Below are 110405 nucleotides of genomic sequence, written 5' to 3' on the forward strand. Positions count from 1 at the left end.
AAATCATCACCACACAAGCAAGGCTGAGTTTTTCTGGGCTACCCAACTGTATCCATAACCCTTGTCTGAATTAGCAGCTTCAGGGCAACGTCCCATCCGCGCTCTGAAAGTACCAGAAAGGCAGCGGCGCTGAACTAAGCACCAGCAGCATTTGGCATTCTCCCCAGAGCTGTCTGAGCAAACAAGGCAAAGGGGAAAAGGCCTGTCCCTCCCTCTCTCCACCTGCCCAGTGACTCAGAACAACTAGAAATGGCAGCTTAACTCTCATTGCTGCCAGAACACAGACCGATATACCCAGCAGTCAGAGTGAGGGCACCGGGAGTGCCAAGAAAGTAAGTATGCTTAGCCCTTTTTGGGGGTGGGGGAAGGGATGGGGAGACTTGTATCTCTATAGCAACCCCTGCCTCACCGATCCTGCTAAATGATCGGGAACAAGGGCCGCTCTAAAATTAGATCTTCTAGCGGGCCCTGCATGAGGGGCAATAACTCCTGAGACAAAAGAAATAATTCAAACTTCGTTTCCCTCTACCTTCACCAAGCAACTTTTGTTATCTTAGAAACTTCTGGGAAAGAAAAAATTATGTATAAACCTTTCGCATTTCTAGTGCGATAATTTGGGCAGCCTGAGAGCAAGTGATAAATTCTGGTTGAAGTGATAAAGTTCCAGGTACAAAAAAATCTGCATGTCATGCCCTGCTTTTAAAGAAATACAGAATTTAACATGGCTGATAATGGCTGACATGGGCTTCCCAGTGAGGAATAAGAGGCAGCTGCTTATTCAGGCAGAATACCTTTGAGAGGGTCGGTTTGCTGAAACCAAAGAACCAGTTTGCTTTGAACATCTTGGCAAATGGCATCCACGTTAGTAAAAATTAACCAGAAGCTGTGAAAGGGAACCATGGTGCAGGGAAGAAGACATACAGATACTCTCAGGACTGCAAAAACCTTGGAAGAGAAACCTGACAGAATTAATAGCTGGTGGGAGGAGAGGGAGGAGCAGCTGAGATGGCTGTAGGACCAGTCATAGCTAGAGCCAGCTGCAGCAGGAAGAAATTACTTTGAAGGGAAGGATGATCACAACTTGTCTACTTGTTTTCACTTTTATCCAGAACACCTAAATGGCTGGAGCAGGAAGAAGGGGCATTTAAGCCAGAGAGGAGTTAAGAGGAATCAGTACTAACCTCAGGGGAAACAAATGAAATCCTGGAAGGGGCACAAAACAGGCTCTGCACCCCAAGAAAAATGCACAAAGAAAATCCCATTACTGCAGCACAGACTCTGCTCAGACTACGAAGACTTTAAGGATTACAGGGCACGCTGAGCTAGGACCCTATTTTAACTATCTGAGGAGCACACACACTAGCAGGGAAGTCAGTTCCACCTCTGCATAAAGGCGCCTGTTCCCAGATCTCTGCTGAGCCAACAGACTGCTTTTAGCCTGTACTGGTATTTGACAAACAAGCAGCCTCTGGTTTTCAGCATGCACACGGCTAATAGCCTAGAACACAATAGTTGGTTTCCAGTTACAGCAGGGAAGGCTTTAACTTATTCACAAGAACAGGATAGCGAGTCAAATAGCTTAGTAGGTTTTAGAAAGGGATTGGATGTTTGCATGGTGAAACAACATCCACAGCCGTATTAGCTAGGATAAGGGTTACAAGCTCAGCGATCCTCACGCTACGGGACAAAATGATCAGTGGCTGGGATCACAGGCAGACAAAAGCGATAGCCATTCCCTGAAGCTCCTTGCAGCAAGGTCACATGGCCATAAGCAGACTCTGTCAGAAACCAGATAACCCATTGTGCAGTTCTAGCTGGGCTAATCCTGCGTGTCCCCAGAAAGCTCCAGAGAGGCTAGGCACAGAATGAACTGGAGAGAAATCCTTGTTATACAAAAAAAAACAAAAGAAGAAGCTTTATTGGTATGCATCCTACAGAAATGGTTACAAGAAAGGGCCTTGGATTAATCTGTCAAAGAAAACATGGAACAGCTGTGCTCTCCCTAGGAAGGCACCAGCCATGAGCAGGTTCCTTACAAAACAGGGCAACACGGAAATACACTGGAGGAAGATGGGGTGAGGAGTGGACACATGGGATTGGTGGTCTGTTCTTCAATACTGACGTGTGGGGCGATTTCAAAAAACTGAGAGGAGGCCTGGTAAGAACAACCGTAAGGTGTTTCCCCACACCAGAAGCAGCACTTGCTTTTTATTGAGCTGGTCTCCTTCATGTATAAATACTTGCCCACCAGGATTTTTACAGCCAACTGGGGCAGCTACTAGCAGAGCTTCTGAAAAGGCAAGAGACAGTAATCCTCATTTGCTCTTTCTGATAGTCAGTTCTGATCAAGTTTCAGTCCCCACTCAGTCCGTTACTTCTCTAACCCCAAGTATACTACTGAATTTGTACTGCTTTAGAAAAAAATAATCAACCGGTTTTCAATAATAGTAAAGTCCAGAGATGTTCCAAGGCCCTCTTGCCAACCCAACAGGAGGTGTAGCCACATATGGATAGGATCACCTCTTCTTGAAGCCATACTTTTTCCTTTCATAGAAGAGATCTGTCTTGGAACTGCCCAGGTTGACAATCTTAGGGCAACCATCTCTCTGTAAGAAGAAAAGAGGATGTAAGTTAGGAGATGGGCAAACAGAACAGTATCACCATTTACATAGTTCTAGTAGGATCTCAGTTCCTACGCTCCTCACCCTGTCCTCAATACATTTATAACACCTGTGCAGACAAACTTCCCTCCAATGCTGGTTACTACCAGCAAGAGAGTGGAACAGAGAAGAGGATAGATGCCTTTTTAACATTACTCTAAGACATTCTCTTCCTCAGGGTGAAGATGGAAAACAGCTCGTATAACGTCAGCAGTTTAATGAAAAGGATGCTCAGTGCTCAAGACTGGATTCTTTCTGAATTAGGATAGGCAGGATTTATAGAGCCCAGGGGAACAACCTCTCCCCTCCTTAGCCAAAAAGAATCTTGTTGCTTTAGATGTCACCAAGCCATTCTCATGTTTAGGGAACCCTCTCAGCTGTGACAGCAGAACTGAATCTCAGATTTCCTGCATCTTGGATTGATTGCTGCATTGATTCTGCAGAGGCTGGATGGTCATCTTGGGAGAGGACAGCTATTCACGGCAGCTACAAGGATAAGTTCTTGTACCTGAATTCCAGTAGACAGTGAGAAAAAAGCCACAAGAAAAGCAAGAAGGGGAGTGAGGGAGACCCACCTCAGATGTGTGGTTGCAAAGACAAATCAGAGATGCACCTCTTGGTGTACCAGGGAATGTTTGTCCGTGGGCTACCCGAGCCCAGCATCTGCATAACTCTTGAGGGCAAAATGCTGTGGCAGGGAACAGCAGCTATGAGGGGCCCAGCAGGTAGAGGAATATGTGTCCTTGGCTGTTGTGTAAGCCCCAGTGGATTAGATTTAGAAAGCCTCTGGCCCAGCTCTGTCAGCCGCTGTAGAAACTGCACCCAAGTTGCTCCATTGATACCTGCTCCTGTGCAGGAGATGCAACATGGTGGGGAGGGTCTGCATGGTAGAAATAACAGGAGAGGTGGGGGAAAGAAATCACCCCTCCTCCATACACCTGCCACAACCCATCTCTAGCTAGTGTCTCCTTATTTGATTCTGAACCTCAATAACAGGACTCTTCCAAGCCTTGCCTCCCACGATCCAGGGAGTCTGACAATCCTGACAGCATTATTGCAGGGCTCTGTTCATTCTTCCACCTCCTCCTAAGGAGGCAACACATGAGCATGCTCCTATCCCCAAGAAAAGATTACTTTTTGCAACTCAGAGCTGTCCTGGGTGACAAGGTGGGATTTTGACCCTTACCCACAGATTGAAGTGGGGTGAAACAATACTTCAATTCCTCCCTCCATCAGAACAAATGGACCAAGAGTAACCAGGCCCTTTACTTTGTGTCCAACAGCATTCCACCTCCTCCCTACATTTTAGTATTTGTTTTCTTGCTTCATTATCTTCTCCAGTCTCTCTCTGACAATGATGAAAGTGCTGTGACTGAAACTGTGGAGTGTTAGAGCTCCTGGTAGAGAGCTCTGTCTATCTGCTTTTCTTCTTGACATCACACCAGCTACCATAATTGTGACAGGCCACATGCTTAACTTTTCTTGTTCTGGGGACCCTACACCTGTGCCAGCACTTTTCAATCCTGCAAGTCAATCACGTCAAATCTGCTGTTTCAGATCTGCAACTTCACATCTGCAATAACCACTAACATTTGAGTTTGCTGGTACAGAACAGCTGTTGTCATCCACAGCAGCCTTCACCCAGCTGTCAAAATACCTCAGTCCTGACTAGTCATTCTCCTGCTCCAGCTCTACGCTTTCTACAATCCTCCCTTGCAGAGCAGCTGGCTATTTCCACCTGAACCAGACATGATAAGCTATAGGTGAGCTTAGGTTATGAAAAATACCTGTTGGGAATCAATATGAATTAGTAAAAATAAACCCAAGCCTATTTTATTCATGACTTATCAAGCCAGGTGTCTTGGTTCCAAAGGCAAGTGAAAAAACCTACTGTTTCTCACAGCATTTCTAAAGTAGGAGGCTGCACCACCATCACAGTGCTTATATCCATATTTAGATACTAAGAAAGATTATGGTCCTGTCAGATCTAATGATTAAATTCATATGAGGACCTGCCCCTGTCCTGAAATTAGCTGTAGGCCTCTAGAGAAAACATAGGCACTGCAGAGAACTAAACCAGCAACTCACCCAGATGCGCATGTTTCTCTAAATCAATCTGAACCATTTTCTCAGTGTGTTCTTGAATGTCATTAGGATGTGCTGGAGAGGGCATCTGCAAAGCACCAAAACCCAAACCACCTTTAACAGACACTCTCACAGCTATCAGGTCCATATTCTGGGGATATTGCAACTGTGAGGATCATTTTCTTGCTCTTCCCTAAGGTCCTTCTATCACTTCATTTGCAGTTCTTCATGTCCTGCGCTCGTTGTGTTAGATTTTAACAAATACCTTATAGGGGGTGAACAGCTGTCTCATTTCACATACACAGTGGCTATCTTTCAGCACAAGAGGATTATAAAAAGATTATAGCACTGACTACAGAAATATGGGATTGTTACACCAAAAAGCGTTAGCAGAAAAAGAGATGTCTACAATATAGGCCATTCCAGAAAAGAATTTAAAAAAAAAAAAAAATCAATATCCCACTGAAATTGTACAGGAAACTTTAAACTTGTAAAACACAATTAGTGGTCTAGACACTGGACACTAAGATCTAAATTTATGTTGTAATCCAAAGGAAAACACAGGTGGTGACTCCACAGGCTGTAGGTGCCCTTGGTCAGTGGCTGATAATGGGTTTCCAGCAAGGAGCTGCTCCCACCCCTGCCTTTGCAGTGTCTGGAATATCTCTGACCCGGATAAAACCTAGGCTGAGAGATCTAGTAAGATATCAACTTAAAGTGGTAACTTGCAGCGTGTGGAGGAAGCGAAACATGAGCATGCAGTGCAAAGCAGCCAAAGATCCTTTGGGATGAAGACAGTTACAATACCTCAAAATTCTATATCTCAAGATGCTTTGCAAACATGGGGAACTACCAACGGGGGAAGAAAGTTAAAAGGTAATGAAAGCCAGTGCCAATATTGGTAGTGGAACCCAAGCGTCCTGTGTCCCAGTGCTAATTTCAGTAGTTCCAAGCCCCTTAAAGGTAAGCATGGCTACTAAATAAAGACATAACCAATTCAACAGAAGACTGGATGACAACATACGTCTTTTTCCTGGATGGTACACTCCTTGCAGTAGTAGGCATCAGACACTCCCGGACCTCCGCAGATCACACAGCGCCCTTGGTACGAGCCATAGTTGCACTCATCACATATGCGCACAAGAGTGCAGGGCCGCACATAGGAGTCGCAGATCACGCACTTGCCATCACCTGCAAGTACAGCAGAGCCTTTGGTACAGAACATCCTTTTCTCCACCCCCATATTGAAGATGAAAAGCTTCCTAGTCAAAAAACTTGCCTGTACACTCAAACACAATACAACTGAACTGAGGAAATTTATCTTGCAGACACAGGGTGCAACTTTGTATTTGCACACAGACTTGAGATGAATAAGGGCCAGCAGCCTGCAATATTTGATTTTTAAAAATTTAATTCATGCATTCAGAATCAGAGGAGAAACCCAAAGTCACTTCGTCCGTGGTTAGCCAACACCTGCTTAGATCATACCATTACTTTTGCTCTAGAACTTCTCCTGAATTTTTCACTTGTGAAAAAAATGCTGGACTGACAGGACTAGTGTCCTTACCTACACAGAAGCAGCAGTGTAAGCTTCTCCCACAGTGCCACATCAACAAAAGTCTGGAGTTACTATCCTCAGAGAGATGAGATAAGAGATTGTACTCGTGGTCCCTTTAATCCTTCATCTGTGAGAAGGCCAAATAAAGGGCAAACTGGCATGAACAGCCATTTCACAAAAGTTGCTCTTGATTTCTCACAAGGAACTGAGTGAAATTCAAGCACTCATATCATACAAGCAGCCATCAGATGCCACTGACAGTCCCTGCTGTGCTGGACCTTATCCAAAACACTGACCTAGGGATGAAAGGCTTCATATCCTATTACCAGTTCCCAAGGCACCTAATCCTGAGTCCCACAAACAGCTCATCTAACCTGCTCTTAAACCTCTAGCACAACAGCCCTCAACTACTACCAACGGGAATCTGTTTCACTGCTGAGTGCTCTTGAAAACAATCTTGTTGCTTCAAACTGCTCTTCTCCCCACTTTGCTTATTTTTGTACTGTTTTTGAGTCATGAACTAGTCATCTTATTTGTTCTGTTCCCCTACAAGGATCTAATGACAGATCATACTTTCTTCCCTTCTACAGTTGAGCACTGGCATTTGATTCTGCAGGTTGTTTTTTTTGCTCTAACTCTAGGTGTTCCCCACCCCCACCATTTCTTATTCTCCCAGATGCTGAAGGGACCCACTCTCAAGGTGTGAAGAAGTCAGATTCCAAAAATGCAATTTTTTTCCCCGCTTGGAAATCATGAGGCTGATCATTTTATGTTACAGATTACAAGGAACCAATCAAGAAGTCACTGTAGCCTCAGCTACTGAAAATGCTGGCAGCATATACTCTAGAACAGCATGCATTTGTGTGACAATCTATTTGAACATGTAACTTTGTAAGTATGCATCGATGTATACTTGCAATATGCAAGTAACTGTTCCCATATCAAAGAGTGACATCAAGTTTGTGGTTAAAGCAAAAATAGAATCTGAACTGCAAATCCAAACTGTATGCTCTAACCATGTCCTCAAGCATCTATATGTAGAAGCTATACTTACATTTTTCACAAAGTCTTCCGATTGCTGTAAGAAGAAAAAGAAAAAAATTTATTTGAGGTAGAAGCAGGAGAAAAATTTAAGTATCTGCAAGCTTGAACGTCAAATAATTATCCTCTGCAGTGAGCAGTCTTTTTTTTAAAAAAAAGTAAACCACAGAAACAGTTTGAGCCCAAATACAAACATATTAATGATAAACAATATATACCTGGAGACATTTACCAAGATCTAACTTTAGATGCACTGTGAATGCGCAATGACATCTGTTGACAGTAAGAAAACCTACATTCATTATTCCATTTCAAACATAGCCAATTATTTCAGACCTGACCAAAAGAAATCCTATACGTGAGCCTTGGCATAGCTTTTATACTGGTTTTAATGAGACAAAAAAAAAAAAAATCAAGCGTTTATTTGATTTAAGGCAGTCCAAATTCCTTCTTCACATCAGAACATGAAGGTAGTTAAATGTATCTTAGAAGTCTTGTCACTCATCTAGGAAACTCATGACAATGATGTTAGTAACTTGGATAAATGCCATAAATATCAAGTTCTAAAGACCAGATGACCACATTCACAAAGTCTAAATAGTGATTCAGTTGAATCACCCTTGAGGTTCAAGGGATTTGTCAGGCTGGAAATGAATTTTCAACACAGATAGACTGTTAGTTGCCATAACTATTCTAAAGAGAATTTTCCTATTGACAGTGCAACTGAATATTTTGTGTTTACAGTTCTTTCAGAAAATTGCATGTTAAATTTTCTTGGAAGAGATATCTCGACTTCTAATCTTGTATAAAGACTTCTTTATGACTTAGCAGGGCAAATTCTGACCCAAGTGACAAGAATAAAGCTCATTATCTGTATACAGGTATAACCTGGAAACTAATTTCATTCTGCAGCCAGAAACATCCTCCCAGCGCTGGCTGAAACCTTCGGCTCATTCTCCTGGCTGCACTGCTACGGCCACCGCAACAGGAATAAAACACATTAAACCAGTATTTTTCCAAGTACGGCCACCAACGCCATCTGCCTTTCCCCCCGCCCGAGGAAGAGGAGGCTAAGGTTAGGCACATCAGGACGGACCCCGGGGGAGCACCCAGGACGGGGTTAGCGCCAGGGACTTTCCCCACAGGGCTCCCCTCCCACGGCAGAACATCAAAATCAAAGTGAGATAAAATAGGGAGGAGCGAGGCGGGTGCCCCTCCCCCCTCCGCCAGGCCTAACGGCCACGCGCGCGCCTAACGGCCACTAAGAGCACACGCGCGCGCCTCCCCCTCGCCCCGCAGCGGAGAGAGGGTGAGGGTGGGTGGCGGGACACCCCGCGGGACTCACCCACGCCCGCCTGCTTGCGGCAGAAGATGAGGTCCGGGTGGTGCTTGGCCATGGCGAGGCGACACCCGCCTGGTGCTGCCGCCCCGCGCGCTCACCTCCGCCCCGCGCTCCCCGCCTCCCCCGGTCCTGGCTGGGGTGAGGACAGCTCCTGCCAAACCACCGTCCCATAGAGGAAGACGGGAGCGCGATCGCGCGGAGAGCTGCCGAGAAAACCGTCTCCGCAGAGGCGCTCCACCGCTGACCTTCCCCCGTCCAGAGGAGACCCGTGTCGCGGCCGGTAGCCCTCTTCTTAGGGCGAGTATCTCCCTGCCAGGACCTGCCAACCCCGCCCCTGACGCCCCGCCCGCGCGCCGGAGGTGTGAAGGGGGCCGCGTGACGCCATCGAGGCGCGACTTCATCTTTGTCAGTGAACAAAATGGCGCCGTACTGCGTCCTGGCGGCTCGGCTGCGGGTGAGCGGGGCGGCGTGGGCGAGCGAGCGAGGGGGCGGGGTGGCGGCGGCGGTGGCGGCTGCGGCGGGTGGGAGCGGGAGCCGCGGTGGGACGAGGACCGTTACCCGCCTGGCGGGCGGGAGGCCGCAGCTTCTGGGCCGTCCCCGCCCGTCCCCGCCTCCGCCTGTAGGTCAGCGTGTCCCCGGCGCGGCCCAGCGCCCCGTTTCTATGGCGATGGCGGGTCGGCCGCGGCGGCAGCGCGGCCGCCTCTCGGGCCCCGGGGCAGGGCGCCTCCCGCCGCCGGGCCCGGTCGGCCCTCAAGGTGAGCGCAAGGTGAACGGGGCGGCGGGGACGCGGCCTGGCCCCGCCGCCTCCCCCTTGTCCCGGCTGGACCCCGCCTCGGTGGGTTGGGGTCGCTGTCAAACCGCGGGCCCGGCGGGGTGCCGGGCGGGGCGGTGAGCCTGAGGGCATGGGCAATAAAAAGCCTTTTCCAGGGACGTGCTTTTTTCTTCGTCTTGTCTTCTATTTCTCCCCCATATCAGTGTGCAGCCACAGCACAAGGTGACTCCTCGTTGTGTGAATGAGTGCAAAGGCTATCTTCTGGCTACTTCTATTCAGAAATCTACTTTTATTATGAACAGAAGCCCCTGGGTGAAAAAGATGCCAGGATCTATATATAAATGGGACCTAGAAAGACTGAAAAAGCCACCTGGACAGGCACATAAACTTCCTTTTTTTCCAAGGCAGTGATAGTGATTCACTTGTTTATCATGACCTCTAAAAATCACATCTGCCTGTAATATGAGCTTGCCATGGAGATTCTCATATTTGAGACATTATTGTATTTAATGTGTACTCCATAATCAAGATTTCATTATTTTTTTAAAGCCTGGAAGGTAAATATCAGGATGCAGTTTTATTTTTTAGGGCTGCTAACAGCGATAAGGAAGCCTATGCTCCCCTTAATAAAGCATGTGATGAGGTCAGGCAATTTAACTTCTCAGTTTGCCATTTGTGACCTTGACCAACGTGTTTCCTTTTCTTAGGAAGCCAAACTAAGAACTTGGCTTCGAGTATACTGAAAGTACTTTGTGAAGCTTAATTCATGTTTTATATTACTTCCTTACTTTAGAGGTAGGCTTTATAGCTTTTTTTTTAACATAAGCAAAAGTAACAGAATAGCACCTTTCAGTTAACTTGGTATATTCGTTCTTAATTGTTAAAAAGTTTTTAATTTTCACTTCGAACAGAAAAAGCTACTCATAAAATGAGGGCAAATCTTTTATTAAGATAATGAATTGGTTCTCGTTTTATGGTATGTCATCACATGAGAACAAGCAGTCATTTGCTAAAATTAATATTGTATAATGTAAAACAAAGGCTGTGCTAACACAATGAATATGGGGAATTTAGTATTCTAGGAGGCTGTCTTCTATTATCAGGCTCAGGGTATGTGTTTTTTTTCCCCTGAGAAGGACTAAATCTGTGATGGTAATCAAATGTCCTTCTAGATGATCTCTTTTGATGCAGATTTTTTTTTTGCCCATGTGTAGCAGCCTAAAGATTAATGAATATGAGGATCGCCTTGCCAGTCACTGTGATAATGCCGCCATTGACCATGGAATATGTTATTAACATCGGTTCTACTCATCTCACATCCTAAAACTGGTTTAGAGTTGGAACTGCATAGGAAGCTTACCTCTGAGGGAAATAAATTTGAATTAGCTTGTTTTGGGCTAACTGTCCGATTTAAAGTACAATTTTTCTAATAGCCTTAAAGGGTCAAGATCTTTTTCATGCCTGTCTGAGAGATGCTTTTAGTAGCATCCCATTTCTCAAGCCATGTTGGCTGAGGATTGACTCAAAGAGTAGTACTGTAAAACTCTAAACCATTCAAAGTATCAGGGGTTTGTAGGCAAGTACTGAAATTTTGTATGCGAAGTTCTGTGTATGCTGGCAAAAAACAGTGCTGGCTAGAGCTAAACTGATCTTCAAAACTCTAATTTTGGTTGCTCTTTGGAGGTGGGTCTAGAAAATTAGACTGCATTTACAATTTGATTATACCACACTGCTTTTTTTAGTCTGAATCATGGTGAATGTTGGAAACTTGGCCAATATTCTTACATCAGGGAGGATGAGGAAAGATGGTATTTTGGGTTTCAACTAGGATTTCTAGGACTGATTTCGCAGATGGGAGTGCATGTAGCACAGTTGCTACTCTTTTGAACATGAGCTTTTGCTTACCGGACTTGTCTACCATATCCGCTGCCAAAATGTAAGTTAGTTTCTGAATTCAGACTCCCCTTGCATCTGGATCATTCACTGTAGTGAGCTAAATGCAAGATAGCTAGCTTTTCAAGATGAGCTTTTAAAATCTATAAAGATAAGTGCTAGCTTCCTTACAGAGATTTCAAAAATAATGACCCATTTAATAGGCTGGCTTTTTTGAGTCTTTTAAGGAAGTTTAACCCTGCCAAAATACTCATAGACTTAGGAGCCCTGTGATAATTACTGCCATTTCTTTTATTGAAATCTGAAAAGGACACTCAGATGCTGGGATAACAGATTCAGTGCCAGGTGAGAGGACATCACTTGGCACCCATTTCCTGGGTGGTCAGTCTGGAAATTAACAGTTCCTGGATAAAAGGGAAGATGTATAGATTGCTGGCTGCCTGCTTCCCTTGGCTGTTGGTCTCAAGGCACTTCTCACTACTCCATAAAAATACACCACAGAAGCCCCCCGGACCACCTACTATTTCAGGGAAGAGTGAGAGGGAATGAAGCTGGAAACTGTTAGGCTTGTGGCTTTTCCTTAATCTTCTTTTTCTGCCACCCTCTTTCTGAGGATACAGTGGAAAAAGGACAGGCGTGGAGAATCGACAAGTGTGATGAGTGATATCTTGTAGATTCTTTATGAGGTGAGATCAGACTTTTGAACCAGGCAGTGTATGCTGTTGCTCATTGTTGGTGATGGATCCTTAGGCTTGCTGGGTACCAACATGAGAACAACTGTCTTGAATCAAATTGATTCCCAAGAGAGTAGAGTCTCGGATGAGATTTAAATAGCAGTAAAATGAAGATAGCACATTTTTAATAGGTGCCTTTTAAGTCTTATATAGACAAAAATGATTCTCTAGTCTCCTGGAACTGATTGGCCTAGGTGATTATTTTTCCCCATTTTTACTGGCCATCACAGAAACAGACCTTCAGTTTTGCAGACCTCTCTTGCTGATCTCCATGTCCAGACACATTCCTTCACCTCAAACATGCTCCCTTCCCACTTCTGGTAGCCTGAAGTCGTGGTCAAGCAGGAGTCAACTACTTTGTATTGCTACTTCTGTGACTACCATGTCAATATTTATATAGTATTTGAATAAATACTACTTTTAATTGAGCAATTTCATGAAGTAAAAAGATACATAGACATGTATGTTCAAACTGAAAAGATTTTATCTGAATTTTACCTGAAAGGTTTCTTTGCACCTCCCTTTGGAGAGCCCTGCTTCAGATTTTTATCATAATCAGCTTTGGTCCCAGGCAAGACTAGAATGCTATGAAGCCTCTGCCATTACTTTAATTTGCAAATGTGTTCTTCTGTATGCTGAATTATGGTGGAATTTAGCTTTCAGTTTACTGGGTGACAAGGAGGAACTCTATTAGTGTTACAGGGTTAGTGGCGGCGGAGGGGAATGGAAAGAAGGAATTACTGCATTAGACCGAAATACTTTTCCTGGTCTGGGGAAAAGATAATTTTTTCATGAACATTGATGAAATCCTTCAGAGTTTCTTTCAGCCACTCCAGCAGTTGGAGACTTTCACAAGATAATGGATGTCTTGTGAGGTAAAGACACTTCCACAGCATTAATTGTGCTGGGTAAATGCTGAAGTTTTAAAAAAAAGGCAGAACAAAACAAACACAGAAGTTACATGGCTACTAGTAAAGAGCTGCTTATGTATGTTAAACAATGAGAAGCTGGGTGGTATTTGGTTGGTTTGGGGGTTTTGGGTTTTTTTTTTTTGCTGCTGGAAGAAGGAGAAGTCTCAACTATGACACCTGTGATATGTTCTGGAAGTTCTAAGCTTAAAGTACAGCACAGTGAAATTTGATGACTGGGTTTCATTTGCACTCCTGGAGGAGCAGTGCCCCCTCTTGTACCGCTATGTTCACTTACTTTAAATATTCTTTAATGAAAGTGGTGTGCAGCTGCTGTAGGTCTGTATTGCTCCTACCAAAAGCTGTATATCTAATAGCTTAGGATTGTTTGGTAAAAAAAACAAACTAAACCCTTACTGCTAGTGTGCTGGCTATTATGATCTCACCTAGATTTCCTGAACTTTTTATTGTGTAAGATACTAACAAATGTTATCAAAAGGACAATAAAACAAGAGATTTGGATAAAAAATGGTGACGTCTCATTGATTGTGATTATTTCAGGCAATGTTTTCAATGCTGGTTACAAGAAAACTCAAGAAAATATTTGCAAGGAAACATTAAAAATGCTTGAACAGATCTAAAGAATTGACTAGCATTTTTGACATTGCAAAACCAGTGATAGGTACTGTGATTGTGTTCTGTGCAAGGAATATTTGCTGATTTACAATCATACATATAAAAGGCGTATTTAATGCAATACTGCTATGTTAATTAACCTGTACTTATCAAAACCTTGTAATGCTGAAGTAGAGGATGAATAGAAAAAACAGGATTAAGATTGAAGTGTAATACTGGAGGAGGAAAAACCCTGGACTCTTGTCTTCAGTCTGTTTCCAGACCTTCTAGTGCTGATGACTGAGACTTTCAAAGGATGTAAGAAATGCATGTGCCAAATCCTTGGAAGTTTTTAAGGAGGCTGCCCTCTGTCTCAGTTTACAAAGCTGTGTGAGAGCCTTTTAACCCTGGCACTGACCTGTCTCTTTCAGGTCAGGTGCTGTAAAGGTGCCTCACCATAGCCTGCCCTTCTCCCATGTTTCAGGGAACTGTTTCACTGTGGAAGCTGCCAAGCGAAATTTGGGCTTTCTTTCCATGGCATTTTCTGCTGATGTGTTCAGCTTGCAGTATTCATCTGTCTTGCTGTTAACTCACCTGTAAGGCAGGTTTTTCTTAAGGGAAAGGTGAGTATGCCTTTGTGAAATTGTAGATAAATAGCACGTGGATCTGAGCAGCCAGGTTGGTGCAGCTGATGTGTTTGTTCCACCTCTTGCCTCTCTCCTGCTCTGCATTATGTTGTAGACCAGGCATGTACATCAAAGTCACTCTAGCAAGCATTGAAACATGGCTCATGTTATGTGGAAATATAATAAGCTTTGTAACGGTATGCAGGGACCCTGCATGGGGAACTTAGTATGTGATGATAGAACAGATGGGTATCTACTCGGTCCCATACTGTGTCACCTGCCAGTCCTTCAATATAAACTCAATACCAGTGAGCAAATACAAACCTAGGGTTTGCTTGCTTTGGAAACTGCATAGGTTCTTCTCCACCATGGCTGTAATATGTCAGGAGTATAGCAAACTGGTGTTTGCTTGAGAATTATTTCAGCATTGCCTGAAAGCACTTTTCTCACGGAAGTGTAAGGCATCTGGTGCTATAATTAGAAGTGTAAAATAATTTGGTAAATGCTACCCATTCTGGGTAACCTGGTGTCTCACTGTTTAACATAATATGCAGTATTGTACCATCAGATGTTCATGGGGTGCCTTTAAAAACCTTTGCAATTTTTCTATTTCTCAGCCCGTAAAATCCAAGGAATAACAACTGAAAAACAATTGATTTATTGCTATGTTATAGGAATTCACTCTGCAAGGTTCCAGTGCTAATACTCTCCTTTTTCCAGCATGCCTTGAATAGTGGGATACGACGCTACCATGTTGCTCCTGTCCTGTGCCAGCGGGCCAAGGTGGCCATGAGCCACTTTGAGCCTAACGAACACATAAATTATGAAAAGCTGGAGAAGAACATCAACATTGTCCGTAAGAGGTAAGAGTGGAGGAAGGAAGAGGGGAGGGGTCAGAATTCAGCTCTGAAGTGACGGGAGAGGAGGAAATAAATGTCTTGGGACCTTGGCGTAGGGAATATTTACTAGGGAGAGCAGCTTTGAGCAGTGGCAGTCACAAATGTGACTGAGTTGTAGTGTCCCCACATAGTGGTGGGGTACTGTGAGAAGAGTTGAGGGTTACAGTGAAGCACTGCGACACGCAGAGAACAAGGCCAGTGCAGAGGAGGTGCTAGAAAGGGCGCTCTCCTCTTTGTTTAATGCCCTCTTTGAGGAGCCTTCATACTGGCCCTCGCTCCTTTCTGGGGAAGCAGCGTGTGGGCAGCATTCATTATAGACTAATGCTCCTTTGCACTGTGTTTCAGTAGTGAATGTTCTCCTGTGATCCACTGTAGGCGTTAGGCATGGAAAGGAGGGCTAGAATTCATAGCATATGTAAACATAGTGACCTTAATCTGCTGATAGAGACTTGTGTGCCTGCAAAGTTGTCATTCCTGCTCCACTTACCTCGGCAGTGGTTTGTATGACATGTCCTTCAGTCTGCACATCCTTTGTTAAATGCGGTAGCTCTCATTTCAAGTCATTGTATCTACTTAGGTACTTCTCAGAAGGTCTCACCACTGACATAAATAGGTTCCTCAACTGATAAAACTGCAGGATGCAAGGTCTGAGGTCATGAAATTCTGCTTAGTTGTACTTGCTTGCTGTGGGATCTGGTATTTGTGAATTGAGTCTGACCTCTGTCTCATCTCCACCTTTGCTGCCCTGAGGTATGACACAAGAAATGTTTCTTTGTGTAGGAAGATTATAAAAGAAAGCATAGTGACATTAATCCATATACTTTTGAACTTTCTGGACTGAACCCTTGTTTTAGCCATCTGCCAATTGATATTTTAGTGCTGTAAGAAAAGCATGGAGGTTTCTGTGTGTTAATAGGTCTTAACAGTCCAAGTGATATGAGGAAGTGTTCTGTTACATGCTTAAAAGGGCAAACGTTGAAGTACACAAGATGCAGATACTACAATTCTTCTCCCCAGGCTTGACCGTCCCCTGACCTTGTCTGAGAAGATTGTATATGGACACCTGGATGACCCAGCAAAACAGGAGATTGAGCGGGGCAAGACCTATCTGCGCTTACGGCCAGACCGTGTGGCCATGCAGGATGCCACTGCTCAGATGGCAATGCTACAGTTCATCAGCAGCGGGCTGCCAAAAGTGGCCGTGCCTTCCACCATCCACTGTGATCACCTCATCGAAGCCCAGTTAGGTGGTGAAAAGGATCTTCGAAGAGCCAAGGTCACTATTGCAGAGACTTAAATTCTGTCTGTTTGACAGCCTCTTTCCAGTCAAAGGAAGGGATTTTTTTTTTTGACCCAGAAGGACAGCATGAGTCAGATATGACAACAGATTGCCTGTTGTGGTCAGCTCTGTAGATAGGTCAGATGCAGCAAAGAAACAGAGTATACAGATCTTTGGGAGTTTTTCAGCGGAGATTCATCCATTACATGGTTTAAAGGACCATGAATGTAGGAACAGCTAGTCTTAATCTGTTAATGATGGAAGCCCGGGTCGTATGGGTGTTCTGGAGAGTGAGAAGATATTTCAGCTAAGGGAACAGGAAAAATTTATTTCAAAGGGGAAAAAAAAAGGAAGACAGATTACTCTAGAGTGTTATGCTTTTTATGCCACAGTACAGCAGTGTGAAAAACTTCTTGAACGTATGTCTGCATAGCACTGGTGTATCCTGTGAGGGGGGAGCAAATAATTACTTTGCTAGTGATTAGCTGAAGAAAACTAACTGAAGCATGTGCAGCTTTCAGGGCTAGCGAGGGTAGGTGTAAAAGTATAGAGAAGCATGGAGGATGTTGGTTTTTATTTGGGAATTTCAATGTGTTGTTTGTCCAGCTGCTGATTCACTGTCTTTCTTAAATTTCCCGCTCGCTGTTTTACTGCTTATTCCTCCGTAGGGGCTTCTGTTAAATATAGGCACATTCATCTCTGTCCTACATACCACAGTGCATCTGCCAAGGAAGAACATGCTCTTAGCATAGCAGAGAGGTGGGGGAAATCTTGTTACTCCAAGTGGACCTAGCCTAAGTCCACTGTCAGAGCCAGAAGGAATTGTGCCTTGAATGTTGATACCAAAATTTACAAACAGTAAACAGTTTGTGGGAGCTCAGCTGCATTTTAAGATTTTAGTCCATTTCTATTCTAAGAAACTTCTGATGTAGCTGCTTCTGGCTTTCTCCTTCAGACCACAATAAAGCAACTTATACCACTCAGGAGTGAATTTGGGGAGTTCTTGCTCCACTTGTCTCAGTCCCAAGCTGTGCGATTAAGAATTTGGGACTTACTAAATAAGACAGTTTCTTTTCTTCCCTTCACCTCCTGTCTTCCCCTTCCCCCTATTCCTGCATTTGTTCTCTGTAGTGCAATTATATTTGCTGTAGCCCTGAGCTGAGCCGAGTCCCTTCTTTGCCATCCGCTTTGAGCAGAGCGAGTAAAGGTCCTGCCTTCTTCTGACTGGGTTCTGCTTCTGTTGCTGCCAGTTGGCACACAATGAATGCTGGCAGGCCAGAGGGTGGTTTGGATCTGCTCCTGGCACATCAGCATGCTTTACTGGGGGAGGGATGCACAAACAGAGTGAAGTGACCCGACTCCCAGTGGAAAACGAGGCTTAAAGAACTGCTGCTGCCTCATGGGAAACTTCAGCAAATGTGCGCTGAGACAATTCTTCCATTATCTCCAGTTTCCCCTTTCTCTTTATTCTGAAGGGTAGCTGCATGAGAACAGTCTAAGAAACTCTCTCCTCCTAGTGCTTATCTTATCTACTCTGCCACTCCTCTGCCAAGAACTATCAGAACATAATAGTGTCATACTTCCTTGGCAACTGTGGTTATTCTCACAAGCAATTTTCACAGTGTGACCTCCACCAATAATGGTGATAGTGCAGCAAGAAAGGCAGCATTGTGTGAGTCTTAAGCAGGGGACTTGGTAGAATGAGAAATGACATCCACCAACTCCCCTAGCAGCAAGCAACTTCCAGTTCCATTTCTTAATCTGTAAAAATAAAACCAAAATGCTTATCTAAGGGGCTTGAAATGTCTGCAAAGCATCTGTAAAAGCAAAAGGAACAGCTGGTAGAGAAGGAAGGAGAGGCTAGAAGAAGAGAGGGAAACAGATTAAACACCACCACCACCACCACCCCCAGAATACAAGAAGTGAACAGAGCATTTTTAAATGCCTTATTGGCAGTTTTTTCCTTTAATTGTGCTATTTCCGTTGTGCTGTTCAGAATTCGAAACTAAAAAAGATGCTTTAGTAGAGCTACAAGTTGAATGAAATTAAATGGCCTGTTACACCTGATTGTCAAACAGTCTTGATCCCTTTTGGTTTTAAGAGTGGTGTGCACCTCCATCTAGCCACTACAAAACCGTGGAGCAAACTACGGACAGGCATGGGAGGGAAGGGAATGTGTTTGAATGAGCTCTTGATGTATGGAAGTACAAAATGTGTTACTAATGCTATGCACTTCCCTGTGTGAATAGGACATAAACCAGGAGGTGTACAACTTTCTAGCAACAGCTGGTGCCAAGTATGGAGTGGGATTCTGGAAACCTGGGTCGGGAATCATTCACCAGGTAAAGTGTGTGTGTGTTTGCAATCTCTGAACATGCAGTGGCTCTTTTACCTTATGCTGAAGAGAGAGCTCAAGTGCAAACCCTTAGAGAATTTCACCAGCTTAGGGAAACATCTTGCTTTCCTTGGGGTGGGTGAGGTTTCTTGCTTCCTCTCTCTCTGAGTTATCTTGATAACAGTGTTTTTTCTTAAAAGGTTATTTTGGTCAAATTGTACCCTGATGCGTGATTAGGTAGTGCCAACAAGCATGCCCATGCCATGTGCATCACAGAAGCTTGAAATATCTTAACTGCTTTATGGGCTGGCTCCTCTTGGTACGATTGGGACAGTAAGGTGATACCATGAAGCTGGCTATATAGGGCTTATGTGAATTGCTTTTGGTGGTAAGGAAAACAGCTTTGGGAACATACTTTTTTTAGGGTTATTTTATATGCATTTGGTTCCATAAAAACCAGGAGAGTATATAAGGACATCAAACAGAGCAGCTTACTTTAAGTACTCAAGAATGGCAACGCATAACGAGTTGCTATGTGAATTTGAATAAAATGTAAACCAGTTTCCAAGTCTGAGATTCTCTTGTTATAGCACTTGCATCTTAAACGAATATGACTGTCGCAAGATAACTTACCACTTAATGAGGCTTTTTGTTTTTTAAAACCAACACCTCTGGCAGGATTTCCCTACCTTGCTCTTGGTTGATTTGCTTTGTGGGTCCAGTAGACATTTTTCATTGTTCCTCTGAGTCACAGGCAGTAAAAATTTGAAGTGCAGCGTGAAGCAAAAGGAGTGGAAAGGAGAGGAGAATGGATGACTGATAAGCATCCTGTCAACAGGGAACTTGTGGCTAGGTGCAGTCAAGAGCTCTCTGCTGCGTTTTCTTAGCTACAAAATGAGTTACTAAGGTTACCTGAACTTGGTGTGACACAACAGAGAAAGGAAAGAGAACAGGTGAACTCTCCAAAAGGTTATGGAAATGCCTCAGGTCATTTGTGCTCTGAAACCACTTGTAACATCTGTCACGTGGCAACATAGCTCCGTGCCGTGGTTACCAGCTTTCTTGTGGCTTACTTTCTCTGGCTGGAGAAAATTGGTCGGGCTGTATAGCTTCAGAGTCCAACTCTGTCAAAGTGAAGCCTTGAAAGTGACCTTTCTCACACAAGTATATTAAGGTGAGCCACAAGCAAATAAAGCTGGAAGTAGAAGCAAAGCCTTGGTCTTCTCAATAAAGGGCCACCTTAATTCTTTCCAAACCGTTAGCAGCACATGCTGCGAGTCCTGTGCTTCCCAGACAGGCTGTCCGTAACATAGGTGTGGCATACATGCAGTGAGAAGTTTATTAGCTTGAGTTCTCTACTACTATAGTTTTTTCTACCATAAAAATAATTTTTCATTGAAGAACTGTTTTGTGGTTTTGTTAATAGTTGAAGAGTCTTGCGTGGAATCAATAGCAGCAATAAGGGAAGGGCAGCCTCTTGGTGTATTTGTGAGGGATTCATCTATGCGATTAGGTTTTGGCTGGTGGCATGGGTTGGAGGAGCCTTTTGGTATTCTGCTGCTATGGGAGCATAAAGACTATGAAAGGTCTTGCTAGCTCTGGATAGGTGAACTGACTTGCTCAGCAGTTGATTAAGGGTGTGGAGGCTAAGGAACAGACTCTCGAGCCCTAAGAAAGGTGGCATCTTAGCAAAAGCCTGAACTGGAAGGAAGGAGTCTTCCAGTGAAAAAATGGAGATCACTTTTTAAGTTTTCTTACTATCCTGGGATGAGCAAGGATCCTGGGGCTGAGACTTAATACCTGTTGTTACATCCTCCACAAGGAGTATGAAACAGAAGTGAATTTCCAATCCAAACCAAATTCAGTTACTTTCTTGCTACTGAAAACTGCAAATACAAAACTGATCTAAATTCTTCTTGTCTTTTTCCTTGCTGTCTTCCCCCTCTTTTCCCAACAAACAAGCAAGCGAACAATCCATTTTTATTTTCAGATCATTCTTGAGAACTACTCCTACCCTGGGGTTATGCTGATCGGCACAGATTCACACACCCCCAATGGAGGTGGCTTGGGAGGAATCTGCATTGGTGTGGGTGGAGCTGATGCTGTAGATGTCATGGCAGGAATCCCTTGGGAGCTCAAATGCCCAAAGGTAGGAGCAAAAGGAATACTACTCCTCAATATGAAGGGTGAGATATAAGATATGTAAGAAATGTTGATTTTCAGGCACTACACATATAAGGTACTATATACAATTACAGTCTTGTTTGTAATCACACACTGGCTTAAACAGCTGGTCTGTGATTCATTGGTAGCTTTGACTTTCCGTTTCCAGCTTTTTTATTCAGGGACTGAGAGTGATAGGTGAGTATTGATCTCCCTTCAGTTCGCCCTGTCAGTGGTTTCAGCCCTTGTGCACGTTATGATACTTCAGGATTTTCTCTTTTTTGGTATTGTAACCACCCAGATTCTTAGGAAAAACTCTGCGGAATTGTTTTGGCTGCTGAAAGGAAATAGTGTTAGTATTTTTATTTTTTTTCCACTAATGTTGCCCAGGTTATTGGTGTAAAACTGACTGGCAAGCTTTCAGGCTGGAGTTCTCCTAAAGATGTGATCCTGAAAGTGGCTGGCATCCTCACTGTCAAGGGTGGAACAGGAGCCATCATTGAATACCACGGGCCTGGTGTGGATTCAATCTCTTGCACTGGTAAGACAAGGCGAATCTCTTACCTGGAGTGGATTGTTGTTGGAGCTGGGTATTGAGTTGTCTGTGGAGGCTGGGAAGGGAATCAGGCAAGAAGTACTAAATGTTCTCCCTTAGCCTGGCTGGGTGATAAGTACACGGCAAACTGGGAGAGCGGGTGAGAGTGGTGTAACAAGATAGCACTCCCTCTCCTTGAAAAAGTGACCTCTTTCTGTTAAATGTTCTTATGACTTGGAGAACACTGAATGGTTAATTGTGAAGAATCCTGTGAGATGGTGCGTCAGGATAAGAGTAAGGGTGGAGGTATTCCAGCGTATGCTTAGAGGGTGGAGATGCCAGAGATAAAGGCTGACATTTTAATTTCAGCCTAAAATAGGCTGTGGATAGAGGAAAGAAACAGGTTGAAGGGGGTACATGTGAGACAGCTACTAAAGAAAAAGCTTTTTAGAAAGGCAGGGCAGAGAGGAGACCAGCAGTCTGTAATGTGCAGTCTTACACTAGCTAATTGTGGGTCTTCATTGCTGAATTTGAACCAGCAAAAACTGCAGTTGTCTGTAATGATGCTAGTTAGGACCAAATTATGAGGTGTCCCTTCCTTTGGCTTGAAGTGCAGCCTTCAAGCTGGGCTTCTCCTCTCCATTTGCATGGCTTGGCTACAACTTGGAATATTTGGTTTTACAAACTGAGAGCAATTTGGGATTTTTCTGCTGTGAAATCAGAGGAACTTGACCTGTTATATCTGCTTCTAGCTTGTTAAATGTAAAACAGCAGCTTCTACAGCTTCATCGCTATGTCCTTGAAAGGCATGGGTGATCACAGTGCTGTGAGCAAATGTTTGGATTATTTTTAATTGTGTTCTGTCACTGGAAGCTTTTTATTCAACCCATTACATTTCTGGCTCTTCCAGTAAAGATAAATGAGGTGGTAGGGAGGGACAGGACACTCATTGCAGGTAGCAGAGACACTGCTTACTGCTGTAAATATATTTGGTGCTCAGTGCAGACGGGGGGTTCCCCGTCATGCCTTTCCATATCTGCAAGAATCAGTCTAGCTTTCAGCTTCTTCCTTGCAGAAAAGTCTGGTCACAGGCACTGTACTGATCAGAAATGTTAGGGGCTGAGCCAGCCGTTATGTGGTCAGTGTGTCCTCTCTGCTGTGGAATTAGGTTTCTGTAGCTAGTTCCCTGCTCTCTCTTGGTTTTGCTGTCTTTTCCATGGACTGACTTTTGAAGAATTGAATGGCCTTGGACTTTCTCATTGACCCTGTGGTCTCTACTCCCACTCCTTTTCTAGGAATGGCAACAATCTGTAACATGGGAGCTGAAATTGGAGCTACCACATCAGTCTTCCCTTACAATGCACGGATGAAGAAATACTTGGGCAAGACTGGGCGAGCTGGTAAGAGGGTTTGGGATTTGAAGTGGGTAGAAGTGTGGGTTCAAGTGAAGGTGTATTCTGGGAGCAGCATCCTCCTACAATGGTGTCTGATGTGATTTCTGACCTCATGTGGTCCCGTAGGTCATCTGGTACAAGCGGGAAGTCTATAGATGAAGTGGCTGGGGAAGTATACGGTGCACCCCCTGTGTTTAGCCATTCCAAGCTTTTTCTTTTCCCTCATACTTGCTGCACTTCTCAGATCTCCTTTCTTTCTTATTCCAGACATAGCTGCGTTGGCGGATGAATTCCAGCAACACTTGGTACCGGATTCTGGTTGTCAGTATGACCAGGTGATAGAAATCAACCTCAGTGAGGTAAGGCTTCCTTCACACTTGCCATCTTGGATGTTGTGATGTGACTCTGCTTTGTGTGAATATGGACCAAGCTGAGAGTTGGTGTGACACCCCTGACACTGTGCTAGAACATGTAACAAACACTCAGGTCTGCTTCACTGACAGCTCCTCCTCCGGTGTTCGTGTAGGAGAATCCTATTTAAACAGCTTCCAGATAGAGCTATGAAAGGAATTGATTTTCTGCTGTGTTTTGGGTTTTTTCTTGGCTACTGTAATTTCTGACTTTGTCACTGTTTCTTAAAGCTGAAGCCGCATATCAATGGACCTTTCACACCAGACCTGGCGCACCCTGTGTCAGATATTGGTGCTGTGGCAGAAAAGGAGGGCTGGCCTGTTGATATCAGAGTTGGTGGGTAGCATTTGCTTTCCTCTGCCTTCATCCTTGTGGCATAAATGTTGCACTCATGGGATAAGCGGTTGGTCGCGTAGCAATGCTTTAATTACTGCCGTGTGTCTTTTGACTTTCCTGCAGTGTCATCTTTTTGTGGCCATATGAATTTGCTGGGAAGTGTAGTGGCCACCTGAGCCAGGTCGGTGGGATGAGATCTGGGATAGTTGCAGGGATTTTAATCTCAAGAGGCAGACAAGTTTGGTTTTTTCCTTCTTGGAAACTTTTGAATGATTGAGTTGACAGGAATGTTATCTGTTGAAGAGCACCTTTGTTAAAAGTCTGTTGCAGAGATTTGTCTGTTGTAAAGATCTGTCAGGAGCATGATTGTCAGTCCTCCCCGCAGTTGGCTGTTGAGCTCTTGGGACACAGTAAAGTTAGTACTTGCTGTCCTAAAGAGCAGGCTTGGATATTTATATAATCACTTGTGGGATGGTAACCTGTTAGCCGGCGTCTCAAGTGTTGCTCACTGGGGGAATGGAAAGAATGCAAATACATTGTAAAGGCCACATCCCAGGTGGGAAATATATTATTCGATAGTGTTACAAATAGGATCAAGAGCAGCTGTAACTGAAAGAGAATTTTTTTTTTCCTGGTTAGCACCAGAATGCTGTCAGGACAGACAGTATGTCCTCATGTGGTCTTCATACTGTAACAGGATGCTTTCTTTTCATCATTTCCTCCATTTCTTGCCATCTTGATTTGAAGCCTTTTCTGTCTGTAGAACAATACCTCTCTGTGGTAACTAGCTTAACCAAAGTGCAAGTAGGTGACGCTTGGATCTTGTAAAACAATAACCAGACTAGTGACCAGGTAGCGTGTTCCGACTATGCAACCTCCAAAGCTGGACAAGGGATTGCTTGTGACCGCAGTGGATTGCTGAGAGGTTTGGCAGTGTTAGTACCTGAAACCGTTTCAGATTCCTTGTCAGCAGAAAAGGTGGTTGTCCCTTGTTTTTTCTGCTGAGAGATGGGTCAGGAGAAGCATCCTAGAACTGGGGCTGCAGTAACCACCTTCCTGTTTCTATCAAACACCACAGGCTTGATCGGCAGCTGCACCAACTCCAGCTATGAGGACATGGGACGCTCTGCAGCAGTGGCAAAACAGGCACTAGCACATGGATTGAAGTGCAAATCTATGTTCACAATCACACCAGGCTCAGAGCAGATCCGTGCTACCATTGAAAGGGACGGTTATGTGAGTATGGCTGATCTTCACACTTCCAAACAGTAAGTGTTAAACTCTCTTCCAGGCAGTACTCAGGAGTCCAGAGGTAACTAATGGAAACATCTTAAACTTTGTCTTCACTTATCACTAGAGGTGCAATTACTGATGTAGTAACCAGCCTTGTGTTACTATGCCTGTGGGTCCTGCCGTTACCTTGACAGTGTTTTGACTTTACTACCTGGGTGTATAAGAATGGATCGGAACTGGACAGAGCCGAGACGGTTATCAGGAACTGGGGCCCTGAGGAGATAACAGTATGCATAGCAAGGGATGCCTCGTGCTCCTGGGATTCTGTGGATGGCCATGGCTGATGAAGGGCTAGTACCCACCTGCAATCCAGTTTTCTCCTTTAAGAACGGTTTAGGATGTGAGCAAGCCCTTTGTCAGAGACTAAACTAGACTAAATTTTCAGCAAAACTCCTATTTGATTTAAAAGGAGTGTTTCTGTAGAGGAACCATCACCTACTTTCTCCCCTTTTCTGTGCAGAAAATTGTTTTAATTAATTCTAATATATAGTAAATGTTAGATGTTCTCACAGCATGGGGGGCAGGTCTTCACATGTGGCTATGTCCAGCCAATGCTTAATGCCTCCTCTAACCAAGTCCACAGTCATACCTTTCCTTAACAGCCGCCTTCCTAATTGAATTGTTTGCTGAATGGACGGAGCAGGCATACACACATGTACACTGCACTGTCACTAATTTGCCCTTACACGGACAGGAAGCATGTAGGATATTAATCAGACCAGACATTGCCCTTCAGTCAAATATCTGCGAGTGACTGGACTGCTCGATTTGAAGTAGGTAGAGAATGGGAACATCATGGCAAGTCATCCTGCGCTCTTCCCCGGTGTTAACTTACAGCTTTACTAGGATCAAACCCCATGTGTTTATAAAAGTGACTCAAAACCTGCAAGTGAAACAAGGAGGGGAATTTTCTCAGGCTTGGTGCTTTCTGTTAGAAGACAGGTGTCCTTTTCCCCTGAATGAGCAACCCCAGAAACTTATTCCAGACTTTCTACTAGTAACAAAGTTCTTCTCTGCCCCCAGGCGCAAATCCTGCGAGATGTTGGAGGGCTGGTTCTTGCCAATGCTTGTGGGCCATGCATTGGCCAGTGGGACAGGTAAAGTGAAAGACAGACTTCACTGTGACTTTATATCTTTTAGGTCCTAAATTGTTCTGTGAAGCCAACTTTCATTGTAGGTATAACACACTGGGAATTAAAAGTAAATGCTTAAAAACCTATTGGCCATAGCTGTCTGATATGCACGGGAGGAGAAGAAATGAAAGACTGCAGGTGTACATTGAGCCTTTAGGTGAGTGAAGCTGCAGAATGGCCACAAGTGTGGCCACACCTGGAGGCTTCTTATAGTAGGTAAAAAGTGGGGAGAGAGATTTGTTATCTGTGAAGCGTGGACTGGAGTTTGGATGGTCCTTTTAAAATAGGAAAAGTGAATTGGTCCAGCTTCAGTCATGGAGTGGCAGGGAAGAAAATTCCCAATAGAAGGGATGGGAGACATATTCTCATGTGGCTTTGTTGCTGCTAATGGTGGGATGTCCAAAGGCATCTGATTAATGTTAGACAGTTGAACAGTGCACAACATGAGCTATGAAAATTACTCCAGGAATCAGTGTCTGACTTGGTTTTGCACTGTTCTTGGTTTTGAGTCTGAGCTTAGGGGAGGAAAATGTGTCCAGGCACCGATTAATGTTTCCAAAAGATAGTGATTGCTACCAAAACCAAGCTGGGGGATTGTCATGTTCCACTCAGATGAGGGAGACAAGTGACTTAGCAGCGAGACATCTAGAAGCAATATTTCCTTTGGATTTGATGAGCACATTTGTTTCTTTTACAGGAAGGACATCAAGAAAGGGGAGAAAAACACAATAGTTACGTCCTACAACCGGAATTTCACAGGTCGCAATGATGCCAATCCAGAGACTCATGCATTTGTGACCTCTCCAGAGGTAAGAAACATCCAGAGGGGAGCTGTGGAATAGTTCAGGGTGTCTCGGGAGCTAATTCCTCTGCCTGCAGGAGAGACCCAGTGTAGCTTGGTTTGTAACTTGGCTGCTGGGTTTGAGACTGTTAGGCATAGGACTTTCAACTTAAGAGAAGGCAGGTAGAATGTGCCTTTAAATTTGTCATTTTTTCTTTCAGATTGTCACAGCCCTGTCCATTGCTGGCACTCTAAAATTTAACCCCGAGACAGATTACCTGACAGGGTCAGATGGGAAGAAGTTTAAACTAGAAGCACCTGACGCAGATGAGCTGCCCAAGCTGGTAACTGCTCGGTCTGGAGATGGAGGGAGGGAAGGCCTGTCACTAGTAGTGTTTTATATGTAGTGAGGGAACTTTTGTGCACTGACCTCTTCCTTAGTGTTAAAGCTAGAACAGGTGCAGTTGCCTGTATTGGCTTGGTCTCTTCACGTGCTATTGGGGCTGGCTGAGGCTGATGATTTTCCTTTCTTCTTTGGAAGGAGTTTGACCCAGGCCAGGACACCTATCAGTACCCTCCCAAGGATGGCAGTGGGCAGCATGTGGATGTGAGCCCCACCAGCCAGCGCCTCCAGCTTCTTGAGCCCTTTGATAAGTGGGACGGCAAGGATCTAGAAGACATGCTGATCCTCATCAAGGTCAGGAGCGAAGTTGGGGATCGGGGAACACCAGCTACAACAGGACTGCTCGAACAGGGGTTTGCACATCAATTGCTAGAAGCTTTGGATGTGCCTTTGAGCTATCTGTGATTCCCTCCCCTACAACCACATTGTTATGGAAAGTGAAGCGCAAGAGCCTTCCTTCCTTCCAGGTGTTTCCTTCTGATACTTCTTTCTGTTGTAACTAAGAGACTTTTCTCCTTTGGGCTAGTGGTTAGCTAATACCATGAAAAATTAAGCTTGTTATACCATGTAATAGGATCCTACCCATACCATGCAGTCTGCAGAATTTGTCCCAGTTATAACCTGCAGCGGAAAGGTGGATGGGTTCTTTAATCAGCATTTCTAATACCTGACTGTTCTAAGATGCATTTTGTCTGAAACAAGGTTGTTAGGAACTTCTCATCCATCAGTATGTGTGTTCTCTTCCCATTTTATAGAAAGAGAAATTACTTCACAACAGTTAAGCATTGCATTTCAGTCTCATAATTTCTCCTCACTGTCTGTGGTGAGTTAACAGGCTGAAAACTTCAGTTAATACAGTGGTGGGTTCTGAAATGCAATCCCTTAGGAACTGACCTTCAGGATCATTGCTGATTCTCAGTGGCAGAGAGTTGCAGGTACTCCCAAGGGCCATACCGAGCGTTGCTTGAGGTTTTTGACATAGGCAATTCCTTTGCAAGCACTTTGGGACTTACCAGTTGGAAGGCCATTATCTCTGGTTGGGAATTCTGTTCTTACAAGGTGAGAAGGCTTAGGTACAGATTGGAAACTTAGAGGAAACACTTGGCATCTTGCTGAACTGCCCCAGCAGGGACGCTGAGCTGTAGCAGGAGGGGCTTAATTGCTTTTTGTACCTGAAGAACCTGCTGCTGAAGGATGTGAGGACATGGCAGGAGGTGTCACGGCTGAGCTCATTTTTGTAATGTACCCTTTGGAACCCAACGCATGCAGAATGACCATTGTGTTCTGCCTTAGAGTGTCTAGATTCTGTAACAGATGCAGTGCTCTTGGGTTCATGCCCTTAAAAAGAGATGTGAGGATCCTTCAGAATAAAAAGTGTTAAAGAGAGTCAAGTCACTGTGATCCATCCTAAGACATTCTTCTCTTCTTCTACCCTTTAGGTAAAAGGGAAATGCACCACTGACCATATTTCTGCAGCTGGACCGTGGCTAAAATTCCGTGGCCATCTGGACAACATCTCCAACAACCTGCTCATCGGTGCCATTAACACTGAAAATGGCAAAGCCAACTCTGTGAGGAATGCGTTAACCCAGGAGTTTGGGCCAGTCCCAGACACAGCCCGTTACTACAAGGTGAGACTTTCCCCTGGCACATCTATTTTAAGAGGATGTTTACACTTTGGGCAGTCTGTGCCAAGACTGAGGATCTTGCCTTCCTGCTCTCAAGTAACAGCAGCTGTGAATTCACTCAACGTTGAGGCTTTTTCTTGGGACTTACTCTGATGATGGCAGTACCTGTAGGAGATTCTCTCCTTACCTGCTATGGGGAAGAGGGAGGAGGATCTTGTGACCCAGAGGGGACCAGAAATCATAGCCGAAAGGGGAAGAACTCCTTTAGGCGCTGCACACCTTGCAAGGCACGGGTGTCATCAGACTGCAGCTAAATCTCGCCTCCTGGAGTGTTTCATCTGTGACTAGTCAAATGTTTAAATAGATTCTAATGTTGTCCCCCTTCATTCTTTAAAACTTGGCTTAGAACCTCAAGAAATGTCCTTTCATCCTCTGGACAGCTCGGCAGTGGTCTCAGATTGGTTCTTCCAGTAGACAGAAGTTACCCATATCACTTCCTGAAGTAGAGCAGGGATCACGGCTGGTGTGAATGCTGCTCAGGCACAGGACCATGGAAAGAAAGGTGGCAGCAAGGATTTGCTCTGGATCCCAAGGACAATCCTCATTAGTGAAGGATGGCAGTGCCTAACTGCTGTGAAGCACTTAATTCCTTTATTTCTGTCCTTGAAACCAAAGGGAGCCTTCTGGGAGAAGTTGTCATAGCACAGCAATGTCAGTAGTGTAGCACTGAAATTAGATTTGTGGGTGGGTATTTATTGTTAATTCCTCACTTGAGTGACTGCAGAAATGTAAGTCTGTTTCTTTTGTCACAGAAAATGGGTGTCAAATGGGCAGTTATTGGAGATGAAAACTATGGTGAGGGATCAAGCCGGGAGCACGCAGCATTGGAGCCACGTCACTTGGGGGGCAGGGTCATCATCACCAAGAGCTTTGCCAGGATCCACGGTGAGTCCGGCTTTCCCTGTGATGTGTGTAAACAGGATGTATTTGGTTTGGGTGGAAGCAGTGTTTACCTTGCCCCAGGGCTCAACACCGCAGGAACCCTGTCTGCTGACAGATGGCAAGGTCCCGTTTGTCAGGAATCCTGTTATGTATCTGGTTAGATACTCCACAAGCAGTGGATATGCTGATTTTGCTACAAAGATAGTACTTGTGGGAATACTACTGCGAGAAGCACTAGGCAGCCAGCAGGTGATCCTGACCCCCTGCAGTGTGTTGTTATAAACGTGCTTGGTGGTTTGTTCTCTGCAGAAACCAACCTGAAGAAGCAAGGTCTACTGCCTCTCACTTTTGCTGATCCAGCAGATTACAACAAGATTCATCCTGTGGACAAGCTAAGCATTGTGGGGCTGGCAGACTTCGCACCTGGGAAGGTAACTGCGTATCTTGTCGTTGCACCGCAGGGCAGGGACATGCCACTGACAGGACAGTATGGAGCTGTGTGCTCGGGGCCTGAAGCAGCACAGGCGCTGGTGGGCAGCGCAGCCCGCCAGCCACACGAGACACTTTGCACCAGTGGTCGGGGGGGCTAGAGAGCAAGTCACCGTCAGATTGCATTGTTCTGAACAGTTATTAGAAACCCTTGTACAATATTCCGAATTCCTGGAGTTGTTGTCTTAAGCACAAGTGTTCCCTAGAAGGAACTGCATCCACACTTCTATGTTAAGACCCACCCTGAGCTACAATTTTCCATTCTTTAAAAACATGTAAGAATTTTCCTGTGAGAAGCTTCGGTTAACTTGCTCCCTTGAAAGAGAAGGGGGGAAAATAAAAACTGTCTTTCTCCTTTAGCCTCTGAAATGCATCATCAAGCACCCCAATGGGAGCCAAGAAACAATCATGCTGAACCACACCTTCAACGAGTCACAGATAGAGTGGTTTCAAGCTGGCAGTGCCCTGAACAGAATGAAGGAGCTGCAGCAGAAATCAAGCTAAGTGTGCACAATGCCCCAGTGCACTGGACTCGATTCAGCTTTGGCATTTTCATGAAAGTGCAATTCCATGCCTACTGTTGGAATAAATGTCTGATCAAATGTAACCATAGCTTCCTTTTTGTTATGGTACTTCCTCTTCACTGACACTTTGAAAAGGGAGTGCAGCTAGGCTTACTTTTGTCTGTTAAATTCCCCATCTCCCTTTTTCTATTTTGGCTCAATTTCAGTTGTCCCACAGTTATTTATATTTGGAAATAACCAGCTAAGGTGGGTTTGTCTGCTCAGTTGGTTGTTTTCTGCCCGTTCACTTTACTGATGGCTAAAGACTTAAAATGAAAATAAAGAATGTGACCATCTCTTCTGCCTTGTGTTGTTACATTTGTAGTTCTGCTCTTCAGCCCCTGCTTTCCCTGTCATTGTTGCTGAGAGGGTGGGAAAGAACTTCTTGGAGATATGGGATAGTACCTGCCCAGTTCTTATTCTGTAAATAATTGCTATATGAGAAAAAAAAAACAACCCACCTGGTAAAAAAAGAGCCCTCACAGCTGTCTTGCACTGTTTATCCCTTGCCATTAGCCTCCTGCAGGCTACACTCATGACTGTCACCACCTTCCCAACTACATTCCTGTCTAGGGCAACAGTGCCACTACTGCAACAATGACAAACTTGCAAGGAGCAAGTGATTTACATGCTTTCCCAGCATCATGCAGGAAACTTCCTAAGCACAGCTTGCCTTCTCCCCAACAGGAGCTTGATGTTGAGGATCTCCTTAGGGCAGCACATGAAGCCACGCAGCTGCCACCTCACTGCATTCCTGGGAGCTCTGACCCTGTGTGACAGGAGCGGAGCACAACGGCTACGTGGAGGTGCTTGGGCTGTTCTCTGCCCCCCCAGGACAGCCAGTGTGGAAGCCTCTCTCTGGCTGTTGAAGCTCTAACTTGCTTCACCCAAATTTCCACCTACACAAACAGCTGAGGGTGTTCTGTAAACAGTTTGTTTCCACCACAGCTAGATGATTGCATGTCTGAGCATACTGCTCTATAGACCGCATTCAGGGAGCTTATTGTCTGAGCAGATGGACCTCAGTTACTATGTGAGCCTAAAGAATTCTGGGCTCCCTTTTAATTAGGGCAATGCACCAGGAATAACAGTTCAGAATTAAGGGGTTCCAACAACGCTGCAGGGAGGGTGCTAGTGACTCAGGCTTTGTTTTCACAGTTGGAGGTTAAGCAGACCCACTATCCCAGGGAATTATAGCCCCTTCCTGCCAAATGTGGCTGGCTTTGTAATTATGTGCAACATCACTCTCTTGGCAATGGGCCCTGCATAGATTTTACTCACCGTTTTGTTCCCCCCTTTCCTTTCACTGCTGTCGGGGAGGGTGATGGCAATTGTTTGTTATTGGCTGTTAGAGCAGAGCAAAGTGTTGGTCTCAACACTGTCTGCCTTGAAATCCAAGTAGCTAAACTGCAGGAGGCAACTTTTTTCTTCCTGCTAGGCAGGAAGCTAATAGTTTCCCCACAAATTGTACAGGAAGGCAGGCTGTGTGGTTTTTAAGTATTTATTCCATTTCTGGTATTAGCACAGGTATAAATACCCCCACGATCAGGTATTTTAACTTGCTCAAAGCAGCCTTGGTCCATTTCAATTCATAATTATGTATTTTTTAGCCAAACTCTGGCAAAGTTTAGCTCATTCTACATAAATACAGCCCACCCAATAAAGTACTTCCATTCAGCACAATAAGCAGCCTGTAGCCTGACAGTGGTAAAATTCACAGAGCCTAACCTACTTTTGGGTAAACTAGTGTCATTCCAGTTCTCTTTGGCTGACTTCATCCATGGGTTAAGTTTGCCCTCATAGCAGAACATTACCTCCACCTCCCCTGCTCTCCCATCAGCAGCATTTGCCAGGTCTCCAGAGTACCACGCCTCTATTAACTCTAGCCTTTTGCTGTTTCTTCTCCCTTTCCTGTAAAAAGAAGGGCAGGTTTCCACCCCCCTGAGATCAAGCTCTCAGCCCAAGGAAGCAATACTTCTCGACAGGCATTCTCTCCTGCTTTCATTCACTGAAGTCAACTCCCTTCTTAATTCAGGCAAGTAAAGACCTCCCCAGTTTTCCCTCCAGGGCAGGAGACCAAAGCTCCAGCTGAGTTTGTTGCTGCTGCGCTCAAGGCTTTTTGTGCCTGTAAATTCACTTCTACAGATCACTGACATTTCTTGAAAGCGACTGTCTTGATCTGGCAGGTTGGAAGCTGAAGGGGAAACAGAGAATGGCAGGTCTAATTTCTCATTCAGCTTCGGAGGGGCAACGAACACCCGCAGGATCCCATTATCCCCCAAACATCCACCAGAAAGACCTTCTGCGGAGCAGGATCTGATGGCAGCTAACTGTTTGTCCACCACGACAGGAGGCCCAGGCCTGGCTCACTGATTGATCCCTGTTCACAGAGAGAAGAGAGTGCACAATTGTAAACTGCACAGACAATACAGGAGTAAACGCATAAAACCACAAAATCTCTCCCCCCTGAGTTATGGGTGAGGTACTCTTTTTTTTTTTTTCCTATCAGAGCCTGCCCAGCACTTGCCCAGACTCCTTTAAACATCACCAACACTACACCAAGCATTCAACACTTGAAAAATCAAACACTTGCCCATTCTACCTCCTGACTGTCCCAACATACTCCAGCTGTGAGAAAACACAGCTTTCATTGGTTTGGATCCGTCTTTCTCTTGCACTGTACACAGGTGGGTCTTACACCAAAACACTGCTGGGGAAAGACCATTTAGCTGCTGTGTAAACCTTGATGTGGTTCTCCCAGCTCTGTGCTCCTTGTACGCTCACTCCCACCTGCAGATCCTGCATCCACAGTCTGCTTTAAATCAGCTTCCTGCGAAACTCCAACAACAACCACAAAGTGTTCCAATGAAAACACACAGCAAACACAGTGTGACCACAAGAACAATCTCGTTTCTCCCTTTTTCCACTCCCTTCATTTTGTGACTGTTAGCTTCACGGTCGGCTTAAAGCAATCAGTTCCTCGGGAAAGGGATGCTATTTTAGACATAGAATAAACCACAACATTCACAGGACTGTATGAATTATGCACATAGTTACCACAAGAGTGTAGGGTGCCTCTTTCTTCTGGACTTCTTCTGTGGCATTTGAAGTGGAAGCCTCTGCAGAGCTCGGCCCTGTTGGTGATGTATCGACAAATGTTTCATCCACGACTCGGAAGCGGATCTCCTCCCCAATGTCCATGTAAAGGTCATGGGCCCCTTCTTCCGTCTCATATTCCCATACCCACACCTGCTCTGCTTCATCACTGGCCACGCCAAGCGTTTAAGGATGAAAATGATCCGTATTCTGCCTGACAGATCCCTTTCTGACAGTTTTGGGAACAGACTCAATTCAAAGCTTTTCCACAATTAATTCTCAAACCACAATGCGCTGTCCTAGGTCATCATCTGTGCAGCCCGGGATCCCCATCTTGTTTCTGATTTTCCTGCTTCAAGGTGCACGTTGCTGGGAAAAGTTCAAAAAACTCACCAAAAAGCCCAAACCAAACAAAACCCCTCAAACCCAAGACGACCTCACCTACCACAATTAAGTATATTAGACACACCATGTATCCAGACATTACATGATGTGGTAAAACCAGCATTCAGTCTTCAGCAGCAGCCAAGACTAGAGGCAGGGATTACAACGCGGGTGTTCGGGGGACATTGCCATTCATTTCTATCAGCGGGCACAATGATCCTGCAAAACCTAATAAGCGTGAGGCCTGTCTAGCTGTGATAACAGTCTGCAGGACTTGCCTGACACAGCGGCTTACCTTCTGCCACTGAGCACCTTCATTGTTGCAGTAGTGAATGCCTGTTGGGCCAGCACTGCACAATCTTTTGAAATGAAGTAGTAAAGTTATCAAAGGTGATCAAAGGATACAATTTAGCTGGCTGCTGCAGGGATTCTGGTGGGATGACAATATCATCAAAGAATCCAATAGAAACTGTGGAGAAAAGAATTTGATTAAGACTGAAACGATTCTTTGCAAATGATGTACCACAGCGATTCCTAAAATGCATTTCTAGACTCATCCTCCTTCCTCTTTCAGGAAGGACATCTGAGATCATGCAGGAATTATTCTTTGAGCCACAACGCTCAGTTTCAGTTGGCAGCAAAAGCAACCACCCAGCTGAAAGTACATACAGCAACAGAGGGCACAGTCTTCGTGCCCGCTGGGAAAGGAAAAGGCTGTTTGGAGCGGGACTGGAAATGAAAGCGTTCCAAGAAGTGAGTCAGATGCTATAGAGGTCTTCGACAGAAAAGAGCTTAGAAATCACAGATGTAACATGTTAAATAAAGACCAATATAACGTTAGAACAGCCCCCACCTCCCCCTTGAGCTTTCACGACGCTGAATTTTATCAGAGTGGACATGCCCAAATCCAGCAACAAATACACCCACGACAATCTTATTGTCCTAACTTAACAACTGAGCAGAGGAGCTTGCTTGCATGGAAGACTCCTACAAGAAAGGAAAGCAACTCATCAACTATGTATTCCATGAATCTGACAGCACTTTGTGCTCACAAAGACATTTCCCTGCCATGTTTTCAGGTACAGAAAACAACTATGAATTTGCACAGAATTATAGGGAAGATATATTAGACGAGCGCGAGCCAATACTACCACTTTAAAAAAAAAAGTTCTGTTAACTGAAGCGAGAAAATGACTCCAGGCTACACTCCAGATGGGCTTGCCCGTTCTTCTTGGGCATGCACATAAATGACAAAAGGAAAGGGGAGTGCAGACAAAACCATCAAGGGCAGGGGAAGCTGCCAGGCTCAAACTACCAACCACCCTTGGGTCAGAGCAGCGTTAGAGGCCTGTAATTAGTCTTTGACTAGCCTACACACAGCACTATACAACCTGAAATCACAGTATCTCAAAAGACCCAAAAGCTCTGCAGCTCATGTGCCCCTAATGTTAGAAGTTGCGGTTTACCGTGGACGCCATCCTGACTGCAGCTTTTAATCTGTCCAATCAGAATCTCATCCAGGAATGGATGGAACACCACGTAGCGGAAATGCACTTAAAAGAAAACAGATCATTAATGTTATGTCCATGTTAGTGAACTATACTCCTTCCACAGGGTGGCAGCCATTAAAACAAAATCCCACACCCTATATGTCCTCTAAAATGCTTACCCAGTTTCTTTTCCAATTTCCTTACAGGCACTGATTAGATAGAAAAACAGGAATAAAAGTTCTGATTCCTAACTGTTTGGTACGAATTCAACAGTGGTTGATCAGCAGTGTCCTGTTCTCTGCTCTTCAATCTTGCAAGTTCACAGAATGAAACTGTGAGATGAAGAACAAGGAGCAGGGCCTCTGCTTAAGTTACAATATGAGCATTCCTACACAATGCTTCAAGGCCAAGAGTATCAGTTGAAATTATACTTTCTTGTAATACTTTCGCTCCTTTTATCTTTTTCTGCAATGCTGCATTTAAATATTTGATATACAATATTATCAGAGTAAAGAAGATTCTCTAACATAACTGGATTTTTCATCCAGGTTAAATAAAATGTTTCTAACTAAGCATTTTGCATTTATAATTATACAAACGCTATACTAAGACAATCTTAGCCAAACAATGCTTATGAGCAATTTAACATTATTTTAGCTGTCTATACTCAGTGTTCCTCTTTTACGTACAATCAGGCAGTACATTAAAGAAAGTGTTGTACCAAACACAACAGGATTTATCAAAGTACTACCCCAGATTCCGAAAGCAGACTTTTTTCCAAGCTCAGAGAGAATATATTCTCTTGTTTCAGTTCAAGGAGTAATTCCAAGTTAAGAAGCTGAATGGAGATTAAAGCAAGTAGGAAAACCTGTCATCCTCCTTTAGTATTAGAGAAGCTTTTATTTGCAGGGAGTGAGTTCTATTGGAGTTAAAATTTAGACAAGGGGAGCCACATACAGTCAGTCCAGTTCCCTTCTAACAGGAAAGATTTCATTTGCTCAAGCTACGCTTCCACATTGAAAATTTCAACTAGAAAAATGCATCTCTTAGCAGTTTAAAGAAACTTAAAACTTTAAAAAAATACGAAATTTGATTTTATGCATTTACTTCCAGTTTTTATGCAGACAGATTTGCCAAAAATCAAAGTAGTCATTTTTTTTTTTAAAAAAAAAGTCATTAGAAATGTATGCTGAACCAGATCTGTCTAAGTCTCAAACAAAAATGTAGCACAACTTTCAGCTAGGAAAACAGCATCAAATGCTGTGCAAATGTTATATGTAGAAACATGTTTCAACATTCTAGCTAGGGAAATTAAGCTTCGAAAAGAAAAAATACTAGAGAAACACAGAATAATTAATACAACTTATTTTCTACATGCAGATTTCCAATAATTTTAAATTAAATTAACCCCTTTGTTACCCCACACGGTTCTAATTGTAGAACAGAGATGGGCTGCTGGAGAAGGCAAACAGGACTGGCTATTTAATGCTGTATTTGTACCCAAAAAATGCAAAGAAAAGAAGAGATTTTTGCTATGTTCCTCATGCCCTCCTAAAAGGAACAGAGTTAAGGCTATGAACTTCAATGAATTCCTTTAAATTTCTTTTCCCTAACAACTGAACTCAGTTTGCATTTCCAGATCACTAACCTGCAAAACTATATAACTGACAACAAGCATATACCTTTGGTATGTGATGCACCATCTCCAGGGAATATGTATGAATCTTCCAGCTTTGTGATATCATACAGACAGATGCATAGGCCGACATTGTATACAACCTGCTCAAAGAAAAAAAAAAAAAAATTAAATGCAATAAATCAAGCAACCCACCAGGTTAAATCAAGCAAACCATCAAATTTATGCTCTACACACACATTTTCAAAAGAAGGCAACAGAAGGGTAGCAAGATGGGAAGGAGGCTGTTTTGGTACACTCCCTTCAACAGCCCCAGACCTAACCACACTGCATTGTAGGGGAACCCCTAACTTATTCAAGTGTTACAGCAGCATGTGTTTTCATTGGCACTGGAAAGATCACTGCTACAAACAGAAACCCTTGGAGCAACTGTCAGCAGTGAGAGAACTTGACCTGCCAAGATAGTAAACAGCTGCCCACAGACATCATTCACCAGCCTCACAGCTTCTACAAAGGCTAAACATACTTTTCCCTAGAGTTCGGCTCTCAGAAGCCTCTAAGCTTGCCTTTGTCTTTAATTGTATTAGCTCTGGGGAGAGATGAGGACAATGCTTAGTTTCTCTGCTACTTCTGAGATGGCTTCACAGCCTACAAAATCTGGGGCACCTACCAGGCATAAGTGGATGAGGGAAGACTTTTGCCCGTCTGTATGATCTGCTATTCACAACCCTTGATCACTTCAGGTTGCTCTTTTGAGCTCCCTTCATGTTCCCAAGCTGCATTTTGAGTTTTGCACCTGCCTCACGCTGAAAGCTGTATGCTAATCACAGTCCCAGGGGCCACACAGGGAAACTCTGACCTCCTGGTCTACAACAGAACACTTTTTTACACCTTTCACCAAAGACCAATGCCTTACTGCCACACTGTATTTCAAGTACTAAGCACAGACCAAGTCAGCTATTAATACGTTCATTTCTCTTCCAGTATTACTGTTTCACATTTATTTACATCATCTTTTTTAAAACTCCCTCACTGGATGGGTTAGAGTGTATCTGTTTTTCAGAATCTGCTTCAGATTGCTGCTCTACACACAAACCAGCAGTTACTCTCACTTCTCTTCCATGCTTCTCTGCCCCATCTGGTGACTCTGTATCTTCCCATCACAGCATTAGCCATTATAAAAAAAGTCCCCTTTGAGATGATATGTGGCTGTCTCTTTGTTCACAGTCTCTGATATTTCAGTTCATAGGGATGGTGTTCACATCTAAACTACTCTGATCCCTCACCACACATCTCATTAGGAACAAATAAAAAGGAAGAAACACTCAGGGGTGTTATATGACACCTGCATCAATCTATACATGACCCATGCTTTACCTTATTGGCCAATTTCTTGTTTAGCTCTTCAGCAATGGATTCATTTAGTTTCCTTTCAAACTGCCAGGGAGGAATTCTTACTGTGTCAGTCATCTCTACCAGGACAAACATGGTGTGAGGGAGCACCTCTGAGGAGAGCGAGAAGACACCAACAGCCTCAGGAACCAGAGCATTGCAAGGACAACCAAGACCCCCAACACCTAATGCGGGGCGGGCCTGGGAAACCACCCCAACGTCTCGCATGGAGCTTAATGGGGCAGCTCCCTGGCTATCCCAAAACGGGGTGCGGGGGGGGGTGTGGGGTAGGGTTTGAAGGCGCCTGCGCAACGGCCGCTGCGGGGGAGAGGAAGGAGGGGAGGGTGAAGGCGGCCACGCAACCGCTGTTGGGGGTCGGCGGCCAGGCAGCCGCCGTTGTAGGGAGCGGGGGGAGCCCACCGGCAGCCGGGAGCATGACGGGACGGGGACGGGAGGGGAGGGGAGGGGAGGGGAGGGGAGGGGAACGGGAAGGGGAGCGGGTGAGCCCGCCCGGCCTAGCGGGGCAGCAGCCGCTCCCTCACCCACCTGCCGCACACGGAGCCCCACCACGCGCTGCCCAGCCTCACGGCACTTCCGGCACCTCAGCCAATCGCCATCGGCGGGTGGGCCCGTGCCCTGATTGGCGTGGGGGCGGAGCCCTGTCCCGCCGCGCCCGGCCGGGCGGAGCGACGCGCCCCACCCCGCGGCGGCCATTTTGTCCCTCCTGAGTGCGGGGGGAGGGGGGTGTCTCAGGCCGTTACCTTCCGTTAGCGGTGTGGGGTTGGGCCCGGTTTCCGCGGCCCTGGGCTGCCGTGGTTTCTGGTGGCCTCTGTAAGGCTTTGGTCAATATAAACGTGGAAAGGCTCTCAGCAAGCGGGCGCCCTGCGCAGGACTGCTCTGTGTACCTCCCCCCACCTATCCCCGCACTGCCGGTGTCTCTCCGGGCCGCCCCGGAAAGTGGTTTCTGTGCTGCAGCCGTTGTGTCACTGGAAGCAATCCACAATTGCATTTACTGTAGTTTCATTTATAATTTTCGTAAGCTTCAATCCTGACAGGGCAACAGTGATCATTTGCACCTCTGCGAGAGCCAATACTTAAGCTGTTTACCTCACTATACAGCAAAACCAGGGGGATTTATAGCCCCCTTGCACCTGCAAGGTATTCTTCACAGCAGTGACTGCCCAATATTTAAGGTTATCACCGGGAACAAATTGTGTGTAAAATGTGACGTAAAGCTGGAATCATTTATTCTGAGTGTTAATTACAAAAAAATCCTCATGGTATGATTTTGAAGGCCTTGGTGTATTCTGCAGCGACGTAAGCAGCATGAGGGATGGTAGAAAACAAGGGGGTGTGCTAATGTCTGAAATTTCTTGGGAAAAATGAAAGGAGGTTGTTTAAAGCGTGTTTAAAAAAAGATTTGCCAGGAAAACCAAACATCTCTGGCTGACAGTCGAAACTGCACTGTCAGCATAATGGCTTTGATGCAAAGGCTAAGTATGTCATCCCCCACACTCCCCAGCAGCGCCTAGTGGGACAGTAATGAGTGGTTTATATAAGAAATCATTAAATGTTGAGCTGTATTGGAACAGGAAGGGGAAAATGAGGTTGGAAATACCATGGCTAGGCCTCATTAACAAGATACCTGTCTTGGCCAAGGAGTTTCTGATCTTTTTGCAATTATTCCTGGTTCACCAGGATCTGTTGGGTTGTGTTGGTTTTTTTTTTAAATAAACATGGCTGGTCTGCACATGTTTGGCATGTTTGTATTAAATGGGGGACCCAGGAACATGTTTTCCCCTGTCACCTGAGAAGAACAGCATTTTTCTTGGATCAGCATCTATCATCTCAGCAAGGAGCTCTGCTGCCAACGCAGCAGATACCGCTCTATCAGAACACCTCAACCCCAAATCCCCAGCATTTCTTGCTCTTCTCGTCCTACTTTAGGGAGCCTTACAAAGGCTCCTTTCTCCTCCGCTACAGTCGTGGCTGCGCTAATCTTGGCATAGCACAGTTTTGCTGTCACACATGCTGCATCCCTTGCTGTTCTGTCCTGGCCTCATGCAGATCTGGTGGTGCAAGGTTTGAACTTTAGCTGGAGTGCAGTTTTGCAGGTATCTGTAGCTACTTTTTCAGAAGAGACAATAGTTCCCCTGTCCCCCTTCTGATAGCAGGGGAAGAAATAGCTTTGGTATCACATGAGGAGGTAGAAGTTAGCCACTATTGATATTGGCAAGGTGATCACTCTTGATGCTTTTGTATATAAGAACTGTAAGGTTAAATAGGGGCAGGAGCTCAGGGGAATAGTAGGCTGAATACCTGGGAGAACATGGGAGATGGAGAGAAGTGGATTTGGACAAAGTCGTATCACACTTCCATTTCTAGCCCATCCTTGACCTAACATTTTTCATGCTTCCAATAGCCATGTCCCATTGGGGGCTGTTGGGTGCCCAATACGAAGCAGATGCATCTCCCTTCAGCCTGATCCACAGCCCCCAAAAACCAGCTGTGTGAGCAGCAGGTCTGCAAGACCTCGCTTCATACTGGCTTGTGTCTTACTCTCATAAAGTGCAGGCACCAGGAAAGCTCTTCTAGGGTGGGGACATACAGAATCTCTCCTGTATCAGCTCTATGATTGCCAACAAGGACTGAGCACTGCAGGCTGTTCTTCAGTAAGGATGACAGGATTTCTCTGTGCAGCTACGTATTTTGGTGGAACTTGCAGGTGCTTTGATACTACTCTGAGGAAACCAAATTGAAATGTGTGGAGAGGAAGCTGGCGATTACAGTGTTGGATGAGCTTCATTGCCTTAGATACCAGGCTACAAACACCACCAGGGCTGAGTCTGACTGGCAATTTCTCAGCCTCCACCAGTAACATTACAGGCTGTGGGAATATTTCCAGTCTCACCTGCTGCAGGTAACCTCCCCCGATCTCAAGCAGTGTGTGCCTGGGCCTTTGTACATGTGATGGATGTTGCTCTGTTGCCACCTAGGTTTTCTCCCTGGAGGAATTCCGTATTTCATAAGCACCGTCTCCAGTGTAAAAATATAAACAAAAGCCAAACTTTGCCCTGTAAAGCATGGGCGTCGTCTCAACTCAGATATTGATAGCACTCAGAGTTACACTCTATTTAATGATGCAGCTAAAGTATCTTGATGTTGGAGATTGTGTGAACAGCTTCATTTTGCTGAGTGGTCTCTTTTTGTCCCAGTAGTACTGACACAATGAATAACCACAAATCCACAGTGCCTGTACACACATTTTCATACATGACCATAAGGTGTCTAGAGTCTCTCTCAGCAGTATTGGGGTTTTTCCGACATTTGGGAGCGTGGTTCTTGGTTGCTGGGTTTTTTTAAGCTTCAGCTGCTGGAATCCAGGGATTGCACAAGGGTCTTTCTGTCACTCAGAGAAAATCCCAGATATTTCTCATTCTCATGATTGTACAGGAAACCTGGAAATTACTATTTGAAGTTACCTGAAGGCTCAGAAACTGGGAGGAAAATTAAAGAAACCCCCAAATTATTTTGCTGAAGATATTCTCTGCCCCCACATCCCCATGGCTGTTGGGGAAAACTGGCGCAGGGACTTTGGAGGAGGTGAGTGGTAATTTGCATCTAGACTGTTTTGGCCCTCCTTTGATTGACTCCAAAGGAATTATCTATCTTCTCACATACAAAGTCCTCCACGCTCCTGCCTTTGCTTCTGTCTCTGCAGGCATCTCTGGCACCCCCACTCCCACACTCTGTTTGATCAAAGCTTCCCCTCTTCTCCTTTTATCATTTTTGCATGCTTTAGACTCTCTGCCTCCTCCACTGCAGCGCATGCCCAGAGCCACCTTCCAGTCAAACACACTTTGAGTTCCCTGTGCCTTTTCTGTCAAGAGCCTTTGGTGACTACGTGGGAGAGTCAGGTTCTGACGCTTGTCTCTGTTCAGTTTATATTGTTTAACACGTGCAGCTGGGCACATGGCTAACCCTGGTGTACCACAAATCAGGTGGGGAAGTACAGGTATTTATGATATTCAGTGTACAAATGTTAAACGAATTCCTGGGGAAGAAGAGGGCATGTCTGTACCGCATGTCCCCAGCACTCTTCTGGCCTCCAGCTGTTTCCAGCTCAGGATCCTCCTGGTCTGGATATGTAGAGCTGTGTCATGGTTTAACCCCAGCTGGCAACTAACCCCACACAGTGCTACCTCACTCCTCCTCAGTGGGATGGGGGAGAGAATCGTAAGAGTAAAAATGAGAAAACTCGTGGGTTGAGATAAAGGCAGTTTAATAGGTAAGGCAAAAGCCGCATGCGCAAGCAAAGCAAAACAAGGAATTAATTCACTACTTCCTGTCGGCAGGCAGGGATTCAGCCATCTCCAGGAAAGCAGGGCTCCATCACGTCTAATGGTTACTTGGGAAAACAAATGTCATCACTCTGAATGTCCCCTGCTTCCTTCTTCTTCCCCCAGCTTTATATACTGAGCATGACATCATATGGTATGGAATATCCCCTTGGTCAGTGGGGGTCACCTGTCCCAGCTGTGTCCCCTCCCAACTTCTTGTGCACCCACAGCCTGCTCACCGTTGGGGTGGTGTGTGAAGCAGAAAAGGCCTTGATGCTGTGTCAGTACTGCTCAGCAGTAACTAAAATATCCCTCTGTTATCAACACTCTTTTCAGCACAAATTCAAAACATAGCCCCATACTATCTACTGTGAACAATATTAACTGTACCCCAGCCAAAACCAGCACAAGCTGTTCCCCAGGAGAGGATGGGCCATCTCAGGAGAAACTTGGAGTGGAGACTGAGAGCTAGCTGGGTTTCTCCTTCCCTTTTGCAAGGTTTTGAAGGGTAGACTGGAGAGATGAGCTCGTGGTGTTTCTAGGGGGGGAATGGGACTCCTGTTTCATCATGGAAAACTGCTTGCAAAGCCACAAGCAGAGTGTGATGGGCAATGACAGAACACACTGGCACTGGGGGTTTCAGTGCTTCTTGGTGGTCTTGCTGGTCTCTTCTGTCTATGGAGCCTTTTCTGCACTATAGTTCATTGACAGGAGAGACACAACTGCTTTGTGATCCTCTGCCAAAGCCGCTGGGACAGCCACGGATCAACACCCAGCTACCTGGATGAATGGATACAGCCAGGAGGAGCAATCATGATCCTGTCTCCTGACTCTGCACCATGCCTCATGGCTTCCCACACAACTCGTACACCACCCTGCAGCCCCAGGGGTCGTTGGTGGAACTGGTCCAGTTGGCATCATCATATTCAGCCACCTAGAAGAGAAAGGAGTCAAGGAAAGTCATGTTTAAGAAACCAAATCCAACCCACAACCACCCTGAATCACAAGGTGCCCGTGACAGCTCCCTGCAGCACTGACACTGTGCCACGGTTGTTCGGAGTTCTTGCAAATTTTATTCCAGGATCACAGGGACCTGCGTGGTAAGGTGCTGGTGTGGTCCACCCTTCTGCTCCAAAGTGAGCCTCATATCACCTAAATTCCCCCCAAAGGATGCCTACCTGGCCTGTTCTTAAAAACCGCCAGTGATGGAGACTCCGGTGCTTCCCCAGGCAATCTACTTGAGTAATTAACTGTCTGTTCTGTTAGAAAGCGTTTCCTAATGTCTAGCATCAATCTTGATCCTTGCAATTTAAACCCCATTATTCCTCACCCTATTCCCCAGTGGACACAGCAAACGATTGGTTCCTGTCCTCATCACATCACTCTGTGCCCCCAAGAGAGAAAGTCTCAGGCCGATTTATGATGTTGCCTCTGCCTGTGGAGATGGGTTCTCCTGAGCACAGTCACACTGGCACAGGGGAAAACGGAAAGGAAAGATCTTTTGGGGTGGTGGGGTTGACATAGTGCACTGCTAGAAATGAGACCCTTAGAAAGCACCTAGGTTTGTGATGGCTGCGAGACTGGAGCAGGGGAGTGGGGCCGTAGGGTGAATTTGTGACGTGTGCCCCTCGTGCTCTCCTGCTGCAGCGGGGGTGACTGTGGCACCCGTGGGTGCTGGGGGGCTGCAGACTTGGGCAGGTGGGGAGGGCGGCTGCAGTGTCACCAGCGGACTTGGGGTGACAGGAGAGAGGTTTGACCCATTGCAGAGGACCCCTCCTGGTCCAGACCTGGCCTCCTGGCCCCATCCCCTGCTCCAGTGCCATCCCGCTGTCCCTGGAGCCTGTGGGGCTGCCCCATTGCGTCCAGCCGTGCCACCAACGCACGTCACTTTGCGTAACCAGAGCGATGCAGCCCCCCGGGGCCGACCCTTGTTCCCTCCAGCCCCTCGCACAGACTTGCTCCTTTAAGCCTAGCTCAGAAATGACCAGGCTGATCCCTCCCACCTGCCCGCTCCCCCTGGCCTGGCCCTGACGTCAGGGGAAGGCGTGTAGATGCGTGTGTGTGCGAGGCGCACATCATACACACATCAGATACCGCAGATCCATCAGCAGGCAGCCGGCAGGCAGGCAGGCAGGCAGGCAGGCAGCCAGAGAAAGCCCCCCAGAGCCGGGCTGCAGGCGAGCCCGCTGCTCCTCGCAAGGTAGTGGAGGAGCGTTCGGCCCCGCCAAGCACCGATGCTTTGCAGAGCGCAGCTCCAGGGAGCCCATCACTGCTGAGGAGGTAAGGGGAGGCACAATGGCCATCCAGCTTGCCTGGGCTATTGTAGCTGGAGGTTAAACTTCATGCACTTTTTCTTTCAAACCTGCTTTTTCCTTTTGATGGCAGAGAGGTGCGAGGGTGAAGCGCGACTTCCCTCCTCTGCTTTGGTTATTCCCCACCAGCCTCAGGAACAATAACTCCTGGGGGGGTGGGGGGGGGTGGCGGCGGCGTTGTACACCCGCTTTGGCTGGGGGGCAAATAGCCAGGGCTTTGCAATGGAGGGCTGAGATCAGCTGGGACCCAGCTCTCCGATTGCCGGGTGAGGGGGAGGCAATTTGTAAAAAATCCGTCTTATTAAAGCGGGCTGATAATGATGGGGGCTTGAACTGGGGTTTCTTTGGGACTGGCTGCACTGTTCATTCCTGGAGATGGCAAGTTAGATCCACAAAGGAGGAAGGAAGGACATAGACGAGGACATTTGCTCCAGGTCTTTGAACAGACACTATTCTAATTAAAAAAAGACCCACAACAAAACAACCAAATCCCACAAACTTGGTATTTGTGAGTGATGATTATGCATATATGCTTAAAAGGTAAATCAAGCCTCCATGATGGCTTCTCCCTTTGCTTCCCCTTTGCATCTGGCAGCCTGCTTGCTCTCCCCCATGGCCTCCCGGAGAATTGGGCAGCCCAGCACTGACTAAGGGAGCTTTTTATAATTGATCCATAAAGGTGACATTCATATTTTAGCGCTAAGCAGGCTGTATCGTAGGCGAGACTATCTCAGCAAAGATCCCTGGAGTTGTGAGCGTGATTGGCTTAGCTGGGGAGGGGACGCTCTCAGTGTGTATTCCCCAAAAACCGCCTAGTTTATTTTTCCTATAGTAATTTGTCTCAGCAAAGGGGTTTTTAACATGCAGGGTAGGCAAGGAAATTGCTTTGCTTGGTATTTAACTCTTAACAGCATGATCTGGTAAGCAAAAAAGGTGGGGGGTGCTGAGAGGCTTTCATTACCATCGGACAGAGACAGCATTTATAAAAACCTGCCAGACGCCGAGGCTGTGAGTCTCCTCTGAGGGAGGGAGGATGGAGAAACACAGCCCGGTGAGCGCTGCGGTGGCCCTGCTTGTGCTAACCCTTGCCTGGAGCCATCCCGGTTCCCCAGCTGATTCGTGCCCTTCATGGCAGCCCCCCGGGAGATGCTGATTTGGGATCTCTGCTGGCCACTGTGTTGTCGGTGGATCTCTTGGTGCGTGAACACGCCAAGCGGCTGAAAAATAGGATTTTTGGTTTTGCATTGAGCTCTGGGGACACGCTCCTGCGTCTGGAGGGGTGTTGCTCTTCTGTGTTTCAGCCTGTGTCTAGACAGACTGGGTCTGGGGGGGCATCAGCCTCCCTGAGGATGGCGGCAGGCCAGAACATCGCTTTCCCTGCTCCGTGGGGTGAGGAGATGGCTGCCGGCAGCCAGCTGCAGAGATGGGGTGTCTTTTCAATGTACAGAGACCTTTTTTCTACTGGGGTGAAAGGAGCGGGAAGGTAAACCTGACTCCTAAACTGGTACCACTGGCAGTTGTGAGCAATGGAGAAAATGTGATGGCGAGCAGCAGGGAAGAGCCTGTGTGGGAACTCGCTGGAAAAGGCAGCAGAGGGAAAATAACCTCCAGCTCCTCAGCTGGGGCGGGGGGAGCGGTGGCACTCAGGAGACCCGAGCGTGGTGCAGACAGCATCTGAACCAGGGATTTGCAAAGGGATGTGGCGGCATGAAAGGAAGCAGCCCATAAAGGTGACGGCAGGCCAGCTGAAGGGTCATGTCCAGAGCTGGAGTGTGACAGCCGCCAGCAGAGTGTCCACCCGTCTGTCTGTCCATCCTGGGCAGCCTGGGGGTTCTGGTGGATGGGAAGGAGCACAAAGAAGCGCTGTGCGGGAGGGCCGACTCGCCGGGAGCGATTAAGCCAATTAAATATGTATTCCCCCACCCGATCGAGGGACGCATGAGGGGTTTTTCTTCGCTGTCGCTAATGAATGGGGAGTGGCAGGCAGAGGCTGGAGTCTCTTCAGAAGGCTCCTTCCCCCCTTCTGGGGGACCTTGAAATGCTGTTTAGTTAAACAAGGTCACAGCCAGCACCCAAGTCAATGTGTTTGGCTTTAAAGAGAGGGAGAGAGACAGTGATTTTATTTGATAAACTGCAGACCTTTCAGTCGCTGGTGATGAATGGGGTACTTGGATCTTGAGATAAAAGCTGATGTGTCTACTGCCTGTCTGCCTTAATTGGCCTGGGTTTCCTGCGTTCGCCTGAGAGCGTTCCCAACTGTCAGCTCAGCTCGGAAGCCTGCCCTCTGAAAAATATAAAAGCAAAGCTGGCTGCTGCTGCTGAAGGAAACCCTGTCACCAGAAGGCTCTGGGGGTTCACTCTGAGACAGTTTCTTTGGGGAGGGGGGAGGACAGACAAGGTGGGGTTTTTTTTTTACAAAGAGCATCCTTCCAGGGAGCACTGGGCTTGGTGCCATCTACACACATCCTTGGCTCGGAGGACTGGCCACCTCAGGGGACCCTCGGAGCAAAGCCACCGAAGGGAGATGGGGACGAGTGAGGTGGAGGTCCGGCAGCGGCAGCGGAGGGGGGGTTACACTGGAAAGGTTTCCCATGTCCCGCAGCAGAGCCAGGCTGCTGCAGCCTCTGCTTGCCTCCTCAGGTGACCCGGATTTTATCCCTGCACCGTATACGTGCATGGGGTGGACATGGTATTGTGGGTGGTGTCTGCCAGGCTGGGAGAGACCCACAGTGGGGAGAGATGCTCTCAGCCCCAGCAGAGGTTAGCGCGACCGCTGACGATGGAGGAGCCGGGGGAAATGCCTCCTGTGCCCCAGGTGCCTCCTCCTTGGTGCCTGCTGGGGCTACAGCGTGGAGAAAGGTCTGGGGAGAGGATGGTGGGGTGGGGCACAGGGAGGGAAGGAGAAGGACAGGGGAGGCTTTCCTAGCTCTCTGGCTGGGTTGGGAGGGGAAGAGACACTGGTGAGGACATGCTCCTGTCTGCCCTCTTCTCTCAGCCCGCTTTTGCCATGAGTTTAATTTCCTCGGTCCCTTTGTTTGCTGCGGGGATTTAAATGAGGTGGGAGGCAGGATCCCGCCCCGGAGCCCCCCGTGGTGCCAAAGCTCCTGCTCATCGTCAGCTTCAGCAGCACTGGCAAAGCCAGGCGTTCAGCTGCCGGGCCCCAAGGCTGACCCACAAATCTGGGGGCATGAGCCAGACACTGGAGAGGGGTAGAGTGCTGCTGGCCATGGGAGCAGCCTTGGCATGGCCTCAGGACGGGTCTCTGCTCCAGCCCCGGCTCCAAGCAGGGGTTAGGTGCAATGCCTCAGTTAGAGCAGGCTGCTTAGGGACATGTCTGGGGGGGTTGCATACCCCCAAGGACGGGGATGCCACAGCCTTGCTGTGCCCTGTCCCCGTGCTCATCCTGGTGAGCTGCCGCCCCATGCCAGGGCTCTCCCCCACACCCCCATGGGCCAGTCAGAGCCTCCCAAAGTGCCTGTGGGCGATCACATCTGTCTTGTTCTTCCTCGCGGGGCAAGCTCAGCTCGTGGGGGCAAACACCAGCCCTGGGAGGGCACTCTCTGCTGCTGCCCTTGGGCCTCAGGAGGGGGCTGTCTGCCTCCTCTCCCCCAGCATTGCCCAGCATGCTCCTGCTCCTCACCACCGCTCGTCCCCCAAAGCAGAGAGCCTTCCAGGGCACCCCAGCCTGGGCTGGTCCCACAGGTGAACATGGGGCGAGCCCACTCTCAGTTGCCACTTCATCTGCCCACGTCGTTTTGTCCCTGCAGGGCTCCCCCTCTTGCACACCCCTTCCCCTTGGCCTCTTATATTTTTTTTCTTTTGCCTCTGGGAAACTTCCATTTTTCCAGCCCCTTGTGGACCCGCCAGAGGAAGCTCTTTCTCCTGGCGCCAACCAATCCCCTCAGCATACTAATAGTTTGCTCCAAGCATCGTTATTCAGGTTAAATACCCTGCATTGTTCCTAATCTGGTGGGGGAACCAAAAGGCCTCCTCAGCGAAAGCATGCACAGAGGAGGCACGCCGCCGTGGTGAAGCCATTTTCATAGTGGTGGCTCCATGATGTGGCAGAGAACCGAGGGCTGCTTCCCCCGAATCGTCCCTCTTGTCCAGTCCTGACACCTCCTGGGAAGGCACCAGATCCTGCAGTGACACTTGGGGACCACATTGCTTTTTGTTGCCCGAAAGCAACCAGGCTGCTCACTAGCGCAGTCAGAGCGGCCAGACAGGGGGCACAGGTGGGAACAGAGCAACAGCTGGGTGGCTGCTCCAGCTTTTGGGTGTCTCACTTGGATGCTCCCTGAGCCTCTCCGAGCTCCGTGGGCATGGGGGAAGGAGATGGTGAGCCTGAGCCTGGGAATGGGAGAAGGAGATGCTGACCCTGGGCATGGAGGCAGGAGATGCTGAGCCCAGTGGACTGGGAGCCAAGCAGCCCCGGTGTGGGGTGGGCTGTGCAGCAGAAGACAGGCACGTGTGCTCCAGTTGCTTCATGGCAGAGAGGAGCCACTGAAGCACATGAAGGGTTTTGTTCAGTGGTGGATGGGAAGCCAGTGAGGGGAGAGACGTTTCAGAAGGGTTTGCTGCCATGGCTGGAAGTCATCTAGGAGGGCAGGAGGAAAATGGTGGCTTCTGCCTTGGGGTGGGACTCTAGTGTGACCTCTGCTGCCTGGACCTTGGGGTGAAGCTCTGCAGGGCTGAGAGGGGGCAGCTGTTAAGACTCCAGTTGAGGTGTGGATGGACATCAAAGCTGGACTGGCAGCAGTCAGGCAGTCAGGACCCAGTGGCAGGCAGGCCCCCTGGCAGGGGAAGCTAAGCGGAAGAGGGGAAGAGGGACAGGAATCACCTGGTCCCTCCCCGAAACTTCAACTGCTCTAGAAACCTTTTCCCATGTCCTTGGTGCCTGCTAATTTCAGAGCAGAGGTGACCCCCTTTTGCATGTCCCCCCAGGGCCTCTGCATCTCAAGGGGCTGCAGATGAGTCAGAAAACAAATTAAATATTCTCCAGGTTTCCTGGTGTGTGCAGGTGTCATCCCAAAAGATACCGCATGCCCCAGTGGGGCAGGAAGGACTGAAGGGGGTGGCTGGGAAGGGGACCGTAACTCCATGGGATGTCAGGCTCCTCAGCTCCAGGTGATGGGGAAACCGCCAAGCCTGAGGGGTGACAGAGATGGGTGAGCCCCCATCCAGCACCCCGAAAGAGCAGTATCCCCAAGCAGCTGCTGGCATGGGGCACCCCAAGACAGAGGCACCCAGCATCAGATGCAGCGACTGATGGGCAGAGAAATCAGCAGAGCAAAGGCTTTCTGAGCAAGCGGCTACAGTGCTGATCATGCACCAGAGCTGGGAGGCTTTAAAATGCACAACCCCCCCAATTTCATGCTTGAGGTGGTTTGGCAAGGACAGCCATGCCCATGCTTGCTCTGGCTCCTGCTCTTCAGCAGCTGACCTGGCTGTCAGGCCACATCCCAGTGACCACAGTGGCGGGAGGTTGTGCTTGTGTCGTGGCGCATCTGAGGTGCCCAAAGGGTGTGTGTGCCGCCAGCAGCCCCGCAATAGCCTTCTGGTGTCCCTTCCCCGTAGGGATGTGTCTGGGTGGGCAGTGAGCCTCTGGCTGGGGCTGGGGTTGGGTCCTAAATAGGACCCATAGCATGGAGGCAACCTCCAGCGGTGGGGTGACCTCAGACCCCTGACCTTGACCTACCTGTTGTCTCAGCCTTTTTCCTTCACCCTTTTAGCAGAAATCTTGTGCTGGGGGAGATCTCAGAGGCTGGGGCTGGGGGCCTGGGCATGCTGGCACTGCATGGGCATCCTTCCCAAAATGGTCCCTGCCCATGGCAGCCTGCGCTCAGCTGCTCCTTCTCCCAGGGTGTGCTTTTTAGCAATTTCATATCTAATAAGCGAGATTATCCTGGAAAATGAAAGACAAAGCCACAAACCAGGCTCTTTCCTTCCCTTGGGATTGATTTTCTGGAACATCCCAGGTTGCTCCAAGCTGGGACAGGCTTCCTGGGGTGATTCCCAGCACCAGGGGTTGGTGCCCGGTACCGAAGGCTGGCGGCATGCTGCCTGCCCCCATGGATGTGGGGCTGGGAGGAGAGTGGGAAATTCCTGACAGCAAACTGCTCCCCATTGGGGGAGCCTGTAACCGCCCCCTACTTTGCTCCCCAGGTCGCAGGCAGCAGACCCACGCACCCGGGCACCCTTTCTCCTAACGCCTGTCTACCCATCCCCAAAACGGAGGAGCCCACCAGCCCCACCATGTCATCGGACCCCAGTGCCCCGCCGGCAGTGCCACCCTTGCACTCCCCCAAGTCTCCGGTGTGGCCCACCTTCCCCTTCCAGCGGGAGGGCAGCCGCATCTGGGAGCGGGGCAACCTCCTGCTGCGGGACCTGCCCAGCCCCCTCCCCACCAAAAGGACCAGGACCTACTCAGCGTAAGTACCCGGCATGTGGTGAGTGGGCTTGGGACTGTCCGGCTGAGCCGAGCAGGGACTGCGGGCACCAGCAGAGCCTGCAGAACCATTTACACCTGGTGCACATCACCATCGCAGTGCCCGGCATCACCGCATCCACCTGCCCGGGTGCTGTGGGTGGCTGCCATCTGTTCTCCCGGGGGATGCCATGTTTTCATAGCAAACCTCTCCTTGTGCTGCCCCCCTGGGTGAGTGCTACCAGTGAGACATCTCCATCCCTTTCTTCCTGCAGGACGGCACGTGCCTCCGCTGGCCCCATCTTCAAGGGCGTCTGCAAGCAGTTCTCTCGCTCCCAGGGCCACGGGTTCATCACCCCTGAGAATGGCACAGAGGATATTTTTGTCCACGTGTCTGAGTAAGTCTGGGGGTCACGTGGTGTTGGCACACCCTGGGGGAGCTGTTCCATCAGCAAGGGGCTGGAGACCCGTGGGCTGGGGTGGGGATGTCTCCATGGGGTGGGGCTGGGGCTTTGCCTGTCCTCTACCCCCCATTGCTGGTGGGTTTTCTTTCCCAAGGTGCAGCTGGTGGGTCAGGTGCCTTCCTTGGTGCTGGGTGGTCTGGGGCAGGGGTCTGGCTCTTGGCCTCAGACCACCACCTCTCCTCTCCTCTCCCACAGCATCGAGGGGGAGTACGTCCCAGTGGAGGGGGACGAGGTGACGTACAAGGTCTGCCCCATCCCTCCCAAGAACCAGAAGTTCCAGGCAGTGGAGGTGGTCCTCACCAACCTGGCGCCCCACACAAAGCACGAGACGTGGTCTGGCCAGATCATTGGCTCCTAGGCGCCCAGGGGGGGCCGCCAGCCACTCGGCCCCATGGAGCAAGCCTGCCCGGCCACTCGCAGGGGGCGCGGGGGGAGCCGAGGTGGCAGTGGGGCCGGGGCTGCCCCCAAACATGCAGGCGTTTGCGTTCGGTGTCTTTTCTAAGGTTACGGTTTCCTTTCTCTGTATGTGTTTGTAAGTGTCTGTTGAGGGGGATGGAGGAAGCAGAGCCCTCCCCTGCTGCCCCCCAGCTCTGGGGGCAGCACCAAGCCTCATGTTCCCTTCCTTGCCCCCAAGGCCATGGGGAGCAGGGGAACCAATCCTACCCCCCGGCCCTCCGGCTGCCCTGGGCTGAAGCAGGTGCTGAGAGCAGAAGAGGGCCAGGGGGAGGCTGGGGGTGCTTGGCTTGTCCTCCTGAACCCCACTCCTGCAAGATGGGCACCTCGCTTGGTCCCGCTGCCCACAGCATGGCAGCAGCAGGGCATGCCGTGGGGCTGGGGAAAATGGGGTGGCGTGGGGAGGCGTATGACTGTGTGGGGACTGCGTGGCTGAGACCCATCCCCATCGCTGGCAGCTCACGGCACCTGCCTGAGTCACATCCCTCCATCAAAAGATCTCAGGTCAGCAGTGCCATGGGAAGGCGAGTGGCTTACAGACAGAAAAAATTCAGTTTTAAGGGGCAAATGGCTGCTGGCAGGGTGTCAGGGGCACTCGGCATTGTGCCCGGGGGGCTGCACCTGGGCATGGGGCAGGGGTGCACTTGGCACCTCTGTGCTCCCCGCTGCCACTGGGCGGGTAACGCACTTTTCTTGGCTCAGTGCCAACATGGTTTTGGGGAGATAGCCGCCTTCTCCTCCTCCTCCCCTTGTCCTCCCAGCCCCCTGGGGACCCCCCTTCCCATGTGTGCGTGTGTGTGTGCGTGTGTGTGCATGTCCGTAGCTTGCTGGGGGAGCGAGGGGCTGAGGGGTTTGAGTAGCCTCGGCCGTGGGGCGAGTGCAGCCACCTCCTCCCCAGCCCCTCGGTGTAGGCAGGGTCTTGTATACAAAGCACAAACTTCGTTTTTGGTCTTCTCTGCCATACCCTGGCCAGGCAGGCTCCCGTGGCCGTGGGGAGGGACAGGGCAGGGAGTAGTGGGACAGGGGTGGCATGTACCTGGCTGGGCCTGAACTGACCCCAGGGAAATGGTGCCTGCACAGACGTGCCAGAGATTATCAGCATCTTAAGGGGTTTATTTCGAAGCAGGGCAAGCAGCCTCCCTGTGCAGGGTGGGAGCCGCTGGCACTGCTGGTCCTCAGCACTGCTGGAGGGGGGGCATTTTCCACCTTTCTTACCACCACTGTTGCGGTGGGGACAGGTCTGCTGTAAGTGGGGAGAGGAGGGGGGCAAGGCTGGTGCCACATGGAACAGCTGGGGCCCTGTGGATTTGGGAGGAGCCACCACATGCTGTCCCAGCCCAGGCTGGCGTGGGGACTGCCCTGGGACCCCATAGCCAATCTCACTGCCAACCCAAGGCCTGGCTCTCCCAGGGGCTGCACGACGCCGTCTCAGGCCCCAGCCATCCCTGGGACACGCAGTCAGCTTGGCCAAGGCAAACTTTGTTTGATTCTCTTTTTTTCTCTCTTTTTTTTTTTGAAATAAACTAAAACCCTAGACTTGGTGTTTTTACAACTCCAGTGTGGTTCCCGCCTGTCTGACCGTGTGTCGACCTTTGTAACATTGGCAATAAACCATTAAAAGTGACTTTCCCATGAGCCCTGCCCATCCTGGCTCTTTGTCCATTGTGTGTGCGTTGCAGTGGGGACGCTGGTGGCTCTCCCAGGTAAAGGACCTGGAGCACCCAGGGATTTATCCAGACAGCAGGACAGATACATCTGCACAGCATGTCCTGGGGGGCCCTGGGGTGCTCCAGCCCTGCAGCACCCTGAGCTGGGGGGAGCAGACCCTGAGCCTGGGACAGGGGGCTGCTGCCCACTGGGAGGGGTGACCAGGACAAGGACTGGTTTCCTGCTGCTGCCGGGATTTCGAAGTGTGGCTGCCTGCTCTCTGGCTGTGTTTAACCCCAGCAGAGACTGGCACAGAGCACATGCTGTCTCCAACTGCTGCATGCTGTAGCTTTAATATGATTTATTTTATTTTTTTTAATATACATATATATGTATTTAAATATATTTCTTATTTAACAGTATCAGCCAGACAGGAGCTGCCCGTCTCACACAGATATGGAGCCATATGGCAAGATGGTCCCCAATGCAGGGCCCACCACATCTGCTCGCTCACACATACACAGGGAGAAACCCCCACTTACACCACTGGGAGAGGAGCATCATGGCAAAGGGGTCTCAAGGACAGGCATGCACTATCCCCTAGGTGCAGGGCTCCCACCCCAGCACTGTGCCTCATCCCTGCCCACAAAAACACAGGCTGGCAGCTGGGGCTCTCAGTGGCCTTGCTTGAGCAGGGGGGTGGGACCCAATGACCTCCAGAGGTCCCTTCCACCTCAACCATTCTGTGGCTCTGAGACCCTGGGGCTGCCCCAGCTACTTCTGATGCCATCCTCCTCCTCCTCATCCCTCCAGCAGGACAGGGTCTCCTGATGAGAGGTGCCCTCAACTAGCCCAAGCTTGGTGTAAGACAGAGACAGGAAGAGGGAAGGTTCCTGAACTTGATCCTACCCATGCACATGTGAGCTCCTGAGCAGAGAAAGTGATGTCTGGTGCCTCGAAAGTCAGCCCTGCCTCTGCTCTGCCCGCCCTGCAACTCCCCCTACCCTGAGCAAGAGACATGCTGCCACCAGGAGCAGCCTTGGACAGAGCCTGCCCTTCCCTTCAAACACGCAAGTCATCTCAGCCCCCAAGGCCACTACATGCCTCGTGCCTTCAGGACCATGGCCTGCTCTTCACTCATCACTAAGCTTGCTAGACATCCTGCTGACTTTGAATAGACTTACAGGAAAAATGTGCCCCCCAAACCCACACATAACCTGATCCACAGTGAAACAGGAGGATCCACAAAGCACAGAATTCCTCCATGACAGCTGCAGTGGAGGGCCAAAACCAGTGCCCTGTGAAAAGGGTACCCTGCATCCAGGCTTCCCCAACAGGTCCTCTTCTCCCACGCAAAAATCTTCTCTGGGTAGAAAGAGGAATTTGTGCATTTGTTGGGGATTTCTGGATGCTGGTCAGACCGCTGCGCTCATGCAAATGTGATGCATTACAGACCTGATGTGTTGTAGAGTTAAGAGGCGTAGTCAGGTGGAGGGTCCAGCGGTGCCAGGGTCCACTCAGGACTCTGTCCGTGGCAACGTGGGAGCCCTGTACTGGATCTAAAAGCACCGACATATCTCGTCTGAGGAACTTGGCCCCTGGATTAAGTGGCAGTAGCCAGCTGAGAAACTTCTCTCGGCAGTCCAGCTGCTAGGTGGGAGATGAAGAGCAACGGCGAAGAAAGCAGGAACAGGACAAAAAGAGGAGAGAAAACAAGACCAAGAGATGGAGGAGTGCCATCCCAGCAGGGATGTACTGAGAAAGGCTCCCAGGGAGCAATGTGGGGAGTTTTTGCAGGAACTTCCAGCACTCTCCAGGTCCACAAACACCAGACACGTGCCCCGGGGAGCTATAGGCAGGACACCTCCCTGGAGGGGATCCCTGAGCTCCTCTTGAGCATCAAGTTGTGACTAGCATCACCGGTGTGGTCACACATCCCAGCGTAATGGCCAGGAATAAAGGGGCAACGTGAGGTAGGAGGTCAAGGGCTAAAGGAGAGATGTGGTTTTGCAACCCACAAAGAACCAGAAGAGAGGAGCAGGAGGACACACAACAGCTGCACTTGGAGAACTTGCATCCCTAAAGGTGACCACGTAAACGCAGCATATGGAATGAGATGGGGTGGAAAAGCAAGCTTGGAGGGCACTGTTGAGTGTGTACCTCTGTTGACACGAAAAAACAGGTCTCGCCTATGTGGGCCCTCTCTGAAAATGTCTCTGGCAGCATAATGGAAAGCTGAGCACTAGGAAGGAAGGGGACCTGGGTAAGGTATTACACTGACACATCTGTGATGCCTACTGGACACACGGGTGGGAAGACTGTTGGGAAGCCTTCTGTCCCCAACAGCTCTGCAGGGTGCTCTGCACATACCAGCCACCCTCCAGCCATACCAGGCAAGGTCTGACTTGACAACTTCTGCAGAACATGGGGAATAAACCCATAGTAGCCATTTTTTTTGTAACCTAAACAGAGAATTAGTTTCTTCAGGCACCTGAGCAAAGCTCAGAGTAGGAGCAGTCATTTTAAAACTGTGATTCCCAGGTCACCTGTAGGGACTGGCATGGTGCACAACACTGCAACAAGCTGGGGTTGCTGCTACCCCTTCCTACCACAGGCTTTTCCTGGCCTCTCGCTTCGGTGCAGCTCTGGTCAGAGTCCCTGGGGCCTCTGCAGCTCCATCCTTCCCAGCCAAGGTGTAAGGGGTAGAGAAAGGTGAGATGCATGTTCCCTCATGCAGAAGTGTTAAGAGAAACAGAGCAAAAAAGAAGAGAAGAGGGGAAGGAGCACGGGATGGACACACACGCGCTCTTGTGACTGGCCCTTTCAAATGCTTTCTGACCAAAAAAGCATCCGCATTGCTGCCCACCACAGCCCGAACTGTCAAGAGAGAAGTTTTCCTGGAGGTGAGGAGGGTCTGGTCCCGCAAGCCCCAGCAATAGATGGGGAGTGCCAAAGGGCTCCTCAGCGAAGGCCCCCTCCTGCACACCCACCCGCACTCACGTGTTACATCCCGACCAGCTCTGGAAAGTGGTTTTTTTTTTGGTCTACCCTGAGCAGATTCCTCAAATGAAGGTGCTTTTCCTGGCAAGGGGAGAGGGTGGGGCTGAGGCAGGGCTGCGGGGACCTGGCAGTCAGCACTCATTTGCTCTCTCTGGAAAGAAGATTTCACGGCATCGCTGGACTGTGTCCTGAGGGGACAGGACGCTGTGTCCCACTGTGCGGGGATCATCATAGATTTCATAATCGTTCCCTCCCTGCAGGGGAATAGCAAATAAGGAGAGCATTAGTAGGGTCTTGCCAGAGCATCCTCATCCATCAATGTGTGTCTTGCTTTGTCCTGTGAGGAGCTGGGGTGGGAGCCAGTGGCTGGGTGGGCAGGGACCTGCTGGGAAGGGGCTGTCAGGGCTTTGCCGGCCCAGGGAGTCAGAAGAGGCTGGGCTGGGAGTCCTGCTACCTTCCCCTTGCCTCTCTTCTTCTGTGCCGAGGGAGGAGCTAAAAAGGATGGGGAAGGTCCCAGACCAGCAAAGCTTGTCCAGAAGCCTTCGGTTAACCCCTGCCCTGCCTGTGGATGGGTTAGCAGAAGGTGGCGTGGGCACATCTGAGGAGTAGATGTTGCTATCGTCTGGAAAGAGCTGAGTGGATGGCCAAGCTGGTCTACAGCAGCAAGGAAGCATCACCCTCCACCACTTTAAAGGGAAGGTGAAGCTGTTCCTGCTGCTGAAAAGCCCTCTTAAGTGCTGGGGGCTTGTATTTTGGGTCCTGCGGGCTGCAGGAGTGGCTGCCCCCTTCCCAATGGTGCCAGGGGGAGGAAAACGATGCTGAGGTGGACCTGCTCCCCAGCACAGTGAATCCAAGGTGATTTCCTCACAACCCAGTGGGCCAGCCACCATCATGAGCCTGCTGCAAACCTGTGCTGCAGGAGAGCATCTCTCCTCCTCGCACTGCTAGAGGTCTGTGTCAGCCACAGTGGGACCCAGGTCATGAGATTTGTGATGGAGCAGCTCCATGAAGGAGAGAAAGCGGCTGTGTGTGGGGCGACTGGGGCATACTCACAGGGGTTGTCTCATTCCCAAAGAAGTGGATGGTGTCAAATCTCTCGTCGTCGAGCACGTTGAGGCAGTAGCGTTTGTCCCAGCCCTCTGGGAAGACGTCAAAGCTGATCATGCCACCTGCCAGCAAAAGGGAGGGCATCGGGCAACGTTAGTGGGAGCCAGCATGGTGTCCCCCTGCCACAGGACAGGTAGGAGGAGGGGAGAGGTCTGGATGTTTGTGGGGACCCCCCACCCCAAACAGCAGCCAGGCACCAGCTCTATCTTGGTGTGCCTCTCTGGCATGTGGCAGATGCTGTTCCTATGACAACAGGCTGGAGTGACATCAGCATGTCTGGGGTGACATCAGCACAGCTCCCCTGTGCAGGCAGGCAGGCAAGCAGGAGCCAGCGGGCTGCAGGGGGGGATGTTGGGGTGGGAGGTCCCACAAGATGCATCTGTTGGGGGAGATTCGGGGTCACACCTTGCAGATAGCATTAGCATGTTCTGTGTCCCAATGAGGACAATGCCCTCAGAGACTGGCACCACTCTGTCCTTAGGCTCCTGTGTGGACATGGCTGGCCCTTCTAAAACCACTGCTCCGACACTCCTTAACCCTGCAGAGACCGGGGCCTCCCAGCACCCTGCTCACACAAAGCAAACCCCATGCACTGCACAGCTCAGGGGTCCCAGCTGGCTGTGCTGCAGGCCCCGAGCAGGCTCTGCACGCTGATCAAGGACCAAGGACCTTGCCATGGAGGTACCACGAACCCATCAATATAATCAGGGCACGACCCTGGCCTGTCACCTCTCGCCACAAGAGTCAAGTGTGAATTGCCAACATCTGGAGGGGCACCAAGGCAGATGGGGCAAACGTACAGAGGTAATGGAGCTCTCCCAGAGAACATGCATATGCATGCACATGGATACCCAGAGCCACTGAGGGTTAATGAACTTTCTAGCCTTTCCTCTTAGACCAGGCAGAGTTTAGCCCAGCACTGCACTGCCTTCTGGGGGTGCACGGAGGTGAGCTGCCCCGCTGTGTGCACAGGCTGCAGAGCCAGACCCTTGCCCCAGCACCAACACAGGTGACATGTTCCTCCCAAACCAAAGCCTGTGACTTAGGGCACACACGTATGTCTGCATGTTGCTTGGAGTTGGGAGGAACAGGGATTTGAGCTGGGATGTGCATCCTTGTGCCAGTTCAGGTCTATGCTCCTCTTGGATTCAAGGGGACCCCCTGCTTCTCCAGGCAATCTACTGGGCCACCAGCAATCCTGGAGTTTCACTCTCTCCTTCTTCACAAATCATAATCCTACCTCTCTTAGGAAGGGAGTGAGTAGATGGTCCCTGCTGAAGGAGAGGCACTGATCCCCTTGGCTGTTCAAATGTGCACATCCTGAAGCCATGCTCCTCTCCTCCCTGGCTGGTTGAGGTATACCAGTTGGTTCAGGGATCCCAAACCAACTCTCCTTGAAGCCTGAGGAGCTGGGGATGGAGCCTGTGTGTCCAGCTCGGGACAGGGGATTCACTACTGGACAGGATGCCCCAGGCAGGGCACTGTGATACAGACGGGAGCAAGTGCCCTACGAGCTCAGGGATGGGGATGCCCCCATGCTTGCAGCAGGAGCCAGCATCAGAGCAGGAGCTAAACTTGGCTGACCTTATTAAAATACTTCCTGGTTTGTATCCAAAGCCATTTACCTGTGAAAAACGCTACATTTCACTGTGTTCTGGCCTTTTAACAGAGCTGGAAAGCAAGAAGGGGCTCTTGATGCCAGCTGGAGGGGGTAAGAAATCAAAGGGAAAAGTGGCATGGAGGACAGCCAGCACTGTCCTTTGCTTAGGCAGAGCATGGGTCTGAGGGACTGCAGGGAGATCTACCACCTCTGGGGCTTGCGTCCTCCACAGGCTGGGACAGGGCACACGGAGCCAGTTTGGCAGAAAAGCCAAATTCCGCATGTCCCTGTTTTTGGATGCCTGACCTGAGACACCCCACGTTTTCTTTGTGGAGGAGCGGCGGGCCCGCAGCTCCCCTTGTCTTCATGCTTTTACGCAACAGGCCTGGGCTCTTCATGGCGGCTTCCCAAAGTCAGAGGAGAAAGGCCCATTATTCTGCTCTCGTCCCCCATGCCTGCAGGGGCACGGCAGCAGGGACCTTGTCTTTATCTGCTGTGACAAACAGTGTGTGTCAGTGCTGTGGGCAGCACAGGATGCCCCTGGCAGGATGCTGAAGGCAAGGGAAGGGTCTCAGGAGGAAAGCCCTTGGAGGACAAGAGGGCAAGACCCTTGGTACTGGCCCACACTGGGTGCAAGACTGGGGTGTCACCTGCTGCCTCCTAGCCTCATCACCCCTTCCCCTTTGGCTAGGCTGCCATATGGCAACTTCTTATCTCATACATGCCCACCTCTCTGCTTCAGCCCCACCACTTACACACCCTCATATTCCTCCCTGTCCCAGACAGACCCCCAGGATTGCTCAAGCCCCTCCTTTGGTTCCTCACCTTCAGTAAGCTGGCTGCAAGAGCTTACGTTCACCCCAAGAAGTGACCCAGCAAAAGGCCATAGCACGGAGCTGCAAACGCCCTGCCTCTTGACAGCTCTTCCTCCAGGAGGAAAGATGTTTCCCTCATAGCCAGCCCTTCCAACAATACCCCAGAGTGGAGACATGCATGAGGCTCCTGTCTCCCTTACACCATGGCATTCCCAGAGAGGACTGCATGTGGCTGGAGCTCTGCTAGCCACCTTGCTGCTGACGCTTGAGCCAGGTCAGACCTCCTGGGCAGGGAGGAGCTCCGCAGAGCTAACTGGAATTAAGGCAGAGATAACATCACAGGACAGAAACCTGCCTGGCTGGCTGATTCCCAGGGAGACAAATCTGCAGCACGGTTTGGTTTATTCTCTGCCATGGTTTGGTTTATTCTCTGCCATCACCCTGCCGTGAATGCCAATGTGATGCCCCCACGATGGCTCTCCAGGAACAGAAGCTCCTTCTGCTCTTAGTGGGGTCTCCAGGCCCCCAGAGGGAACAGCCAGGATTCCCGCTCCTCTTCCCAGCATTTTATGGGAAACAGAGCAAAGCCAGGGAAGCCCCTTCTACTCACCTCGAGAAAAACGCAGGCCTTTGCCAGCAAACTCCCGCTGCAAGGCAGCCACAAACTTCTCCCGGATCCGCTCTTTCTGCAGAGGAGAAGGAAGAAAGGGAAGGAAGGAGGGTTTGAATAATTAGGTGTTGACAGCTTACCAAAAGCCACCATATAGCTGTCTGCTGGGCAACTCTGGCTTATCACATTCCCCCTTCCCACCTGCCCCCAGTGTAGCGCCGTTTAGCCAGATTTCACCAGTCCTGCCCAGTGTCTGCATAAAAAGCCACCAGCTCAGGGCAGCTCCAGGATGCTCCTGGGAAGAGCAGATCCCAGCCCTTCCTTGGCAATGAAATCCAACTGCTCCAATTTCCCAGAAGCCCAGTTCATAACCAAAAGTCTCCAGCTTTGCTTACAAAGTCTTGCAAAGTCACTTGGCCCCAAGACTCACCCCCCCAGGCAGAAACTGCCTGGGGCATGAGCTAAGCACTCCAGAGATCTGTCCAACAGATCTGCTGTGGTCCTCCCAGTCTGGAAGGCCATTAGTTCCAGCTCTGTTGGGGCTGGGGGAGTGGGAGAGAGAAGACAGCTGCTGGGCCAGCCTGGAGGGGTGGCGCAACCTGAGAAGTTTAGGTTTCTCTGAGGTTTTCAGTGCAATTCTATCTTTGGTTACTGTAAACAAGGAGACACCCTGTTAATAAATAACTTATTCCCTGGGGCTCTCCCACAAGGAATCCTGCTGGCCACCCCACTGAATCAGTGGTCCCCAATGAAGTCAAATTCTTCCATTCATCTGCGTCTCTCCTTGGGTTTTCTGACCCCCAGTCCTGTCTCCACCTTGCTGCTTGTGTTGGCCTGGTGCACAGCTTGGGGCTGGCCTACCTCCTCCTTGGGAAGGGGGCAAGCAGGTAAGACCCGAGATCTGTGGTGGTGCAAAACCAGCAAAGGGGAGGACGAGCCCGAGTCTGGCCTGTGTACCTTGTCCAGCTCCGAGAACTCGATTCGCTCCTCTGGAGTGCAGCTCCGTCCGATGGGGGAGATGTTCAGCATCCCATTGCGAAACTCAATGAAGGTTCCCCTGTGGGGGGGCAAGGGCACAAGGTTACTAAGGCAGGGAAAGAAAAACAGACCTTTCCTGGGGAATGGCTGCTCAGTGAGGCATGCAGTCTCTGCAGAGACATGCAGGAGGAGAGAGGCCATGCCCACGCATGGGTGCTTCACGCCAGGCAGAGTCCAGGCATCAACAGCTCTGTTTAAGGTCTCCAAGAGTCTCATACTTTTATAAAAAGAGACTGTAAGAGAAGAGGAATAAACAGTTCCTGTGTGCCCTGGGAACAGGCTGGAAGCAATGAGCTTAGGTGAGATGATAGAAAACATTTTTTAATGTTGTAATAACTGCAAGGACAGCTATTGGCTGGACTGGACCAACTGCTTGATGACACTGTGGCATCTCCACCCCTGGAGGCTTTTAAGAAACGTTGAGTGGGTGAAGCTGGCAGTACCTTGGGACAGTGGGATGGAACAGGTCAGCATAACTCGCTGCTGATGTCTGGCAGCAGGCTGATGAGCAATCAGGACCTCCTCGTGGGACACAAATCAAGTTGGATCCGCAGGGCCTTTGTATCTCCCACTTGTCCCCTGCACCTTTGCAACTCTTATCTAAGCTTGCATGGACAGGACCCTGTTCCTGTGTGCCACCCTCACCTTGCACTGGGATCACTACTGTGCTGTTTCCTCGGTGGGCTGATTCAAAGCACTAAGCTGGCAGAAAACTGCTCCCTTCTTTTCTCTTTGCTATAAACCCTGCCAGTTCTGTTTGCTTATCACCTTGGAATAGCTCATCGAAGGGTCAGACAGGTACCAGCACTGGTGGGGCAGAAACAACAAGGGATGACAGCACTGCCAATTTGAAAAGAGATTGAACCTCTTGTGGAAACCTGGCTGGAGCAGGGAATTCCCCTTCTCTGTCCAGTTGAGGAGCCCTGGGCTCATTAACTCTCTGATGTCCCTCAGAGCCCTGCCCGTTGTTTCTCTGCAATAAAGTGGTTACAACTCTGAGTCTGGGGAAAACACTCTTCTGTCTCGTAACAGAGTGAAGAACATCATGGGGAACAGACACACGGGCAGCCATGCCTGCAGTCTGGGAACAGCATCTCTGCAGCACTGAGGCTTTGTTGCCTCATGCCCCAGACCAAGACTTGGGAGATGTGGGTTAAAGTCCTTGCTTTGCTAGAAATCCCATAAGCCTAAATCCACAGAGGCACTTGGGAGCTGCAACTTCACCAGGCTGTTGGGCAACCAGACAGCAATGAGGCAACCAAAGAACCTTGGGGGTTCTGGGTCCCAGCCCACGCTTTCGGGGGCACGTTCAGCCAGCAGTCCTGTCACAAGGAGCCACCCTGGCCCCTCCCACCGGTCTTTGTATTGCCACATGGTGACTCACATCAGGCAACTAATCTGGATTACAGTTTATCAACTTTTACCAGCTTAATTTCAACCAGACAGCTTGTCTGCTCAGGTTCACCGTACAAACACAAGGGGAGAGCAGGAACAAACCAGCTGGGGAAAGAGAAGGGCAGAGCCACTGCTTTCAACAGCACTGCTGGCTCACGTCTGCTTCAAACGTTTGTGAAATCATGGTCTGAGGGATGGTTTGATACTGCACCCAGGCTGGTTTAACTGCAGGCTGCCTCTGAAAGGGGTCCTACTGCTCTCCCCTTCCACCTTTGTGCCATCTGTTCCCTCTCTCTCCTTTCTGTAATAACAGGGCGAGCTGATCCAACGGAAAACTACCTTTTTCTTTCCCGACAGTGGCCTAGTCTTCCTTCAGAGGAAGTGTACCAACCCAACTCACCCTGTGGCTGCTGGATCTCATGGGAGGAAGCAGATAGGAACACACAGTTGGGGGCAGAGCAGGGCCAGCCCTATTACCAGTGGCATCAAGCAACACTGGGTTAGAAACAGTGTGAAATTGTGTGCTCAGGCGCTGGACCTCCCATCTTAAGAGCCATTGTTTGTCTGTTTGGAAACTCATACAACCAGTGATGGCTGATGCCCTGCCCAGTAACGAGCTGGTACCATTGTCCTAAATGAGATGCACACAGTGGCTGTACCCTGCTTCCCAAGGAAGAAAATCCAAGGGGCAAAAGAGTGCAGACTCTCCAGAAAAAAGACCCTCCCCCATTATTTGCCCACAGTGCCCAGCTCAGTGGGACAGTGATCCTACACAGGGCTTCTAGATGCTAAGATAAAACCTGGAGCAAAACAAGGTCAGTAGCTCAGCTGTTCTTAGGAGAGCTCTGGAACGCAGAGCTCCCTAGAAATCAGTGATATAACTGCCATTTGCACAGGCTTGGGCTGTTACCGTTTCTTGGGGAGCTTCAGCAGCGCCATGTAGTTCAGACAGAAGTTGATTAGATCCTGCAGCAGCTCTTCCCCCAAGTGGTCCTGAATGGCCTGCAGGAGGAAAGGGGGGAGTGAGGAAGAAGCTAGACCTCTCATGAAGCCCACCTGAGAACATGACCAGGAGGAGTGGGACATTCAGATCTGGCATCTGGGGAGACGAAAAGAGGCTGCCCACCTGCCCAGGGCCAGGCACTGCTCCCCACAGCGCGCAGGGGATGGGGAAGGAGAGCCATGGCTGCAAGGGGAGATGGACATACCTGCTTGGAGACCAGCTGCCCATTCTTGTATTGCACCGTGCCATTCTCTGCGAAGACATAGTCAAACTTATCGATGACTGAGAGGGGAGGAAACAAAAGAGGAAACATCAGTATTGCCTGGGAAAAGGGGCCAAAAGGACTGGGCTCAGGACTGAGTGAGCCATCCTCCTGGTCCCTTAGTACCGAGCTTTCCCCATCTCCCATGCTCTGCAAAGGGCTACCGACCCTCCTCGTTCTCCGCAAAGTGGGCGAGAAGATTATCTTCTCCTCACAGGTGGGGAACTGACGCACGCAGGGGGAAACGACCTGACTGAGGTCACGGGCTGAATCAGTGGCAGGACGAAGATAAGGGCTCCAAAATGTCAGGCTTTCAACCACGTGCATGTTACTCTGCTCTCTCTCCTCCCCTCCCTACTGCCAGGGTGCTGGGGAGATGCAGTTACTGGTTATCTAACTCCAGCCCCTCCTGCAACCCCCGACACACAGCACTGCCGATTCAGCAGGGAATTTCTCAGCCTCCCTCCGCTAACAAGGCAGGAGGCTGAGCTCAGCCGTGCTTGGCATCCATGCCAGAGAAGGAAAACAAGGTAGCGGGGGCTGCCCCCTCGCCCTCCCACTCCCTCCGCTACCCCATGTCCCTGTTTGAACACAATGAGGAACCCCCCGAGGCCGCACCATGGAGCAGCAGGGAGGCAAAATTTGCAAGGGCCTCCCACCCGCTGCGGTGGGGGGAAGCTGTCAGAGCGCAGATGAAGCTCGCACGAACCCGGCACCGGCAGCGTGGGCTGGAGCATCCCCGCCGCTGGAGCATCCCCGCCTGCTCTCTGCAGAGGCAGAAGGAGCGAGTGGCGGCTCCCGCCCGGGCACAGCCGACCACCCCAAGGGCAGGCTCGGGGTCAGATTTAGGACACAGGTGACACCTGGGAGACCTCGTCGGCCGCGTCTCACCTTCATCGCCGTCCCCCAGCTGCTCGGCTATCTTGGCATAGTCGGAGCCTCCCACCACACCGATGTGCACCCTCTCCCGCAGCTCCCGCAGGAACGCGTCCACCTCCGGCTCGATTTTCTGGAGGGGAAGCAGCGGGTGAGGCCGCAGCCGGCCGGACAAGCTCTGCCCCGCCGACCTCGGCCCCCTACTCTCCCGTCAGACCCAACGCCCCCGCGCCTCGCTACCTGCCGAGCCGGCGTCAGGGTCCCGTCCACGTCGAAGAGGCACAGCACCCGGCCCCGCGCCGCCGCCATCCCGCCGCCGCCCGGCCTCTGCGAGCGGGAGGCGGGACCGTGCTGAGGCGGCGATGGCGGCCGCGCCGCCCTCCCCGGGCAGCCGCCGCGCCAACGTGCGCCTTGGGGAGGCCAGCACGGCCGTGGAGGACCCCTCCACCAACCCGTCACCTGGACCCTCCGTCTCTCCGAAGGCCCCTCCAGTGATGCCTTAACATGTGGGTCTTGAACGGCTTCCCTGCTTCAGCTCTTTTCGTTACATCCTTTGCTTTAGAGCCCTAACGGAGGGCCTGGGAGTTTGGGGGGGGTGGGTGGGGATGGATCTCCACATTTGCTGTTATTACTGCAGTGCCGTCCTGCATTTAGGGGCCGGGGGTCTGGGCTGAGTGACCTGGTAAGCTCAGCTCCTCTGGGGGTCTCTGTGTCCTAAAAAGGAGACAGGAGCAGCGTGCGTTCACCCTGTCGGCCCCTGTGCCTCACCTTGCATTTCTAATAGGATGCTGTTAATAGCTAATATTTTCACTGGAGAAGTGCAGTTTTCGGCCTCCACCCCTCTGCACAAAGTCAAATCTATTTCTTGTAGTAACTTTTACTTTGAGCTGCTTAGCAGTCATTTAGGATTTAATCAGACCATCTGGTCAGGTCATATGCATATGGCTCCGTATTATGCTGGCCTGATACGTAACGGTGGACAGCCTGCCTGGCTGCTGTCTCCGACAATAATTCCTGAATTATTTTCTGACATCAGAAACAACCTACGTGGAACATTCAATGCATTTTGCTCAGCAGTGAGCTTGCCTTCTCTTCCCAGATGGTGTTTAGTGTACTGAGCTAGGTTGGAACTGGGGGGAGATTTTTTTTATGGTCTGATTGTTTTTCCTCAGTATTATTTGCTTTCAGGACATTGTGCAACCTGTTTTCCTAGTTCTCCATCAGATTCCTCTCAAAACAAAGCATTTTGGTGGCTTCACAGATTCTGTTTTTTGCTCGTGGTTTTGATTTTCCTGCTCCCACTCAATGCAAGAGGAAGGTACAGAAACAATGTTAATGATTTACCTCTGTCCCATTGCCTTGGACAAGGTTTACCAAAACATCCTCAGCTACTTGCTGGGGGAGGCATTCATTGTGTCCACCAGTTAATGTCACCAGGATAGCTATTTCCTCACTGTTTCTATGAGTTGCCTCCATAAAATAGTGAGTCAGACAGTCTTGGATGGGTATTACAAGTGGTATTTGCCCTGGCATTGATGTTCTTGCAAAATCATGGCCTCTAGGGCCTTCTGGATCAGACCCTGGTTATGAGCTCCCACCTCTGGAAAGCTGGACTCTTTTATCAGATGCATTGAAGCTCCCAGAATGGTTTCTCAGCACCCAGCTGCTTAGTATGCAATTGGGTGCTGAATTTTTAGTTCAGTTTAGGGTTATGCTCATTTATAGGGCTTGTTTAGGTGTGATTACATAAATCCCTCATCAGTTAATGTGTGGACACTCACTCCAGAATATGAATACTTCAAAGTGTGTCTACCATGGCATGCTGAAGAGTGAGTAGAGATGCCTTCATGGATTTGGGTTGCTTGACTACCAGAAGCCAAAGAGCTGCTCTCCCACGCAGCAGAGCTGTGAGCTAACGTCCAGGATTCTCAAAAGACAGCCATGGGGTCAGATACATGGTGAACTCCTGGGGGTTCAGGAATGCAAGCCTTTATTTTTCATAAGCCCGGGTGTTATAGTGGCACTCGGTTCTTGTCATAACTCAGGCTGCCCCTATAGTCTAGTCTTCTGGCTGCTCCTACCTGCAGCCACCTTATCTGGGCGAGACCTTCCTCCTTGCCTGTTGCATTATTACTCTTGGATATCCCAAAAGCAGGAGCTGCCCTCCCCGGGCTCAGGTGCATTCTTGCGCTGCAAGGCAGCAGTGCCACCTCGGGGCACTTCCCAGAATTGGGAAGTCTGCTAAAATACAGGTCAGCGTTCACATTTCTGCAGTCCGTGCCACTGAGTTTTTGCTACCTGGAGAGATTTCCAAAACTTGAACTACCTCCTGTGCTTTCTCCAGCTTATTTGTCACACTGCTTTAGGAACTCTATTCAAGTCAAAATACCTCTCCCACCACCCCGACTGCCATTTAGTATCAGCCAGTGAGGACTTCTATCATCTTGGTTTCCCCAAGAGTACAAGCCTGCCTTTTAGTGAAGTGCAGCTGCGTACAGCTGTGCGTGTTCATCTGGGTTAGCTCTGAGAACAGGGCCGCTGTGGCTGTTTCGGTTATTTAATAGTTTGCACTTAAACCACTCTTGATACAGTCCCTTGATTGCTGCTTGGATAGGCAGCAGCTGTTGTCGTGAATAAAATCTCTGTCACTAGCAGCAACAGCAAATATTTTGTTTGAGGCTTAGAAGGTAAGTGGCTGTGAGTGCTGGCTTACACTCTGCTTGGGGCTGCTGTTAAGGCCAAGGTTTTCCTTTTATGTGTTCCCAGGTATTTTATGAGGTGCTAGCACTGGCACTTGATAGCAAACCACCATATCTGAATAACACAGCCCAAAATAACCACAATCGTGAATCTTTGTTAAAGCGCCCTTCTGTTACAAGCCCTTTTCTGTATTACACCGTTACAGACTGTTATACAAACAGTAAACTGTGTGGTTTATCATTTGGATGCCATCGATAAGCATTCAGAAGGCTAAACCAAGCAGACTTCATTTCTTCCCCAGAGCCAGGTGTTTCCCCTGCTCCTTAACAGCCCACCAGCAAAGGCATGATGGGCAGTGCTACACAATCCTCACTAATATCCCCTCTGCAGCTTCAGAGGAACCCAGGCATGAAGTCTACTTCTCAAAACTGCTTTTTTCCTTTTGAGAATAGTAACATCAAGACAATCAGGAAAAGCTTAGAGCCTTTTCCTATGTTTAAGCTCTGTTGGGCCTCTTCTTCAAAGCAGACATCAGACATTTCTTTCTTGCATACTTAGATGAGCAAGGGCTGCACAAAAGCCATGCTGACAGAACACCTACTGTCCAGTCTTCATTCACCTCACCCAAGCTGTATCAAGCCTCAGGAGTGTGGCCTTGATAAGATACCACAGTGATAGAGAAGGAAAATTTTCCCAAACTTAAATAAGACTATTGCCTGTGACCAGTTCTAGCACAGGGCAGTAGCTGCTACTACTTCCAGTAGCAGTACCTGGCACAAACTGCTCAGACAGTTTCTCATCATTCCAGCTGGGACCAGAGTGAAGAAGACTACTTCTGGTCAGCTGCATTCACTGGGCAGCTGTGTGGACACATACATTCAAACAGGAAAACTTGCTGTATTTCTTTTTATTGTAATAGAAAAAAAATACAGATAAATCAAAACATCACTTTCTGGCTAAAGATGTTATTAACATTTTTTAAATGGCATGGGGGAACCCCAACAATACAAGACAGAATAGTAAGTGTGGGCAAAAGGGTTCTGTTCCCTTTCAGGAATCCAGTTTCCCTGCCCCTTTGTCAATCAGCTGGCTGAAGTTCATCACCTATACATACTTACATACACTTCTCAGTCTAGTTTATGCTCCTATGAGTAGGTATGGCTGGGTGGAATGTTGGGGGCGCAGTCCTGCAATTTGCACATAACCATCTTTGGAGAAAATGGGTTTCCTAAGAGGCCCACAGGGTACAGGGGTCTCGTTACCCACTAAGACCAAGCAAACAGGATTCCCTCCTACAGTTCTTTTGCCACAAAACACAGGGTAGGTCCCGAGCCCAGGAGACCCTCTAGGAGCTCCCTGGCTATTGCAAACAGTATACGGCTGAGTGAAATTTTACCGAGTGACCTTAGAGAAGCAGCATTACCTCTGCAAAGGGGCTGCGCAGGAGGTGAAAGGCAGATTGCAAAATGCATGGGGTGAACATCTTCTTTTTCTTTCCTGCCTGCTGAGATGTAGGAAGTCCTGAAGTAGGCAGCCAAGCAGAAACCAGGCTCAAGACCTCTAAAGTGGTGGACATATAGGGGATATCGTCATTGTGCAAGAGTGTGGGGCAGAAACCATGGCACCAGTGCTTCCACCACAGGCAGCTGCGTTTGAAGTGATAGTTTGCTGAAAGACAAGCAACCACAGCTGTGCGGCTTGTGGGCCCCAAACTAGCATACCTAGATAGTGGGCCACACTGTATCACCAGCTTGAGTATACCTGTTCAACTACGGAAGCTCCAAGATCTCTAACATGCTACAGCATTTTGTGGCACAGTCATGTGTGTATTAAGATGAGAGACTGGTTACTCTTCACAGAATAGGTATGGGAAAAGACTGGAGAGGATAAGCCATGGCTTAGCAGAAAACAGACACCAATCCTTCCTCCAGAAGCACCAAAAGGCATTAATAAATGATTTATTATAGAATGCTTTCTGCAAACAGGACATATTGATGGGGAAAGATTAAAAGCTTTTGTATAAACCAGTCTGTACTAACCTAGAGCTGTCTCCAAGTCCAGTCCATCAAATGAAATGCTTAAGGAGAAGCTGATGGCACAAGCAGATAAGGACAAGGAAAAAAAAAAAAATCTGGGCTGTAATGACCAGTGATGTGCACTGAGAGCAGGTACACACAAAACTGCAAAATGGACTGTCAGTACACTATTTCCATTTGTGTAGGGACTCCACAAGGTGCAGGGCAACAGAGTATTTGAGAGTAACTAAACTGCAGTTTTCCTCCATTCCATCCCCTTAAAAATATGAACCGTTATGTCCACACCGAGTAACAGCATGAGAAACTTATCAAACTGTATTATTCCGAGAGAAAGAGCGCAGCAGAGGAAAGACATCTCCTTTAGGTATGCAGGAAGTTTCCAGTGTAGGAAGTTTGAGAGTTTGAGATGCAGGACCGAACTTGCAGCAATTACTCTTCACTGGACAAAGGGCTATACATTTGCATAGATGCTTTTTCAGCAGCATCTGGGACACACAATTCCCATTTATGGAGCATCAGCAATGTTTTGGGGTTTGTCCGATGTCTTTCTCATGTTCCTTCCTCAATGTAACTGCTACAAAATTGCTCAGGAAAATAGTGTACATACATGCATGAAAAGAAATCAGCGTGACTATTCTTTCATTCCCCTGATCTTTTTCCACTGCAAATAATTGCAAAGCCATAAGAATCTAAAACAAGAAGATGCATTATTGATACAATCTAATGTCAATCTAAGGACAGGACTGCTTCTGCATGTATCCCAATGAACTCCACTGTTCCATAGAAAAGCTTAATTTTACTCTTCCTTAGTTTCTTTACCTCTGGGGAGACCTACCACCTATTTCTTTTACACTTAAGCAGAGCCCTCTCTGTGATGTTCTTGACTACTTTGGAAAGGACAGCAGGATCAAAGAAAGCTGGAACTCCTTCTGTGTCTGCAACTAGATACTGAAGGCAGAATTGGTCCACCTTATGTTCTTGTGCAGTTGCCATGCTATTCCTGCCTTACTGTACTGTAACTCTGGCTCTGTAAGAAAAACACCCCAGCTCTTATGTAAAGGTTTATGCATAGTTTACAAGGTTCTGTCTATCTGCTGATAAGCTTACACGTGAGAAAAGGAAACATTTCACTTAATTTTACTTTCACCTAAAATCTGTTTCCACCACTTCTGCTCACGAGATTCTGTTCTTTCAGCTGGTTCTTTCCCATAACTCTTGGATCTAGCATGACCAGGCTCTTGGTAACCTTCAGCTCCAGCCTCCCTCCCACACACAGTTAGTCCCATTGAAAGTTTCAACTTTTGAGTGTGACACTGACACAGTCCAGCTTGATCACCTTTCCCACACAGCTGTGCCACTGCAAATATTCTCATCAGATGAGTTCAGCTTTTCCCCTGAGCAAATAACATAATGTCGATGAAATATGCAGAAGACTAATCCTGGGACACCTTCACTTCTTAGGCTACCAATACTTCCTTTGTCTTTTTGCTACAGACTTCAGCAAATACCCCCATAATATACGCAATGACAGGAGAATGATGCAAGCCTGCAAGGGATGGCTAGAACATCCCCTTATTTACTCTGAATTGTGTAATGGGCCCTTGAATGCTCCTGGAATGAATTCCCACTTACCAGCACGGGAGTTACTTAGCACTCGACAAGACAGCTTTTATAAATTAGTATAGTAGTATTAGAAATTATGGCAATCTTTTTGGTAGCATTGTCTTACATGCACCCTGATAAATCCTCTCCCTAGGAAATTTTAAAACTTGTAACTTCTGTAGAGTTAATTCTGATGGAAATTATAAAATAGAAATCTGGAAGATTCATGTTTAAAAAGGAAGAGGCCTGGTAAGGCTGGGCACACTGGGTCACTCCTGTTAGCTCTGTCCATTATGTCTGCTGAAGGTATTTCCTCCGGCTGGCTGGATCTTGATGGAGTCCAGAATGGGCCTTAAAGCTTGTCCAAAAGGTCTGAGAAGGTAAAGAAATAAACATCTCAAACAGCTTACCTGATGAACAACTCCCATTTACTACTGAAGTGCAGTCACTTCCTAGAGTACAACTAAACCAACATTGTAGAAGGAAATTTGAAGAACAGACTTCCACTACAAACTAAAGCAAACTAATTTAACCTATTAAAGAGACCTTCTTGTTCATAACTAAGAATCTTAAACATGATTTCATATAAGTAGTTCTGAGTCCCATACCAGGCTGCCAATGTGGCAATACTGTGTCTGAAACTGGCTTTTAGTAATTCATTCTACTTAAGCATGCAAGTGAAATCCCTGTAATGCAACTGCAGCTCTCCGTTAAGTACTGCATCAATATTAAAGACTGCTAGAAGAATAGCCTCTAGCTCCCTTATAAGACAATGGTTCAACACTCATAGAATAATTTCTGTTGCATTCTGTAGCACCTGGTTCATCTTGCAATATGACTCACTCTGTTAGAGACTTTAGCTGATTTTGAGAGATCTGAAGCAACAAGAGCCCAGTGCAGAAGATGAGTGTCTCCCAAATAACGTGGTATACCATTGTTATGAGAAATAAGACCTAAATGATGGAGCTCAAATCATTCCACTGGGTTCCTCACTAGCTGAGTTAAAGGAAAAAAAAAAAAAAAAAAAGTTGAGCTGAACTACCAGGCAGGAATTCTTCATTTCCTCTTTTCATATCCTCTTTTTCCATCCAGTCCTAGCTTTAAAACTGCAGCGTCAATTTTAAAATTACATCTCCCCTGCCTCTTCACGAGCAAAGTTGAAGCCTCCACCGCAGTTACGGTACTTAGAGTAAGAGAAGTGACCTTTAAGAGATATTGGTTTCCTAAGACAAAAAAACCTGGCACCATTTTCTGAAACTTTCTATGCTTGTCTGCTCACATATAAGTGACATCACAAAATAACTAAAGTTAAAGGCAGAACAACCTCCCTCTCCTGTTGTCTTAGCAATGCCAGTGCCAGTCAGCACTTGTCGTACAGTGTTGTAAGTGCTGAAGTAAAGCAAATAGCATCCCCTCCTTAATCTTATGCTGGTTGTCAGAGAGAGACAGCAGAAACTGGTACCACTGGCTCTGTTAAATGTTTAAGCATGAAGCAATACACTACAGAGAGGAGTGGCATCCATACTCACGTGGCAAGAATTTCAGCTGGAAGGTCAGTGATGTAGGAAGGGATTTTTCTTCCTGTCAGGAACTGTGACACTTCATTACTGAAGGTGTTGCAGTTATGGTCAAAGAAGTTATAAGACTCTCTTCTGTGCCACAGGAAAGGAATTGAAACATAAAAAGACAGACTCAGCAATAAATCTAACAAGCAGAAAAACTTAGACCCCTGATGAGGAACACCTCCTTACCTTAGCACTTTTTTCATCACAAAGAATTCTAAAGCAAATAGGTAGAATACAGACATCAATTCACCTTCAAATTCAATTGAATAAGGATGGAAAATGATATATCTTTGCATCACTGACTTTATACAATGTGTTTTTAGAGGATAAGTGAGGTCAGCTTTCTTCAATTAAAACCACAAAAGGAATAATGAGAAGTCACAGGAATTATTGACATTGAAATATAGCCAGAACACCAAATGCTACTGTTTTCTATTCTTGTGAGAAGTAGACGAGACTCTTTAACAGTCAAGACCTTGCTTTGACTCATCTGAAAGTTAGCAGCTTTACTGCAACGCTTCATATATGACTTCATGGGGCAAAGCAATATTTACTGAAATATTTCATATAGTGCCTTTGCTTTCCCTGGTGATTCTCTCAAAGGCATTTCAGGCATTATTCCATTGTACAAGAAACTGTGTGGAAGACTTTCTGGCAGAATGCTTTCCCAGCCTAGCTCAAGGCTGGCACACCAGAGCCTAGCTGGTAGCTCCTTGTATATCGGTGCATCAGTTCCAGCCTCATATTTGGAGAGTACCAAAGAATACACTAAACAGACAAGGCTTTGTGAGCAAGATTGGTTTCGTAATACCTTCCTCCATTCTGCACCCCTTTCCCTAAAGGCTTTTTTTGTTATACATATTTTATAGTACAAGCTGCTACTTACCGAAACATAGATTCCCCTAAAGAGGAAAGATATTCCAGAAAAATTTCTTCTGTGACTTCAGTATTCCCCAGGTCAACAACTGAGTCTGGGGGGCCAAGAACTGTCTCTCCCTGTAAAAATTAACGGCCAGAAGACAATGTTAAATGGACAGACTGAATTCTTTGGAGGACTGTACTGAATAGAGCTATCGTGGCTTGTCCAGGCACAAAAGGAGAAACTTTTGGTATGTCTGTCCAGCAAAAAGCCCTACTAGCCACCCCTGTTCTGCACTCAGAGAAAGAGGAACATGCAACGTTCATTTCAGCTTGTATACTTAGCTCTTTGTGCTGAAAGCTCTAAGCTACGGCAAAACTCTGCTTTAGAAGAATGGCCGATCAGTTTTGCCTCTCCAAGAACAGAAAGGTCTGACAACGCATCATGAATTTTATTTTATTTTTTATCTTAAAAAGGATGCCTTGAGTTGCCAAGTCTCCATGTAAAACCTATCAATACAGAATTAGACAAGGTGTCATTTTTCAGTGCAGCTGCAAAAGCTATCTTGGATAGACAGACTTTAGCAGCAGGAGCAATCCTCAACCTGTACTTAGTGGGGCTTAAACCCACTGTCCATGTTCCCTTTTCCTTAGATGCCCTGGGCAACCATGGCAAGCATCCACATCTTGCTGATTTCAGAAGCCTCTTGCTGTTTTTCTAAAAGACAGTGACACAAGCAATTCTGATCAGGTAACCCTATCACAAAATTATCTTATCAGAAAAATAAGTTTAACTTACAGGTGGACAGCTGGAGATCCCTCTACTGCCATAGAAGAACTCATCCTTATGGACTATTATGGAGGTGTGCCTGCCACAGAGAACAACAAACAGGTGAAAAAGGAAATATTTAACCTAGCACATAAATCACTGGTTAATTTACGGGCTCAAGGACATCATGAAGAGAATAACTGAAAGAAAAGGTCAATGCATTTCTGTGAGTAGGAACAGGATCTGCTGGGACATGAATGGATATGGAAGTAATGATTATCAAGCCTACTGTAACTCTCTAAGCGGTTGGGAAAGAACAGGCATAGCTAGGTGCCCAAGCATGAAGGAACATAGGAAAAGAGGAACTTCCACACCAGCATGAGATCTCCAGCAGCCTATTTCAGCTAAAGAGTTGACGGTGAAGTCACGGAGATAGAGAGCACTAGCCCTGCTACCACACTGACAGAAGTGCATGTCTGACAGGCACTGACTGAGACAAAAGTCAGACAATCACTGGAGATGGATCAATAGAGTGGGAAATGGATGGACAAGGGTTTGGGTTTTTTTTGCCTTGTTTAAAAAAAAACCCCACCTTGATACAAATTAAACTGGAGGGTGTTTTGTAACCAAATGTAGCCAGTGCTCTTACATGCCAGAACACCTGATTCTGTAATACCTTCTTCCCACCTATTTCTTTACTCTCATGTTTAGTCATGCCTGCAATTAGCAGACAAAGTGCTTGGGACAAGGACAACATCCTGTCCTTGAAAAAGTGTACAAGTGCACTAAACCACAACAACTACTACCAATGCTTCTTTTTTTCATGGGGTCCACTGAGCTCTGAAATGAGAAGTTTAAGCAGCATCTGACTGTACATCATCTTACTGTCAATCTGTTATTCAGGAACAGAGAGTGCCTTGGTCTCTCCTCAGCACCAAAATGTTCTTAAGATCTGAAGCATACATAATCTCATATTGAAAATACTTCCTACACCACACAGTGTTTAACACACATTACACAATTTAAATCTAGTCACTTACCAGATGCCATCCAGCTGTTTCCCTGCGTGCAGAGAAAAGAAGAGTTATTAGCAACGTATTTTCCAGATTTCAGCCTACTTTGTCAATCACTTAGGAACCATGCTTATTAATTCACCATGACAGTAATACCAAAGATTTCATCCCAGAGTTGCTTCTAAAGAAACAGAATGTCTTTCTTTCAAATTAACTGCTCCATCCACACTACTGCTGTACTTTTTTCCTCCTGCATGCAGATATGGCAACACCATCTTATCCTGCCAGTGCTTACCTTTCTTGGGCTTTTGTCTACAGACCAGGAAAAGAAACCTTTTCTTAAAATTAGAGTCTTCAGTCAGGGCCAGAAGAGTTGAATTTTACACTGATTTCATAATTGCAGGCAGTTAGCCAGCACAGAGTATTCCATTTTCTTTTCCAGTAACTAATGAGAGATCTGACTGGAACATATGATCTGTGGTGATAGTCTATAATCTATTCCATGGTTTCCTCCTTTCCCTCCCTCCCCCTGGCCTTAAAAAATTAACAGTTTAAGTGGGAGTTGGGGGGAGAGGAGTGCAGGGTTGAAAGTTATACAAGTTATAAAATTGTCTGTTCTATATAACACAGCAGCAAGGACTTGCTTCAGGCACCACTAAACTGATAATATCATTGTGCCTCAGAGAAAAAGTCCCTTCTGAAATGTTTTTCCAGTTCCCTAGAAGTGGGAAACATAAAACTCTCTGTGTTCATGGTAGGATCTCAAGATCAAACCTCTCTTCAAAGGGTCACCAGCTGTTACTGCTCTAGGCTCAATTATTTTATCTATCATAACCCAAAGGCTTGGTCCCTGATATTGTACCCCTTTATAAACTTGTGGGCAGCAACAGCATGCTATGACAGATGCGCTATAACTTTATTTTGCCAAAGCGCACAACACCCAGAAAATTGGATTTAGAACAGAAAACCTGTGTGCATACCAACATTTGGTATTTTCCTGAACCCAAGCAGTAGACTGAGTGCTCTTCTACCATAGCTTCTGCTTGCAGCAGGCTCCTAGTCCTTTCAGTCAGCCTCCATGTATAAGTGCTCTCCCCTGGCAGACCACTTCCCACACCATTATCCTTTATACCCAAGCAGCATCTGTTCCAAGATGTTTTGTTGTTATTGTTCAACTTTTAGATACCAGAATGCGATGATCTGCTGAAGACATCTGCAGGTTTCCCAGAGCCAGATAAAAACCATTGTGGACACGATTAAAAAACCACCACCTGAACATGAGAGCCACTGTTCTAGTAAAAATTTGTTCAGAAAGCATTGATGGGTTAACTTTTGGCCAACAGGCTTTGCTCTGGTTTGGACACTGTCTGTTTACATCACACCAGCCTCAGGCCTCCCAAAGCGAGCCACTGACCTTCTTGCTTCCTGAATTATGGGCCGTTACATCTAGATGTTACTGTTACTCTCCTCCTTTAGACACAGCCTCATAGATGTGGTGTTTTTAAAAATGTTTTATTCAAATGCTTGTAACATTCAGGCTTTTCTTAGCTATCTTGAGGACCACTGCCTTAATTGACCTTAACTCAAGATTAGGCTACATCCCTCATCACACTATCAGCCTTCCCTCTCTCTAGTAACTATTCCACCAGCGACCCTGCTTGTATTCCCACAGCTTATGATGCTGAAAGTGCACTGCAACTGCTTTTCAAAGACTGGAATTGGTTGCTCAGAATAATAATAAATTATTCCTCTCATGAAAAAAAAAAGTTTGGTAAAAATGAAGCTTGGCTCAGTTGCATTCCCTTGCTCTTCCCCCATGATTCCCAAAGAGGAGGCAGAACATTATACACTGAGGCACAGTTAGTGTACCAGGGGCCTAAAGCTAAACAGTAGCTTGACAGAGCAGTATTTCAGCCTCCAGGATGCTGGCCTCTCTGCTGAAGTGTTAGGGGTCACTCTTCTTCTGTTGGTGTCCAGCTGCTTCTAAAATACCTGGTGCGGTACCAGTGATGGGATACATTGTCCCAGTCCCACTTGCCCTGTGGCAAGAAATTCTCCAATTGCCCTTAGTTAGATCAGCGTCATGGGCATCAATGGTCTACAGGGAGGCAGAGGCATTGCCTTTCTCCTTCTGTAAGCAGAGGGTCTTGGTGTATTTATCCCCTCTTACTCCTCTGACAGGGCTGCTTTGGTCTGTGAGTGCCAGGAGTAAATATGGTACTTCGAAGCAGCAGTAGTTCTTCACGAGTTCTTTCTCTTGGGCAAAACCAACTTTCTGTCATCATCAGGACTAGGTAAAACAGACGAACAAAACCAATGAGGATAATCCTTCAAGAGTTCTGAGAAAAGGATGTTTACATGTCCAAGTAAGGCATAAATAATCATTGCCACATTCCACATTTTTTTCTGCTCAAATCTGAAGCAAAATAGGCATAGAGATAGATACCTGCTTCAGATGAGGGTCGTGTAAGAGTGGAGGCAGGGAAAAGGCTGTGGTGACATTAGAGACATCAGTCAAAGCAAGCACACACTGTTTTGAAGTAGGTGGACTGATCTGTCAGTACCATGGATCACAGCCAGGCAGCAAGCATATTCACTGTCAACCCATCGCACAGAAATGTAGGCATGGAGTAGGATGAAGGCCAGAAGATAGTAGCAACAATAAGAGAAGTGGAGCAGTGTGTTGCAACATCTCAGGAGCATTTGCAGCCCCTTTAGCGTGTCCCATGCTGTTGTGTTCCTCGAGCCTCTGGCCCTTGTTCCACACCTTCCCCATCAGAGCTTTTGCCTTGTGCTCTAGAGTTGTCAGAAACCAGTGACACTGCAGGCTCATCAGCAACACGTGAGGTAGGGCATAGAGCACTGCCCTGACTTTAGCACCTGGCCTACGATAGGCTCTGCTGCTTGGCTTTGCATAGTTAGTGTTCTGCATATCTGTTAATAAATTATTACACATTTGTTTACAATAAATCACTGTTTTCCACTAGAAACTTGAACTTTATCCTTCAGGGCAGAGAAACAAAATGTTTCAAAGGCAGCACGTACTAGAATTGTATCTGCCTTTCTGCGTGCTAAAAGGAAAAAGAACATCTTAATATGTACTGTTGTACACATTTCCAGTAAACAATGATGAAAGGCTTTCCACAAAGTTGCCACTATGCACCTAGATTCTGTGTGCAGGTGAAAGAGTTACAGCAGATGCTGACAAAGTCACAGGTGCTGCTGGGAACCTCCTCATGCAATTACAACGCCTATTGAAAAGACCATTGCAGCAAAGGGTACCACACATTGGGCTGCTCTAGCAAGACTGCAGCCAGCATATAAAAGGAGGTGAATCTTTCCCCCTACTCAACACTTGTGAGACCACACCTGGAGTGCTGTGTGCACTTTTGGATACCCCCAGTACAAGACACTGACATACTGGGCTGGAGTGCTTGCTGTATTGAAGAGCAGCTGAGAGAACTGGTCTGTTCAGCCTCAAGAAGAGAAGGTCAAGAGTCCTTACTGCTGTCTACAACCACGTAATGGGTATGGAGGAAAGGGAGCCTTGTTTTACTCAGAGGTGTACAGAGAAAGGCAGCAGGTTCTAGTTGGAAAATGGGAAATGCCCAACTCAGGAAGAGGAAGAAAAATTACCATGAAGGTGGTCAAACATTGGGGCAGGAGTCCAGACAGCACGTGCGATTTCCATTCTTGGAGATACTCAGAACTCAGATGCTCAGGGCCCTGAAGAATCTGCTCTTGCTGGATCTACCTTGAGCAGGATCTCCAGAGGTCCCTTTCCACCAATGCAATTCTCCGATTGTATGAACAAAACCCAAACAGAATTCAGGAGAGGGACTTTGCATTAGACTGCAGTTCAATCCTGGGGTCTCCTCTCTGGCTGCTACACACGAAATCCATAGCCAACAACAGGCAGCAGCTGCCAGGGCCATAACAGAACAGCTCTTGGCAAGTGAAGCTGCCTATCTTCACAAGGCAGGTCTGTCTGAGGCTGCTCAGCTAGGTCAGTTTGTGCCAAGCACTGCTTTGATGATCTTAATGGAGCTGCTGACCTGCTATTTTTGCTTGGCTGCTGCAAAACATTAACCAGGCTGGCATTGTGGAAAACACATGCCAGATCTGCAGCACTGATGACAGTAAGGCATCCATGGTAGCTCTCCAGCCTGCTACAGACAAAATAAAATCCCTTTCTGCCACTGGTGGACTGTGCTTGCTCAGAGGCAGTACAAGCCTCTCCAATGACAACAATGTTGGGAAATCCCATGTCTAAGAAATTATTGGCCACATACGCATCACCCAGAGACATCTAAGACCAAGAACTTGCGGTATGCTGCTGCAGTTTCCCATGCTGCACAGCTGGCTGTTGCCATCCTAACTCCAAACTGACTGACAGAGGAAGAAGTCAATGACCACCAGCTTCTGAGGAACTTGGGCAGCTCCCTTTCCTGCTGCTCAGCAAGAATCTCAAAGTTGTCTGTCAATTGCATCATGTAAAAGGTTGTACAGACCTTCACGGACACCATTATCTTCTTCCTGAAGTTTTGCTTCTGTTGGTGATCCTCCTATATGACTCTTGCCCTTCTCTCAAACTCAGACATTGCACAGAACAGGTGACAGCTCACAACCACTGCCACTTCTGACAAGCTCGTGTAAAGCAATCAGGGCAGCCTGCACTAAGGAGTTATGTCTTGCCTTCTGCTGGACATTATCCACTACATACAAAATATGTTGCTTTCAGCCTCTGAAGGCTTGGTACACATACCAGCCCCAAAAATATGACCAAGCAAGGATTGGCACTGCTCTGTTTCCACAGCCAGCTGCCCAAGTGTAGCAATACATCAGTACGGTATTGCTGTAGCAGTGCTAAGGCACAAGTCGTACTCAGGCCTTGCAGTGACGCTTTCCAATAAAGCTGTTTTGGGCAGCACTGTCCAGCTTAAACAGCAGGTCAAGCTTGCTAGGGAGCCTCCAGCCTCTTCAAGTCATCCTACAGTGCAATAGAGGTTACATCCTGTAGTGAATTGAGTGGTCTAGAAGAAGGGATTGCAAGTACCATCTGGGATACTGGCAGACGTCATCAGGCTTCATGCTGTTCCATTCCTTACCACAACACTCCAAACTCCAGTGGTATGCTGCAATGTGGGCAGAACTATACACTGGTACGGCCACCAAAGCCTTTAAATTGCAGGCATTACCCTACACTCAATACCTACAGCAAAGCTAATCCAAATGATGCACATGCATATAACGTGGAACAGGAACGTCCCGATGGGATTATACTCCTGGGTGTCTACTGTTCCTCCAGGTAAAACAGAGAAAGAGCAAGATGCCCAAAGAGTTTAAATATTTCAAGGGCAGAGAGTTGCTGAGCAGGAAAGGGTGTTGCAAATTTAGATGTACACACTTAACCATACAACAGTTAGTGCACAGGGTCGAGTTACCAGGTATCAGCTGTCCCACAGTAATTGCCTGTGTGCAAGCTCAGGCTGAACTAAATGTGAAGCAATTCAACTTCATTTGATCTGCTTCCACTACCAGCTAATGCAAGTCAAGCTACCTTGCGTTTGTCACAGACCACCACCGAGGACATGAAAGTTACTGTGTTATATCTGTGAGAGTTTAGGGTGATAGTTTGTCAGTCTTTGGAAACCTGATCACATACCTGATCTTTAAGGTTTTAGTAGTTTGGCTTTTTTACTTGTTGAGGTGCTTATACGGATCTTTCCTGAAAATACTCAATGAGAACTCAGAAAGGGATGCCAATTCAGCATAGATCTGTGTGCTTAAGCATCTCAAAGATTTAAATTGCTTGAATGAGGCAGAGTATCATCTGACAAGTAAACAAGTTTTTTTATTTGCTGTTATTTTTCTTTATAACATTCATAGCTCAAATACTTTCATGGTGATTACATGAGCCAGAGACCTATGAGAAAAATACAACATTCAAATGTGTTAAACAATTCCAAGACCCTCAGCTTAGTCACAGGAATGTAGAGAATGAAGTAGTTAGATTTGTTTGTTGTACAACTGACTCAGAAGACTGTAATTGTTAGAATACGAGGGTATTTTGAAAGAAGCAAGCAAGCCTGTATAATTTTAGAATACAATCAAATGGGATTACTTCCAAGCTTGGATTTATCCAGAATGGAGATTAGACACTCACCAATCTATTTCACTAGCACAGTTAATTTGTTACAATCTTGAGGGCCACATGATGTAGTTTGTTCCTGTGCATTTTAAATATCAAATGAAAGTGGTGTTTGTATATTAATCCAAATTATTAGACTGAAGGACAGAAGAGTTCTGAGACATGAAGGAATTACATGAGGAGATGGGCACTTCGTGAGCTCCATTCAGAGCTTAGGCCATCCATTCCTCAGTGCAAGAACACCATAGGAAGCTTAGTATTTTTAACAACATATCTATGCTCTTCAATGGATATGCAAGCCCCAGAAGACCCTAAAAGACCCCCAAAAAGTAGTGAACTGGTCTCCTGTGGAACTGGAAACTATATAATCTGGTCACCCAGCATGGAAATTTCTAGCAGTGCTTTGCATATTGTAATTTCCTTAGGCCAATCCATTAAGATTCCTGTCCTTTTCAAATTGAAAATTATCCTAATTAGTCAAGCACTTTCTCCTATGTGCTACCCAGAGTGCTCAACTGAAGCAAAAAACTAACGGAGAGGGAGGAGCCTGCTTCAGTTCCCTTCTCCTTGAGGCACCTAGAGAGACCAAGAAGTAGGCTAGACAGGGGGAGGGTAATACACTTGATTTTCATGAAATCCCTAGCAAATGCTCTGGAGCAAAGCTGATGGAATCTCATGCTGGAGCACTTAAAAACTCTTCAGGATGGATGGAGGAGAGGCAGAGTAATGCACTGGGTCTGCGGAAAAGGAACAAAGCAGAAGGTACCTCCTTTCAGCAGTTACCTTTCGCTCAGATTCCTTCAGGGTTGTTAAATCCCTACAGCTGAATGCACCACGCAAAAATTTCAACAGGTACATACTCCCAGTTGACTCACTACACTGAGCCAAAACTACTGTGGTAAACTAGGCTCCTGCCCATTCTGCGAGTCACATGAGCAATAACCTCAGTTACAAGACAGGAGAACCTTGAGAGCTGCAAGACATTTTTTCTTTAAGCCCATAGGATTTAAATCTTCCTTAAAGATTCCTCTGTCTTTGGATATCCACTTCAAAATCAGCACTGCAAGCTGAATTGTTCTGTTTTCCTCTCTACCCTCCACAAAATCGGGTGGATTATGGTTTCTGTCTCAAAAACAGAAATCTCAGCACATTCAAATTAACATTTATTATTATCAGATTGTGTAGTTGGACAACAGACAAACGTAGTCTCACAGACTGAGAACAGGGAAGAGAGGGGGAACAGTACCTGTAGAGAAGGTGTACGTAGAACAACAGCACACAAAAATGAAACAAATGATATCAAAGGCAACTGAACTACAGTATTTGGTCATGTATTCTTTAGAATAGAAATATTCACTGAAAAATCACAGAAAACTCACAGAAAAATAGAACAAAAGTAGTCTGGGTAGAAAAAGAGTAAACTTGCCAAGAAAAGTGAAGACATGCCCAAAGGGCAAGACTAAGTCACCCTAAAGCCTGTTATGAACAGTGCTGTACAGCTCTGCCTTCCAGGTTCATCATTCAACAACAATGGAGAGAACTGATACTGAAAAAGTCAGGATAATGTTTAGTGGTGAGAGCTGATCCTTGAATGCTGTACTGACATAATCCATAATACCTCTAGATCCTATTAGAACAACTGAAGACACCATGTGGTGATGCTCTCGCAGGGGTCAACCCCATAAGAAGGGGACTCATCCCCCTCTGGCAGAGGGATCTGAGCTGCTGTTTTCAAGCATGCTAGAAATTGATTTTGGCACAATTAATTACCGTATCTGTTCCTTCTCTCTGACACACGTGTATTTCCATATAGGTGATGTTACAGAATTATCACTCAAAATAAAAGCACTGTTTCAATCAAACTTGGCACCTATGCAAAGAATACCATAAGTAAAGATGACAAATGTTTAGCACTAAATCATATAAGAAATCCTTTCCTCTTCAATTTCCATGACTTTCTGTGATGATGTACAGTTTATGAATATCACTGACAAAAAAAAAGAAAAATGGCTATTGGCCATCTGAAAGCAGCAACAGTTTTTGTTGTTCTTCATGGAAATAATAGGTGTGTACGTGAGGCAAGAGGAGTATTCTCCCCACCACTCTGCTCTTGGGAAGGTTTCTAAAATAATTTGGAGTATGACAGAGCTGAGTGTAAATGCACAGAAGACATTTAACTTGAAAGAAAAAAAGGAACAAACAATAATTTATCTTACAGACTATCCAGTTACTGGATCCGCATAATCACAAGTATTCTGCAGTCTGCATTGTCACTGTGACCACGCAGGCCTAGTTGGCCCTGTTCCACAAACATGTCTGAACTCAGCTAGTTAGCGGGCAGTACTAGTGAGCAATACTTCCCACACTACCAAGAGACGTGTTCAGATTTTTAAGTTTTCCTTTTTGTTGCTCAGACTCCTAGAAATTCAGCACCAAACTGTATCACAAGCACAAAGTTTTTAAGTTGTTTGGATAGCATTAAATGCACCAAAAATGAAGTCGTGCACTAGGTCTTTTTATGTGGAAATTCAGAAAGCTACAAGATCCCAAGATTGACTTTCTGGGTAAGAAGAAAGCTAAAAAGCTTTCACTCAACCTGTGTTAAGATTGGCATGGAGATACATGTAGTAACAACCTATTTCTGTACAAGTCTTGGATCAATGCTTTGAAATAAGACAATATGCTCACCTCAAACACATGTAATCTCTGTCTTCAGATTTATAACTCTTAGCACAAGATAAAACATGGCTATTATGAACTAACAGGTGAAAAGTTACTTCCCTGAGGGCTACAGCAGAAGCGACTGACCACACAAAAAGTTTTGACGTTATGCAGCGCAGGAAATGCACATCTTCCCAAGTTGCTGCGGCTGTCTGGCTAACAGAGCACATCACATACGATCTCTGTAATATTTTCTTCTCAACTTTGCAAGCTACTGTTGATGTGTATGAAACCTCATGCTAAGAATTATTTGGACTTTCATTTTAAGTTGCAGGAAAGCACAGAATCTCATAGGACAGATAAGCGAAGCGAATGCCAACAAATTGTAAAACAAGATTACACAGAGCCATCTGTTCAGACACTGAGCCTGTGGAGAAGTCTCGTCTCACACAGACTGATGGTCTGACACTGGCCAGAGTCTACATGTAACAAGTATAAACCACTCTCTCATTGGGTTCCTAATTCACATTTCCAAAACTTAAAGCAAAACCTAAGTTTCCTTTGCATCCCCATTCCAAGGTTCAGTAGGAAACGCACACGTTCTTGATAAGGCATACAACAAACTTTTACAAACTCCCTGGAAGAAGCAGGTGGCTAGCTGCACACCACAAGCCACACAACGCCTAGCCCAGTCCAGCCTCACCACAACATGGAGCCGTCTGAACTCAATAACCTTGTAGATAGCAGGCGGCTTTCTTCCAGTTCAGCCTTCCTGCCAAGGCATCACAACAGTCGGGGGGTCGGAAACTGAGCTTTCCCTCACTGCAGGGGCTAATACTTTTAATTAGCTTTTAGTAAATAACGCCAACGAAGCGGCAAAGGTCAGATGGGGGAAACGAGGCTGGACCCTGTTCACCTGGAGCTGCCTCACTGACAAAGCTCGTCCCGCTGATAACGGAGACTGGGATGCTGCGGCTGAAACCCACCCTGCTCCCACGCAGGGGCACTCAGGCCAGGCCCGCACACTCGCAAGTCGGGCTTCAGCCACCGGCCATCGCCGCCGCCCGCAGCGGCCGAGCGCTGCCCGTGCCCTCAGGGAGCCCTTCCCCGGAGGGTCGTTCCCTCAGGACAGCGATACCGGGCGGGAAAAAGCCACCCCCAGGGCTGAAGGGGGGGAAGATTTCGGCCCCGTTTACCGGCGCGGCGAGGCCGGGCCGCGGCGGCCGTGGGGGGTACACGAGCCCCGGGAGGCGGCGGCAGGAGAGGAGGGCCGGGCCGGGCCGGGCCGGGCCCCGCACGGAGGCGGGCCGAGGCCGGTGCCCCCGCCGTGCTCTTACCCAGCATGAGGGGGCTGAGGCGCCGGGCCATGCCCTTGGACAGGTCGTAGACATAGAGCTTCACAGGGTGCAGGACCAGCGGCTCCTCCATGGGGATGGGGGTGTGGGCACGGCCGCCAGGCGGCACCCGGAGCCCTGGCAGACACTCGCCGGGTGCCGGGAAACGGAGGGGAAGGGGAAAGGGCGGCCCCCGTGCCGGTCCCGCCGCCGCTCACCGAGTGCGGCGACACCAACCGTGAGATGACAGACGGAACGGAAGGGGTAATGCTGTCCCTTGCGCATGCGCGGCAGGCGGGGCCCAGCCGGGCTGTCCCGTCACTGCACCGTTCCGCAGCGCGGCGGTTCCAGCCTGGGGCGGAGCCAGCGGCGGTAGGTGGGGCTGGGGGAAGGTCCCCCTGTCATTGGCTGAGGCTGGGCGCCTCTTCCGTCTGGCGAGCCGGCACCGCGAGCAGAGCGCGCAGAGCTCCCGCCTTCTTTTCACCTCCGCAACCAATCCACGCGGGGGAAGGCGCGGCTTCCCGCGGAAGGGGCAGGGCAGGGCAGGGCGCGGCGCCCGTCCTCTCTCGCCATTGGCTAGAGTTACCATGGGAGGCGGGTCCCCTGATGAGTGGCAGGTAGCGGCGCGTGGCGAGCGGCCGCGGTGGTTGGTTGAGCGCTGAGCGCAGGTAAGAGCGGGCGGTCCCGCGGGCGCCGCGCCTCGCGCCGCGCCGGGAGCCATGTCGGAGTGGGTGTCCTACTACCGGAGCGAGCGGCCGGAGGAGGAGGACGACGAGCAGCAGCAGCAGGAGGAGGGGACTGAGGCGGTCGGTAAGGGCCCACCGCCCCCTCACGGAGGGCAGCCGGGCGCCCGCTGCGCTCGGGGGTCAGCGGGCCGAGGGGAGCGCTGCTAAAACGGTTTTCCCCCCCTTTCCGTAGCGGACTACAGGTTCTCAGGTCGAGACAGCCTCATTTTCTTAGTCGATGCCTCCAAGGCCATGTTTGAAGCCGTTGGGGACGAAATGACTCCCTTTGACATGACCATCCAGGTAAGGCTGCTCAGGGAGCCGCGGAGCGCGTCGCAAGCCCTCCGGGGATCGCCCTCGGCACCGCCGTCCGTATGGCTACCGGGCTGTCGCTTCTCCTGGGCTGGTGGTGGAAGGTCACCGGGAGACTGGAGCAGCGCAGATTGCTGAATGGCAGTGGGTTTGGAAAGATCTGTTGCCTGATGGGCTGTGTCCAGAGTTTGGTGAGGGAAATGTTTATAGAATGAGCAATTAATCCGCATTCAGGGTGGTGTATTCAAAAAATGTTTATTTCATTGACCTTGCTCGTAGAAAAGGAATGCTAATGAAAAATATCTAAGGCTGTGTACTGGAAAAAAATCTCTCAAAAAACAAGATCCCAAATTTTTCTGGTGAAATTTAGCTTAAAGCGTTTGTTATGGTTGTACTACAGTTGTAGAGTCTACTTGTATAAACTGCTAATTGCCAAAGACAACTTTTGCGCACTTACTGCAAGTGATTTTCTTCATATTTTGACCTGTGTGCATTTTTTTTTTCAGTGCATCCGAAATGTGTATACCAGCAAAATTATTAGTAGTGACAGGGACCTGTTAAGTGTCGTGTTCTATGGTACAGAAAAGAACAAGAACTTGGCAGATTTCAAACACATCTATGTTCTTCAGGAGCTGGACAATCCAGGTAAAGGCAGTAAAATGATATGAAGGTTATGTATAAAGATGGAGTAAGGAAGTCTGTGAAGCAGCATTGTCAGTAACTCATCTCTGAAAACGGAGAGCTGTCAGATAAAAAGTTCCTGTTGCTGAGATGTGTCGGGGGGGGATACAGATTTAGAAATTTACTGAAAGCTCAGAAACTTAGTAGGAACTTAGCTTTTTCTGTTATAGTTGGTTCAGATCCCTTTCCTGTGTCTTCTATTTTAACATGGTGATTTGCTTGCTGTCTGCTAAACCTAAGAGGATCTCAACAGAACTCTGCCACACTTCAGAAAAGTGCATGTACATAGTAACGCACCACAGATTCCAGCTGATGGAGAATATCACAGAGTGGTTGAGGTTGGATGGGGTTTCTGGAGGTCATCTTGTCCAACTCTCCTGCTCAGTGGGGTCATACAGGTTGTCCAGTATGTTAACCTGGTTGGAGTGTTCCATCTCTTATTTTCATAACAAGTTTTGCAATTCTTGAATTTAGCTCTTTCACTTTCTTAGAATTTCCTGGAATTACCAAGCATCTGCTCGATAATGAGTGCCAGTTGCTGAATTGGAAAAGGTGGTAGGAGGAGTGCAAAGAATGCATGCTAGTGGTGCATTCTCTGACAGCGGAGGGTCTTGTCGGGGGGATTTTGTCTACTGGCTGTTAATAGCAGCCTTTAACTCTGAGGAGGTTTCATTTCATTTTCTTAACTAGGAGGTGAGGGTTTAATAACACATGGGATTCTCTTGAAAGAACTGTGCCTTGTCCTAGTTTCAGAATTAATTACGACAGGGACCTGACAAGACTGCCTGAGGTTCTTCTCCCTTTTCTGGCAGCAAGTGCCTTAGGCTTCTCACTCATCCTTTTTCCTCCTCCTTCTCTGCTTGCACTTTTCCCTGCATTAGAGGCAGTAGCTTTGCTATCCCGATAAAGACAGTGCAGGTGAAAGGTGGGTGTTGTTAGGTGTTAGGGATATGGTGGAGTTGGGAACTGTCAGTGCTAGGTTAACAGTTGGACTAGATGATCTTCAAGGTCCTTTCCAACCTAGATGATTCTGTGATTCTGTTGTTAAAAAGGAAGAGAATTCTATATTTGCTGCCCCTGGAGAGCAGTGTGGTCTAGAGAAGCAAGAAATACCATAGTTGGTTATTATATAGTACATAATTATAATTGTGAACACTTATTAATTAAATGACAGCTGAGGAGATGAAAATGAAATAGTAAATGAGGGGGGAAGACATTTTCTGATGAGATTTCAAAAGTGCAATAGAATTTGAGTGAAGGAAGCAGCTCTGCACAATGCAGTAACTGGAAAATGAAAACTTGTCTCTCTTTGTAGCGTTATGGGAGAAAACAGAATCTGCTGTTTGTCAGGTGGGAAAAGGAGTCATAGTGGGGCTGGAGTAATCTGCAGAGCTTTAGAAGGGCTGTCGGCTTCTGCTGTGAATGTTGCTGTGCTCCACGTGGTGATCTGTGGGCTGCATCTGACCTCTAGGTTGATTCTCTATCTGACATGAGTGGCAAGGGAGCAGGAGGAATTACCCACCTTCCCAATGTGCAGTGGAGATGCAGGATGTATTTCAGGCTTCTCTCCTTTCTCTGGTGGCGCAGCAGTCTGCTGTGTCTCTGCAGCGGGCGCAATTGCTGCCTTTTCTGCTGAAAACTTGTCCTTTCAGTGTAGAGGGTTTGCAATACTTTGATCTCTGCCTGTTTCCTTTCCCCAGCAGGAAAAGTCCCGCATTGGTGCCAGGGCACTTTGTGTCCTCTTGGCCCTAGCAGGTGCTTTCAGGTGGTAACCAGTGTGCAATATTGCAAATGTGAGGCTATGCTGAACAATTTTCTTGGCCAGGTGTTGGAAGGGCACTGCCACAGAGGTCTGCTAGGGGACATTACTGCTGCAGTAATGTCAGCTGCAAGGGACCGTTGGTGCATATTTAGATGAGTTTGTGGTACTTTTTTCTAATGCATGTGGATGCTGTTATCCCCCTTAGGTGCAAAGCGTGTTCTAGAGCTGGACCAATACAGGGGAGATGAAGGACGAGTACTTTTCCGTGAGACCTTTGGCCACAATGCTGACTATTCTCTGGGTGAAGCACTCTGGGCCTGCTCTAATCTTTTCAGTGATGTCCGAATCAGACTGAGCCACAAAAGGATCATGCTCTTCACCAACGAGGATGACCCTCATGCCAGTGACAGTGCTAAAGCCAAGCTGGCCAGGACCAGAGCTGGTGATCTGAGAGACACAGGTCATTATTTTCTCCTTTAATTTCAGGCAGAATAAAAGTGACATATCCTTGCAGCAGATGTTAACTGCATTGCAAATTTGTGATGGAAAAAGAATGTAAAATCATCAGAACTGGGGAATCTTTCTGAAGCTTTCTAAATTAGAAATTTGCTATCTGATCTAAATTAGAAAATCTGTTATCCAATCTAGTATCCAACAGCTAACATTTTCTAGGATCTCTTTTTCTACTCTAATAGCATACATCAGGACTTGAGAGGGCTGTGGAAAGAACTCTACTTCATTCCATTATTCCACCATTTTCCAGGAAGGGAATAATAACATTAAGTTAACACAAAAGGAAAATTAATGTCTCCATTTTGAGTTAGCTGAAGAACAGCAACCTGAGCTCAGAGACTAGAGAGCAAATGCTTCATTAGTTCAACTACACAGCTGAGATAGCCATTGGTTTTGGAGTTAAGCAGATGTGCTGGATCTAGAAGCTGTGAGGCTTCCTTGATCCATTAGCCCTTATAACTGGGAAAGGGGAATTTCTGAACTCATTACTTCCCTCTATGCCTGAGGTAAGATTATGTTTTATAGGAGCTTGTCAGAGCTGTTTCATGCACAATGTTGTCTAGATTCTTAGTTAGGGAGGAAACAGTTTCTATGCCACATTGTTTTGACTGAAGTTGAAGAATGCCTTTTGCCTCTTTCCCTGGAAACTTTCACATCTGGTGTAGATAACAATTTGGAGCTTATTCTTGCTTAAATTCTTTGCTTAGATAGAGAAATCTAAGAGTGCTGAGAAATATGCTGATGTAAGAAAAAAGCCATTTCTGTGATCCTCCTCCTATCTCTTACTTTGTTTCTAGGTATCATCTTGGACTTGATGCACTTGAAGAAGCCTGGAGGGTTCGATATCTCTTTGTTCTACAGGGATATCATAAACACAGCAGAGGATGAGGACCTTGGGATCCAACCTGAGGAGTCAAGGAAACTGGAACATCTCATGAAGAAAGTACGAGCAAAGGAGACCAGCAAACGGACTTTAGTCAGGTTTGTGCCTACTTAACGATATTTCATTCAATGGAGGCACCTGATGTTATTTTTAGACTGCATCTCACCTCCTTCTTCTGGAATGATTGGTCTATACAGGCATCAGTGCTTACATTCCTCAGTTACTTCCTTAGTTCAAGATTGCTGTTTCTTCCATAGGTTCCAAGGGTGTTTGTCCTTGGTGGATGACAAGAGTGGAGAGTGAAGCTTGGCCTTCTTTTTTCCTCTGTGTGACCTCTCCTGTATTGAGCTTGGCCAAAAATTATAATTTTTCAAGAAATTACATCATTGCCAAGTAAAATACCAAAAAATCTGCAACATATAAAATGGTTAGTTTCTAGTGAAATCCTATTGAAATGAGGCTTTTCTTACTAGTGTTAACTTAGAAAAATTTCATCTCGGTGTCACTGGTAGGTATTTTGGCCTATTATTAAATAGTTATATGTGGCCAGTCTTGTCTGGGCACTTGGTATTGATTCACACAGCCTTGATATTTCTGATCTCGATTAGAGATAATTACAGAGAGATTAAAGGGATTTTGACAAAATAGATCAAAAGTATTTTTGGAACGACATACTCCATAACAGTTGCTTTTTAAATGAGTGAATTCATAGCAGAATGATGTGGAAGCACAGCAAGTGATGAACTTTACAGCCTTGTGTTTTTTTAATATATATTTAAAAAAAAAATCCCAACCTGATCTGTTGTCACTGGCATTCTTGCTCCTGCTCACAGCTTTATTTTCCTCTTCTGGGAATGTTCCTCAAGTTTTCTAATAATTGAGGAGGAAGAATCCTGTACCAGTGACACCTTTTAGAGAAGAGGAAGTAACATTCACAGTAATTCACTGTTCTGCTCTCAGAGCTTGAAAATTACCTCCAATTTTAAACCTTTACTACTGAATTTTTCTCTAACTTCTGATTTTTTTTTTTCTTAAATCATGGTATTGTTTGTCTTGATGTGGTTCTTTTGGGGAATTTTGCCTTCTGCGTGAACGGCTGTGGGAATTCAGAGGTCGGATTACATTAAGCACAAGTGGGGTGCCCAAATGTGAACTTGTCCTGTGCTCTGCTTGAGCATAGCTGCCCTTCAGAGTGAAAAAAGGTGAAAGAAATATGGTAAATTATTTGTGTTTAAATAATTTTTATGACAAGAAGTGACAGCATTGCAAGCATGTTTTTATACAAGTGAGACTATGACTCAAGTAATAGTATGTTTCCAGAGATACATGTGATTTTGGGGGAGGAGAATAGGAGGAGGTCTGAGAAAATGAGTTATCTGTGGAGATGGATGACTTTTGCAAAAGTAATCTTTCAGAAGTCTCAGGTCTGTATCTGCTTTATTACACAGGTTAAATCTGTATCTGAACAAAGATCTTTCGCTTTCTGTTGGTGTTTACAACCTTGTTCAAAAAGCTTATAAGCCATATCCAGTGAAGCTTTATCGGGAAACTAATGAACCGGTTAAAACAAAAACAAGGATGTTTAATGGAAAAACAGGCAGCTTGCTCCTGCCTAGTGACACAAAAAGGGCTCAGGTAACGTATTGATTATATGCCTGCTTTTTCCTGTCTCTGTGATGTGGGGGGGAGATGCCAATTCTCTTGCTGCTTTTCTTTGTATTTCAAGATCAGATGCGGACATTTTTACATCCCTATGCCCCTGGAGATAGCCTGGTCACTTTGTAAGTCATGCAGAGTGAGAGTGGATTATTTCTCTGGCATGTCAAGGGGAAACCGTAGCCGCTGGTGGAAGTACACTCAGGAACACAGGTCACTTCTTTCTGTAAGGCAGAACCAGGTTGTCAGAGCCTGACCTTATGTGGCCTTGTGCTGTCGCTGCTGGTGTTATTTTTTGATTCATTAGAAACAGATTTTGTCAATTTTATTAAATATGCAAGTGTGAACCATGGGAGAGGGGTTGGAGCTCTTTTCCAACAAAAAATAAGTCATATTACCTTTGGTTTTTGTTATTTTGTTCTTTGTTTGCCTTCCTGCTTGATAGTTTGGCTGATGTAGATTGAATGTCACGTTCTGTTCAGGCATGGCCTTATTTCAAAGCAGGATATGCAGTTGCTAGGTGCATTGTCACAGGCGCACTTTGTATGGCCTTCCATGCCAAAGGCTCTTAAAGTTGTTGTCTTAAGAGTAAATATTAATTTTATTTATACTGGATATTAGTTTCTTTAGTAAGGCCTTTGACACCATTTCCTAGCATTCTCCTGGCGAAACTGGCTGCTCACGGCTTGGATGGGCACATGCTTTGCTGGGTAAAAAACTGGCTGGATGGCTGGGCCCAAAGAGTTGTGGTGAATGGAGTTAAATCCAGTTGGCGGCCGGTCACGAGTGGTGTCCTCCAGGGCTCGGTTTTGGGACCACTCCTGTTTAACATCTTTATTGATGATCTAGACGAGGGGATCGAGGGCACCCTCAGTAAGTTTGCAGATGACACCCAGCTGGGTGGTAGTGTTGATCTGCTCGAGGGTAGGGAGGCTCTGCAGAGAGATCTGGACAGGCTGGAGCGATGGGCTAAGGCCAACTGGAGGAGTTTCAATAAGGCCAAATGCCGGGTGCTGCACTTGGGCCACAACAACCCCCAGCAGCGCTACAGGCTTGGGGAGGAGTGGCTGGAGAGCTGCCAGTCAGAGAGGGACCTGGGGGTGTTGATTGACAGCCGGCTGAACATGAGCCAGCAGTGTGCCCAGGTGGCCAAGAAGGCCAATGGTATCCTGGCTTGTATCAGAAATAGTGTGGCCAGCAGGGACAGGGAAGTGATCTTACCCCTGTACTCGGCACTGGTGAGGCTGCACCTCGATTACTGTGTTCAGTTTTGGGCCCCTCACTACAAAAAGGACATTGAATGACTCGAGCGTGTCCAGAGAAGGGCAACGAAGCTGGTGCAGGGTCTGGAGCACATGTCGTACGAGGAGCGGCTGAGGGAACTGGGGTTGTTTAGTCTGGAGAAGAGGAGGCTGAGGGGAGACCTCATCGCCCTCTACAACTACCTGAAAGGAGGTTGCAGAGAGCTGGGGATGAGCCTCTTTGACCAAGTAACAAGCAATAGGACAAGAGGGAATGGCCTCAAGTTGTGCCAGGGAAGGTTTAGACTGAGTATTAGGAAGTATTTCTTTCCAGAACGGGTTGTTAGGTGTTGGAATGGGCTGCCCAGGGAGGTGGTGGAGTCCCCATCCCTGGAGGTGTTTAAGAGTCGGGTCGACATATCACTTAGGGATATGGTGTAGTTGGGAATGGTCAATGTTAGGTTAATGGTTGGACTAGATGATCTTCAAGGTCTTTTCCAACCCGGATGATTCTGTGACTCTTGAAATAAAGACAGGAGATGAACAGAAAGCTGAGCGTTAAGCCCTGATTGTTTAACTTCAGCAGCTGGACTACAATATATTTCATTTTTGTGATGTATGAGTGATGCTTCAGAAGCATTGTTTCTCAGCCACTGTTTCTGTCAGGAGTAGGTAGCTGATGTGCATTTTCTGAAGCAAGTTTAGAATCAGACAGGACTTCTGAAAATGTCTGAAATGTCCAACCCAGCCCAGAGCAAGACTCACAAAACCAGATCAGGTCGCTCAGGGTTTGTTTGGAACAGCTCTGAAGAACTTCAGGGATGAGATGTGACAGCCTCTCTGTGCCAGGGCTTAACATTGTCTTAGGAAAGTGCATTTTGCTAATGTCCAGGTGGAATTTCCCTTGGGATAATGGTCACAGGCTGTGACTTGCCATTTCAGTGTGTGCTGATTATGAGAGGTTGCTTTGTCTTGTCTGATAACCCTCTTTTCAGCAGTGGAAGACAGCAATTGTGTTCTCTCCCTGCACCCCCACCCCCTGCAATTGTTTTTATGCTGGCAGCACTACTATCTGCTCTTCCCTGGTTTAGACATATGGAAACCGCCAGATTGTGCTGGAGAAAGAGGAAACAGAAGAATTAAAACGGTTTGATTCTCCGGGCTTGTTTCTCATTGGCTTCAAACCGCTTTCAATGCTAAAACAGCACCACCATATCAAGCCCTCCCAATTCATCTATCCTGAGGAGTCCCTAGTAAGCGGTAAGTAAAGATGGCAAGAGGAGATTCACCACTTTGCATTAGGGTAACCAGCCAATTCATAGTGTGTTTGAGTGGGGATCATTGAGTGTAAAATCTCTGCCTAATTTAAAAACTTGCTAATGTTAAAAAGTATGGAATTAACTGTTACTGCCCCTCTCAGCTATAGTTAATACTTGTTTTCTTCAATAGCAGAGGAGCCGATTGGGCTTCATGTTTCATCAATCATGACAATCAGCTAATAATTATGCAGATGTAGTCCCAAAATATTTGGTTTTGTCATCTATGAAAGTGAAGGATCCTAGCACCTGACAGGAAGGCAAAGGTGGTTAAAAAAAATGCAACCAAACAAAAAACAACCCCCAAACCAGTGAAGATAATTGCTGTTTTCAAGTCTGTATCAGCTAGGAGTGGAAACACAATACTTGGGAAGTATGGTTGAATTAACAGCACTTTATGGTCTTGTAAAGAGAGGATAGGATGCTTAGGACTGCTTTTTCTCCCCTTTTTATGTGTATGTGTAAGTCTTCTTATCTAGAAATATAGTATTAATCCATCCCAAGCTCCAACAGTAAAGAAAAAAACACCAGCTCCTCAAGCTACTGGCGGATAAAGAAGGCTGAGTTGTGACCAGATGCTTTGCAGTGTCTGACTAAAGAAGAACCTTTACACTACCTTCTCCAGCTTAGCAGTTTGCTAAATCAAACACCTTACTTACATGTCAGTCTTTTCCTGACCACGATATGTGGTAAAATACAAAGCAAATGTGTGCCTCGAGGAATATTGCAATCTGAATTCTTAGTCTATTACTTCTGCAAAAGATCCTATGATATGCTGCTACTGTGATGTCCCACCAGACCAGAAAGAGCCTTTGTAGGTAGCTATTTCCAATTGTCAACTGTGTTTCATTGCTCAGATGCTAGTGATTTCAATTCTTTCACCAGAAGTCTCACTGCTCTGAACAGGACAGACACTAACACTGTCATTTTTGAGGGCTTCCCCTTCCAAAATTTGCTTTTTACCTCTGCAATATGACAAGCATTTCAAAGAAATCGCAGGTTTTGAAACTGTAATATCTAGGGTTACATTCCTGAACAAAAGAGCAAAGCTGTCAATCTGACCAATACAGTCTTTACTTTGCAGGGAGTACAACACTATTTAACGCCTTGTTGATGAAATGCTTGGAGAGGGAGGTGATGGCACTGTGCAGATACACCACCCGCCAGAACACTCCTCCTCGCTTTGTGGCCCTGGTTCCTCAGGAAGAAGAGGTGGATGAGCAGAAAGTGCAGATAGCCCCTCCAGGTACGGAAAGAGGTGCTGCCTTTCCCTGCATGATTGGATGCAGTCAGCATAATAGCATCCTGTGAGAATATTCTCAGTGCTGCTCCCCTTAAAACTGAGGATAGTGCTTTCCAACATCCCTTTTCTTCAGTTTTGTCAGTGTAAGCATCTGATGTTGAACCTTATTTTTAAAACCCCCGTTGCATCAGTGCTTGCTCAGGTATAACGGCTACAGTATTTTCCCTGCCTCCTACATCTTTTTAGCAGATTCAAGTAACTGACCTAAATTTTAAAAGCCCTTTTTTCTGTTTGCTGGCTAGACAGAATGTCTTTCCCTGAATTTTATTGTCCTTAGATACATTTTAAAGTATTAAATAAATAATCTCGCATACTGAGCCTCACACTTTATCAGCTGAGTGGGGAATGCTTAGGGAGCAAAGGCAGACTGTTGCTCTTTTGCATTTTCTCACCTCTTTAACTGGAAAGTCCTGTTCTGGGAGGATGTAAAGTAGGGAAATAATGCTGCTTGTGTACGAAGTAAAGCATTTCAGAAATAACATGTGGGCATTAACTTAGTTTTCAAACAAGCCTTTTTCAAGCTTATATCCATGAGAGATGGGGAAGATGGACAAGCTGATCTCCTGCATAAAAAGCAAGTCACAAGTATCCAGCTGTTGCTTATGCATTTAGTTTGAATCTTTTTCAAAAAGCCATTAGTGATTTTGGTTATATACATTGAGATTGGGATTGACTGTCATGCTGTAGGTACTAGGAAGTATTATGGATTGCTGTTGTTTACAACAAAATAGCTAGCTAGTTTGGAGTCATCAGACCTAGATAATCTTGGTCTTTCCCATAAATTATTGGTTTGAGGCCATGGTTCTGTATAACTGTTCTCTCGCTCATTCTCTTCTGTGTAGGTTTCCACATAATTTTCTTACCATACGCAGATGACAAACGGAATGTTGATTTTACAGAAAAGGTGCCAGCCAGTCAAGAGCAGGTGGACAAAATGAAGGAAATAATTCAAAAACTCCGGTTTAAATACAGGTACATGGAGATAAACAGTGTACGTGTGAGGGGGTGGCATGGGGAAGAAAGCACAACTCTATTGCTTGCTCTGTTGCATATGTTGTTCACTGTGGTGTCCACAAGATGGAATTTTGATGCAAATTGCTTCGCTTTGCAGTAGCTTTGTCCAAACTTTATCTTAATTATTCTGAATACCCAGGCACCACATGCAGTATGTAGCACGTTCTGGAGTTCTTCATAGAATTGCTCTTGTTCTCTGGGCTGTTGTCATTTGTTGCAGAGGTATCACATTTTATTGTGGTTCTGCCAGCGTATTGCAAATCAGACCTGGATCATTTAAATTAGAGCACTTTCGAGAGAATAAGTTAGGCCTTTTTCATTATAGATAAGATAAATTTTATGAAGTGCTTTTATGGGAGATTTTTTTCTAGGTATGTGGAAAGTAGCATAACTGGTATTAAAGTAGAATGTCACTGCCTCCATTTGTCTTGTACAGCTTTCTAAGTCTCACACAGCTTTCTAATATGATTGATGTATGATGGGATAGTGATTCAGCAGGTAAATTGAAAAGAGGAAAAGCAGTTCTTCTGATGAGATGGATTGTTGTGTGGGAAAGAAGGAAGTTTTACTTTGAAATAGATTGGTGGAAGATCTTGTGTCTTGTCTGTCTTCTTGGCAGCACGCATTGACATTTTGGGGGATTCTTGACAGGACTGACAGCTTTGAGAACCCAGTTTTGCAGCAGCACTTCAGGAATCTGGAGGCTTTGGCACTGGATATGATGGAACCAGAACAAGCCGAGGATCTTACAAGTGAGAATTATTGGTGGGTGCGAAGGGAGGTGGGGTAAGGGACTCTTGACTTTGTTCTAAGTCAGAGATGTGCTACTACAGACCAAATGTCTTTTAAAAAATATTTCATTTGTGTGCAGTTCCAAGATGTAGAATTCTGGATGTGTCCATTGTGAAATACTGAACGCTTGCTTTCTAATGCTGTCACTTTTAAGATAAAGGAAAAATTGTTCACTTTACCCTCCAAAATTAAAATCAAATCACCTTTTTTCTATGGTGACAAATGTTTTCTCTGAAATTCCTCTCTTCAAGGGTCTAATTAATATTTCAGCCTGAAAAATGGGCAGAATTACTGAAGAGAATTGTTCTGCTAGGAGGCAATGATGCCACCTTGTGGCTGTGAGAGTTTCTGCATAAGAATATCTTGTCAAAGTATAGAAACCTACTCCTGAAGGGAAGTTCCTTTTTTAAAATTATGTTGTACTCCAGGAATAGTGTTAGAGTAACTGTTTGTCTCTTCTGAAGTGATACCTAACAAATAATCTAGGTCCCTGTGCTAGATACCATAAAAATACATGACAGAAAGAAGCTGTTCTGCCTCAAACTGCTTGCAACCTTAGATAGTAAGTAACCTGTTGTATTTTACGTGTCTGAGATTAGACCTGGATAACAGTGCAACCAGGTAGGAGATCTCCTGAATTCCTTCCACCGTGTCAGTTCTGCTGTGCATGTATATTTCCTGTTCAGGGATACATGCAAGTCCATTACATATGTATAATACAAACTCTTGATATTACCAAGAGTTTGTAAATTTCTCATATGTAAATACCATAACATAGGTCTTTGCATTTTGCGTGCTTGCAAGATGCTCGCATGCTAGTTATTACAGAAGCACAATTGTATCTGGTGATGGCCTTGTTTAGACTTCCCTGTGATCGCTCTGTTTTGAGAGGGAAAATCTTTCTCTTTTGCTAGTGCCAAAGGCTGAAGAGATGAACCGCAGGCTGGGCAACCTGGTGGAGGAGTTTAAGCAGCTGGTTTATCCCCCTGACTACAATCCTGATGGGAAGGCAGTAAAGCGAAAACAAGGTAAGTATTGATGGTGCAGACGCACAACATGGTGTCTATTCTGTTTAGAAACTTCCGTGTTTTCAGTTTTTCTCGTAGTTTAAAGAAGCCACTTGTGCAACAACTCCCTTTACTCGTCTCCACAATGAAGTGGATTTATATCAAATGGTGATTCTTAGGGAGTAGAGGATATTTTGGTATCCAGTTGGAGAACTGCTGGAATGAGAAACTACATAGTGAAGTATAGGAAGAAATGTGGGTAAATTTATTGCAATATTTTATTTTTTAAAAACTACTTTTTAATAACAGAGTAGTAAAATTGTTCATGCTCTCAGTTTGTGTTGGTGAGGAAGCTGACTTTTATGCACGGGCTGTTTAGCAAGTCCAAGATGGGCATCTTTAGGGCTAAATGTCAAAGTAATACTGAAGTACACGCAGAGTTGGGGAGTCTATGAAACTCTGCATAGAGTGGGAGTGTCAGTTAGCTGTCTCATTGCATTCTGCTGTCTCAATGAGAATTCCTTAAAAGTTTCATTTGGGGTTGATCTTCCCATCAGAACACAAAGTTTCGTACTTGAGTTTGAGATCACTCTTATCAATGAAATACTACATGATTTACGTAGTGAGTGAGACCTACTTCTTAAAACAAAATGTGGAAACTAGGTCTGTGAATATGTAGGTAGCTGTTAAAATACCATGTGCAGCCGTTAACTGTAGTATAAGAAATGCTGATGTCTTTCTATTAGAAACTTTTAAAAATCTTGGTAATCTAAAATTTATCTTTCTAGCTTCTGATAGTCAAACTGAGAAGAGGCCCAAGATAGAAGTCTCAAAAGATGAGCTGCGGAGTCATGTGCAGAAGGGCACTCTAGGCAAGCTCACTGTACCTGTTCTGAAGGATGCATGCAGGTTTTACGGGCTGAAGGGAGGGGGGAAGAAGCAGGAGCTCATGGATGCGTTAACTGAATACTTTAATGAGCACTAAGCAGGAGCAGAAGGCCCTAGTTGACTTCCATCTGCTTAAAATTTTGGTCGTCTTATGTGGATACTGTGTCTGTTTAAACTTGCTGTGGAGGAGAAGGCAACTAAATGTTGCTGAATATAGCAGTGGAGAAACCTTTTACTCTTAGTTGTGAAACATCTCTGCAAAGTTGGATTCTGTTCACAGTAGCCAAGGCAGAATTAAATTCCCTGCTAACTCAGGTCACCCACTGCAAGTGAACACAGTTGTGCCTTCCTGGTTTCTTAATAAAAGTGATTTTGGATTTCTTACTTTGCAACACTGGCTATACCATCTTTGCGTCATAAAGACAGCAAAACTCACTTCCATGTGAGTAAGAAAACAGAATGATGTGTTAATGGCACCACATGAATTCAAGCAGCAGGTCAAGTCTGTGTGCTAGCAGAGGGTATAAATGTGGTGTATTACTCTCCTACTCCCCAAACAGCCAGTCAGTGTCAGTACTTGTAATCAAATTGGGTTCTTTTCCACGATTGGCGTTATAAAGATTACCAGCAGATCATAAAGGAGAAAATCATTACTGGGAAGCAGTAGCCAATCCTTTGGGCAAAAAGCCAGCACTTCACAAAGCTGCACAGCCAGGTCTTCCATTTTTAAATGGTAATAGCAAAAGCTAATTTAAAAAAGGGGAAAAAAAGAAAAAAGTCATGTTCCCTGAAAGGCTGCAAGTATTTACCCCAGTTAAATTACTGAGATGTTCCACCTCTGTAGTGAGTATGAGTCAGGCTATTGTGGAGGCTTCTGTGCTTTAAAAATAGGAAAATAGCAAGTTGTGAAGAGTAGACTTTGTTATGTCCAATATTTTTATTTTTTTAAATATAGTTATGGAGGCTGCATCTGGGGCTGTTTTGGGTTTTAAACTTCCACCGCTGGCATGCCCCACCTTTGGCAAGGTGGCCAAAACCAATAAATAGTCATTGCCCTTGCTCTAGGAAACAGTACTAGTTGTTTAGCTAAACTGTAACTTTCTACAGAATGCAGACATGGCATACATGAGGTGTCCATTTTGGTCTGCATAGTGTTTTTAGTGTTCAGGGATTCCTATGTTTGGCACAAAAACTCTTAGGCAACTTATTGAAGAATTAAGTCGTATAGTAAGGTAGTGCCAGTGCTGTAGTGTGTCACACGTATCGGAGCCAGCTGTGACCACTGTCTTGGCACTGTGACCACCCTAGCTGTGCCAGCACGCCACTCACTTCCACCTCCACAGCTCCTCTCGAAAGAACAGCTAGCCCACGTTGAGCTCTGCAGTACTGAAGCTACATAGTGTATTATACTTTCAGTCAGCCTGCATTATAGTAGTTATTTTTAGTAAAGATTTGTCTAAGCAGTCAATATATTTTGCCCTTTAGTGAAGAAATTACTGTAAATGCTTGTCTAAGCAAGTCTTGAATTGAACACAATAAAGTAGTGAGACTGTTCTGTCCTTAATTCTGTGAAGTTTCATTCCCCAAATGCCCATAGAGTCACAGAACGGTTTGGGTTGGAAGGGACCTTAAAGATCATCTAGATCCAACTCCCCTGCCATGGGCAGGGACACCTTCCACTAGACCAGGTTGCTCAAAGCCCCACTTGAACACTTCCAGGCCAAGGGCATCCACAACCTCTCTGGGCAACCTGTTCCAGTGTCCCACTGCCCTCACAGTGAAAAACTTCTTCCTTATATCTAATCTAAATCTACCCTCTTTCAGTTTAAAGCCATTGCCCCTTGTCCTATCGCTACATGCCCTTGTAAAAACTCCCTTCCCAGACTTCTCGTAGGCCCCCTTTTGAAAGGCTGCTGTAAGGTCTCCCTGGAGCTGCCTCCTCCAGGCTGAACAACCCCAACTCTGTCAGCCTGTCTTGAGGAGAGACGCTCCAGCCCCCTGATCATCTTCATGGCCCTTCTCTGGACTCATTCTGACAGGTCCATGTCCTTATGTTGGGGGCCCCAGAGCTGGGCACAGTACTCCAGGTGGGGTCTCACGAGAGCAGAGTGGAGGGGGAGGATCACCTCCCCTGGCCTGCTGGGCACACTTTTCTTGATGCAGCCCAGGATGCGATTGGCTTTCTTGGCTGTGAGCGCACATTGCTGGGGCATGTTGAGCTTCTCATCAACCAACACCCCCAAGTCCTTCTCCTCAGGGCTGCTCTCAATCCACTCATCCCCCAGCCAGTATAGATACCGGGGATTGCCCTGACCCATGTGCAGGACCTTGCACTTGGCCTTGTTGAACTTCATGAGGTTTGCACGAGCCCTGTCCAGGTCCCTCTGGATGGCACATCCCTTCCCTCCAGCGTGTCAACTGCACCACACAGCCTGGTGTTGTCAGCCAACTTGCTGAGGGTGCACTCAATGCTGCTGTCCATGTCACCAACAAAGATGTTAAACAGTGCTGGTCCCAACACCGACCCCTGAGGAATGCCATTTGTCACTGCTTTCCCATTGGACATTGAGCCGTTGACTGCAACTCTGTGTGCGACCATCCAGCCAATTCCTTACCCACCGAGCAGTCCATCTATCAAATCCATGTCTCTCCAGTTTAGAGACAAGGATGTTGTGTGGGACAGTGTCAGATGCTTTGCACAAGTCCAGGTAGGTGATGTCAGTTGCTCTTCTCTTATCTACCAGCACTGTAACCCCATCATAGAAGGCCACCAAATTTGTCAGGCACGATTTGCCCTTAGCGAAGCCATGTTGGCTGTCACCAATCACCTCCTTATTTTCCAGGTGCCCTAGCATAGCTTCCAGGAGGAATCCACTACATGGTCTTGCTGGGCACAGAGGTGAGACTGACTGGCCTGTAGTTCCCTGCATCTTCCTTTTTCCCCTTTTTAAAAATGGGGGTTATGTTTCCCCTTTTCCAGTCAGCGGGAACTTCACTGGGCTGCTACGACTTCTCAAATATGATGGGTAGTGGCTTAGCCACTTCATCCTCCATTTCCCTCAGGACCCGTGGATGCATCTCATCAGGTCCCATGGACTTGTGCATCTTCAGGTTCCTTAGATGGTCTCAAACCTGATCTCCTACAGTGGGTGGTTCTTCATTCTCCCAGTCCCTGCCTTTGCGTTCTGCAACTTGGCAGTGTAGCTGGAGCCCATGAAGACTGAGGCAAAAAAAGTTGATTACCTCAGCCTTCTCCATGTCCCAGGTAACCAGGTCTGTTTCCTTCTGGAGAGGGCCCACATTTTCCCTAATCTTCCGTTTATCACCAGCGTACCTATAGAAGCTTTTCTTGTTGCCCATGATGTCCCTGGCCAGATTTAATTCTACCAGGGCTTTGGCCTTCCTGACCTGATCCCTGGCTGCTTGGACAACTTCTTTGTATTCCTCCCAGGCTGCCTGTCCTTGCTTCCACCCTCTGCAGGCTTTCTTTTTGTGTTTGAGCTTGTCCAGGAGCTCCTATTCATCCATGCAGGCCTCCTGGCATTTCTGCCTGACTTCTTGTCAGAATGCATCACTCCTGAGCTTGGAGGAGATGATCCTTGAATATTAACCAGCTTTCTTGGGCCCCTCTTCCCTCCAGGGCTTCATCCCATGGTACTCTACCAAGCAGATCCCTGAAGAGGCCAAAGTCTGCTTTCCTGAAGTCCAGGGTAGTGAGTTTGCTGTGCACCCTCCTTGCTGCCCCAAGGATCTTGAACTCTACCATTTCATGGTTACTGCAGCTAAGGCTACCCTTGAGCTTTACATTCCCCACCAGCCACTCCTTGTTGGTGAGAACAAGGTCCAGCATAGCATCTCTCCTTGTTGGCTCCTCTATCACTTGAAGGAAGTTATCAATAACACATTCCAGGAACTTCCTGGGTTGCTTATGTGCTGCTGTGTTGTCCCTCCAACAGATATTGGGGTGGTTGAAGTTCCCCATGAGGATTGGGGCTTGTGAACATAAGGCTGCTCCTATCTATCTATAGAGGGCCTCATCCACTCAGTCTTCCTGGTAGGGTGGCCTGTAGCAGACCCCCAATATAATGTCACCTGTCCCTACCCTCCCTTTAGTCCTGATCCATAAGCTCTTGGTCGGCTCCTCATCCATCCCCAGGCAGAGCTCCATGCATTCCAGCTGGTCACTGACATAGAGGGTGACACCCCCTCCTTGTCTCCCCTGTTCTTTCTGAAGAGCCTGTATCCTTCCATTCCAACACTCCAGTCACAGGAGCCATCCCACCACATCTCTGTGATGCTAAGATTTTAGCCCTGCAGGCCTGCATGTCTCTAACTCCTTTTGTTTATTCCCCACGCTATGTTTGTTTGTATAGCTGCATTTAAGTTGGGCCGGGATGAAGCTGACTTACTGGCTGGAATTCTTTTGTGCTGCTCTTCAGGTGCTCTCCTGCTGACCTGTGATCCCTTCCGGGCTCTGGACATCTTCTGCTGGCACTGGCATCAAGCTGGTAGGAGTGGGGTAGATTGAGCCTCCCCTCCCCGGCAGCTCTAGTTGAAGGCCCTCCTCACCAGCCTGGCAAGCCTATGGCTGAAGATGCTTTTCCCCTTCTGTGACAGATGGACCCCATCAGCCCCCAGTAGACCAGGTTTCTCGAAGTGAGTCCCATGGTCTAAGTAGCCAAACCCCTGGCTGTGGTATCAGTCCTGTAACGATTTGTTGATTTGCCACATTCAATTGGCTCTTTCACACCCCTTCCCTTTGACTTTTGTTAGCTTTTTGTTTGGCTTGCAAACCCCCAGGCACAACATGTTCCAGACTTTGGATGACTGTGGCATGTTTGGTTTAGGTTATTAGATCTTCCTCCTGGCTTTGTTTTTATAACAGGCTATCATGTTAAGCAGAAGTTTAAAATGGTGATGGAAGGCTTCAGAGCAGAAAATTAGACAGTTTTGCTTGCTCAAGAATCCTTTATTTCTGCTCCTTATGTGCTGTCTTACATCAACTGTCTTGGCATGGAACAGGGCAAATCTTTTACAAAGTTGTGGTTTTAAACACAACTAGCTCAACAGTCAGCATCAGTAGAAGGGAACAGCAGCCTTTCTAAACCTCATGCAAATGACTCAGATTTTTGTATTAAGTTCACCTCAGCAAGGATACTACTGTTATCAGCCATTTACAAAAATATACAGACATGATTTGTCTTCAGTCTTTCATGAACTGATTTAATCTGCTTGGGATGTACTTACTAAATGTTTGAAGATAGTGCCTACGTGAAAACATTACAGAACTTATTTTCCCTTCTGGTATTGTACCTATTGGTCTTTCCACACTAGCTTTGCTTTGGCATCCTGCAACAGAGGACAGGTTTGACATGACTCATTCCAAGTGGTTTAGACTCTTCTGCTCAGAGCAGTAAGTGGAGTTGTTATAGAATATGCATTTAACTAAAGCTAGCTCCACAAAACCACCGCTAATCCAGAATGGTGGTGGTGCATCACACTTTTCCAGAACATGAGATCACCTAGCATTCTCTTCTTGAGACACAGGTTGATTTATATGAAAAAATTACTTGCTCTCTGTTGTCTTGGCTACAACTTAAAGCGTTCATCGACAGTCAGGTGACTACAGTACAGCAGCTTCCCTAAAAGCATGAGATATATAGGGTACTTGTCAGCCACAGCAGGCTGTTCTCTACCCTGTTTTGTACTTAAATACCACAGGAAGCCCAAGCTCATTAATAGTCCACACAAAGAAAACTAAAGGAGTATGAACTACTTACTACACTGCCATAGCCTTTAGGCAATCTCTGAACAGTTTAACTTTGTAAGCAGGAACACTTCTGTTAGTTGCAAATGCTTCCCCAAGGGAATGACAATTATGTTTAGCTTTGTCAGCAATTTTATTTTTCTTACAAAGTCAGTATTTAAAAGTAAGAGATAAGAGATTTCCCCTTGTGCACTACCATAAGATTTGTGCTCCCCGTACACCTCTTACAGTCTTGTCTGGTTTCAAGAAAAGGGTTGTGCTATGTGTACTGATCTTGACTCCATCCACTTCCACACAGTAGCTGCTGCCTGCCTTATGCATGGTCTACGCTGCTTCATCACTTAAAGCAGTAACTCCAGCAGTCGGCATGCACACACTGTGCGGGGAACCGACGTGCCTTATCCTCAGTAGACTAAACCATTCAGAAACACAGTTACTGACACCTGTTAGAGGCTGAAGCTTAGCAGAAGTACTGCAACGCAGAGGAAGCTCCTGGGTGGGTTAAAAAAAGCCCTGAGCAGGCAAATACGGAGATAAGGGGGGGATTATTTTCTTTCTTTTAAACATCAAACAGGAAGTACAGTTGTACAATCACATTTCAAGAAGTAATACAGTGAGAATGAATGTGTTGGAGTGGAATAATAGAAAAGAGGGGGGAGAAGAGGCAGAAACACCAAGAATTAAGCCATTATTAAACAAAAATGTGGTGTTTTGAAAGGAAACACTGATATAAAAAAACTATAATCTCAACTGAAGCTAGATATTAATTCCCCCTGACTTCAACTTTCCTATTCCACACACACTTAAACTCATGGGCATTTAGACCAACAGTCTTTCTATAGCTTGCTGGACAGACTGGATCTGAGGCTTTAGCTGTGATCCCTCCTTGATGGTGATGGAGCAGGCGATGACAGGCCGGGAAACACCACAAGCCCGGCCCAGGGCTTGCTTGGAGCGCACAAACACGTAAGGTACATTCTTGTCCTCGCAGAGAAGAGGGAGGTGCAGGATGATCTCCAAGGGCTCCGCATCTGCTGCCATCACAATGAACTCTGCTATCCCTCGGTTCAGTGTTTTGGTGGCTGTAAAATAAACTCAAGAGTAAGTCTAGGTCTTTCTAGTGAATGACAAACAACTTTAGGAGATATTGAAATTGGCACGAGCAAGAAGGAGATCTAGTGGTGGCATGAGGACAGGCCAATGGAAAATGGCAGCTATAGGGCCAGGGAGGGGTTTATTCACAGGGTTGCACCTGGGATACTGTGCCCAGCGTTGCCCTCAAGCACAGCAGAGGGATTCATAAGGGAGCGAGGCCAGCCCAGGGCTGCTGACGGGTAGGGGGCTGGGCCGGGCACACCACAGATGAGGGGAGACTGGTTTTGTTTAGCCTGGAGAGGGCTGAGGTGGGACTGAGGGCGGATGCAGCCTCTTCTACTACTTCAAGGGGAATGCAGAGAAGATGGAGCCAGACTGTCCTCGTGAGTGCACAGGAAAAAGGACAAGTTGCAGACTGTGACTGTTGCCTCAAATTGATTCTGGGGACATGCTGGAATTTTATATTACACACAAACCCCTTTATGAGAGGGACATGGGTCCCGAGAGATTATGGAGTTTCTATCCTAATGAATTGTTTTTTTAAAAGTTTGACTAGGCAAAGCCCCAAGCAACCTGATCCAACTGTGAAGGGAGCCACTCTCTGAGCAGTCTGCACTAGAGACCTCCAGAGGTCACTCAAACCCAAATCTTTTTATGAATCTAAACTGGCTAGGCATCTTGTAATCCCAGTGCCACACCACTAAAATACACATGATGACAGGACATGCACCAGGAACACAGTTTGGGCATCTACAAGAACTGCATATAAAGGCTGAAAATATTACAGGTTAGTTCTGCCCCTGGCTAAGAGGAGAAGGAGACAGACACTTGCAATAGCCAGATCTACATAAAGTTAGCAGTCCACAGCTGGAGAGCCACAGCTTCTCACAAAATCCTTGCTATGATTTCTAGCATCTTTGCAACAGACAAGTCTGACCTTCATTGGCTCCCTTGCGTAGCTGCTTATAGTTGCAGGATTGCTGCACAAGATCCAGTAGCGTTTTGGTGAGCTGTGCATCAGCCAGGGGGTAAGCTTTGGGATTCACTTCTGCCTCACTCTAAAGAAAGGAAAAAGTAAATAGAATTACAACAGGAGCAAAGGGGGTTTTGTTCTGAACAACACTACATAGGCATCACATTCACATATATTGACTACTGGAGTCACCTCACCATTCTCATCCGCTCTGCGCATACACTAGAAATCCCACTGCATTTTATTTTTAAAGAGGGTTTCTTCTCGTATTCAAAGTAGAGTAGCTCCTACTCACACAGACAGCAAATTTACACCCCACAAACTAGCAGCAGTGAACTTACAGGGCAGCCTTCAGGTACTTGCTATCACGGACACTACACAAAATGAAGCGTTTCAGTGCACAAATTAGCAAGCTCAAACACGAATTTTAAAGAAATCCCGAGAAGAACACGTATCAGATGTTACCATCGATGGCGCAGTGGAACAGCAACTAGGTGACAAGCGGCATTAACGCCCGGCCCCGGCACAGCTGTAACTCCTTCACTCCCCGCGCTGCAGCCAACGCAGGCGCTCCCAGCGCCGACCAGGGGTGACCCACGCCGCGATGCTCTGCCGCCTGTCCCCACACGCCGCTACCGCCCGGCCCCGGCCGATCTCCGCCAGCCGAGCACATGCTCCCGCTCCCCGGGCTGGGAGGGGGGTGCACAGCGGGGCCGGGGACAACATGCCGGGCCGGAATGCCGAGTCCCCCGCCACGAGGCGCCCCCGGGACCGCCAGCCCCGCGGGCATCCTCCCTCCGGGGCGGCGCGCCGGGCAGGAGACCCGCAGCCCCACCCGGTCTCCACGTGCTCCCCGCCCCGCAGCCACCGGGGAGGCAGCGGCCCCCCGCCCCAGGGCTCCCCCGGCGCGGCACCCCCTGAGGAGGAGGCGGAGGGGCGCCCAGCCCCACTCACCATGGCCGCGGCCTGGGCTAGGCGGCGCGGCGCGGCGGCTCCTCTCGGCCCGAGCGCGCTGAGGGGGAGGGGACGGGAGCGCGCCTGCGCGCCGCGCCGCCGCCGGAAGCCAGGGGGCGGGGCCTGCCCGGCGCGGCCCGGGGCGCGCGGTCAGGCCGCGCTGGGACTGGGAACGCGGGTCCGTGCCCGGCGTGCAATGCTCAGGAGGGATGCTGTATTTATTCGGAGCTTGGCGGACTTTTCCGCAAATCAAGCTCACCAACAGCAGGTTTTCATGCTCCTTTTGTACTCAAAAATCAGAAGTTAGTACTTTTCCATAACATGCCTATTAGATACTGATTGGTTAGTGATTATCATACAATTATAATACGGCTTACCTAATGCTTCTAATATTGTGTATGCTCAGGGGAAGGGTCTTAACTTGGGCAGGGGTCTTTTTGACCTAGGGATGTGGTTTTTAGTAGTATAATAAAGGTAGTTCACTTTCAAGACAATCAAGGTAGTTTCATTGCCAAGTTAACTGACCGATTAATCACTTTGTAAGGCTGTTAAATGACTCATTCTCAACACAATTCTATACAGTCTTTGTGATCCAGCATGTTCTAGTGATTTCCTAAGGTACAGAGAACAAAGCCTATTCTTCACAAATTTCGATGTCTCACCTGGCCA

The 110405-nt window shown here is 47.3% G+C and overlaps 8 protein-coding genes across 13 annotated transcripts; 3 read left to right on the forward strand and 5 right to left on the reverse strand.

Annotated features, from left to right (window-relative positions):
- Nucleotides 1-1884: 1884 nt before the first annotated feature.
- PHF5A (PHD finger protein 5A) lies at nt 1885-8803 on the reverse strand. Of its 3 annotated transcripts, none has more exons than XM_074826783.1 (5): nt 8690-8803; nt 7358-7381; nt 5770-5936; nt 4749-4833; nt 1885-2606 (listed from the first exon to the last, which is right to left on the reverse strand). In XM_074826783.1, the coding sequence occupies exons 1-5, from the start codon at nt 8739-8741 to the stop codon at nt 2590-2592; spliced, it is 345 nt and encodes a 114-aa protein (XP_074682884.1). In that variant the 5' UTR covers nt 8742-8803; the 3' UTR covers nt 1885-2589. The 3 variants fall into 3 exon arrangements, with proteins under 3 accessions (XP_074682884.1, XP_074682885.1, XP_074682883.1); XM_074826782.1 differs by lacking the exon at nt 1885-2606 and adding an exon at nt 2615-3540; XM_074826784.1 differs by lacking the exon at nt 4749-4833.
- A 138-nt stretch (nt 8804-8941) lies between these two features.
- On the forward strand, nt 8942-31114 carry ACO2 (aconitase 2). The gene is made up of 18 exons (XM_074826781.1): nt 8942-9140; nt 14955-15097; nt 16151-16409; nt 18662-18754; nt 20738-20896; nt 21301-21451; nt 22741-22845; nt 23107-23198; nt 23481-23586; nt 24665-24822; nt 25903-25976; nt 26710-26821; nt 27015-27137; nt 27335-27490; nt 28636-28827; nt 29637-29769; nt 30076-30197; nt 30616-31114. Exons 1-18 carry the CDS (start codon nt 9105-9107, stop codon nt 30757-30759), a joined length of 2358 nt encoding a protein of 785 aa, XP_074682882.1. The 5' UTR covers nt 8942-9104; the 3' UTR covers nt 30760-31114.
- Nucleotides 31115-32303: 1189 nt separating this feature from the next.
- On the reverse strand, nt 32304-39443 carry POLR3H (RNA polymerase III subunit H). 2 transcript variants are annotated; one of them, XR_012623541.1, is made up of 7 exons: nt 39363-39443; nt 38802-38929; nt 37471-37567; nt 35765-35851; nt 34704-34767; nt 33412-34083; nt 32304-33198 (listed from the first exon to the last, which is right to left on the reverse strand). XR_012623541.1 is itself a non-coding variant. In XM_074826786.1 (7 exons), exons 2-7 carry the CDS (start codon nt 38910-38912, stop codon nt 33145-33147), a joined length of 621 nt encoding a protein of 206 aa, XP_074682887.1. In that variant the 5' UTR covers nt 38913-38929; nt 39363-39443; the 3' UTR covers nt 32304-33144. The 2 variants fall into 2 exon arrangements, 1 of the variants encoding a protein (XP_074682887.1); XM_074826786.1 differs by having other exon boundaries at nt 33876-34083.
- Nucleotides 39444-45229: 5786 nt separating this feature from the next.
- CSDC2 (cold shock domain containing C2) lies at nt 45230-54447 on the forward strand. The gene is made up of 4 exons (XM_074826789.1): nt 45230-45436; nt 51634-51899; nt 52171-52293; nt 52555-54447. Exons 2-4 carry the CDS (start codon nt 51724-51726, stop codon nt 52715-52717), a joined length of 462 nt encoding a protein of 153 aa, XP_074682890.1. The 5' UTR covers nt 45230-45436; nt 51634-51723; the 3' UTR covers nt 52718-54447.
- A 1418-nt stretch (nt 54448-55865) lies between these two features.
- On the reverse strand, nt 55866-66557 carry PMM1 (phosphomannomutase 1). The gene is made up of 8 exons (XM_074826787.1): nt 66406-66557; nt 66181-66298; nt 65233-65309; nt 64935-65026; nt 62549-62648; nt 61592-61667; nt 58513-58628; nt 55866-57713 (listed from the first exon to the last, which is right to left on the reverse strand). Exons 1-8 carry the CDS (start codon nt 66472-66474, stop codon nt 57591-57593), a joined length of 771 nt encoding a protein of 256 aa, XP_074682888.1. The 5' UTR covers nt 66475-66557; the 3' UTR covers nt 55866-57590.
- Nucleotides 66558-69757: 3200 nt separating this feature from the next.
- DESI1 (desumoylating isopeptidase 1) lies at nt 69758-87104 on the reverse strand. The gene is made up of 6 exons (XM_074826788.1): nt 86858-87104; nt 76736-76757; nt 75726-75795; nt 74955-75064; nt 74033-74155; nt 69758-72875 (listed from the first exon to the last, which is right to left on the reverse strand). The coding sequence occupies exons 1-6, from the start codon at nt 86946-86948 to the stop codon at nt 72782-72784; spliced, it is 510 nt and encodes a 169-aa protein (XP_074682889.1). The 5' UTR covers nt 86949-87104; the 3' UTR covers nt 69758-72781.
- A 354-nt stretch (nt 87105-87458) lies between these two features.
- Nucleotides 87459-101339, forward strand: XRCC6 (X-ray repair cross complementing 6). Of its 2 annotated transcripts, none has more exons than XM_074826790.1 (12): nt 87459-87664; nt 87773-87882; nt 88398-88536; nt 90540-90794; nt 91645-91828; nt 93179-93365; nt 95719-95887; nt 97028-97189; nt 98089-98218; nt 98912-99012; nt 99967-100080; nt 100848-101339. In XM_074826790.1, exons 1-12 carry the CDS (start codon nt 87574-87576, stop codon nt 101042-101044), a joined length of 1839 nt encoding a protein of 612 aa, XP_074682891.1. In that variant the 5' UTR covers nt 87459-87573; the 3' UTR covers nt 101045-101339. The 2 variants fall into 2 exon arrangements, with proteins under 2 accessions (XP_074682891.1, XP_074682892.1); XM_074826791.1 differs by lacking the exon at nt 100848-101339 and adding an exon at nt 100147-100811.
- A 4556-nt stretch (nt 101340-105895) lies between these two features.
- Nucleotides 105896-109826, reverse strand: SNU13 (small nuclear ribonucleoprotein 13). Of its 2 annotated transcripts, none has more exons than XM_074826793.1 (3): nt 109737-109826; nt 108747-108867; nt 105896-107796 (listed from the first exon to the last, which is right to left on the reverse strand). In XM_074826793.1, exons 1-3 carry the CDS (start codon nt 109737-109739, stop codon nt 107534-107536), a joined length of 387 nt encoding a protein of 128 aa, XP_074682894.1. In that variant the 5' UTR covers nt 109740-109826; the 3' UTR covers nt 105896-107533. The 2 variants fall into 2 exon arrangements, with proteins under 2 accessions (XP_074682894.1, XP_074682895.1); XM_074826794.1 differs by lacking the exon at nt 109737-109826 and adding an exon at nt 109248-109655.
- Between the last annotated feature and the right edge of the window lie 579 nt (nt 109827-110405).

The sequence above is a fragment of the Strix aluco genome, chromosome 5 (assembly GCF_031877795.1).
Source record: "Strix aluco isolate bStrAlu1 chromosome 5, bStrAlu1.hap1, whole genome shotgun sequence".
Classification (NCBI taxonomy): Eukaryota; Metazoa; Chordata; class Aves; order Strigiformes; family Strigidae; genus Strix; species Strix aluco.

Excerpts from the sequence above, each read along its gene's own strand:
- PHF5A (XM_074826782.1), bottom strand. The coding sequence starts at position 8,741 with ATGGCCAAGCACCACCCGGACCTCATCTTCTGCCGCAAGCAGGCGGGC. Across the intron at positions 7,382-8,689 it reads CCGCAAGCAGGCGGGCGTGG|CAATCGGAAGACTTTGTGAA; the intron begins GTGAGTCCCGCG and ends TTCTTCTTACAG. Across the intron at positions 4,834-5,769 it reads GTACCATCCAGGAAAAAGAC|ATGCCCTCTCCAGCACATCC; the intron begins GTATGTTGTCAT and ends GGTGCTTTGCAG.
- ACO2 (XM_074826781.1), top strand. The coding sequence starts at position 9,105 with ATGGCGCCGTACTGCGTCCTGGCGGCTCGGCTGCGG. Across the intron at positions 25,977-26,709 it reads TGCATTGGCCAGTGGGACAG|GAAGGACATCAAGAAAGGGG; the intron begins GTAAAGTGAAAG and ends TTTCTTTTACAG. Across the intron at positions 27,491-28,635 it reads ACATGCTGATCCTCATCAAG|GTAAAAGGGAAATGCACCAC; the intron begins GTCAGGAGCGAA and ends TCTACCCTTTAG.
- POLR3H (XM_074826786.1), bottom strand. The coding sequence starts at position 38,912 with ATGTTTGTCCTGGTAGAGATGACTGACACAGTAAGAATTCCTCCCTGG. Across the intron at positions 37,568-38,801 it reads ACAAGAAATTGGCCAATAAG|GTTGTATACAATGTCGGCCT; the intron begins GTAAAGCATGGG and ends TTCTTTGAGCAG. Across the intron at positions 35,852-37,470 it reads TGGTGCATCACATACCAAAG|TGCATTTCCGCTACGTGGTG; the intron begins GTATATGCTTGT and ends TTTTCTTTTAAG.
- CSDC2 (XM_074826789.1), top strand. The coding sequence starts at position 51,724 with ATGTCATCGGACCCCAGTGCCCCGCCGGCAGTGCCACCCTTGCACTCC. Across the intron at positions 51,900-52,170 it reads AGGACCAGGACCTACTCAGC|GACGGCACGTGCCTCCGCTG; the intron begins GTAAGTACCCGG and ends TTCTTCCTGCAG. Across the intron at positions 52,294-52,554 it reads ATTTTTGTCCACGTGTCTGA|CATCGAGGGGGAGTACGTCC; the intron begins GTAAGTCTGGGG and ends CCTCTCCCACAG.
- PMM1 (XM_074826787.1), bottom strand. The coding sequence starts at position 66,474 with ATGGCGGCGGCGCGGGGCCGGGTGCTGTGCCTCTTCGACGTGGACGGG. Across the intron at positions 65,310-66,180 it reads GCTGGGGGACGGCGATGAAG|TCATCGATAAGTTTGACTAT; the intron begins GTGAGACGCGGC and ends CTCCCCTCTCAG. Across the intron at positions 58,629-61,591 it reads AGGCCTGCGTTTTTCTCGAG|GTGGCATGATCAGCTTTGAC; the intron begins GTGAGTAGAAGG and ends TTTTGCTGGCAG.
- DESI1 (XM_074826788.1), bottom strand. The coding sequence starts at position 86,948 with ATGGAGGAGCCGCTGGTCCTGCACCCTGTGAAGCTCTATGTCTACGAC. Across the intron at positions 74,156-74,954 it reads TTAGGGGAATCTATGTTTCG|AAGAGAGTCTTATAACTTCT; the intron begins GTAAGTAGCAGC and ends CCTGTGGCACAG. Across the intron at positions 72,876-74,032 it reads CCAGCTGAAATTCTTGCCAC|ACCTTTTGGACAAGCTTTAA; the intron begins GTGAGTATGGAT and ends TTACCTTCTCAG.
- XRCC6 (XM_074826790.1), top strand. The coding sequence starts at position 87,574 with ATGTCGGAGTGGGTGTCCTACTACCGGAGCGAGCGGCCGGAGGAGGAG. Across the intron at positions 99,013-99,966 it reads ACAAGCCGAGGATCTTACAA|TGCCAAAGGCTGAAGAGATG; the intron begins GTGAGAATTATT and ends CTCTTTTGCTAG. Across the intron at positions 100,081-100,847 it reads GGCAGTAAAGCGAAAACAAG|CTTCTGATAGTCAAACTGAG; the intron begins GTAAGTATTGAT and ends TTATCTTTCTAG.
- SNU13 (XM_074826793.1), bottom strand. Across the intron at positions 107,797-108,746 it reads ACGCAAGGGAGCCAATGAAG|CCACCAAAACACTGAACCGA; the intron begins GTCAGACTTGTC and ends TTTATTTTACAG.